The following is a 144,179-nucleotide window of genomic DNA, read 5'->3' as shown; positions in this document are numbered from 1 at the left end:
GGCGTAGCATGGCCTCAGTTGAACTCCCTTAACTTGGTTTCCTAACTAAATGTCTAAGTAATAAGCCACTACCTATTTTGCTACTTGTGACCTCTCGGAAGGGGGCATCAACCCCTAGCATAACAAAAAAAAAAAAAAGAAAGAAAAGAAATTCAAGTATGAAATTGCACAAGTTATGCAAAAAAGTCTATTCATTGATGTCATCTGTATATCTTTACAAAAAGTGGCCTCGGATGGGGGAGGCCGAGCCCCTTACAAAAATTTGAACAAAAAGAAAGAGTAGAAAGATCAACTAAAGGTGACCCTTCAGACTTCGACATTCCCTTCAGCCACTTCAGTTGGCGCGATCTATTCCCCAATGGTCTTCTCCTCAGTTAATTGCACCTTGTCAGCTGGTAGGGACCCCTTGGCTAAAGGATCAGGCAAGAGTTGAAGGGAAGGGAGATCCATCATATGGATGGCTGAACCATGCAGGGTGGCTGGGAAAAATTTCAAAAATTTCATTTCTCACTTTTGGGAATCGTATTCCCAGCTATAGATAAAATGCATTTTTCAATGATCATTCTTGCACCAAATCGGACCAGATCTAAAACCAAAAGAAAGGGAGAGGAATACCTGATACGGAATCCACACGTGTAGCTCTCAATGTAGGTGTTCACACCCAAAGAGGGTACTAAAACCTGTTTCCACTAAAGATGGTGCAGCTTGAGATGAAGCAGGTTCAACAATGCAGTCCTTTAGCAAGAACTGCAATCATTTAGCAAGAAATTCTACCAACCCCCAAGCCACCGCCCAAGCTCAAACCTTTGCCATCACCACCATTAATAGGATTCCTACCCCTTTTGTATTCACCGTAGGTACCACGTCGCCAACCACAAGGCTATAACCTACTATCTTCACCAAGCAACCCATAGCTCTAGTAATCAACCAAGTCGATGACTTTGAAGAAGAAGACCCTCGTGTCGCCCAGTCTATCTTGCCAAATAAACCAGCCTCAATTGCGAGCGATCCTATGAAGGAGGAAATGGAGAAAATGAAGGAAGAAATCCATAAGCTAAAAGGGGTTCATAACCTGGGAACTACGAACTTTAAAGAATTGGGCTTATACGCTGATGTAGTACTCCCAAAGAAGTTTAAATTGCTCGAACTAGAAAAGTATGATGGAAAAGGATTCCCACAAACCCACCTTAAGATCTTCTGTGGAGATGTGTTCCAATACAGATCAGATGAGAGGCTCCTTATCTAGGTGTTCCAAAAGAGTTTGACAAGAGATGCACGAACCTGGTTCGCCATGTTGGACCCTGCGAAGAAGAAGTCCTGGAAGCAAGTTTCTGAAGCTTCTTTGGATCATTACTTCTTTAACATGGAACTAGTTCCCGATCGAGCCAACTTAGAAGCCTTGTCACAAAAAGAAGGAGAAAATTTTATTGAGCATACCGATGGAGGGAAATAGAATCAAAACTAAGGTATTCAATGCCTAAGGAAGAAATGGTAAGGATGTTCATAAAAACGTTAGGCGAGCCATATTATTCAATGTTGATTACCCAGCCTCTTAAAGATTTTAATGAGGTTGTCAGGGGGGCCACCAAGATCGAGGAGACCATAAGGCAAGAAAGAATTAATCCCTCAATTGGGGGAGTTGGCTCATCCTAAACCTTTGCCAGAAAACCCCCCATCAAGAAGAAGCTAGAAAATGAAGTGCATGCTATTTCTCCATCCCCTCACCAACAAGTTCGACCTAATTTTGTTGCAGCCACTTATTCTAGTAGTCCCCGACCACCGTTTTACTTACCTGCACCATCAACGCTAGCACTTGTCACACCCTAACCATTTCATCCAGTGCCAGCTCCACGACCATACCAGCCACCCACTCCCCAACAGCCATCGATGGTAGCTGATCAAAACCCTCGTATCCAGAAAGAGAAAAGGATAGAGTTTACCCCCCTGCCATACCCTCACTCTCATTTCTTGCTTGCATTGGTAAAAGAAGGGTACTTGAGTTTGTTGACATGGAAGCCGCCACCGGAACCTAAGCCAAGAGGGTATGATGAGAATGCCCACTGCGCCTACTACCAAGGCCCAGGGCACGTGACCGATAGGTGTTGGCAACTCAAGTATGTGGTTCAAAGGTTGATTGACAATGGACACATCACCTTTCAAGCAGAGTAACCGAAGCAGCAACCAATGGAGATCACTAGAATACCCATGCCACCACACGGAGCAGGACCAAGCAATAGCATTCATTGCATCGAAGAAGATAGGCAGTTCATGGACCCCACAGTGTTGATTGTTCCTATAGGGACCCTACTACAGTACCAGTGCCATGCATTCAGCCACCTTTTGACACCATTTGCACTATTAGACCTCCCTTCTGCATCCTAGTCCCTTCTACACAGTCTACCAATAACCCTTTCACCCCTTCCACTGTATCCAATGACAACCTCCCGCAAAAACCCTTTGTCATTCCCTACCCGGAACCCTGCGGAGAAAATTCATCCAAGGTCCCATGGAATTATTACACTAAGCTTGTGGTGGCACAAGTAGATCGAATTGACCCAGAACGTGGAACCCTATTAAGATCTAAAAGATTCCTGCCCCCAAGGCAAGTGATTGGGGCAGTGGATAAAGGAAGGGCCAAGATAGGGGAGGAGCTAGATGAAGAAAGCAAAGTCAAGGAGAAGGATGATTTCCTAAAGGCCATCGAATGAGAGTCCCTACTATCACAATCTTTCGTTGTATATCACAGTGACTTGTAGAGGAATGAGGGTCCCTACTGTCTTGGTGGGTAATGGGTAATGGGTCCAGTTTAAATGGTTGCACTCTTGGAAAACTACAAGCACTCGGAATGGGTATACATGATGTGAAGAAGAGACCCATTGCGGTAAGGGCCTTTGACAATTCAGTTAGGCCAAATTTGGGAGATGTAACGCTTAATGTGACTGTTGGAAATGTTACTTATCAGATTCAGTTCCAAGTTCTAGACATTCAAGCATCTTTTACCCTATTACTAGGGAGACCTTGGCTTCATTTCTCTAGAGCCATGCCATCTTTTCTCCACCAAAGACTAAAGTTGGTCCATGATAATGAACTTGTTACAATCCTTGGGGACAGTCAAATTGCACCAACTATAGAATCATCAGTTCAACACCTAGAGGAAGGTCTAGGTTTCTTCTCTTACCAATTTGAAGAAGTGAATGCCATCGAGAAGGTCCAAGAGGCAAAGAAAGTTCAAGGAAAGATAGCACCACCTCTCCGAATGATGGCTCATATGAAGTTCAATCCTAGCAAAGGGTTAGGTATCAAGCAACAAGGGAGATTGAACCCTGTTGAGGCTAAGGGATCTCTCCCTCGATTTGGAGTGGGCTATAAACATGATGAACATGACCTGTTTGGCCCACGAGGCGGGAAAAAGAAAGGTGTACCTCTTTCAACACCACTCCTTTTTGTCAAGTCCAATAACCCAACAACCATGCCTAACCCAGCACCAACCCCTCAAGTCAGCCCTAAAAGCCCCCTTAACACCCCAGACATTTCACTACTTTTTCTTGAAGACCAAGAAGATCAGAAGGACATCGACTCATCACCAAAGGCACAAGAGGAAAAGGATACTGAGGTAATCTACATGCCTTGTTGTCCCATCGATTGGGGCAAGGTGGAAATCCCTTTCAGACTAGAGGTAATTGACAAGCTCGAGGATTGTGCCATTTGGGAATCCTTGGATGGGGATGTATGTACAATAGGAGGCAAATTCATGGAAGACCCTACCCAGTCAATTGTCCCTTTGCAAGAGCCTATTCGTAACTGGATATCTTCTCCAACTATCTTGGGCCCGGAGGCCCTTTCTCTTGAGGTTTGTTAAGCTATAATTCTCAGACTAGGAGGTCAATGCTTTCTACCCTGTGTCCCAATCTTGAAAGCAGTTTTTATACTCCATTGGTCCAAATGAAATGAAAATCCTATTATTGAACTACGAATGGCCTGATCCCCCTTAAAAGGGTACATAGGCAGCCCTGGTTCACAGCTTGGGCTGCATCTTTTAAAAAATCTCCTTTTGGTCCAATTCCAATTCCCATGTTTATTCCTCCTTTTCATCTTATAGGAACCTGAACCCATCTCACCAGCCTATGACTTCAACCTTGAGTTAGACTTTGCTCTCATGGGAATAGTGGAGGAACCTCCTAAGGAGGAGATCCCTCAAAGTATCCTTGATCAGATTGAACAGAAAGAGGAAAGAAGACCAGAAGCTAACTCAGAGGAAGTTAATCTGAGAACTGATGATGACCCAAAGTTGGTAAAAATTGGGAGCCATTTAATCCCAAAGTAGAAACTTGACATAATAGAATTGTTGAAAGAATTTAGGGATCTCTTTTTATGGTCCTACAAAGACATGCCAGGATTAGACACCAACTTGGTAGTACATAAGATTCCCATATATATGAAGGAATGGGAGATCCATCATATTGATGGATGAACCATGCAGGGAGGTTAAGCGAAATTTCAAAAAATTTTCTCTCTCCCATCCGGGAATCGCATTCCCTAATTTAGAAAACTGCATTGTCAAGGTTCGTTCTTGAAACAAAACCAAACCAGATCTGAAACAAAAAGAGAGAGAGGGATATACCTGATACAAAATCAAAAGAAACTCCTAGCGCAAGTGTTCACACCCAAAGAGAGTACCAAATCCTCTCTCCATTGAAGATGAAACATCTTAGGATGAGGCAGGATCAGCAAGTGGTTCTTCACCAAGAACCTGGGTTTAGCCCAGCCTTTGTTACAAGGCCTGACCGAAGTCACTGTAGATCACAGTAAACCCCTGAGTCCATCACCATGTGCTCTTAATGGGCCCAACTTTTACACTAAATGGTCCTTGGGTCGAGTCATCTTGTGAAGGCCCAAGGACTATGAGCAGATGCAAGATTATCCCATTAGGTTTTACCCTCAATGGTCTTACACTTAACCTCTCAGCCCATAATGATCATACACTGCCCAACAAGAGATGACCTCTCCCTCAGCTGCAAGGTACAGTGTTGCACTCTCTACTCACATGGATCTCGGGAATTAAAACCTTTTACAAACAATTTGTGAAACCATAATATATAAGTATATATTTATATAAATATATTTTTCAAAACAAATTTCAAACATATTTAAAATCAACTACCAGCAGTTTAGGTTTCCATCAGAGAGAGTGCATTCCCCGATTATACACTTTGTTTGACAAAGGGGCTGATCCTGTCACTATGATCACCCACTCAGGTGAATTCTCGAACTGTCCCAACATACTTAGGTTTTGACCTGGTCAAGGATCTCACTGATTGGCATATCAAAGATAGCCCAACATAACACCTAGTGCAATACCATAATCGAGTCTAGGGGTCAGGTGTAACATTCTAGTTTTGCCCATCTATCTCTAAGGTCCAGGGCAATGCTGGAATTCGGTCTGGTTCAGGGTTTCAAGAAAACCCACACTGAATGTACCTCAGGTCTCTCATTGGCAGCTGAGACAAGCCACCCTAACCAACTTGGTGGCACATCAGTGTCAGCCTAAGCAGGATAAATTTTCTCAGATCTATCCAACGGCTATGAAGATTCTAAACTAACACGAATCTCATAAGTGTCCAGTTTAAGGGTATTATGCAGAAACACACCATAATAACATGAATCAATTATGTACTTTATTCGTTAACAATAAATGACAATAAGTACATCAATCTGATTGGAGCTAAGGGCATACACTATCTAACAGCTCCCACTTGCACTTAGGTCCAATTGGGTACAAGCTGGAGTCTCATACTTTCCACGTGTTTCTCAAACACTTTTTGTGTTAGTGGCTTAGTCAATGGGTCTGCTACATTTTTTTTCTGATGCTACCTTCTGAATCAAGATGTCCCCTCTACCAACAATCTCCCATAGTACATGGTACTTCCTCTCGATGTGTTTCGACTTCGAGTGGGCTCGTGGCTCCTTAGCCTAAGCAATAGCTCTTGTGTTGTCACACAACAGTGGTATGGGTGATGTGCTGGATGGAACTACTCCTAATTCCTGAATGAACTTCTTCATCCAAACAGCTTCCTTGGCAGTTTCAATTGTGGTAATGTACTCGGCTTCGGTTGTGGAATCTACTGTGGACCACTGTTTGTTGTTCTTCCAGCTGACTACACAGGACCCCATCGTAAAGATGTAACTAGATGTAGACTTTCTATCATCTGGATCTAATTGGAAATCAGCATCAATATACCCCTGGATCTGTAATGAACTACCATCGAATACTAGACAAAACTCTTTTGTCTTTCGAAGGTCTTTTAGTATGTATGTCACAGCTATCCAATGCTCTTGACCTGGGTAGATTAAAACCTACTTACCACATTCACTGCCTGAGCAATGTCGGGCCGAGTGCACAGCATGACATACATGATGTTCTTTATGGCTAAAGCGTAGGTTGTCTCTCTCATACCATCAATCTCCTCGGGTGTCTTGGGAGACATGCCCTTGGAAAGAGTGACTCTATGCCTGAAAGGAACATTTTCTTTCTTGAAGAGCATAGTTTCAGTTATGTTTGTTTCCAGAGAAGGATGGAGAGCATAGAGACCGTTCTCAAGTTCTCCGTATGCAAGGAACTTGTTATTCCGTTTAATAGTAATCACATTACTAAACAAAATAGAATAACCATCCCTACACAATTTTGAAATAGAAATCAAATTTCTTCTAAGCGTTGGTACATAAAGACAATCTTTCAGTACAATTGTTCCTTCTTTGAAAACTAATTCTATAGTTCCTATGGCTGTAGCTGCAACTGTTGCAAAAGTCCCTATGTAGAGCGTTACTTCTCCGTCACTCAGTCTTCTACTTGTCTTAAACCCTTGCAATGTGTTACATGTATGAGTTGAAGCCCTGGAGTCAATACACCAGGAAGAAAAAGTGACCAACAAATTGGTATTTATAAGGTTATGAAACCAGTCAACATAATTAGGTCCCTTAAACTTATTGTCATCCAATAACTTGGCGAATTGTCCATTTTCCATTTCTAATAAAAGACAACACAAATTAGTCCATGACCTAAAATTGATTCATGTTAACTACATAGAAAGGTCTTTTATCTATGTTCTGTTTCCATTTATTCATCTCTGAGATTTCCCTTCTATTTCAGTGGCAGAGATGTGGTTTTGTCTCTAGAAATGTGGGAAATCACATAGGTGCATGGAGCCAACTATTTCAGCTGCAAAACCCCACCACTTTTTGTAAAGGATCTTATCCACTAATCTAATGAGCTTTCCCTTTTGCCTCTGTCAGACAAGGTTGATTGCCATTTTAGGCTAAACCTTTCTGTCTAGTAAGTGATGACCCGTCATATCGTGGACCCCAAGGTACCGTGAAAGTCTTCCATTTTAGGATTGGCCCCTTCCACATCGGTCTATGATGCCCCTATCATCTTATGAAGCAATCCAACAAACTGGACCAGCAAATGAATAGCCCAATTTTATGGTGCATCTCCTCATTGCCAATACAACCCATCTTCATGCTAATGACGGAAGGCCCTTAGAGAATTCATCATATGAAATTCCCTATCACTTGCACTTATATTAACTGGAGAGAACAAATTAAAATGTCCCTAGATTTGATTTAGGTCAAACCAAAGTGGCTCCCACTAACTTTCATAATGTCAGATTCAAATGGGCCCAAAACGGGCTAGGGTTCTGCACAGTTCCTCTTGGGGAGGAAGCTGATCTAGGGCCCATTGAGAACGGAGATCATCCAATGATCTTTAGTGCACCATGGCAATGATGTGCATTCAGCCATGGTGTTCGTAGATAGCCACTAATGATTAAACATGGGCCAAGTACTTATGGCCCATGTGCGAATCACATTCAGCACATCACAAAGAATCACATTCACAAATTGATCCAATCAATTTAATAACTTGTAAAACCCTAATTATTTAAAGCTAACACATTATCAAACCATTATGGCCCATGTATTATGAAATAATATCATTTAGGTATATGGGCTAAACTACAAAAAGCAGTTCGCCCCATATAGCTGTTATGCTGAAAATGGGTTGATGCTGCTTTAACTTAGCAAAACAGGGTTTTGAAAGGGTGGGCCGAATTGCATCATGTAATGGGCCATCAAACCCTTGGCCCATAACCGAATTTGGGTCACCTAAAACATGACTCATGGGGCTGAGAATAGACCCCATTGAACCATGGGTTCGGTTCAACCAGTTTAGACCGAACAAGGTCAATTCGGCCTAAGGTTTGGTGTCCAAAACATGTTGCGATTTTCAAGATTATGATCTGAAATTAATTACACCTGATTATTGACATTCAATCACAGCATTAAAACACAAAAACCAGGCTGCAATTGTGATGGTCCGAATCTGATCGGACAAACTGCAAACCTACAAAAAAAGGGTTAATTGCAGATTACAAATTTCATAACTACAAAATTTCTTCTTCTCCTCCGCGCGCTCCAGCATGTCTTCCAATGTAAAAAAATAGGAAAACCTAATTTTCTATTAATTACATCAGATCAAATCCTATACATTTTGTGTAAAAATAAAAAAAATATATTTACAAACCAAAAGAATAGAAAAAGAATGCAGGGTGCCCAAATCTTGGTGCCATTAAAGAATTTGATCTCTATCACACAAACATCTCAAGAACCCCATAAATAATCATAGAATCATTCTAAAATTATCATCAAATAATAAAGATTTAATTTCATATCAAAACACCCAATTTGAGAACCAAATTCTTAGAAAACTGCTATTTGTGCAAATCGGGTAGAACAGTTCTACAAATTTACTTCTTGCTTCAGATCTGGTTTATTTTGGTTCAAAATTGAACTGGCTCTGATACCGCTGAAGGGAAGGGAGATCCACCATATGGATGGCCGAACCATGCAAGGTGGTTGGGCGAAATTTCAAAAATTTCTTTTCTCCCTTCCGGGAATCGTATTCCTAGTTTTAGAAAAATTGCATTTTTCAAGGATCGTTCTTACACCAAACGGGACCAGATCTGAAACCAAAAGAAATGAAGAGGAATACCTGATATGGAATCCACATGTGTAGCTCCCAACGTAGGTGTTCATGCCCAAAGGGGGTACCAAAACTCGCTTCCACTAAATATGGCGCAGCTTGAGATGAACCAGGTTCAGCAATGCAGTCCTTCAGCAAGAATTGCAATCCTTCAGCAAAGATCAAACAAGGGAGGGTGAGCACGAATTAAAACTGATTTTTCTTGCAAAAATCAGAATAAAAAACTGATCTTTATCGATTCAAGAAGGGAGATCAAATTAGGGTTGGGGCAGCAAGAGCAGAAAGGAGAGAGAACTGAGAGCAGTGTTGTGTAGACTAGAGCAACTCGCCCTCTCCTATTTATAGATCTTAAAGAGCTGACCTCGTAATCTAATTAGGAGTTGCTTAATCCAAATCTTTGTTTGGATTTGGACCCTTTAAGTGGATAAGACTTATCTTCTTATCCTTATCTACTAATCCAAACCCATATCTTTACCCAAATTCGCCCATGTAACATGACTACTTAAGCTGTCATGTGACACCCTGATTAATCCAATTAATCTTTGGGCTTTAGGCCTATTAAGGAGATGGCTCACATCCCTTATTAATTGCTGACTAACTTGGCTCTCTTTGTATGGCATAGGACCCTAACATTGACCTCACAAAAGTCTACATGGGTTCAGCCTAGCTTCTGTAACAAAGCCTGGCTGAATTCACTGTTGACATAGTGAACCCCCAAGTCCATCACTATGGGCTCTTAATGGGCCCAACATTTACACTAAATGGTCCTTGGGTCCAGCCATCTTATAAAGTTCCAAGGACAATAGACTTAAGTGAGATATAGCCCATCAGGTATAAAAGCCCTAAATGGTTTTACACTTAACTTCTCAGCCCTTAATGATCAAACATTGCCTGACAAGCGAGGACCTCTCCCTCGGATGCAAGGTATAGTGTTACACTCCCTAAATGGTATAAAAGCCCTAAATGGTCTTACACTTAACCTGTCACTATGATCACCCACTTGAGTGATTTCTCAGACTACCCCAGCATACCCATGTTTTGACCCTCGAAGGATCTCACTAATTGGCATATCAAAGACAACCTAATCCGACACCCACTGCAGTACCATAATCGAGTCTAGGGGTTAAGTGTAACTTTCTAGTTTCGTCCACCAGTCTCCAAGGTCCAGGGCATAACTGGAAAATGGTCTAGGTTTAGTGCTTCAAACAAACACACACTACATGTGCTTCGGGTCTCACCTTGGCAACTGAGACAAGCCACCCCAACCAACTTGGCAACACATTAGTGTCATTATTGGCAGGATAAACTTTCCAAAGTCTATCCAACAACAGAGAACATCCTAAACTAACACAAGTCTCATAAGTGTCCAGTTTACGGGTAATTATACAGAAAAACATTAGATATAACATGAATCAATTTTGTACTTTTATTCATTTACAATAAATGTCTAATGTACATTAATCTGATTGGAGCTAAGGGCATACACTGTCTAATAGGAGCCCCAACTGGCAGACATCCTCAATGCCCTCCAGATATGAAGAAGCACCTAGGCAGTTAGCTCCTTGACCCTCTTCTGTGCAGCCTCGCACTACTTCTCGGCCGAGAGTCACCTATCTTTGGAAGCCTTCAACTTCCCCTCGGCTGACTTTAGTGCCTCCTTCAAGGACTTCATCAGCTCCTTCTCAGTCGAGATCTTGGCCTCCAGGACCTTCCTCAAGTCACGCTCCTCCCGCATGGCCATGATGATCGCCTCTCAGCTACTCTCTACTTTTTCCATGCAAACCTCAAGTTGCTCCCTCTTCTCCACAGAGCTCTTCTGTTGAGATATGAGGACCTCCACCTTATCGCACAAGCTAACGACAAAGCAAGACAGTTGCAACAAAAATGCAACTATCAGCGAAAGGAAAGCAAGAACAAGGAAATACTCTATGTGTAAAGAGGAGTATTACTCACCTCGGTCAGACGATCCATAATGGTGTCCTAAACACCTTGCATGCCCTTCTGGGTCATGGCATGCCTATTGGCTGGAGGTACCATTCCAGTGAGTAGGGCCTGGCCAACCCCTGGGGTGCTCAAGGAACCCCCATCCTTGAAATTCCACTAGGGGTGGAAGGTGCACTGCATCATCAACGAGATATCGTCCCTCAGCTCGAAGGAATCACAGGGCCCTGATTGGCATGACCCTCCGACAGCCACCTCGGCTGGGCACCCCCATGGCGTGCTCACACCTCTGTCACCACCCTCGGTCGGGTGGTCCTTTGTCGCCAGCATCTTGCCCCTCGGAGGCTGAAGGGTCTTAGCTGGCCTCTTCAAGGCTGGTTCCCTGCGCCGGTCCACCTCGATTGGTCCCTTCCCCTTCTCAGCCCCAACACCAGTAGGCACCTGCAACCGAGGGACTTCTCAACTGGCGCCCCTCCCCTCGGCTCCTGTTTCTTGGATGAGCCCTCACCCGAGGTCTTCTTCAACAACTTTGCTACCTCTAGCAACATCTCCTTGGTGTTCGGACACATCTCTACAAAAGCACAACCAAAGAATCAATATCGGGTATGAAGTAAGAAAAGCCAACATGTTAAGACAACAATAAGAGCTTCCCTACTGAGGTGGGCGGGGCTGAGGCCAGCTCACACCAAAGCTTCCTCCGATACCAAGGGCTCGACTTTGATGGTCCTAGTCAATCATATGCGGGTCATCACCTCAACCTCCTCGTCCTTGTAAAAAGGTGTTATCCTCTCGGCCATGAGGTCCTACTTCTCCCAATCTAACCTGAATGACCAACCCTCAGGCAGGATGCAAAGAAGTACTTCTAGTTTTGCACCGATGACAGGTTGTCGACCACCCTTCCATGATAGGCTTGGAAGTAGTAGATACCCGCCTCATAGGATGCTACCTCGTGATGAATATGCACCGGAAGATCTTCTCGGTTAAGTGGACACCTCAGAGCCAAGCATTTGGGGTCAGCTGACTCAATGAGATGTTGTAACACCTCAGAAACTCGGGGACGAGGGGAAGAAGGGGAAACATAAGGCCAAACTGGAGGTAGTGATCGTGCATGCACACCTCGCCCTTGTTTGGCATCCATGGCTGATCACCAGTGTTGGGGACTTTAAGCCTATACTCCTTCGGGATGTGGTACTCCTTAGCAAGAGCCTTCACTTGCTCTATGCTAAATTTGCTATCAACTCGAAGTGTGGATAGTGCTTTATTTCTATGCCCCCGGCTATGCACTTGGCCACCAACCTAGGGCTCGACTCTTGAACCTCTTCGCCCTCTACCACCTTGGGTGACCCCTAGGCACCCTCGCCATCCCTCGGCCTCATCAACCTGACATTTTCATCAAGAGAATCATCACCCTGTCGGCTGCACTCGGTGCCTATAGGAACAATCCTCTCCTTCAATACTTGGATCTCAGGCCCTTAGATTCATTGATGTAGCTCTCGCTACTGCTTACCAATAGGTTAGGGAGCTCGTGGCATTCATGGGTAGAGTCAGAGTAAGACATGGTTAAGGTTTAGGTCTTTACCTAACGGACGAGGTCTCTAAAGGCTAAAGGGTGAGCAAAGTTAAAGGCTGAAGTCTCTGAAGGTTCAAGCTATGGAAGGCAAATGGAGAAGACTATCTCGAATCAGTGCCCTATTTAAAGGAAAAAAGATGGCTTAGATCATCTCTGATCCAACGGCCACGGAACAACCAACCTTACAATCTGAACAGATGCCCGACATGTGTCGTTCACCTCAGGAAGATGCAGAGCGCCGAGTGAGTTAGCCAGTTCACTCACTAATCCAACGGTTCGCTCACTAACTCTAAAAAACTCAACTCGGTCGACCTGATGCTCGTCTCGTGTATGGTCATGAACTGACGCCCGTCTTGCATACGGTCACGATTGGTCGACACCGAGACCCGTCACATGTACGATCATTACCCGACGTCGAGACTCATCCGTGTATGGCCACAACTCAACGACATCAGCACCCGTCTCGTACACGACAACGACTTGTCAATGTCAGTAACCATCTTGCACACGACCACCACTCGTCGATATCAGCACCTGTCTTGTGCATAGCCACGGCAAGATGATACATCACTCGTACCACACACAGTAGCAACCCATCGATGTTGATGCCTGACTTGTACACCAACCAATGCCGACACCTGAACTGCACATGGGTCCACCAAAACTTCTACGAAGCACACGACTGGGGGGAACATGCACCTCATACCCGTAGAAGGTATTGTACTGAGCCCTTGACCCTCCATAACTCTCTCAAGAGGCAGAGTCATCAGCGGAGAAGCTGCCACCAAAACAAGTAAAGGGAAGCCCTCTAAAGTTGAAGCCAAGGTCCTCGCCAGAACACACCACTTAGTGCCTCCCAATAACGATGTTGCACTCTCTTCAAACGAAGTCGAGGTCCCCACTTAGTCCTCCACCACGACCTCAAGAGTGGGGGGCAAATGACATAGGCACACATGGCAGGCCCAGGATAGCGACACGTGGCACTGGCCGGATCGCATCTTGGTCATCCGCTAATAACAAACTCCAAGCAGGTTCAAATATAAATAAGTGGAATCTCTCCCTAGGTAAACTATCTTGTCTTTTACTGTTTTAAGCTCTCTAGCTCTCTAGTGACCTCGTCCAACCAATCTCTACTCAGGCCTCATCCGGCCACTTGCTATGTACTTGCTAACTTGACCATTAGAGTCTCTACCCTTGGAATAACACCCGAGGTCTTTGACATCTTCCTTTGCTCACAGGTCAGACCTTGGAGCCCTCAGCTCTATCATACCTCGGACTCAGCCAACCCTCATCTCGGAAGAAGAATTGCATTGTTGCCCTTGGCCTATCCTAGGCAGCATCAATATTCATTTCTTCTTCTTCTAGCTCACTTCTTCTTTTCTTTCCCAAAAGGAATAGGATTTTAAAAATTTTATATCAGATCACATTTAACATTTTATTAGTGGAGGGTATGTTTAAGTTCAGTGGAATCATCCCACAAGTATATTTAAGTCCTTTTGAAAAACTCAAAATATGTTTTAAGTCAATTTATGAAAACTCAGAATATCTTTTAACTGAGAAATTAACAGAATATATCGAACAAGTTTGGTGGAATCATTTATAGTAGTAGTGTTCTTTGTTCTACCGGCAATTTCTAAAGCTACCGCTAGAACCTTTTAGTGACACCTAGTTTAGCGGAAATTTGGTGACTGCCAGTAAACTTTTTAGTAGCAGTTTTTACTGCCGCTAAAAATCATTATTCTTGTAGTGTGTCTTTGGGTATTCTCTAGCATGGTTGGCCAATAGAAGCTTAACTGCAAAATATGGTTGTGCAAGGCCATATGTCCTTGGTGTGGGGCTGGTTTGGAGCTATGAGCTATATCCAATGCTTATTCCACTTTGTCACCAGCTAGGCAACACAGAGGTTTCTTCATGTAGGAGTTCCTATAAAGCATCCTGTCTTGCAAGTAAAATCTATTAGCCTTGGTTTGGAGTTTCCTTCATAATGCCAAGTTGGTTGTCATAACACCATTTTGGTTGTAATCAATATACACATCTCTCTAGTCCATGTTGCCTACCACGAGACATTCTTTTCTTATTAGCCTTTGGTATGCACTTTCCACAGTCATTCTGCACCTTAGCCGAATCTGCCTTCATTTCTGGCCAGTAGTACCCCAACCTCTGCAACCTCTGATACAATGTCATCGTTATGTCTCCGAAATAGGCCTCATGGGTTTCTTTCAACACTACTACCGCTTCTGCGAGTCCTAGCCATCTTGCCCGCATCCCATCTGCCATCTTGTGATATAGTACCCCATTCACTAATTGGAATCACAAAAGCACCTTGCCATCCTATATTGTCATTGTTAGATTACTTAGTTTTTCTATTATGTCATTCTTTCAATCATCCTCCTTAACATCATCCCTTGTCCCTACCCAGTGCCCCAATCTTTTTGTTGATGGATCACACTGCATTTGGATTGTTATGGTGATTGGTCCGCTACTCAGTTGTATCTTAGATCCCAGGGTGACTAGAGCATTAACATATCTATTCTTGGCCCTATTCAAATGTTCATAGGTTACTTCCAAGTCTTTGGCCAACTTTTGGATCTGTGTTCTATATGGCAAGATTGTTAATTCTTTTACCATCATGCTATCCCCCATTTGTCCAAACAATAGCTTAGAATCTCCTATGACTTTTACTTTCTTTTCCTTGGAATCCCTTTCTATTGTTAGACTTATCACCAGTGCTTTGTATTTTGTGATATTGTATCAGTAGGGGAATTGCAACTTGAAGGAGTAGGCTGAAGTTTGTCCAATAGGTGAACTCAATATAACTCCGGCTCCTGCGGAGGAATTAGTGCTACTACTATCAAATGTTAGAACCCATTTTGCCTCCTCTACTACTGCGATGAGGGGGAGGTCTTCGGGTATCTCTTTGGAGATGGGGAAGTCATCACTTGTGGGGAAAGCAAGTAAGCGGTCTATAACTGTTTGATACTTTATTGCCTTAGGTTGGGTGTATTCAATACTTTACTCACTCAGCTACATCATCCATTTGACTAATCTTTGAGAGAATGGGGGCCTATATATGAAGTACCTGATCAGATCACTTCTTGCTATTAGTATCACCTTTTGGCCTAGAATGTAATGCCTAAACTTCTATGCAGCAAAGACTAATGCTAGACAATATTGTTCCATGTGTGATTAATTCTTCTCTATTGGTTTCAAAGTTCTACTAGCATAATAGATAGGGCACTCGACTTTTTCGTCATTCTCCTGGGCTAGCAGATAATCTATGGCTTCTAAGTTAGATGCAATGTATATCATTCTCGACCACCCTTTGGAGGGGACATGGTTGGAGCTTTAGCTAGTGTCTTCTTTAATTGGTCAAAAGCATGTTGGTTCTATGTTGACCATTTGTATTCTACGGACTTCTTAGTGAGCTTAAGGAGAGGCATTGCTGCATGTGCTAGACCAAGGATGAACCTCTTGAGGTAGGAGACCAAAGACCTTCCCTAAGAATGTCTTCAACTTCAATTTAGTGCTTGGGGGTGGCAAGTCCAAGTCACTTTATTCCCATTTAGTGCTTGCACTCCGGATGAACACTTAAGTGGATTAAGCTTCAAGTTGAAGGCTCGACATCACGTAAATACTTTTCTTAATACTTCATAATGGTCTTCCCTCTTCTTGGCCTTGACTACGATGTCATCCACATAAAATTCTATTCTTTTATGCATCATATCATGGAATACACTTGTCATCGCTCTTTGGTATATGGCTCCAGCATTTTCTAAACCGAAGGGCATCATCTTATAGTAGAAGTTCCCCATTGGCATTCAAAATGCTGTATAAGGTGCATCTATAGGGTCCATGTAGATCTGATTATAGCCAATATATGCATCTAGGAAGGACAATAGTTGGTTCCCAATCGTAGCATCAATGAGGATTTCCATATTTGGCAACGGAAATTCATCTTTAGGGAAGGCTTTGTTTAGGTCCCTAAAGTCTACTCATCACCTAGGATAAGAGTGAAAGGAGGTTAGTGTAATAGTCCCTTACTAATGGTTATGAGTTAGTGTGTTAGGATCTGGATACTAACCTTAACTGGCCATTTTTCTTTTTGACTGGGACGACATTCACTAACCATTGTGGGTGAGCAATTGGCTTTATGAAGCCTACTTTCAAGAGTCATTCGACTTCCTCTTTGATCTTCAGGGCTATTTCTGGTTTGAATACACACTACGGTTGTTTCACAGACCTGAATTTGGGATTGATGTAGAGTGAGTGCTTGACCAATGCTAACTTTAGTCCACGCATTTGGTTATATGACCAGGCAAAGACATCCTAGAATTTAGTTAACAGGAGAAGAAACAGTTTAGTTGTTGTGAATAGGGAGGTAAGGCTACGTACGGAGGTCTCCTTGAAGGACAAAGGAAAGCTAGGAGCAGGAGGTAGGATAAAGGCTAGGGTGAATGAAATGATAGAGTGATTATCTCGTTATGAGTTGGATCCCTATTTATAGGGAGAGATCCCGAGGTCCTGAAAGGAAGGAGTTGAAAGCATTTGATTCTCATTAGGAAAGGGAATCTTGGATTCAGTGTCAATTGTTAGGGAACACTGCTAGGGTTTTGCCACATGTCTTATGAGATATCTTAAGGATGAGCTTCCCTTTAGTCTAAGGATTCTCATAATACACGTGTGCTACTTCCTTTCATGACCCTCATAAACCAACATGTCGTGGATGATGTCACTACTTATCTTGCGTGTCCTCTTTAAGCCTATGAAGCATCCCATCATGTACATTGGTGGCGATGTACATATTCCTTTTGCTTGTTTCTGACCTGCGATGAACTTGCATCCATCGTGGACGTGCAATGAACTTGCACCCATCGCGGATGCGCGATGAACTTAAGATTATCATTGGTTTGCGCAGGTCTTGAGCTCATCACAGTTCATTTTGGGTCATAAGCTCATCATATGTCTATGTGGGTTCTGAGTTCATCATAGATGTGTGATGAGTTATGGACTCATCACAAGAATTTGTGTAGTATTGGGTTAACACCTTCTATGCTCTTATGGTCTAGGTAACCATCATGTACCTATAGTTGCATTTGACAAGTCTCCTAGTTTTGTGACTAGAATGGTTTTTAGTACCTTTTGAGAGGTCCAATAGCTTTGCCTTCTCTCTTGTGTCTAACTTGGCCGACACATACAAAGACCTCTTTTCCATTCCTTCGGTGGCCATGTTAACTTCTTCCAAGGGCTCTTCCATGATGCCATTTGAATCTTGCATGAGCTTTGGAGGCGTGTGCATTTCATCATAGTACTCCATTGTTTCCTTAGAATGGTCTTGTTATTAGTATTATCTCAATGTTTCTACTATTATCACTAATGTATATTTTAAGGATATTAATTCGTGTACCTTAAGTTCTATTGTGTTTTGTTGTGTATGTTCAAGTTCTGCTTGCAATGAAAGCATCATGGCATCTTTGCATGGTGATTTCATAGTTGATTCTTAAACACAGTAGTTTTGATTGAAACAATATTCATAATGCATATGTATGCTCATTTTCTTTTTATTGTAAAAGCAAACCAATTACAATGATTAACTAATTCTTGAAAATAAGTCGAGACACAGTAAGACAAATCATACCTTTGGAACAATTTTCTTTGCGGCTGGGGCTTCAGCTTCTTCATACTCTTCCACGATGGTATAATAACTCCTTCCACTTTCGTTTGTCACCTGCATACACCTGGATCGCTTCTTTCTCTCTGAGGATGTCAGAGGCTCATTCAATGGATCCGACAGTCGAACGGTTTCTACTTTTGCACTTTAGGCAGTTATCTAGGTTTCTAGCAATATTATTTCTTATAAGGACCGGCATGGTATTGTTCAACATATCATCTTTCAGCTCTAATTCATCCATAAAGTCTAATACCTTAGGCTGTATTTTCCAAATTTTAAAAACATATCACTATTTTTTTAATTTCTTACATTTTCTTATGTGGCTTGTATGTGAATTGGATTATTAGTAGTGAAAGAAATGATATTATGTAGTGTAGCAATAAAACAATACATATTCATTAATATTAGAAATGACATCATACTCATTTAATCAACTCCATGCATATGGCATAAATTTGGCATCTTAACATAAGCTAGTTAGTAGAGTATGATATTACTTAAATGAACTTGGTAAATTGAGTATATTGTCATTAGGGATGGATTTGAGCCGAGCCGAGCCGAATAGTACGAGGCTCGAGATTGGCTCACCAATGTTGTACAAGGCTCGAGATAGAACATTGAGCCCGAGCTTGGCTCGAGTCAAAAACTCATAAGCTCGAGCTTGGCTCGTCTCGAGCTCAATTTTAGAAAAATGTTTTATAAAAATAAAAAGATTATATATAAAAAATATTTTTTATTTGATATTTAAAAAATTAAGAATTATAATATTTTTATTATATATATTATTTTCTATAATTTTATTATATATATATATATATATATTCGAGCTCGGCTTGCGAGCCTCACGAGCCGAGCTCGGCATGAAGCTTGGTTGAAACCGAGCCAAGCCGATCTCGAGCAGCTCATGAATAGCTCAACTCGTGGCCACCCCTAGTTGTCATATCTCTGAAATTGATTATTTGAGAATCCATCTGCTTGCTTTGCTGCTTGTGAGTATTTTGTCACATGCCTTGCTACGTGGAAATTGAACTGTTATTATGTCACCCACCCCAAATATACATAATTTTCATGCAGAAAATTCTCAAGTATTAGGATATTGAAATTTTTAATGCTTGAGTGCATAATGCAAATCACCCAGCCAAAGGGCAGGCCTAGGCTCACCTTGTTGCTTTGATAATCATGGCAACCAGGCGACTTTCTTTGTTACATTCATTTGGTGACATTTAGAATGAGATTGATGATCATATGAGGTGGTTTTAGAGTGATCCATGAGAAACTTGTTATTGTCTGTCATGCACTGGCTGAAAACATAGAGAAAGCTCAGAACTATCTTGGTTGAATTGTCAAGCCAATGAAATAATAAACAAAGTAGGGCATTTTTGTTATTGCTCAATAAGAGGGCACTAATTAAATTATCACTATTTATTTTGATAAAAATATGCGCTTCATGAGATTTTCTATCATCTGTAATTCTTCATGGAGGTGGCAGAGCATGGGGAACCACTAATTGAAAGGCCACTCTATCATTCTTTAACCGTGGGTTTAAGAGTGCCAGATTAAGAGTTAAGATGTTATATCTTGCAACATTTAACTTCACAATATTATATTGGAGTCCATCCTTGAAGCTGGAGTCTCCATTTTCTCTTGAAACCTCGTTTTTTAACCTTAGTTTTACTTTTTTTCAGCTAAAGATTACAACATGAATGGATAAAATTTAATGACCTCACTCTTGTCATTTGGTATTCAGGTTGTATCAACTTGTCTTACTGTCGAATGGGACTAAAGCTTTGCACCCTCCAAAGGCCTAAAGCTTCACATCTCCTGCAAAAATAAGAGCAAGTTGGAAAGGTAAATGACCTCTTGACTCACCACCATGGATGTCTTTCTATAAAAACTGAGAATGATCCAAACAAGAAGTTACAAAAAGATTGTGGGTGTTTTTTTTGTTGCATCTTGTTGTGGGGATTGATCAAATTATTGTAATCTAATTGCAGAGTTTGTTTGGTAAAGTAACAATCCAAATTGACCGGGTTGTGATGTTGGGAGCAGTGGCTACTGAGTTTTTCTAGTGTATAACCAGTCTTTACTCTCCCGTGTAATTAAATTTGTGACAGTTTCAACCCTTAGTGTGTTTAGCTCCCTTGTTATGAACTCCTTGAGATAGTGGAGAAAACTCATATCCTAGGTTGAACCAAACATGGTCTTAATTTCCTCTCCATACTCCATATTTGATCAATAGCCTAGTGATGGTGAGGAAGAGGAAGTTATTAGTTAATACTCCTGCAATTTCATAGTCCATATTTGATCAATAGCCTAGTGATAGTGAGGAAGAGGAAGTTATTAGTTAATACTCCTGCAATTTCTTCTAATCTCCCCCTGGCTGCTGGTGGGTGGGTTAATGTTACCCAATTTTACCATGGCCACATTAAAATCCCTCATGAAGAGACCATTGTTGAGACTATAGGACTGGACCCGCTCATCTTGCAACCCATTATTGAAGAGCTCTTGATCCTAATGAAGGAGCCTAGGCCAAGAAACAAGGTTCTGGTAGTAATTGTTGTCAAATTGATTCATGGTCTGAAGGTCAAGTGGCACTAATTAAAGGGGCATTCTACAATGTGAACTGTTTTTCTTGTTGCTGGTTCTAGAAACAAATCAAAACCATTTCGTTTGAAAACAGATTGTTTCTTAAGACAAAAACACAAAAAATATGTTCTTGGCCGTATATTTTTTGTTTTTTTTGTTATTTTTTAATATTTTTTCTTATCCTCAAGTCCTTGAAACCTGAACTAGTTTTTTAATATGTTTACTCCCTTCTCCATTACTTTTGTTGAAAGCTTTTTATTGATGATAAAAGGGAAGCACCTACTGCAATGTGGCTCTATTATCATCTGTGAGCTGTAGCAGCTAGAGGTCTTTTCCCCCAATGGAGCTCTATTATCATCTGTATATTCAGATGACTTATCTTTTCCCCCAATGGAGCTATTCTCAGTTCTAAATCTGAGCTCTATTATCATTTGTATATTGGGAATTCTTGTACTGTTAATAACAGTATTGCTGAACCTAGAATTCAACAAGAAGTTAAAAGAAAGCCAAAGACAAAAAGTTGCTATGTGATATAGAAAATCAAACTATAGAGAAAGATTAGAAGAAAAAATAGATAACTGTCATAGAAGGGAGATACCTGGAGCAAGCTCCCAAAGTGAGAATTCATGAAAACACTACTTTTCTATCAATAACAACCATAAACTTCATTAATTGTGAAGAAAGAATGATAGAGGTACAAATTTTACATTGCACAAAGCACTCTGTCTTGATAGACTAGTCCCAACTCCCTACCCTTATGGCATCTTTTACATTTTCTTTTATGGTCAAGCAACTAGAAAAGCAATCCCCTAGTACAAATGGCTTCTATTGATACTTGTCTTGCTAATGCATCAGCTAACCCATATGCTGATCTTTGAACCTAGTTGGTTCTCACTCTTATCTTCCTTACCAAGCCCTTCACTAATATCATGATATATTTGTATCTCTGGGATTTTTCCATATTATCGACCAAAACCAACCATATGAATTCCATTTTCCATGGGCTGATAGGCAACTACATGGATGACTTGTTCAACTGCTCCTTTTTTTATCAGCAACAGAAAATAGAATTAATTAATAAGTATTGAAGAAGGTACAATTGGTTGTGAGTTTACAATTCAGTCATTGTTCAGCTGCTCCTTGGAAGTAATGTTGGCATCATAAGGAACTAAAATGTTTATTCCTATGTGACTTTCTTAAAAACACAACTTTCTATAGCTCCATGTTTCTTATCTCATGATTTGCCTGTGCAATAGCGCAAGCAATGGTGGTTGAAGACCAACCAGAACAACCTCTTATATCCACAATACTAAAAAAGATACATGGGAAATTAGAAGATTCTTTCATTGAATTTAAGTTGTTTTAGTGAAACCAAGCTATCAGCTTCTTTTGTAGCAATTTTAGTGTGTTTCTTTTGAATCTTGTAAACAGTGATGCTTTCTTAGTACATGCTATTCCATATGTAAATTTTGCTTTTGTGCTTAAATTCAACCCATCAATTTGTGCTTGACAATTCCTTTCTGGGATAGTTGAAACATATGTTAATGATATTAACAAAATTGATTTCTAGTAAGTTGTCTTATAAATTAATGGGTTCTTAACTTCTTGTGTTGAATGCTGATTGGTTTATGTACCAAATTGCTTGAAGGTTGCACAGTTACTTGGCTTAAAAGAAGCAACAAGTCTTCCCAAGAGAGCAATTCAGGTTATACTCTCTCTTAATCTATCGAGCATCATGTTGGAGCTTGTAGTCTACACTCTAATCTCTAAATTCATTTTACCTTTTGTGGAAGGACAGGAAATTGAGCGGAATGGACACCTTAATAAAGAAATAATCATCACACCATTTCTTGAACCTGGGGTAGAAAGTGGGATCAAACTTATCACAAGCACTTTTCGAACCTAAAAGAAGAAAAAAAAAGCTCAGGTCAGTGTAATAAGCTTATTCCAATAACAAAGCAGTATTTGTGCTATACCAAAAGGACCCATGTGCATTGCTAAAATCAACAACTTCTCAAGGATAAATTTGTGTTCTCTTATAACAACTGAAGTGGCTAAACTGAAAGACTTACTACTTTGTCTTTTAGCAAATAAGTTATTAAGCAGGTTGTAAGCTCTTTTTTGGTAAGTTGTATGCCCCTTAATGGGTGAAGATGAAGTTGGATTAATTACTAAAACCTTCAAATATTCTATCATACAATTATTTTATCCACTAAAATACAAAAAAAAAAGTTAACAAATGGCCCCCTAGAATCCATTTACCAGAAAAAGAGTCAATATTATTGAAAGCTCCATCTGTATTTTCCCCATTTTACACAAATTTGTGTAATGCAAGGTCCTTTAGAATATGATTTCCAAGTTAAGCTTTTACTTAAAATGCTTTAAAGATTTTGGAGACTTAAGCTCCATAAGAAAATTTCACCATTTTAATATCTAAATTCCATTTACTATGAAAATATAAAAATTTTCATATCAAACATGTTTCATGAAAAGAAGCTAATTAGAAAAGGCCAGAAAAACAGTTGTTTGTCCCCAAGGCATATACCGTGTGGAAGTTCTTGACTTCATCCTCAAAAATGTTGGAAGGAGTCAAATCAGTGCCACCACCAAACGAGGTATTTTAAGGCTATGCCCTTCCTATATAAATTGTGTATATTGAGTCTAATTGAGGTACTATGTTATATCCTACAAAATTAAGTGATTAGTGGGAGAAATAACAAGGTATTGTAAGGCTGGTTTAAGAAGAGGGACTGCAAGGTTCATACCTGTGGATGGGAGGAATTTGGTGGCAATAGAGTTATGGTTGCTAATAAACTTGGGCTGTTACAAGGCACTAATTTGAAGAAATAGGAATAGGCAGCTGGGTTGTTTTAGATTTACTCCACTTTTAGGACCCAAGTTAAGGTGCTAGAATGGGAACAAGGCACATTAAAGAGTTGAACATGCTTTCCCTCATAAACCTTGGTAGGTTGCAGGTGAAGCTGGGTTTATTCATATTCACCTGACAGGTTGACAATTATTCATATTGTTAACCTGGGTTTATGCTGTTAGATTGGTTTCAGATTTGAATCTCAAGTTTTGTCCTTAGACATTGTCCTTCAGCTGGTTATTTTCACAACATGTACTCAAATTGGGTTTACAGCCACTGAGGTGGATAGTTTTTAATTTCAATTTTGTTTATTTACCAAAAAAGAACTCAAATGAGGTTTGCAAGAATAGGCCACATTTCATCATCTGCACACATGTGCAAATGATATGCATATTGGTTTTGGTCTATTTAAAGTTGGAACTTTAAGTTGTACTTTCAATTGGTCAAAATTTAGAGCATTTTTAATTTCCATTTTGTACTTTCATTATGGTACCTTGGATTATGCCATTGGTTTCCTTATACCTTTCTTTGAAACTAAGTATTACTGTATCAGTTAACATCTAAATTAATATGATAGCAGAGATGGTTGACTTAAATTTGACAATTCTGATATTATTTTAAGAAATTATTGGCATCTGGAAACCTTGGCTTTAAACACAAATTTTCTAGTGTCAGGTAAAATCCTTCTCTTTAGTTCATTCGTACCATCTTATGATGAAGTTTGTCATGAATATAGTGCTCTCGGACATTAGGGGTGGAATGGATGAATGAATGAATGCATGCATTGGAGTGTTTTGTTCTTTATAGGTTACCTTCCCTCTGAACCCACTCCCCGTAACCACTGCAATCCACCACTGAAAACTGGCACGAAATCAGCCCCGAAACTATCAACCTTGACCCATACCATTGCTACAATTTTCAGCAAAAAACCTACTCAAACTCAGTCCAAAACCTCACCGTTTGAACCCTTCCATCTTTTGTATTTTTGCATCAAAACACCAGTCCTGAAACCATCATCCTTGACCCATCTAAGAGCTGAAAATCAGCCCCGAAGCCGAAACCATCGACCGTGACTCATACTATTGCTGTAATTTGCAACAGAAAAACTAGTATGAAATTAGCCCCGAGCCCACCTTCTTCAACCTGTCCACCTGCTGTATTTTTGCAGCAAGTTTTCGGATCTGAATCTGCTCTCAGAAACCTGTGCCATCGCTGCAATTTGCAGCAGAAAATTGGTGTAAAACAGCCCCGAACCCGCCTTCCTTAACCTGTCTATCTGCTGAATTTATCTCAACAAAAAACAACCTCAAACTGGCTCCCGGTAACCCGTGCCACTGCTGCACTGTACAAAACCAACCCCGAACCCACCTTCATTTATCCTCCTATCTGCTGAATTTTTCTTAGCAGAAGCCAGCCTCAACCCTGCTCCCGGTAACCCGTGCCGCTGCTGCAATTTGCAGCAGAAAATTGGCATAAAACCAGCCCAAACCCACCTCCTTAAACCCTTCTATCTACTGTTTTTTTTTTCCAGTCGAAACCAGCCTCGAACACCACTCTCGATAACCTGCGTCGCTGTTGCAATTTGCAGCAGAAAACTGGTGTGAAACCAGCCCAAACCCAACTCCTTTAAACCCTCTTATCTACTCAGCAGAAACCAGCCTTAGAACCCGCTCCCGGTAACCCGTGAACCGCTGTAATTTGTAGCAAAAATCTAACGCGAAACTAGTCCCAAACACACCTCCTTTAAACCTTATACCCACTGCTTTTTTTTAAAGCAAAAAAATAGACCTAAGCCACACTTCCTCCACCTCAACTTGTAGTAAGAAACCATATCCAATCTGCCCAAACTTAACCCCAACCTAGCTGAACCTAACTTCACCTAACCCAACCTATTCAAACCAACTTAAACCTAGACCCAACTCAACTTAACCTGACCCAACCTAGCGGAACTTGACTTGGAGTCCACAATTTTAGAATTAAAAGATGCTTTAAATAAGTTCATATCTGCTTTTTCATTGCTTGTTTGTTTACAAATTCACATACAATTATTTTTATTTCATATTTCTTGCTATATGTCATTAGATAGACAAAAACTATTAATTTACAAAAATTATACCTATTTACTTTGTTTTTTTTTTGTTGTTTTTCTTTATAGATTGTAGAGGAAGAGAGGATTGGATGAAGAGTATAAAGAGCATTTTCTTTTTTTATATGTTAAAAGGAATTTCTTTTGAACTATATTTGATCTGTAGGTTGTTAAAAAAGAAGTCATTTAGTGAAAAGGAAGAAGGGATATAATGAGGGCTGAATGTTGTGTTTTTGTTTCTTTTTGTTCTTAAAATGATGATGGGAGTCAATTGGGTCTATTCACAATTTATAGGTGTATCTTTTATATGAAACATACAGGTTTTATGATTTGATTGAAGAATATATTTTCATATAAGTGTATTAATTGGAATTTTTATGAAACAATATTCACAATATATTGCACTTTTTACAAAAAAAAGTTGGAACATTTTTAGAGGTGGCTAAAAGTGCCTCTAAATGTCTAGGCATTCGCCTCAAAATCATTTAAAGGCATTCGAATGTGCCTCTAAATTGAACTTTCAAAGGCATTTATAATTATCTCTATATAAGACTTTTAGCGTCAGCACAATAGAGGCAATTGTATGTGCATTTAAAAGTTCAATTTAGAAGTGGATTTGTCTAAAACATTTAGCGATAGGTATTGGCGTGAGCTATAAACGAGGAGAGTATCCCTTAATTCTGGGATAACTCTTATCATAATAATTTGTATGTAACTAGAAAAGGAAGAACAAGACAGTTTGGGTGTAACTAGGAGAGGTGTGTATATAACTCATTCGTTGCAAAGGAAAAAAAATAAGAAAGAAGAAGAGTTTTTCTCCTTCTACTCGAGTTATCATGGTATCAGAGCGTCACAGTCCGTGACAAACTCGTTTTCCTAATCGCTGCGAAGTCTTGGTCGCTGGTGGGTGACCGCTGCAAGTCCGGCGGTTGCTCCAATGTGTGGTTTGTTTTTCCTCTACCCAGAACTATCAACTCCACCACGGTCGCCGGTGGTTGAACGCTAATATTGCCACTGGGAACTCTTGCTGAGTGCAACCCGCCTCCTCTTCACATCAGAACTGTTGATTCCACCGTGATCACCGGTGGTTGGCCGCTACTACTGCCGCTGCAAGTCCGGTAGTTGATCTGCCAGATCTCGCCGTCTCACCATGGTCACCGGTGGTTGGCCTCTGATATCGCCACTGCAAATTCTTGCTGAGTGCAACCCGCCTCGTCCTCCTGATCGCTGCAAAATCTTGGACTCGCCTGCATCTTCGCAATCTGCAACGACTGAACCGAACATCGCTCTCTAACACTCAGCGTTAGGTGCGATTGTCGACTCCCTTCTCGACGTCTCACCGTGGTCGCCGGTGGTTGGCTACTGCTACTGCCGCTGCAAGTCCGGTGGTTGTCTACCAGATCTCGCCGTCTCACCGGTCGCCGGTGGTTGGCCGCTGATATTGCCACTGCAAATTCTTGCTGAGTGGCAACCTGCCTCGTCCTCCTGATCGCTGCGAAGTCTCAAACTCGCCTGCTTCTTCGCAATCTGCAACGACCGAACCGAACATCGCTCTCTAACACTCAGCGTTAGGTGCGATTGTTGACTCCCTTCTACTCCGAGACACCATCGGCAAGAACACCCTTCGGTAGACACAACCATGTCTGATTCGGAAACCTCAGATCCATTTGGAGAACAACGGTCCAATCCTTCCCTCACTAGACCTACCCTCACTTAATTGACCACCAGAATGATTGAGCTCCTACACAGACCGACCCCAACTACAGAGACCTCCGCCGCTCAGATCGGCATTAAGTTGGATGGCACCAACTATGCTCTTTGGTCCCAAGTTGTTGAGATGTATATCTCTGGCAGAGACAAATTGGGATATATTAATGGCAAACTTACTCAGCCTCCACAGACTGACCCAAGCTTTCGAAGGTGGCACACCGACAACGCTATTGTCAAGGGATGGTTAATTAACTCGATGGACGTATCCTTGATTGGTAACTTTATTCGATTCCCTACAACAAAGATGGTGTGGGATTCTGTTGCTACTACGTACTTTGATGGTAGTGATACCTAGCAAGTGTACGATCTCCGACGCCGTGTGACTTGCTTGCGCCAGTTTGGAGGGTCTCTTGAAAAGTATTATAATGATCTCCAAGGTTTGTGGCAAGAAATTGATTTTCGCCATCGAAATCCGGTGGAGTGTGCGGTGGGTATTCAACGGTACAATACTCTTCTTCAAGAAGAGAGAGTGTACATCTTCTTGGATGGCCTTGATGACAGAGTAGACAAGATTCGGGCAGATGTACTCCAAATGCATCTGTTTCCCACTATTGATCAAGCATACGCACATGTTCGGAGAGAAGCTATCCGACAAAGGGTTATGATCACTGGTAACAATATGGAAACTCCGGGAGCTGTTTTGGCCTCTAGAGGTGTTAAAACTGGGCAACTTACACCCTCCTCAACGGGTTCTCTGCCTTCAAGCAACGAAAAATCTGGTACGTCCTCTAAATCTCGAACATCTTCTGATGGAACAAAGTGTTCTCATTGTGGTAACTCAAAGCATACCTGGGAGAATTGCTTCAAGCTACATGGCTATCCCGACTGGTGGCATGAACTGAAAGAATGGTAGGATCCATCTAATGGATGCCATAAAGGTTACGGAATGGGTGGAAGAATTTCAAAAATTTTCCTACCTTCTCCCATCTGGGAATCATATTCCCTAAATTTAGAATACAATATTCAAGGATCCTACTTGAACCATAATCAAACCAGATCTGAACCAAAAGATAAAAGGGAGAAATATACCTGATCTAGAGAAGCAGTATCTCCCAAAGTTGGTGTTCACGCCCAAAGAATGCACCAAGATCCGTTCCTGCTGAAGATGACACAGCTGTGGATGGAACAGAACCAGCAGGGTGTGTCCTACACACTGGATCCTTCACAAGAATCCTCTGGAAACTCTGAACACCGAATCTTCTTCAATCTTTCTTGCAAGACTGATGTGAAGAACTGATTTCTTGACTTCCTATTGTTGCAAAGATCGAATCTCGCAAGGGTGAATGGCGGCGGCAGGAGGAGAACTCCAGGGACGAAGATGGCTGAACTGTTTTTTTTTCTCTCTGGAGTATGAATGAGATCTAATCTCAATTCGCAGGGAGTTTTCTTTCACCAAAACCCTAGTTCAAATTCTGATGTCTTTTCTCTCATGTTTTTCTCCTCCTTTCTTCTTGATTAAGAAACCTCCTAATTAGGAGTTATCCCAATCCAAATCTGTATTTGGATAGGGGATTATCTTAATCCTATCTGCAGATTAAGTTAGTTTACTCCTGATCTTATCAAGAGGTTACCAGATTCAAATCTAATTTGAATTTGGTCTCCTGGAGTGGATAAGGTCAAAGGCCCAATCCTTTTACTAACATTAATCTCAGATTCGCCCCATAGATGGGTGATCATATCAGCCCAGCTCGAAATGAGCTTTTGGCACATTAGATGTTCAGTGTTTAACTAGCTTCCAATCTACTGCCCAGTTGGGCTTCTTTGTATGGCATGGGACCCAAGCATTGATCTACACACCAGCCACATGGGTTCGGCCTAGCCTTTAATACAAGGCCCAGCCGAATTCACTGAAAGACTCAGTAAACCCCTGAGCCCATCATATGGACCCTATGGGCCCAACACTTACTTTAAGTGGTCCCTGGGCCAAGCCATCTTATAAAAACCCAGGGACTATGGGCAAGTGCAAGATTAGCCCATCAGGTACTACCCTAAATGGTCTTACACTTAACCTCTCAGCCCTTAATGATCAAGCACTGCCCGACAAGAGAGGACCTCTCCTTCGGCTGCAAGGAACAGTGCCGCACTCTCCACTCACATGGATCCCGGGAATTAAAACCATTTGCAAACAATTCGAAACCGTACATATATATATAAATATAAATATATTAATTTTGCAAAACAAAATTCCAACGATTGAAATCAACTGTCGGCAGTTTGGTTTCCATCAGAGAGAGTGCATTCCCAATCATTACCCTTTGTCTGACAAAGGGGCTGATCCTGTCACTATGATCACCCACTCAGATGAATTCTCAGACTGTCCCAACATACCCAGGTTTTGATCCCCATCTAAAGATCTCACTGATTGGCATATCAAAGACAGTTCAATCCGACACCTAGTGAAATGTCATAATCGAGTCTAGGGGTTAGGTGTAACTTTCCAATTTTGCCCATCTGCCTCCAAGGTCTAGGGCAACACTGGAAATCTGGTCCGGTTCAAGGATTCAAGTAATCTCATACTGCATGTGCCTTGGGTCTTACCCTGGTGGCTGAGACAGGCCATCCCAACATTTGGTGGCACACCAGTATCAGCCTTGGCAGGATAAATCTCCCCAAACTTATCCAACGGCTGTGAATATTTAAAACTAACACGAGTCTCTATAAGTGTCTAGTTTTAGGGTCTTACACAGAATTAAACCAAACAACATGAATCAAACATTTACTTTATTTATTTCCACTAAATAACAAAAGTACATCAAGTCGGATTGAAGCTAAGGGCATACAAAACTGTCTAACAGCTCCCACTTGCACTTACGTCCAATCTGGTACAAGCCGGAGTCCCATACTTTCCACGTGTTTCTCAAACACCTTCTGTGTCAGTGGCTTAGTCAACGGGTCTGCCACATTATCCGCTGATGCTACCTTCTGAATTAGGACGTCCCCTCTACCAACGATCTCCCGCAGTACATGGTACTTTCTCTCGATGTGCTTTGACTTCGAGTGAGCCCGAGGCTCTTTAGCCTGGGCAATTGTTCCATTGTTGTCACACAACAACGGGATGGGTGATGTGCTGGATGGAATCGCTCCCAATTCGTGTATGAATTTCTTCATCCACACGGCTTCCTTGGCAGCTTCACTTGCGGCAATGTACTCGGCCTCGGTTGTGGAGTTTGCAGTGGACCCCTGTTTGCTGCTTTTCCAGCAAACAGCATACGATCCTATCGTGAAAACATACCCAGATGTAGACTTTCTATCATCTGGATCCGACTGGAAATCAGCATCGGTATATCCTAGAAGTTGTAGTGAACTACCATCGAATACCAGACAAAACTCTTTTGTCCTTCGAAGGTATTTGAGTATGTTCTTCACAGCAGTCGAATGCACCTGCCCTGGGTTTGCCTGGAATCTACTTACCACACTCACCGCCTGAGCAATGTCCGGGTGAGTGCACAGCATGGCATGCATGATGCTCCCTACGGCTGAGGCATAGGGAACGTCTCTCATGCTCTCAATCTCCTCAGAAGTCTTGGGAGACATCTTCTTGGAGAGAGTGACTCCGTGCCTGAAAGGAACGTTTCCTATCTTGGAGTTTTCCATGTTGTATCTTTTGACAATTTTGTCAATATAACCAGCTTGGGATAATCTAATTATCCGCTTTGATCTATCTCTATAGAGTCGAAGACCCAGTATGTATGAAGCTTCTTCAAGCTACATGGCTATCCCGATTGGTGGCATGAACTCCAAGCCCGGAAACGTAGTGGTAAGGCTGCAACGGTCACAACAGAATCTCAACTCTCACCACAGGGAAACGTACACCTCTTGGATTCAGGTAACAATCTTCCCATCAAAACTATTGATGCATGGATACTTGACTTAGGGGCTACTGACCACATGACCTATGATGCTACTGATTTTTCAAAGACTTCACCACCAAGACGGACTACGATTGCTAATGCTAACGGGGCTATCTCTGAAGTCACAGGAGAAGGCACTGTGACCTTGTCACCTGCAATATCCTTGAAAAACACCTTGCTTGTTCTCTCTCTCTCCTATAAATTACTGTCTGTTAGCCAAATCTCCTCTGATCTAAATTGTGTTGTGCTCATTTATCCTACTTTTTGTCTTCTTCAGGATATTCTCACCAAGGAGATAATTAGGCGTGGTACTAGGAGGGGGGGGGGGGGGGCTCTACTACATGGATGATCTCGGCACGGGTCAAGCACATCATGCACAGCATCAAAGTAACACCAGAGAACAACAAAATTGGATGTGGCATCGCTGGTTAGGACGTCCATCATTCGGTTACATAAAACACTTATTTCCGGAGTTATTTACAGATATACAGCATCATGATTTTCAGTGTAACACTTGCATCTTAGCTAAGAGTCATAGAACTATTTATCCCTTAAGTATGAATAAGAGTAGAGTTCCATTTGCTTTGATTCACTCGGATGTGTGGGGGCCATCCCCGGTAACTACAGTGTCTAGATTTCGTTGGTTTGTAATCTTTGTTGATGACTGCACTCGCATGACATGGTTATATCTACTGAAACATAAAGATGAAGTGTTGACTGTATTTCAATCTTTCCATATGATGGTAAAGACTCAGTTCACATCACAGATCCAGGTACTCAGGTATGATAATGGCGGGGAATACATGAATCAACGGTTCCAAGATTATTTCCGAATTCATGGGTTACTTCATGAGACTTCATGCCCACAAACTCCACAGCAAAATGGCATTGCTGAGAGGAAGAACCAGCACATACTCAAAACTGCCCGCGCTATGTTACTTGGAGCACATGTATCGAACCGACATTGGGCTAATGCTGTTGCTACCATCGTGCACCTCCTTAACCGAATGCCATCACGAGTCTTATAGTTTAAAACACCATTACAAGTTCTTTCATCACGTCTCCTTGCCATCCGTTTTGATGATTCCACCTCGAGTTTTTGGCTATGTAGCATCCGTGCATCTACACAAAAATCAACGCACAAAACTGGATCCACGAGCAGCTAGATGCTTATTTTTGGGGTATACGCTACACCAGAAGGGGTACCGATGCTATGACTCAGTCACCCACCGCACCTATGTTACCATGGATGTTACCTTTCGAGAATTAGAAACATTCTACTCTCCTTCCAAAACCAATTCTTCTCTTTAGGGGGAGAATCAGAGTGAAGAACAAAACTGGTTTTTTCCCGACTAGCTGAATACGAGTGCTTCAACAGAGATGGTGGTCAATGAAGCAACCGGGGCACCAGAGACATCTATAGAGACCCCAATGTCTACATCACCTCTCCCAGCAGAAGACATAGAGACCCCAACCTCCCCAGTACCGGAAGGCCCATCTCTTGAGGATATCCCAGAAGCCATCCCTGAGGTAATCTCTCCTACCACACCTTCAAGCCCTAATGATATGAATACTTCGACTGGTTACACTTTACCTTTCAGGCATAATCGTGGCAAACCGCCTAATAGATATTCTCCAGATGTCGAGGATCGGAGGTCAAAGTATCCAATTGCCAATTATGTATCAACAAGGAGACTCTCCAAACCTCTAAAAACATTTGTGCAAGAATTGTCCTCAAATCATATCCCCGCCAGTATTCAAGAAGCGTTGACAAGCCCGAAATGGACTCAGGCCATACAAGAAGAGATGGAGGCACTATTTAAGAACAAAACATGGACTCTGGTTACCTTGCCTAAAGGGAAAAGACCTGTAGGGTGTAAGTGGGTATTTTCCGTTAAATACAAGGCGGACGGGACAATCGAGAGATACAAAGCAAGGCTGGTCACAAAAGGTTATACCCAGACACATGGCATAGATTATCAAGAGACCTTCTCACCAGTGGCCAAGTTGAATATGGTCAGAGTTTTATTATCTCTTGCAGCAAACCTTGATTGGCCACTGCACCAGTTCGATGTAAAAAATGCCTTCCTCCATGGTGATCTTGAAGAGGAGGTATACATGGACATCCCACCTAGTTATACAGCAAATTCCAAGAACCAAGTTGTGTATAAGCTACAGCGAGCACTATATGGACTGAAACAATCACCGCGGGTATGGTTTGGGCGGTTTAGTCTTGCGATGAGGAAATATGGCTTCCAACAAAGCAATTCAGACCATACACTATTTTTGAAGCACCAACGAGGGAGGGTGATAGCTCTAATCATATACGTGGATGATATGATTATCACAGGGAATGATTCAGGAGAAATAGCAACACTACAAAAGCAATTGGCAACTGAGTTTGAAATGAAGAACTTAGGCGGGCTCAAGTATTTTCTAGGAATTGAAGTTGCTAGATCAAGGGAAGGTATATTTTTGTCTCAACAGAAATACACATTGAAGCGAGACTGTTAGAGTGCAAGCCGGCAGACACACCAATTGTTCAAAACCATAAACTTGGAGAATACCCAAACCAAGTACCTACCAATAAGGAGAGATATCAAAGGCTGGTTGGTAAACTTATTTACCTCTCACACACTCGTCCAGACATTGCCTACGCTGTCAGCGTAGTAATTCAGTTCATGCATTGCCCAAGCGAAAATCACATGGATGTTGTAATGCGAATTCTGCGATACTTGAAGTCCTCTCCTGGAAAAGGACTTATGTTCTAAAAAAATAATCATCTAAAGATAGAAGACTATACAGATGCAGATTGGGCCGGAAATATCTCAAATAGAAAATCCACCTTGGGGTACTTTACATTTGTCGGTGGAAACCTGGTCACGTGGAGGAGTAAAAAGCAAAAGGTGGTGGTCCTATCAAGTGCTAAAGCTGAGTTTCGAGGAATGGCTAAAGGGCTTTGTGAGCTACTCTGGCTTAAAAGCTTGATGACTGAAATTGGTTTCCCCCCAACCTTTGAGGTAGACCTATTCTGTGATAACAAGGCTGCCATAGACATTTCTCATAATCCCGTCCAACATGATCAAACAAAGCATGTGGAAGTGGACTGGCATTTTGTCAAACAAAATATCAAAGACAAAATCATTCAATTTCCCTTTGTCAAGTCTGAAGACCAGCTGATAGATATACTTACAAAAGCTGTATCCAATAAAAACTTCTACAACTCACTTGGCAAATTGGGCATCCAAGATTTGTACGCGCCAACGTGAGGGGGAGTATTGGTGAGCTGTAAACGAGGAGAGTATCCCTTAATTCTGGGATAACTCTTATCATAATAATTTGTATGTAACTAGGAAAGGAAGAACAAGACAGTTGGTGTAACTAGGAGAGGTGTGTATATAACTCATTCGTTGCAAAGGAAAAAAAATAAGAAAGAAGAAGAGATTTTCTCCTTCTACTCGAGTTATCAATAGGGCTTTTAGAGGCACTCACTTGACCACCTCCTATTTCTTTTAAGGCATTTTGGAAGTTTCTATAGATAAATTTTTCATTAGTGTCATCAACGAGCTCTATGTAGTATATGGCGTCCTATAGGAGTGTCTCTGATTTGTCAAATGAGATGCAAGTGGTTGGAATTCTAATGGTGCAGCCCTTGTGCTTGGCCTTTATGCACTAGTGGTAGGTGGACTGGACTAACGCCAAGCTGTGTATATCCCTTGGTTTAATCTGGGATTAAATTAATTAGAAAAAAATCCATCGTCTTCAACCTTGAAGCAGTGAAATTAAACTTTATTTTCGTATACATGATCACTTCATCCACATGCTGTAAACAAAGCTCTTGTAGCATCATACAGGTGTATTTTCTTCTCCATGAAAACAAATAGTCAAATACTATTTGTATGATAAATTCCTGTTATCTTTTGTAGTTGCAGTAGGGGGTTATATTTGGTGAAAAGCAGGTTGAAACTTTGCGCCAAAAGTGAAACAAGGATATGAAAGAGTTCACAATATCTATAGGCGTCTGAGGATGGCTAAGGATGTCTATTAAAAGGAGAGGGCCGGAGGTAAACATGGCACGGTTCTGGCTTTCCAGGTTTGCTCAGGTGCTCATTTCAATGTAATTTGTGTACCCCAACAAGGTTGAGGGATTGGTTTGATTCATTCAAATCAATAAACAAATGAAAAATCACACACACACAGCTCATGTACAACCACAATTTGTTCTCTTAGAAAATTTGAAGAACAATGATGGATGTAAAAGTCTCTTATCCATCTCATCAATGTGATATTAAGGGAAAACTGAGATTTAAAAAATACTTAAAGCCACATGCTGACAAATGTGGATGGAGAGTTGATGAATGGGAGGTTTTTGTCCACTTATATTACCCCAAGAGGGGAGGGTTTAAGTCCAGTTTGAAAAGTTAGGAGATGTTTTAATATTTAATGAAAGTTTTAAATCTGTCACATTATCAATAGAAAGGAGATTAGGAGTGAAAACCTGATACCCAATATGAAAGTGCCAATCAGCTGATTGGTAAGATCTACTACTAGTCCTAGTGGTGACTTGGGATCAATCCTGCCTATATGACACTACATAATTAGTCTAAGCTTTTGCATTTTGAATGAACTGCTGTAGAGAAATAGCAATGGTTTAGCATCAGTGTTCCGAATAAGTTACTTAGAGTAATTTTAGGGTTCGACTATGTTATGAAAAAATATGATATCCGAAAAACATCTGTCAATCAATTGAAATCATAAACTTAGTTGCGAATCAAGTGTTATTTATCAAAATTTATGGGTGAGTTTTGATTGATCAAAACTCTTTCTATACCTTATCTTTTGCATATCATAGGATTTTCCTAAATTCAACACTCATGAAAATAGCGTTTGGAAAGCGCATGTCCCACATTTTAGATTTTCACCAAACTACACTTCTCAAAATGTGAGGCTCACCTCAAAATGAGAGAAGTAGGATTGATCATCAAAAACTAAATCAAACCAATGAAATCAAATAAATTAAAAAAAAAAACCTAGTTAGTCAAATCAATTGTTTTGATTTTGGTTAACCAATATGAAAATGTGGTAGTTAATCGAATTGACTGGTATATGTATTTTATATATTTTCATGCATATTATATTATATATGTTTTTATAAATATTATGTATTAAATATAAATATATATGAATTATAATATATTTGTAATATATAATACATTACATGCATTTATAGTATTTATATTTATATTATATAATTATATATTTATTTATAATATATATTATAAATTAAAAAACTGAAAAATTGAAGAACCGAACATGTTAAAAACCAAAAGATCAATTGGTTTCAATTCGGTAGTGATTTTCGATTTTTCAAAAATGGTTCGGTTCCAAAAATAAGTGCCAAGATTTTGGTTAATCGAACAGTGAGCACCCCTACGGCTCGGCCATCATCATCTAATGTATAAAGTTTATAAAAGATTCCAATCCAGCCATCTACGCCCCGTCACGTGGCCTGTAGTTTCCTTTATAGTCGTGCAACCACTCTCTGCCTGAACTAACAACCTCATGCAAAAGATTTGCGTGAAAAGATGGCTGGGAATTTGTATCACCACCCACCCTTCAAGACTTTTCTCTCCGGTTGCTGTGCCATTTTCCGGCGTCCCATCAACCCATGTGTCACTTTCCGACGACTGCACCCACTCAAACTTTGGCGGGAAAGTGAGTTCCGACCACCCGATTCTACCCCTTCTGGAAACTGCACACAAGGAAGGATTGGACGTTAGGACACTCCATGCCTACGTCATAACATCGGGTCTCATTAGAGACACCTTTGCAGCGAGTCGGGTCGTTGAGTGGTGCTTTAAATCGTGCCGAGATGACCCTCATTACGTCCGAGTCATCTTCGACTCGTTGCATAGACCCGATGTCTACACATGGAATGCCATGATCAGGGGCCACGCCGAGTGCGGCTCGCCGGAGACGGCCATTTCCTACTATTTTCGAATGCTCTCTAGACGGGTCCCGCCCAATAATTACACTTTTGCACTTGTAGTAAAGGCTTGCATTCTCTGTAGGGAGGAGGATCCATGGCCTGTTGGGAGGAAGATCCATGGCCAGGTGTTGAAACACGGGATAGAAAACTTGCTTGTGGTGAGGAATTCGCTTATAAACATGTACTGCAACATGGGTTGCTTAGTGGGTGCTCGATTGTTGTTCGATGAGAGCTTGGTTTTGGATTTAATATCTTGGAACACTATGATCTCTTCTTATGGGAAACATGGGGACGTTGAAGCTGCAAGGGAGCTGTTCGAGAAAATGCCAGAGAGAAGCTTGGTTTCGTGGAGTGCATTAATAGATGGGTATGTCAGAAGTGGTGGCTCTACGGAGGCATTGAGACTTTTCAATGAGATGCAAGCAGTGGGGATCAAACCTGATGTAGTTACAGTAGTTAGTGTTCTGAAGGCTTGTGCTGACTTGGGTGCACTTGATCAAGGGAGATGGATTCATCTTTATATCGATAAAAATAATCTATTGAGAGAGAGGAATGTAGTCCTAGTGACAGCTCTTGTAGATATGTATGCAAAGTGTGGGTGCATAGATGTTGCTTCAGAATTGTTTGATGGGAGCCATGATAAGGATGTCATACTGTGGAATGCCATGATGGGAGGGCTTGCCATGCATGGTCATGGAGGGGAGGCATTGCAGATATTCTCAAGAATGCAGAGACATGGGATAATGCCGAATGAGACCACATTCCTGACTGTTCTTTCTGCTTGTGCTCATACTGGCATGGTGGCTAAAGGAATTGAGATGTTCCAGTCCATGAAGGAATACGGCATTGAGCCTAAAATTGAGCACTATGGGTGTCTGGCAGACCTCTTGGGTCGAGCCGGGCTAGTGCGGGAGGCTGAGGAGGTGCTTCGCAACATGCCAATGGAGCCACAGGCTTCACACTGGGGCGCTCTGATGGCTGCATGTAAAACGCACAACAATGTTGAGGTGGGAGAGCATGTGGGAAAGAGACTAATATCACTAGAGCCACTTGATGGGGGCAGATATGTTATGTTATCGAACATATATGCATCTACTGGCCGATGGGAGGATGCTCGGGAGACAAGAAGAGATATGGAAGAAAGAGGGGCCAAGAAAGAAACAGGCTGCAGCTTTCTAGAATGGAATGGGGTGATTCATGAGTTTGTTGTGGGGGACACTAGTCATCCTCTAAGCAAAGAGATCTATATAATGTTGGGAAATCTACAAAAGGAGATGAAGATGGTTGGAGTTGTACAATATGCACTAGATGGCTTCAATGAGGCATGATGAATCCACTCAAAATTCTTTCAACTTCCAACACTAAGCATTACCAAACCCATATATGGGCAGGTTGGCATTGCTTGAAGAGATCATCCTTTTATTCTTCACCGACCCAGCAATGACTGTTAAGACTTAAGAGCCCATTTGGGAGGGCTAAAACTTTGATCGAGCTGCTTTCACTGAGATCTTTGGAGAAGCCACTAAAAGAAGTTCCGATGGAACTCTGCCCATTTCGGGCTTTCTGGGGTTTTGACCACAAATAGCTTATGGGCTGTCTGGGTGAGGTCCACTACATGAGGCCAGAAGCTTCCATCTAAAAGCCCTACCAGATGGGCACTATGACAAGCATCTCCAAACATGCAGATCGCATCAAGGAATTAGGAAATCTCCTTGAATAGATTTCCAGCAGATTGAGTAGGTGGTTCCACAGGGATCAACCAATATATGAGAGCTTCCTCGTTTTCAAGGAAAGAAGGAAACTCCTTTGTAGTGAGGAAGAACTTGCAGCAGCCTGCATGACTTCCACAAACCAATATATAGGAGGTCCCAATCACTTTTATTCATACAACCATCCCTTCTTCAATTAGTTACTTCCTTCTCCAACAAACATTTGCAGGTTACATGTCTTCTGGCTACAGTTAGCAGTTAGAACATCAAATTTAACATGCATAGATCATGATAAAATCTAAGCTTTGCTTGTATTCAATTGTTCCATACTTGTACTGCTCGAGCTTCTCAATTATGAGGCTTGCTTAGAAAGGGAATTCTTCACATTCGTAGGATCAATTTGACCTTGGAACATTAGTAGGGTAAGTGCAATTTGTCTTAGTTGGTCAAGTAGCCATTTACAGGGGTCAAAATATCACAACACAGCGTGTGCATATCAACCAATACGTATCAGTTTATGAACTCACTGATATACCAAATATTAAGAAGTTAGGAGGAAAGCCTATTTTCAGTCATTAGCACCCTTCCTAAGCCATCTCTGGTTAAAATCTTAAAACCTGAAACCAAATTAATTGGACCATGGTCCATGAAGTTTATGCCGGCAAGCAAACTTACACCTACAGAGGTCCTTAACTCCTAGGTTGATCGTTGCTTGGCAAATGAGCTGGTAGTCTGGTACAAAGTCCTACTTACACCTACAGAGGTCCTTAACTCCTAGGTTGATCGTTGCTTGGCAAATGAGCTGGTAGTCTGGTACAAAGTCCTACTTACACCTACAGAGGTCCTTAACTCCTAGGTTGATCGTTGCTTGGCAAATGAGCTGGTAGTCTGGTACAAAGTCCTGAAGTCAATATTGCAAGGCAATTTTGCAAAACTAAAAAAGGACTGGATCGAGACTATTTGTGCTAAGATTGGCATAACCTGGAATTAGTTCCCCTCAAGACGATTCCTAATTCAAATTGCTGTAAAATACAAACTTTTATTTGGTAACCAATAATATACAAAATTCTATTTGGTGAGTAATAAACATACAAGCTTCAAGTATACATTATACATGATTACATGTTGACAACCTCAGTCTTCATTCAGTCTAGAGCTCATCTCATGCAGTTACAATGTTCTTAATTTGGTATAAAGAATTTAATCTCCTTTTCTCTTTTCCTTTGTTTATATATTTTCTTTTTTTACCCTTCTGTTAACTTTTATATGTTTTGTCAGTTCCATAGAGGAAAGGTAGATGTGACTGCAGAACCTTTCCCCATCATCCCGACCCCACACAGTCTGCCCCACCCTTCAACCCTATTTTCATGCTGTAGTGAAGCCTTTTTTCCAAGGTATCCTTACAACTGATTGGATACTGGATACACTCTTTCACCCACTTGAAGCAAAGACGTTGAATCCTCAATGCTTCCTACCATCTCACTTTTCTCGTACCTCAGCAGGATCCCAAAAGTAATCTTTCCCTAATTCCAGACAAGAATTCTGATAAATTGACCGACTTTACACAAACATGGATGATAAAGAAGAGCGCAATGCCAGAGAGAAAATCTCTAATTTAAAATCATAAAATAGTTCAGTGCTACGACCATGCAAAAATATTGACTGACCTTCAATCTCCTGAATGATGCTAAAGTTGCCAACGGTTCTTTTGACCTTTGGGCTTTTCCAGTATGATGATCAATATTGATCATTTGGCATCGATTGCACCCACCTAGGGACTGATAGGAAAGTAGTCACAGTTTAATTAGATATGCAATGCCATAAAACACTGTTTTAAAAGTGCAAGGTGCAAAAAAAATACAAGGGACTTTTTGCACCCGAGGCACAAACATTTTTGTAGGAAGGTGCAAAATTTAAAAAAAGAAAATAAAAAAATTTAAAACAAAATTAAAAATAATAATTCAAAAAAGAAATTTAAATTTTACTTTAAAAGAAACAAAATGTATGAAAAGTCCTATTGTCTCAAGTTGAAATACATAGACATAACATGTAAAACGAAGTCAAAGTGAAAATGTAGAAAATAGAATCAAACATAACATATAACACATATCTAAGCACTCAACAATTCAAGCATGCAAAACTTTTAATTTGTTTATTTTTCTCCATATTGCATTACTATAGGTAAATAATGTGATGCTAAACATCTTGCATTTATATTTCTCTGAGATCGGCCATTGACCTCCATACAAAATCCCTTGAGACAAGCCTAGATAAATTCATTTGAGGGTCCTAAATTTTTGGCCTGTGTATACAGGTGGCTGGTTTTGTGAATTCAGTTGCATTTTCATTATGTTTTAGGATTAGTAATTAAAATGTAGTTTGATAAAATGTCTTTTAGATGAGAACAATACTAGCAATAAAGGGGTTTTGTTCTCTGCTCTAACCAGCAAGTGAAGCGAGTGAGCTGGTGCTTTCACAAAACCCCCTTTTTGCTAGTTTTGCTCTCTCATCCTTCTTAATAGAAGACATTATCATCTATTAGCAGTAAAAAATAATAGAAATATGGAAGAAGAAAGGAGAGAGAGAAGAGAGAAGGGAGAAGAGAAAAGGTTGAGAGGTGAAATCAGTTCTGGTGGTGCCAAATTCTAGTAGTATATATAGGGCACTTACAGTACAAAAACTAGTTATTCTAAGTATAGAAACTAGCTATTCTAACACTCCCCCTCAGGTTGGGACATAGATGTCAATCATGCCCAACTTGTCACACAAATTATTGTGCTGCAAGTGATGGATGCCCTTGGTGAAGATATCTACAAGTTGTTCTTTGAGCTGACATAGGGAGTGCATACTTCTTCACTCGCATGTTTTTTCCTAATAAAATGCTTGTCCACTTAAATATGTTTTGTTCTGTCATGGAGGATTGGGTTGGCTACAATGTTAATAGCAGTTTTGTTCTCACAATAGAGTGACATAGGACCGTTAACTACAAAGCTTGGTTCACCTAATAGGTTCTTTACCCATAGGTTCTTTATCCATATGATTTCAGCAACTCCATGACACATAGCTCTGTATTCTACTTCTCCCGGTGACCAAGTTTCTTCCCACAAAAGTACAATATGCAATGGTAGATTTTTGGTCATCAACTACCCCTGCCCAATCAACATTTGTGTACACTTCAACTTTCAAATGCCCATGCCTTTGGAATAACAAACCAGCCCTTGGGAACTTATTGAGGTATCTAAGAATCATTTCTATAGCTTCAAAGTGGGTAGTCTTGGGGTTATGCATGAACTGATTGAGGACACCCACAACATAAGCAGTGCTAGGTCTGGTCATGGATAGATAAAAGAGTTTCCCTACAAGTCTATAGAACTTCTTCAATGGGCGAATCAATTGGCTTCACTCCTAACTTGCTTATGTGCTCTAATAGATCTAGGACGTATTTCCTTTGAGAAATAAAGATGCCCTTTTAAGAGCAAGAAACTTCAATTCCAAGGAAAGAATGTAAGGGACCTAGATCTTTCACCTTGAACTGAGTGGTTAAGAATTTCAACTTTTGTAATTTTAGCTTTCCAATCTCCTATGACCACCATCAACATACACTATTAGAGCTACAACTTTTCCTTCACCTTTCTTTACAAAAAATGTATGAGCTGACTGACATTGTTTACACCCCATCTATTGTACAACCAAGTGAAAGTTACTAAACCAGTCCCAAGGGGACTACTTCAATCCATATAACGATTCTTTTAACATGCACACCTTCTGCTCATTACCTTTAGCACAAAAACCTAGATGCTGAGTTATGTAGACCTCCTCCTCTAGATCACCATTCAAGAATGCATTTTTTATGTCTAGTTGATGAATTTCCCAATCAAAATTAGCTGCCAATGAAAGGAGAATTTGAATAGAATTCATCTTCACTACTAGGGCAAAGGTCTTTGCATAATCCACTCCATACACCTATGTAAACTCTTTTGCAACTAGTCTGGCTTTGTACCTTTCTACTGTACCATTAGCCCTATTTTATTATAGGTAAAAGAAATTATTAAAATAAAAGAAAATACAAGCAGAGGGTGACGAGTCATCACCCTTTACAATCAAGAATACAGAGCTCAAACTCAATACACATTTCCAAAATTACAGATCTGAAATTCCAGCACTTCCCCTAAATTTTCCCCCGAGTCCCTTCTATCAATATGTCTGAATTCTGGATGAACCATAACCCATTCAACAACCGACTTGCTGACAGCAGCCACAGTCCTATCCATATTATAGAGTTCGGCTTCAAAGATTCTTCTATTCCTCTCCTTCCACATGTTCCAACATATTGCAAAGAGTATGCAGCTCGAAAAGATTTCTGAGGCAGAATTTGGCATAAAGTCAGGTGCCCCAAACATCTTGGCGAATAGTCTCCATAGGTAATCAGAATACTTGCATCTGATAAACAAATGTGTGACATTCTCTTCTTGTTCCTCACACAGATAACACCCATTCTCCATGCTGAAGTGATGTATGACAAGCTCAGTTCTAGTCCTTAGAGAAGGTTGAATGATCTTCTTGATCAGAGTTTTATGGCTGTTGATGGCTGTAGTGGCTTCATGAAGGAATGAAAAAGAAAATAGGGAGAGAAAGAAGAGAGAAAATACCTAGAATCACTCACAGGGTGTCTAGAATCACTCTAGGGCATGGGAATCACCCACCATACATAAGCTGAAGAAAACTCAATATAATTCATTGCCTTTGTGTAAAACGTCCATACATATTTATAGACTCTAAACTCATAATAATCCTAGAAGTCAAATTGTTAGACTCATAATAGTCTTAGGAGTCAAACTGTTAGACTCAATAATCCTAGTATGACTCAAACTAAGCTGTCATATCCTATTTCAATTCAAAGAAGACTCAATAACTCTAATCCTACTTATGCAATGACTGAAATTTTAAACATAAACAAACTTTAACTATCATTGGATCCCATAGAAAATTGCAAATTGGCAAAAGTACCCCTACTGTCCAAAAATACAAAAATACATAAAAATTCATAAAATTCCAATTTTGACTCTTCGACTCCTGCATCATTCTCCCCTGGTTCAAAAAAACTCGATCTTGAGTTTTAAAGAACTTGAGGATGAAAAGTTGGTATGCCCCAATGACAAATGTAGAACTTCCCACAGCTACATGCTTGGACTGTAGAGTAGAGGCCACACACAAAACTGGAAAAGGATCTTGAAAGAAATGCATTTCTGAAACACTGCGTTCCATAACCATCTTTGTTAAATTATCAATTACATTGGCTTCATGACCACTTAAATCATCAACTTGCCATTGTGATGAATCTTCCCCTCACTTATCCGAAATCTCAACTACAACATTTGGAACTTTTCCTTCAATCTCTAGCTTAGGAATCACCATCTCTATGTGTTCTGCTAACCTTGGTTTTTCAACAAACTCTAGGACTTCTTCCATTATGGGCTGTCGATGGAACTTGTGCCATGTCAGGTCGTAAAGTAACTTACTTCCTTAATAGGATCTACTACAATCAGCATATTTGTATCTTGCACCTGAATTTCTTTAACTTTCTCCACTTCTATTTCTTCTTGATCATTAACTTCAAGTTTATCATGGGTGTTGGAAATTCTAGCAATTTCTATTTTTTCTTGGCCTGCACCATCTTGAGTTTTAATATCTACAACTTCTATAGCTTGAAATTCTTCTTCTTTAGTTTCATCTTCAACTTCAGCTCTAGGATAAACATCAACATTCAAGGAATCATCTACTTACTTTTCAACATTGTACCTTCTTCCCCTTGATTCAAGTTCTTTGTTGTAACCTGTTGCTTCTTCTTTTGCTCAAAATTAGTCGGCTCCATTTATAGATCATCATGGAAGTCTACTGAGATGTACTTTTCTTGCAAACACCTCTTCATCTCTGCCCATGTACTAATTGAATCATCGCCTCTATTTTCTAGTCGTTGCTCAAGAACCATACTTTAGCATGACCTGTCAGCTTCATGCACGCAAATCTAATCATTTGTTTGTCAAGAATATCATGCCAATCAAAATATTCTTCTAGTTCAGCAACCCAATCAAAGAATGCTTGTGGATCATCATCTCCTTTGAAATCTGGTGTTTCCTTTCTCTTCTAACATGTTTGAAAACCTTGATCCCGTAGCCAGCATTATTAGATCTGTTTTCTTCCACCATCTTCTCAAATAAGTCAACCAAAGATCCTTCATATGGCTTAAAAACCCAATCATCATTGATTCTCGATCTGTAAGATTGTCTAGAAGATACCCTGGGCCTATAGAATCGATCACTTTGTGCGAACATAGTGAATAAAACATTAGCTTTGCTACCAAACTAATATAGGACTAGCTCAGTTCTAGTCCTTAGAGAATGTTGAATGATCTTATTGATCAGAGTTTTATGGTTGTTGATGGATGTAATAGCTTCTTGAAGGAATAAAAGAGAAAATAGGTAGAGAAAGAAGAGAGAAAATACCTGGAATCACTCATAGGGTGCCTAGAATCACTCTAGGGCATGGGAATCACTCACCATAGCTAGCATAAGCTGAAGAAAACTCAATATGATTCATTGCCTTTGTGTAAAACGTCCATACATATTTATAGACTCTAAACTCATAATAATCCATTAATCCTAGGAGTCAAACTGTTAGACACATAATAGTCTTAGGAGTCAAACTATAAGACTCGACAATCCTAGTAGGACTCAAACTAAGCTGTCATATCCTATTTCAATTCAAAGAAGACTCAATAACTCTAATCCTACATATGCAATGACTCTAAAATTTTAAACATAAACAAACTATAACTAGACAAATTAAACCCTATCATTGGACCCCACAGGAAATTGCTAATTGAAAAAAGTACCCCTACTGTCCAAAAATACAAAAATACATAAAATTTCATAAAATTCCAATTTTGACTCTTCAGCTCCTGCATCATGAAGCCTCTTGATTTTAGATGATTCATTGTTAGAATAATGTCCATAGGCAGCAGCCAGGCAAATGCATCTACCCTTGGGTGAACTGGATTTCCCCATACTCCCTCTGACTGGATTGGATTCAAACTATTTCTGCAAAGTTCTAGATAACATGACTTCACTGAAAATTTGCCATTTGAGCACTCCTTCCACCAGAGTTCATCCCTCTGAGGAGAAATCTTCACGTCATTTAATTTTCCCAACAAATTTATGCACTCCACCTCTCTATCCAGCAGAGTCCGTCTGAATTTTGGACTCCATATCAACTGATCTCCCCTTCTATCATAGCAGCTACTAATAGTAGTTTCAGCCTCAGCCAGCTTATACAACCTTGGGCATAACTCCATCAACTTGCCTACCCCACTCCAATCATCCTCCCAAAACCTGATTCTTGAACCATCTCCTGTTGTGAAGCTTACTAGGCTTCTGAATTCCTCATTAAAACTCATTATCCCCATCCATACATTCACCCCATACAATGATACTTCTCTAGGTTCCCAACACAACCTTACCACCCCATATTTCCCCACCACCACCCTCTTCCACAAGGATTTCTCCTCTCTTCCTAACTCAAACCTCCATAACCATTTCTGCAATAAAGCCCTGTTGAAAACTCTTGACCTTCTAATCCCTAGCCCTCCCTCTTTCTTTGGTCTGCATACCTTATCCCATCTCACCAAATGGAATTCCCCCCCCCCCTGCCCCCTTCCTAACCCCTCCCAAAGGAAATCCCCTTGTATCTTTTCTATTCTTTCAACTACCTAAGATGGAATTTTCAGCAAGGACAAGTAATAAGTTGGAAGACTAGAGAGGACACTTTTAACTAAAGTTATCCTCCTTGCCAATGAGAGATACTTTGACTTCCACCCATCCAATCTTCTTTTTACTCTCTCCACTATTGGTCTCCATAAGGCACCAGAATTTGAAGCCACGCCTATTGGCATGCCCAAATATGTGAACGGAAGCTTTCCAATTCTGCACTCAAAAGCATTAGCATAGACTGCATAGTCCAACAACACTTCCTCCTCAACTGCTCCCACTCCAATCACCACACTTTTTGCGAGATTAACCTTCAGACCTTATAACAGCTCAAAATTTGCCAGAATCGCCCTTAAATTTAAAACTTGTTCCACCAACGCATCCAGGAAAATCAAAGTGTCATCTGCATACTACGGATGAGATATGCAAGCTCAAAATTTTCCAGAATCGCCCTTAAATTTAAAACTTGTTCCACTGACACATCCAGGAAAATCAAAGTGTCATCTGCATACTACAGATGAGATATGCAAGGGCCATCCCTTCCTGTCTTAAATCCCTCAATTAAACCCCTCTGCCCACTACTCCATAACAGTTAATTCAGAATCTCCATAGCCAAAACAAAAAGCATAGGTGATATTGGATCTCCCTGCCCCAAACCTCTAGAAGCTTGAAAGACCTCCAATGAGATGCCATTCAGAAGGATTGAGAATGATATTGTGGACATGCAAGCATACATCCAAGATCTCCATCTTTCTCCAAACCCCATTAACCTCTGAGCTTCCTCCATAAAACCCCATTCAACATGATCATACACTTTCTCAATGTCTATCCTACAAACCAAGCCTGGTCTCCCGCTTCTTAATCTCGCATCAATGCATTCGCTTGCCACTAAAACTTCATCTAGAACCTGTCTACCTTCCATGAAAGCCATTTGTGATTCCCCTACCACCTCATGCAAGAATTTTCTCAACCTTTTTGGTAAGACTTTAGCCAACAGCTTACATGAGCTACTAATTAGACTTATTGGTCTAAAATCCTTCAAATTCACTACTCCTTCCTTTTTTGGGATTAAAGATTTGAAGGTAACATTTACTGATTTCTCCAAAACTCCTTTATGAAATTCCTGCAACATCATTTTAAAGTCTCCTTCCAAAATGTTCCAGCAATACTTTATAAAGGTAAAGTTGAAGCCATCAGACCCCGGGGCTTTGTCTCCATTTATGTCTTTTAATGCTTCACTGATTTCCTCCAGACTGAAATCACTTTCAAACCAGGTGGCTGAAGTTTCACTTAGTTTCTCAGGAACCAGCTCCCCTAACCACATCCAATTCCATATTCTTGAAGTGTACAGCTTCTTATAGAAATCCACTACCTTCTCCTGAATCTGGACCACTCCTCCACTACCTCCCCCTCTACCTAGATTTTTGAGATTAAATTTCTTCTCCTCCTTGCACTAGCATATGCATGAAAAAATGCTGTATTTTTGTCCCCTGCTTTTAACCAAGTCAATCTGGACTTTTCTCTCCAACTTACCTCTTCTCTATGAATCAGATGGTTAAACTCCAACTCCAAACTCTCTTTCTCTGCTCTTTCTTCTATAGATAGATGCCCCCCCCTTCCATCCTGTCAAAATTGGCCATTTTCTCCAAAATCTCTCTTTTTTCTCTCCCTCACATTTCCAAAAACTGACTCATTCCATCTCTTTTAACTCCCCCTTCAAAAGCTGTAACTTTCTGATCAATGTCAAACCTGTTGATCCTTCAACTAGGAAACCTATCCATTTTTCTTTCACCCAGTACATGAGATCTGGATGATCCATCCACATTCTCAAATTTAAATAGACTTGGCCCTGAAAACACTGCCAATCTCTTCAGCAATACTGGTTTATGGTCCGAAATAGTATATAGAGAGGCTTCTTGGATCACTTCACCTATGTGAGCCAACCAATCTCCAAAAAACAGAAATCTATCCAGCCTTCTTAATAAAATCCCCAAACCTTCTCATTCCTGCACTTTTGCTTTCATCCCTCCCCCCTTTCATTTCCCCTACTCTTCTGACTATATTGAAGTCTCCCCCCAGGCACCATGGACCTTCCCACTCCCCTCTAGCTACTTCCAACTCCTCCCACATTTCCACCCTTCTACATTTGGACCATAAACGTTTGTTAGTCCCCATTGCCAACACCCATTCACCATCTAAAAACAGATTGAAATGGAATATCTCTATCTTTTAATCCCCAAACTTCTGATACTTCTAGTATCCCATAACACCACTAATCCTCCCGAGAGACCCTCCACATTCACTTCTGCCCATTCTCCATTCCCTGAACTCCAAATCTCATTCTTTAAGGACATGTCAAAAGATTCCAGTTTAGTTTCTTGTACTGGTATCATTATCCCTATGCTTCACTGTGAACACCCACTTACATCCCACTAGTTCTCTTCCTTTAAGAAGACTCCGAAGTGCCTTTCTTGTGCACGGCATTAATTTCTTCCTTCATTGCACCTACCCATTCAGGTATGGATAAAGCTTCTACCACATCCTTAGGAATAGAAATTTTATCCATGGAAGACAGAAAAGCATGATATAAAGGTCAAATATGATCATAAGATACAAAGTGTGAGATAAGATGATTAGTAGTATAAGATCTAACACCCTTTCTCTTAGCAATAGGAACACCAAGATCATCAATAGCAAAAGGAGAGTCTGATGAGGTTGGCAACATAGTTCCAAGTTCTACCACTTTTGAACTCTGTTGGTCCTTGTGGTGACGGAGAAAAGATGGAATGGATAGGGATTAGGAAGAGAAGGAAGAGGAGGTAGTTGAACTTGAGTATGTTTCTCCTCAACCCTACTCTCCCATTAGGAGAAATAGGGAAAAAATGTTCACTCTCAAAAAAAGATACATCCATGGAGACATAATAGTACTTGCAGAAAGCAGGATCATAGCACTAGTATGAAATTTTACTTAATGGAAAAGAACATCTACAATGTTTACTCAATTGACACATCTGACACTACAATTCATTTAATGACAAAGGCTTAAATAAGCCTAGAAAAACAACCTTTAATGACTCAAAAGAAAGATGACCAAGATGACTATGCCATAAGTAGGCTTGACTCTCACTAGATGGACTCAAAGAATCTATAGCTACAAAACTAGCTTTATTCTCCAACACATAGACCATCCACTATACTTCCTCTAGCAATCGTCCTCCCAGACGTCAAATCCTAGATCACACAATTAGAAGGAAAAAATGGTTACTAAACAAGTTAAAAAGTGAGTAATGCTATCGATGGAAAGTGAATTGATAGGCAATATTGGGGCATGCAACACATTAGAGAGGGTAAGGCAAAAGGGAAGGGAGATAATTCCTTGACTGGTGATAGAGAATAAACCATCAACCAATCTTAACTTATCTCTCCCAGAGAGGAGGCTATATGCTTGAAACAAATTTGACATACCAGTCTTATGATTTGAAGCTCCGAAGTCAACTATCCAAGGGGATTTAGATGTATGAGATGACACATGGAAGGCAGTCGTAGAGTTACCTGATGTAGACGCAAAGGAGGTAAGACAAGGGTCAGAATCCACTTGACGATGTGTTTTACCTTATAACTCCAAGTGGTTATAAAAAAAATTGATAATTGCTTCCTTAGGATCAAAACCAGAGGGTCATTCCAGAGATATTGTGGGACAAGTCTGTTGGTTCGGCTGTCTTAATTTGTATGTTTATCTTTGTTGGGTCTTAAGTCATTAGTTATTGGGCCTTAGTTACTGGGCCTAATCTTATTTAGTGTTTATTTTGACTAGGTGTCCCATCACTAATCAAGGGCATTCTGGTCTATTTATGTAACATTATGTAATGTTCTTATATATAATAGATTAGGGCTGGCTGAGAACACTTCTGCCGCCCATCTCATATCTTCTTCTTCTTCTTCTCCTCTCATTCGACAGCTCTATTTCAGCAAACATGGTATCAGAGCGCTAATCTTTCGACTGGTTACAGCAGCCGCCTCTTCTTCTACTCGCAGTTAACTCTTTCACTTCTTTTTTTTTGGTTGCTGCAAAGAAACCCTAGGGTTGGTCGTAGAACACAGCTGGACCTACATCTAGGGTTTCCCTTGGTTGTAGGGCCCAAGGGAAGTTAGACCCAGAGGCTGATGCCCTAATAGACGCAGTACAGCAGACTGTAGCCATTCGGCTAAGATAGATCTGTGTAGAACAGATCTAGGCGGAAGGACTAATCTCAGCAGTCCTAGAACTGTTCGTGGGTGAGGTTATAACCTGCGATAGCAGTGCTTAGCACACAGGAGAAGCCAACACAGCAAGTTGCAGGCTGCGGCAGCAGTGATTAGAACACAGCAGAAGGTAGCACAACAGATTATAATCTGTGACAGCAGTAATTAGGGCATAGTGTGCAGTGCAGTACTCGGTGTTTCAGCTCTGTGTCGGGTTCTCAGGACTGAGTTTACAGTGCAGCAAGTTCCGTAAGTGTGAAACAGTTCACTATATATTGTGTTTACAGTCTTGACATTTACGAGTAAGAGAAGATGTCTTCCATATCCAGGGAAGTGTCTTCTAGAGATGTTAGGGCTTGTGGGAGATCTCCTAATTTGGAGAATCCAAATCTGCACAGCCTAAAGATCACAAGTGTGTTGTTGGATGAGTACAACTTTAGAGAATTGTCTGTCTCAGCCATGCTTTTCATCACATCCCGGGAACTCACTGGTTACTTGGACGGGCAGAAGAAGGAACCCGAAGTGGGGAGTGCTGAATATGCAACTTGGCGCAAGGAGAATGCCACAGTTATGTCCTGGCTACTTGCCTCAATGACTCCAAGAGTAGCTAGGACTGTTCAACATTTCTCCACGGCTGTCAAGATATGGGAAAAAGTTTCTAAAACCTATGGGTAGAAAAAGAATAATGCCAGAATTTACAGACTGAATCAAGACATTGCTGCCTTGAGGCAAGGAGATATGAGTGTTGCAACATATTTTGCTACACTAGAAAGACTATGGGAAGAGTTAGATCACCACCTTATTATTGATTGGGAGAATGCCAGAGACAAGGAAAAGCATGACAAACAAGTTGAAGAGGGTAGAGCATTTAAGTTTCTAGCTGGCCTAGATCCTATATGTGAGAGCATAAGGTCCCAAATTCTGGGAAGGGATGAAATGCCAGACTTACATCATGTTTACTACCTTGTGAGGAATGAAGAGGTGAGAAGAAAAGAGATGCAGGTTGATACTCAAACTAAACTAGTTGAACAGTCTGTGGAACATTCGGCCCTAATCTCTACAAATCAAAGGGGAAACAAGCACTCTGACAAGAGACATCTGAAGTGCACCCACTGTGGAGGGGAAAGGCATGTGAAAGAGACCTGTTGGGTTCTCCATCCGCATCTGAAGCCAGCTGCATTGAGGAAAGATAAGAAGCATCAGAAGGGTCAATCTGCAAGTGTGAATCTGGCTACGGGTCAAAGTGATGATGGTTCAAAACACTCATCCACAGTTACTTCCTCTTCCATGGGACAGACCACTAATTCCCCTGGAACCGGGTCCTTGGGTTTTACTACCGATGAGGTAGAGGTACTTAGCCGGGCCCTAGCCCGTCTAAGGACCAATTCTCTTCCATCCTCCTCCCTTGCCAAATCAGGTATTGTCTCTGCCTTTAGTGCATCTAGTACTACTGATCCTGCCTCTTGGATTATTGATTCTGGTGCAACTGACCACATGACACACATGTCTTCTCTATTTTCTTCCTATCATTTAATGTCTGGCCAAGATAAAATGAGGGTTGCTGATGGTTCTCTCTCTACCATCTCTGAGAAAGGAGTGGTTGACCTAAGCAAGGACCTCTCAATCAAATCTGTCTTGCATGTTCCCAATCTTTCTTCAAATCTCTTATCTGTTTCAAAGCTTACCAAAAATTTGAATTGTAGCATAACCTTTATCCCTACTCATTGTGTCTTTCAGGACAGATTGACGAAGAGAACGATTGGGAGCGGTCATGAGTGTGGAGGTCTCTACTACCTTGATGCAGACATCAGTTCGGCCTTACAAACATCGGCTACTAGTAGTCAGTCCAATGTGGAGTCAATAGCTAGGTTACATTTGTGGCATGCTAGGCTAGGTCATTTACCGTTTTCATCACTGGAAGTGTTGTTTCCAGAATTATTCAAAGGTGTTTCAAGTCAAGAGTTAGTTTGTGAAGTCTGTCAACTATCAAAGCAATGTAGAACTGTTTATCCAACTTTGAGTAATGACATTCAAGCTCCTTTTGACTTAGTCCACTCTGATGTTTGGGGCCCCTCTCCCATTATTTCTGTTGATGGCATTCGATACTTTATCAGTTTTATTGATCACTTTTCTCGATGCACATGGATCTACTTATTAAAAGCACGAGAAGAAATACCATGGGTAACCATGACATTTTGCAAAATGATTGAAACACAATTTGGCACGAAGATCAAACAATTCAGGTCAGATAATGCTGCAGAATACTTTGAAAGGTCCTTGAATCTGTTTATGGAGGATGCTGGAATGATTCATTAGTCATCTTGTGCTAGTACCCCCCAACAGAATGGGGTTGCTGAACGCAACAATAGGCACCTATTGGAGACTGCTCGAGCCTTACTATTACAACACAAAGTTCCAAAAAACTATTGGTCTCAAGCAATCCTTATTGCATCATATCTGATAAATCGAATGCCATCCAAGGTATTGGGGATGAAAACTCCTTTCTCTGTTCTTTGCCCTCATCTTCCTGACTTCTCTTTCACCGAGAGTCTTTGGTTGTGTATGCTTTATACATGTCAAGGATCCGAAGAAGAGCAAATTGGATCCTAGGGCTACAAAGGGAATCTTTTTGGGGTACTCCCCTACTCAGAAGGAATACAAGTGTTATGATCCAGTCACCAAGAAAAAATATGTCACAAAGGATGTGGTATTCTTTGAATTTCAATCCTAATTTCATTCTTCCCAGAATCCTCTTCAAGGGGAGACTAGTGGGATGGAAGAGAATTCTTCTGTTCCCCCATTCTTTGTGCCTCTCTCTACCTTAGGCCTTCCATCTTCTCCTCCTAATCCACCAAGTTGTGGTATCCCGGGTGAATCTAGTGAGGCTCCCATTGTACCAACTACTACTAGTGATGTTGCAAATATTACTGAAGACTCCAATAGGCTGCAAAGAGATATCAGAATCACCTACAACAGAAGGAAGAAGGGCCCTCTAACTCATGACAACAACCAATTGGACTCGGATCAACCTGTCTCAGAAACTCAAGGTAATCCTATCAGTTCCTCTGACTTGGATCTTCTTATTGCCCTTCGTAAGTCTACTCGTTCTTGTACTATCAGAGACCCCATTGCTGATTTTGTGTCTTACTCACATTTGTCTCCTCGTTATCGTTCTTTTGTGTCTGCTCTCTCTTCTGTGCATGTTCCTACCAGGTATTCTGAGGTAGTATCTGACCCAAAATGGAAAGAGGCTATGGACGAAGAAATGAAGGCCTTGATGAAAGCAGGGACTTGGGAATTAGTGGATCTACCAAAAGGGAAAGGCACTGTTGGATGCAAGTGGGTGTTCACTGTGAAGCATAGGGAGGACGGGTCCATTGAAAGGTACAAGGCTAGATTGGTAGCAAAAGGGTTAACTCAAAAAGAAGGGATTGACTACAAAGAAACCTTTGCTCCGGTGGCAAAACTCAACACAATCCGAGTTCTATTATCATTAGCTGCAAATTTCTCATGGGAGCTACATTAGTTGGACATGAAGAATGCTTTCTTGAATGGCGACCTGCATGAAGAGGTGTTCATGAATCCTCCACCAGGTTATGGGTTTGGGAAGAAGGTATGTAGACTGAAAAAAGCCCTATACGGCCTTAAGCAGTCCCCTCGAGCTTGGTTTGAGAAGCTATGTGGGGCCATGAAGAAAGGGGGTTACACTCAAAGTAGGGCAGATCATACCCTATTCATAAGGAAGAGAAATGGCAAACTTACAGCACTTATTGTCTATGTGGATGATATGGTAATTACAGGGGATGATCAGGAAGAGATTAAAAGACTAAAGGAGGTCTTGGCTGCTGAATTTGAGATCAAAGACCTGGGCCAACTGAGATACTTTCTTGGGATTGAAGTTGCAAGATCCAAAGAGGGCATCTATATATGTCAGTGGAAATACATTCTTGATCTTCTTCAAGAGACAGGCATGATGGGGTGTAGGCCAGCAGATACTCCAATAGAACAGAATCATGGTCTACAGGAGTCAGTAGGAGAGGACTACCTTGATAAGGAAAGATACCAAAAGCTAGTGGGGAAGTTGATTTACCTGTCCCTCACTCGCCCTGACATTGCTTATGCTGTACATGTTGTCAGTCAGTTCATGCACACTCCTAAAATCCCTCACCTGAAAGCTGTGGAAAGGATCCTCAGATATTTGAAGTCTTGCCCGGGGAAAGGGATTCTGTTCAGGAAAAACAGTAAAATTGAAGTTGAAGGATATACTGATGCAGATTGGGCTGGCTCTGTTGGGGACAGGAAGTCTACTTTTGGGTACTGCACCTTTGTTGGAGGAAATTTAGTTACATGGAGGAGTAAAAAACAGAATGTGGTTGCTAGATCTAGTGCAGAGGCCAAATATCGAGCTATGGCTCATGGTGTTGCTGAACTTTTATGGCTTAAGATCCTGCTTGGTGAACTTGGAATTAAGATTGAGTGTCCTCTCAGGTTGTACTGTGACAACAAGGCTGCCATCAACATTGCAAATAACCCAGTCCAACATGATAGAACGAAACATATTGAGATAGACCGTCACTTTGTCAGAGAAAGAATTGTCTCAGGAGAACTCTGCATCCCTTATACTCCCTCCGAGATGCAGATTGCAGATGTTCTGACTAAAGGGCTAGCTACAATGAAATTCGTGGACTTACTTGGCAAGCTAAACATGATTGACATCCATGCTTAGCTTGAGGGGGAGTGTTGGTTCGGCTGTCTTAATTTGTATGTTTATCTTTGTTGGGTCTTAAGTCATTAGTTATTGGGCCTAATCTTATTTAGTGTTTATTTTGACTAGGTGTCCCATCACTAATCAGGGGCATTCTGGTCTATTTATGTAACATTATGTAATGTTCTTATATATAATAGATTAGGGCTGGCTGAGAACACTTCTGCCACCCATCTCATATCTTCTTCTTCTTCTTCTCCTCTCATTCGACAGCTCTATTTCAGCAAACAAAGTCCATTGAGAGGCCACATTCGCTGAGTTATATTTCTTCTGATTCTGTTGAACTAGCTTCTTACTCTGATCAGATGCTGATTTTTTACTTAATTCTAAGCCCATTTAGGCTTCCCATGGATATTCCAACATGTGACCATAGTTTTCAAGGCGCCAAGGCAAGGCTAGGCGACAGGGGGGCGCCTTGTCGCCTAGCTGCCTAGGTGGGCGCCTAGGCAATGAATTTTTTTCAAGTAAAACCATATATCCTAGGGTAGTTCCCTAGGTTCCATAACCATCTTTCCTTAATAATTATTCATAATTTTCATAAGAGAACTATAAATTTCATGTTCAAGTCTAGAAAATCAACATCTTATGAGAAGAAAAAGAACAAAGGAAAGAAAATTCAAAAAATATAGGGGCTGAACCCCTACGTTTTTATAGGAAAGAAGAAAAGAAGAGATCGAAGAAGAAGAAGATGTGGAAGAAGAAAATGTATTTTGGTTAGACAAAATTTTAAGTTCTTCCATTGCTTATTGGTTCAAGTTTTGAAATTTTTGAGGGTTCAATCAAGGATCAAAATTTTGATACGATACGCCCTGTATCAGGTGTATTGTATTGTATCTTTGGGGTCTCGATACACCTGTTTACGGGTGTTTTCAGGGACCCATTTTTTTAAATAATATATATATATATATGAAATTGAAAACCATAGAAATAAAAAAATAGGGGGAGTATCACTATAAGTTCCGATTCACCTATGCCGATACACAGAGGTGTATCGATACTTTGAACCATGGGTTCAATACAATAGTTAGCAATGTTTGTGTTGATTAAACCCTAACAAATAAGAAAATAATAAAAAGAAATTAATATATAAACACATTTAATGAATATTCTAGTTTAATAATGTCTATTTTATAATTATAATGCCAAAAAATTAAAAACATAAAAGTATTTTATAACCCTATGCACAAAACTGCTTCGCGACTGGGCAAGGCGAGCCTCCAAGGGCCCCTTGTCACCTAGGCGTCGCCTTGACAACTATGCATGTGACTACTAGAGCAACTGGTTCCCCCTCTGAACAATTCATCACACTTATTCTACTCTCCTCAGACTAGACTAAGGCATAAACCTCCTGAACTGAAGGTAATTCCTTACTTCCCAAGATTTATTCTATGATATATTCATATATAGGATTCAGTACCAAGAGAAAAGCAAATACCCGTTGTTGGGAGACAAGGGACCTGTAAGCTTTTACGTCTTCATCGCATTTCCAATTCACACTTTGATAGTGGTCCAACTCTTTCTAGATTGATGTCAGATATAAGTAATATACTGAGTGACTCTTTTCCTCCTGCTTACAAGTGGATGATTTGGCTTGCAATTGGTATATCTTTGCATAGTGGCTCTACTTTGAATAGATAGATTTTGCTTGTTCCCATATTTCACAATCTGTTTCAGCCCACATAAATGCCTTTCTCACTTGTGGCAGCATGGAAACCAAGAGCTCCAACATAACCATACCATTCTCTTGATCCCACTTCGAGTCTTTGGTTTCTTCACTTTATTATTGAAATACCCTATTTTCCCCATCGTAGTAATATAGAGATTAATTCTCCCAGACCATTCAAGGTAATTTAGTCCATCAAAGGGAATTATAGCCATAGGGAAACTCATATACAGCCCCCATTCATTCCATTTTGACCTATAGAAACCCCAGAAGTTGCATAATCTTCAAAGGACATGATTCAGCTCACTATTCAGCTTTAAACACACACCCAAGGATCCCTCCTGACACAGATCAGTCCTAGAGACACAACAGAATGGCAGCCCACATGCACACAATACAGTCTGGACACAATCTGGACACAAACCAGCCCTAATTTTGCCAAAAAAACACCAATAAAGGTCAAAAGCAGGTCATCTGTGACCTACAGAAATTCCATTCTTAGGAACAAGGATCACCTGATTCACAAAGAAGTGATATGAAAAACATAGTACTTTCTCACAGCATTCAGCTGCCTTAATTCATAGTTTTTTCTTGGTATACGACCAAGAGGAAGGGAGAAAAAACATAAAAACCTGCTGTGTCAGTCATAGGTTTGTCCTTTTGATCTCAATCTGGAGAAGATAGAAAGATGAAGGAGAAAAAAGTTGTTCGATCTGCTCTCAAGCCCTGTAGTTTCACTCTGATACCATATTAGCAGTAAAAAATAGTAGAAATATGGAAGAAGAGAGGAGAGAGAGAAGAGAGAAGAGACAAGGGAGAAGACAAGAGAAAAAGGTTGAGAGGCGAAATCAGTTCTGGCGGTGCCAGATTCTATTCGTATATATAGGGTGCCAATTAAGGAAAAAAAGGCAAAAGGACTTTATGCCCTTGTAGCACTTACAGTACAGAAACTGGTTAATTATAAGTATAGAAACTAACGATTCTAACATTATCAAACACCATTTGATTCATGTGAGAAACTAACTATTCTCAAATGAACTTGTCTGGGCTTGCCTCGAGAAGCTTGATCAGGGGTCTGGGGCAGAGGCCCTGCCCAGCCTTTATGATTGAAAAGGCACACAACTGGGATTAGGCGCAAGGCACACCAGGTGCAGGTCTTTTTATATGTGCCTTACTTGTGCATCTAGGCACAACTGAGGTGCACCTTTTAAATTACTGATAAGACAGAAATCTTGTTTATCATGAACAAAAAATATGGTGTGTTTTGTATGGTTCAGTCACATTAATCAGCTATATGGTGTTGCATAATATTCTCTTGTTATACTTTGATTTATTTGTTTATTGATATTTGGGCAATGAATCAAGATTATTCAGGTCAATGTTTTTCGGTATTGATACTTGGTTCCTGTAGTTACAGTCACATTAATATACTATATACAGCAATGTCATTTCTCATGGAAAATTTGGCTTTCTGGTTTTGAGTTATAAGAAAGATACTGGAAAAATGTGGTACAAAAGAAATTTTAAAGAAAAGGTTCAAAATTTTAAAATATAATTTTTTTTTATACCATTTCAACCTGGAGTTCAACTAAGACAACTTATAAAGAGCACATGCCGCATATAAAATCTTTAATTAGACAATCAAACTATGCCCTTGTTGAATTAGAAATGGTTAACTGGGTAATGACTTTTTGCTTCCTTTTGATATGGTAACCATGCCAGCAATCTTCGTTGTCCAATTTCCTTGGTCAGCTTTAAAATTTTGTAGAGGATCCAAGGCAAACATAGTATAAAGTTTAATGATTTCATTTAAACTATGGCAGGTCAGTGTCTTTCCAAACAACCCCAGAAAAAGGAAAAGATACTCAGAATTTACTGTAAAGCATTTGTTCCCAATCCTAAGCTCTCTCCAACAATCTTCAGCAAATGGTTCTGCTCCAGAGATGACAAGGTTGGGACGGAACCTCATTGGATCAACATGAATTGGTTGTCCATTACTAGATTTTTGCATATCTGCCATCACAAAAGACACTTGATGAAGTCACAGGATCAACTTGACTACAAATGGAGGTAGAATCTCATTGGACCAACATAAATTGGTTACCCAAAGCTAGCACTTTTCAGTAAATTATTGCATCAATGAGAGGGAGTGAAGCTTCATAAAGATGTTTACATTTGAAAATTTATAAATATAGTCTCCAATCCATGTCTAATTTATACAATTTACTGAATTCTTTTTACTAGTAAGAAAGATAAAAAAATGTCATGTAACAGAGTCAATACATCTGTGAACATATAACATTGTGTACCCATACTGGTAGCTGGAAATTATATGACATACAGTTGTTCACTACATAAAGATCTAAACTATGTGACCAAAACATAGGTTGTTACATCTGGGGATCAATAAATAATGGATGGTTCTAGAATGTATAATACACTCCACCATCATGATGGCTGTTGGATTATGTGTATATGGCATTCATTAGTTTATCTGTGTGACACCTCGGTTACCACCTACCTAGGAGGTTATCCACTCCTGAAAATAATCAATACTTTTCTAATGAAGCCCTGTGAACAGCTTGAACAAAAGTTTGTCCATATTCTTTTCCCTTTTATAGATTGATTTCTTTTGTTAGGAAGTGGGAGAGAGAGAAAAGAAAAAAAAAACATTTATGGTTTGGTTTTAGGAATTAAGATATTCTAATGTAAATTTGTTTTGGAGGGGCAGAGCTAGAAAAAGAATTATTGATAATTTTAGGAATATATCAATATCATGAACAAAACAGTACTGGAAATATCTATGCATCCTTCTACTAGGATTTGAAGAAAGAGCTGTTGAAATATGGGAAAAGAGTATACTTGAGAGACATACTTATCATTAATCTGCTGTTGAGCTCAGAGACACTCTCCTGGGAAACTAACAAGAATTGAGCTTCATTGACAAAATTCAACCTGCTCTCAACATCTCTGCATGTACCAGTATTGCATTTATTCATGTAACAGGGATCCTCTGAACTGGAGAATCTTAATAAGGTGCATGGTCGACAAATAGCATTGGTAAACCACATGTCAACTTCATTATCATAACCCTGCACTTCATATCTGTTAAAATAACCATAAGATTTAAGACAGTGACATGACAATTCAATTATGAATTAAGAAGAATTAATTTGAGTGACAATCAATAATACATAATGACACAGATGCAATCAAACCCTTCCGGTAGGTCCCATTCTTCTTTTAAAATTTGACTTAAATTGTACTAATGGTATAACAAACTAATAATAAAGTCTAATAGTTTTCTTATCCATTACAGGAACTCTGACAATGGCATACTATAACAAAATTTCTGTAGGTCAAGGAACTGAAATGGGCCCATGAAAAACCTTTTACAAAGCTAAATTCACTATAGAATAGGACCCTCTTGCTAATGCAATATCCTTCATCTCCATGAAAACTGAGAAAGGTCTTCAAATCCAAGAAAAGTCCCAGCGTTTAGGCCATGATCAACTTGGCAAATGGCACGACTTGAGATTCTCATTGGTTAAAGTTACAGAAATGGTAGCAAACAGAACCATGAAAGTATCAATGGAAGAAGGAGCATACCGAATGAATTCAATGAAACCAATGATTAGGGTAATCTTACCCACCCAAATAATCATTGGGATGACCCCCAACAACCTACCAACTCCTCCAGCAGAATTAGTCATGAAGGTGAGAATCTCAAAGGAGAAGTCCACATCACAACCTACTCAAAAGGCATGAAAGGAGTAGGATGTAAAGGTAGGGGCTTCTACAGTTACCACAACATTGCAGATGCAACATGATACTCCTACATCCATGAAGATTAGACCTTGGGTCTTGAACTATGGTCTCTAGGTGCAGACTCTTACCTTTGGGGGATGTAAGTTATTTTTAACAAAAATTCTTCTGAAAAATCAAGGAGAATCTTCATCAACTACTTGGAAGAGTCCAACAGACCACTGGAATCCCATGCCCCATGAAAGTCTAGCCACCTTGGTAACACAAAATGCCCGATGAAAAGCCCATGCTCAATACACATCTTTTGGAACAAAGGCTCAACTTTTGTCAAGTTCAGATAATTCATCAAGTTCAATTTTGAATTATCAAGTTGGACAAATATACAAAGACCCTGGCTCATTAATTCAAAATGAATGTTTGGATGAATTGTCATCCCATGTTCCCAACTAAAATGAAATTTTGTCATCTCTTCAATACAAGATCAAGAACTAAATTCCATGTCAGTTAACTGGCACAACAAGTTTAGAAGAATAAAACAGAGAAATATAGAAAGGACTAGCCAAGAAAGATGCTGGAAGATCACTGGCTGCACAGATTGTGCTCAAGCTAACACCTAGAAAAATACTAGGCAAGCTGCACCGACTTCCATCCCTAGGACTAAATCAGGATGAATACAGATCCAGCAACAATAAAATCTAATCCACTTATTAAAAATGAAGTACAAATCTAATCAGTTCTCTAGAGTTCTCATTGTACTAAAATCCTTTCAGATTTTTGGATTTAATCCAAGATTAATCTTTAAAACAATTAAGGAAACTAAAATAAATTTCAATTAACTAATCACTCTAACATATTAGTAGACGTTCAAGACTGCTATCAGCCTTGAACCCTAATAGATTTCAGGTTCGAAAATAGAAGAAAAAATATAGAGAAGAGAAGAGAAAGAGAAGAGAGAACTGTAGAACACAAAGGGTTGAAAGGAGGGACAAAATCTGATAGTTCTGCCGCCATCACTTCTATTTAGTATTTATAGGTTATGCTTATTACATGGAAAGGACAGATCTGCCCTTAGTATTTACATGACAAATAGAACAAAATAAAACTGAAATAAATAGCAACTGAAATGACAGACTGACCACCAGCTAACCCTAGGATGATTAAAACACATTCTACCCTACGAACACAGTGGGACCATAGTTGTGGGGCCCACATTAGTGTTCTCTACACTCCCCCTCAAGTTGGGAATAAATGTTTATCATTCCCAACTTGGATTGGTCCGCCTCTAACTTCTTCCTTGGTACAGCTTTGGTGAGGATATCTATGAGCTGCATGTTGGATGTGATGTACGGGAGGCACACTTCTTGTGATGAGACCCTCTCTCGTACAAAATGTCAATCAACTTCAATATGTTTAATTTTGTCATGCTGCACCAGGTTGTGTGCTATATTAATAGCCGCTTGATTATCACAATACAGCATCAGGGGCTTCTCATACTCAATACCCAACTCCTCAAGTAGTGATCTCAGCCATAGGATTTCAGCCACTCCGTTAGCCATTGACCTGTATTCAGCTTCAGCACTAGATCGGGAGACAACACTCTGTTTTTTACTCCTCCAAGAGACAAGGTTACCTCCCACAAGGACACAATAACCAGAGGTAGACCTTCTGTCATCAACACTCCCAATCCAATCGGCATTCGTATAGACCTCCACCTTCATGTGATTATTGTTCTTGAACAGTATACCTCTACCCGGGCATCTCTTCAAGTATGCTAATATTCTTTCTGCTGCAAGAAGATGTGTGGTCCTAGGAGAATGCATATACTGGCTGACAACACTAACTGCACAACTGATATCTGGCCAAGTGAGGCAGAGATATAGCAGCTTTCCCACTAATCGTTGGAACATAACTTTGTCTTCAAGAGGCTCCCCACTCTCTGCAATAATCCTGTGATTCTGTTCAATGGGTGTATCCGCAAGTTTGACACCTAACTTTCCAGTTTCCGCCAACAGATCTAGAACATATTTCCTCTGAGAGACAAAGATCCCCTGTTTAGATCTAGCAACCTCAATACCCAAAAAATACCGTAGTGCACCAAGATCTTTCACCTCAAACTCTTGATGAAGGAACTGTTTGAGAGACTCAATCTCATGACTATCATTTCCTGTCACCACAATATCATCGACATATACTGCAAGTAATGTCAGGGAGGACTCCACCCTCTTGATGAACAATGTATGATCTGACTGGGCCTGTACATAACCGAACTTCCCAAGGGCTAGTCTGAATCTATCAAACCAAGCTCTAAGTGACTGCTTCAAACCATACAATGCCTTATTCAGTCGGCAGACCTTCTTACCTGTCTCTGTATCATAGAATCCAAGAGGCAACCGCATGTAAACCTCTTCCTGCAGGTCTCCATTTAGAAAAGCATTTTTAGCATCCATTTGGTACAAAGACCAAGTGTGGCTTGCTACAAGAGATAATTGAACTCGAATGGTGGTCATCTTGGCTACCGGGGCAAAGGTCTCCAAGTAATCTATACCATAAGTCTGGGTGAACCCTTTTGCAACTAGCAGAGCTTTGTACCTCTCAATGGAGCCATCCGCATTGTGCTTCATAGTAAATACCCACCTCCATCCAACTGGTTTCTTTCCTTTGGGCAGATCAACTAGCTCCCAGGTGTTATTTTTCAACAGGGCATCCATTTCAACTTGCATTGCATCTTTCCACTCCAGGACTGATAGGGCTTCTTCCACTGTTCTTGAAATAGGGACATTGGCAATGGAAGTAAGATAGGACCTGTAGGAGGGAGATAGGCGATCATAGGATAAAAACTGGGAAATGCAGTGGGCTGTAGATATGGTACAATGTCGTTTCCCTTTACGAACGGCAATAGGAAGGTCAAGATCATCTGCAGGAGGTGAAGTGGACGGAGTCTTTGTGGGTCCTGGGACTGTAATACCTGGACTTGGAGCCGCAGACGAGATTGGAGCTGGCCTAGACTGCTGATGACCGGGATCAACCTGCCTGCACCACCTGTGATAGACTCTCAACTCCTGATCCCTCTAACCACCCTCACTATTGCAGCCCTCATCACCCAATGGAATAGGTAAGGGAACAGCCCCGAATGTATTAACCCTACCCTCACTGCTCTCCCCCTGAAGAAAAGGACCCAAATCCCCACTCTCATTGCTCTCCCCCTGAGGAGAAACCCTCGGATAATAGGGTGTCTCCTCAAAGAAAGTGACATCCATGGAGACAAACTTCTTCCCTGAGACAGGATCATAGCAGCAATAACCCTTTTGAGTTTGTGCATAATCAAGAAAGATGCATTTGGAGGCCTTTGGTTCAAACTTGGAGTGATGGGGTCCGAGAAATTGAACAAAACAGGTGCAACCAAATGTTTTAAGGGGAACAGTAAACAACTCCTCATTTGGGTATAGAAGGGAAAAAGGGGATTTCATATCAAGAACCCGGGAAGGAACCCGATTAATAAGATATACCGCCGTGAGGATAGCATCACCCCAGAAGCGAATAGGGACATTGGAGGTAAATATAATACTTCTAGCTACCTCCAAGATGTGCCTATTCTTCCTTTCTGCAACCCCATTCTACTGAGGTGTATGAGGGCAAGTGCTCTGGTGGATAACCCCATGATTAAGAAGGTAACATGCCAATGGCTTAGCAAAGTATTCCTTTGCATTATCAGATCTAAGAACTTTGATCTTGGCATCAAACTGGGTTAGGATCATTTGGTGGAAGTGTTGGGTCAGAGCTGGAACCTCATCTCGTGAACGCATAAGATAAACCTAAGAAAACCGGGTATGGTCATCAACAAATAACAAAAAGTATTTGTACCCACCCATAGAAGGAATGTGATATGGCCCCAAAACATTAGTGTGCACAATATCAAAAGAACTATTACTCCTTTTATTACTCAAAGAATAATATTTTCTACAATGTTTGGCAAACTCACAAATTTCACATTTCAACTGGGACAACTCAACAGACTCGAACAAAGTAGGAAACAGACTCTTTAAGGACCGAAAAGACAAATGACCTAATCGGTTATGCCAAAGCATAACCGGACTCACAATCTGAGAAACAAATGACTTCTTATCCACTAACTCTTCCCGACGAGAACTCTCCCTGAGCAGATAGATCCCATTCGTCTCACGGCCAATCCCAACCACCTTCTTCGTCTTCAAGTCCTGAAAAACACACCGGTCAGGGAAGAAACTTACTGAGCAGTTCATATGTTTGGTAATACTACTGACTGAAAGAAGGTTAGTATCAAGCTTAGGAACATGCAAGACAGAAGACAAGGAGATAGTATCCGATAGCTTGATGTCACCCTTGCCAGAAATGGGGACAAGAGATCCATCAGCAATAGATACTTTATCCCTACCAGAAGACAAATGATAAGTGGTAAACAATGAAGGCAAGCTAGTCATATGGTCGGATGCACCTGAATCTATTACCCAATAGGGTTCAGTAGTACCTGGAGTTGAGGCATGGTAGGCTGAGGCTCGAGTACCTGAATGTGCGAAAGCAGATGTGGCAGGGTTCAGTTTCCAACATGTTTCTTTTGTGTGTTTGGGTTTCTTACAATGCTCACATACCACATCCCTTTTATCTTCCTTCTTCCTATCCCTTTCTAAATCACCCCCTGATTTGGGTTTAATAGCTACAAGGGCTGGTGTAAGAGGCTGAGGTTGCATCATGACTTTCCTGCTGGTCTCTTCACTATGCACTAAGGAGTATGCCTAGGAGAGAGTCACACTATCTCTGGTCAATATCTGTTGCCGCACAGCCCATAGCACATAGTTCTCACCATTTAATTTGATGGAGGTCATTTGGACATTCAGATAATTAGGGGAAATCATAACACCAATTTTATTATCACTACCTTCTCCAGTTGTTGCCATTATAACAAAATCACCACACCACAAAAAAGGGTTCAACTACAAGAAACAAAAGTCACCCTTCACTATTTATCACTACACACACCACACCACACTTAAACACTGTTGTTATGACACTGCTGCTGTCATAGGTTTCAGCACCAAAAAACCCTATTGTTACCACACATATTAGACATAAACAGGGGGAAAAGCAGTCCATAAGCACACCTATCAATCAGCACTGCCACATAGATGAAATCCAGTCCAAAGTAGAGAGAACACACTATACTATCAGCCAACCATAGAGTTCTGTTCACGCCTGTCCACAACCATCCCTCTTCGAGTCGTCGATTAGAGGGTTTCCAGTAAACCACCACTACGAACACCACCACAGAAACTGGAGGCATAGTTACCTCCAAGAAGGAAAAACGACCACTCCTTTTTGGTCTCTTATCGAACCTCCAACTAGTTTGTGAGTTATTTCAAAAAAAAAGTTTTGATATGGCGACCCAAGGAGAAGAAAAAAAAAGAGTTCAAGACTGATTTTCTAGTGGTCTGATACCATGTGAATGATTCAATTAACACTACTTCAGTCCTAGGTCTGAGATAAGAGAGAAAGAAAGAAGAAGAAGAGAAAGAAGGATTTGGCCAGAGAAGAGGAAAAGTCAAGCCCTCTCAGCCGACCCACCTTGCATTTATAATCTTTGTATTAGAATACAAAAGACAGATCTGTCCCTCATTAAGTATGGGACACACAACTTAAACCCAGACAAAATAGATAACTCATCTTTAATTAAATAGACAAATGACCAAACTACCCTTGTACTGTCGATTCTAACATTCTTGTCCCAACTATAGGGTTCAACTACACAATCCTATTCCACTATTTCGTTCTATTAAGTGCATGCATTGAGCTGTCACTTATGGGGAACTCCCCAGAATAAACACAAAATGACAATTCAGGATTCATGTTTATAAGAGTTCAGCAAAGCTTTTCATGTTAGCTGTCAACCTGGCACAAGCATCTATCTAGGCTTGGAACTGGTGGTGTAAGACAAATTAAAACTAGTTCAAGATCCAGGATCACATATACACTTATTTATCTGATATACATCACCATCATCATCCATGTCTTATCCCAAGTATATGGGGTCAGCTACATGAATCCTCCTTCACCAATCCGTTCTATTTAAAACCATATCAACTATTAAATTATTAGTGCGTAAATCATTTCTTACTAATTCTAGCCATGTCCCTTTTGTTTTAATGCTATCAGTTTTAGCCCCATTCACTTGTAACAAATCACTTCTTATAACTGGAGCTGTTGGTGGTCTTCTATGCATGTGACCAAACATCTTAGTCTACTCTCTCATTTTATCACCTGTTGGATCTACTCCTAGGTTCCATTGATGACTTCATTCCTGATCCCATCCTTTGTATTTTTTTTCCACACATCCATCTTAGCATTCATATTTCTGCCACACTCATTTTCTGGGCATGTTGATTCTAGACTGCCTAACGCACTCCTCCATACAATATAGTTGGCCTTGCAACCATTTTATAGAATTTTTCTTTTAATCTAAGTGGTATTTGCCTATTACACAAAAGTTCAGATGCACTCCTCCATTTTCCCCAACCTGCTCTAATTCTTTGGGTGGCATCCTCTTCAATCTCTCTCCTGTTATGAATTATTGAACCACGGTACCAGAAATAGTCACATTGAGTTATCACTTGGTCTCCAATCCTAAGTGTATCCTGATTTACGCTCCTATTATTACTAAATTTACGTGTCATATACTCTTTTAGTCCTACTTGTTTTAAAACCTCTTGCTTCTAAGGCATTTTTCCATAATCTTAATTTTGCATAATCCTTTATTAGTTGCATTTAATATACATACATGTTATATAAAATTTAATTGGACTTGGATATTAACCAGATCAAATAAATTTAGATCTGAATCCAATCAATTTATGTAAACTGACCATCAAAATCCAGAATAATAGAGCCAGGTCTTGAACCACTGGACTTTATTAACAGCCCTACCTATCCCCACATATCAGGTGGATTTAAAATCACTTATTACAGAGGAAACAAAAAGTTCCAGGTATCACTAGCACCTCTAATTCTTGGGTATGGGAAACACTGTTCTACTCACTGTCATACTTCCATAATTCCATTTAGTTTTGGATAAAAAATGCTCAATTTTGAAAGTTTGATGGAACCAGTGGGTCCCCTCATAGGCACTTGGCCCATTTTTTTGCTGCCTACAAGGAATCAACAATATCCAATGCCTTCACAATAAGTAGTACATTCAATCTCTATATGTTATATCCTTCAATTGGTACACTCGGTTGGCATCAGGATCAATTATCAAATGGGACACAACATGCTTCCTCAACACAACTGGTTAGTTATAAAAGAAATTTATTAATTACTAATCAATGTTTTTAAAACATGGATTTCTGACACGAGGCATTTCACGACTTGGAGGCATGAAACATAGTTTACAGTGCAAAAGGCGTAAGCCTACCAAGCACAAAGAGGCATAAGTGTTGTGTAGATGTTTTATATGTTTTCTTATGGTCTCATGTGATTGGGTTCATATGTAGCGTGCTATCATCAGTTTTTTGGGGTCCAGGGAGCATATGCCCCCCAGCATGGGTGTGGAAGACAGCAAATCCTGTAAAATGGTATTTTGATAATACTATAATAAATAAATTTGGAGGGTTTTAATCCTCTGGATTATGTTAGTATATAATGGAGAACATAATAAAATGGTTACCCACTTTTTTCTATAGCACTTTATTATTGTAAGTAGTTTAAATACAAAAGAATAAGAGGCGTAAGACACTTGTATAAAGTGCAATTTAGGCATATACTTCATATGCCAATAGGCTGAAAGTGTATGCCTCTATGCTGGAGGCGTATGCCTCAAGGATCAGATCAGACGATCAGTATGCTTCTAGGCTGGCACCTCTAGGCATTTACTTAGCACCTCGCCTGGAGGCGTGCCTCCAAGCATATGCCTACAGCATTTTCTAAAATAATTTTATTAATATGGCCAAAACAAAACAAAAGCCAAATAAATGTCTTAATGAGTACATTAGCATTATGGAAACCTACATCAATGAATAGAGCAATTAAAGGAGACTGCAATTGTTCAAATATGTGCAACACATTTCTTTCCAAAGATTTCCACATTTATGGAGGCAATCAAACTACAATCTTTTGATGCCTTAGATTCCAAGGCAAGCAATGTTTAAAGGAAAATTGCCTTATCCCACCTAGTTTTCCAATCCTTGCAAACCTAAAAAGTCTATCTATGGTCTCAAGCAATCTTCCCATGTGTGGTTCAATAAATTTAGTTATACCATTAAAAGTCATGACAAAAAAACTTTTATTAATGGAACAAAAGTAGCCCAAAGGGTGGAAAAAATCCAGAGAGACTTTCTATGGAAAGGTTGGTATGAGGAAAAAAGGAATACACTTGGTCAGTTGGGACCAAATTTGTTCTCCCAAAGGAAAAGGGGGTCTGGGGATTAGGAAACTGAAAACATTTAGTAAGCCCTCCTTGGAAAATAGATCTGGAGGTTTGGGACAGAGGATAGCTGGTGAAGGAGACTGGTTGCAGCTAAATATGACACTGACAGAGATGACTAGATAACTAACTCTAGTGTTAATTCCTTAGGGTGCTCCATTTGGAAGAAGATCATGGATTTTTATCCTTTGCTGAGTAGGGGTCTGGTTCTGAAGGTGGGAAATGGTCAGCTTTTAAAATTCTGGAAAGACAAATGGTGTTCAGAAAGGTCTTTGGCAGAGTTATTTCCTCAGTTGTATCTCCTGGCTGGCAATCAGGAAGCATTGGTGGCTGAGTGCTATGAAGTCTCAAACAACTCCATCATTTAGAACCCCTCATTTAGAAGAAACTTCAAGGATTGGGAAATTAACCAAGTGAGGAAGCTGTTTGAGCTGATTTCCAATCAGACCATAAACCTGCTGGAAGAAGATAGTTGAAGCTCGATCTGGAGTGCAGACGAATCATTTTCAGTAAGGTTCTTTCCCAGATTTTTGGAAGGAGATAACAGACCTGTTTTTCCAGCTGCTACTATTTGGAATGCAACAGCCCCTACCAAAGTGCTCTTGTCTGAACTGCTGCCCTGGATGGATGCCTCACTAAGGAAAATCTGATGAGGAGATGAATGCAGATTCAAGACTTAAGTTGTGTGTTATGTGGTCGGGAGGAAGAAGATAAATGCCATTTATTCCTCCACTGTTCTTTCGATGTCTCTATGGAATCACTGTGGCTGTATCCTGGGCCATGCTAAATTCTGTGTTGGATCTGCTATGGTGTTGGGATTGTTTAAGGCTTTCCAAGTTGGCCTAAAGTGTTTGGAGATCAATACCTGCAGAAGTGATCAGCACTATCTGGGTGGAGAGAAACAATAAAGTGTTCCAGAACAAGGCTAAAGAAGTAGACAGCCTCATTTCTAGTTCATTTGGCAAAGTGGTGTCTTGGACTGCATCCATAAAAGGTTTCCAAACCAGGGAGTTTGGAGCCCATCTGAACTCTAGAAGTCTTCTTGAGTTGTAATGTAATCTGGGTTTCGGGCCTAGTTTCTCTTAAAAGGGGCCTATTTGTATCCTATTTCCATTTCTTAATAAAATTACCTTACTATTTTCAAAAAAAGAAAAAGTTTCCTACTACTTTGAATGGGCACATTGATGATATTGTGCTAATTGAAAGTGTTGTTATTGAGAAGTTGAGAAACAACAATTGAAGCAATTCCTGCATTTAATTTGAGATTAAAGACTTAGGAAATTTTGAGTGCTTCCTTTGTGTTGAGGTAGTCTTGTTATGCCCACTCTATTATTGTTCTTTATGTGGGAGTTATAATATAATATAAAAGGACAGCATTATCCCTTGTTACACATATCATGCTTTGCTACAGTACTGTCATAATTGAAGACTACAACCATGACAAATTAGACCTTGACAGATAAGCTAAAACCATAACCGATTCAGTAAAAAATCAAAATGTAACCAGATTCATTTGGAATTCTCAATTGGAAAATCTAATGTTCATTCACCTATATGTCTATGGCACGCAAAGAGTGAGAAAAAAACCATCGAAGTTAACAGCACAGGTATGTGATTGAGTAAACCTTTGGGCATGTAAAACCATTTCTTCTTTTACACCATAAGAATCAGATTCAAGATTAATCTGCAGTTTTTCTTTGCAATGTGGTGACTCTACAAGCAATACACCTTGATTGAGATCAATGAATGTACTGATAACACACATTTCTGGAACCTGTACAATCAAAGTTACAAGCATGAGATTGATCATTATCTTCAATTTCAATGGTTAGAGATGAAGAAAACGTACTGGCCTATAAGACATGTAATGTGCATGTTATAACCAAGAAAGCATATGCTGAATCGCGAAAATTTAGTCCAAGTTACATTAGAAAAGTTTCATGATGGGAACTTTTCATTTCACCAATAATGTAAAATAGGAGTAGACAAAGCTACACCAATCCGTCATTGAACAAAAATTGACACCTGACCAGATTATTAAGAGTAGGCAAGTAAGACCACACAGATTATTAGCAGACAAAGCTACATTAGAAAAGTTTTCATGAAACTAACTCTTCAATTTGACCATTATCGTAAAACCTGGTAGACAATTTTTATGAAGTCCATCCCAATTGTATCCAAATAAAGACTTCAAAATCTAAATGTAGTCACTACACACTACCAGCTAGTCTAATATCTGAGACCCTTGCAAACTAGCATTCCAATCAGTTGATACAGATCTAAAGATGAAAGATGAACAAGTAGTAAAAAGAAAAGGATGATCAGGACATAAAAAAGGAAGGGTTCGCTATATGGATCTAAAGACATTATCATCAACAAATTTATCATGATCCACAAAGTTTCCTTGCTTTGAAACCATCTTTTTGTGAATAATAAGAAAGAAGGGGGAAGAGAGAATTGGGCCAAACAATACATGTCAATCTGCCTCTGTCTGGTGAGACACTCTTTATAAAATATTTATATTATCCAAAATATAAAAATTCCAATGGAGATGATATTACATTTAAGTCCTTTGTGTATGATCCAGGTGCTGTATTATCCCTGGGCTATGGAATACATTTGAAAATGCACACATAATTTTATAATGCAATAAATTTTTTACTACTTCTAGGAAAATGACTCGTCCTCTTTACCTGTACATTCTTCTTTTATATATTATTGAGGACATCAATCAAAAAGGTGGAAAAAAATAGTGTCAGGGTAAAGAGAACAGAGGATAATCCAACAAATATACCATTCATGTTTACCAATAAAATCTAAAATCTATTTTCTATGGCAGTAACTAACAAAAGGAATAACAGTATATTTGACAGCAATTCTAGTGAGGTCTTGTTTATAACTGATAAATCTGAACATACATCAGGCTTGAATTGGAGTAATTTTGAAAGAATGATCTCTAGTTTCATTAATGCTTGGGAAGTTCTCAACTCAGGTTCCCTGTTGATGAACATGAACTCAAAACCTATACATGTGTTTTGATGCATGAGGAGAATATTCCGAGTACACCAGACTTGTCAAAACCAAATTATAGATGAGCCAGCCATCTAGATGTGCACATCTCTGGTTCAACAACTTAGTTTCTGACCAACAACTCTAACATTATAAAAATGCAAGTCCCAAGAAGAATTGGTCATTTAACAAGTGAATCTACACATGGATACAATACTTAAACAAGATATTCATCCTCCTAAGCAAACACAAGGGAATGTCATGCCTAAAAAAATTGAAAAAATACAAGCAGATGATAACAGAGAAAACGTCTATGTATAGGCAATGAAGTTGGATAAATCATGCAAAAAAGTAGACAGTTAACCTTCTTCTGAGTAAGAATTTCCCCATTTGGGCTTTTGAGAATCCATTCCCGATCATGTAACAGGCCTGCTCAATCATTCACAGTAAAAAGAATGAAATGTTGTACTTGAATACTGCAATCTTCAATAATAACAATCAATACTCTCAAGATGCTATCTTATATAATAAGATGGTGAATAGTTCAGACTTCTGACAATATATTTACAAAAAAAAGCAACAGAATTAACTCTCTTATTGCACCCTAAGAATTCTGACAAGTTTTGAGGGGTTTAAACCCTATATGACAAAAAACCCTTCATAGTTGTCAAGGTGTAGACAATTCTGGTCAACACTGGGGCACCTAGTTGCCTAGGTGACATCTAGGTGATGAGAATTTTATAATATAAAGGAGTAACTTTTGGCTAGTCCACTAGTTTTATATACCATTAATCATGCATATTAATTGAAAATTAGCAATTCTCTTTATTAAGAACATTAAATTTCCTCTGAAAATGTGGCAAATCATCATACCTAAAAGATAAAAAAAATCTTTTAAATATAATTAATTTCATTCTTTTCAATACTAATAGAACAAAAACAGCCTTCTGAATGGACTGTTTAAAAAGATGCGGAAAAGTTATTGAGAACAGCAGAAATCAAGAATCAAGAAGAGAGAAGAGGAAGAAGAAGGTGGCGGCAATAAGGGTTCAGAGAGAGATTTTCAAATCTAATATCCTCTTACACCCCTAATCCCTTTTCATTAACTTAATTTTAGTAACTTACAGAGATAATTAAAAGTACATAATATAAGAAAGGCCCAAGTTGAAGTCCATTACAGCAAAGAACATAAAGAAAACAAATAAGACAACAGTCTATGGGCCATTCGGCCCATCTTCTCTACACTCCCCCTCAAGCTGTGCATAGATGTCAATCATGCCAAGATTGCTAGTATCATGCTGAAGTTTAGCCTTGGGGATGCCCTTGGCAAGGAAATCAGCTAACTGTCCTTCAGAAGAGATAAAAGGTAGACAAACTTCTCCAGAAGCCACTCTTTCTCAAATAAAATGCCTATCAACTTCAATATGTTTGGTTCTGTCATGTTGCACCAAATAGTGAGCAATGTTGATGACAGCCTGATTATCACAATATAACATTAATGGCTTATCATGCTCAATACCCAATTCCTTGATCAAGGATCGAAGCTACAGCAGCTCAAAAACTCCATGAGCCATGGCTCTGTATTCAACTTCGGTTGAAGATCTGGCAACAACTGATTGTTTCTTGCTTCTCTAAGAAACAATATTACCTACCACCAAGCTACAGTACCCAGAAGTTGATCTTTTGTCATCAATATTTCCAGCCCAATTAGCATCTGTGTAAGCTTCAAGTTTCATATGACCATGCTTAGCAAATAGAATTCCCTTTCCAAGTGAACCCTTCAAATAACAAAGAATTCGTTCTACTGCCGCCATGTGTCCCTGGGAGCATGCATGAACTGACTAATGCTGCTGACAGCATATGCAATGTCTAGCCGAGTCATGCACAAATACAGCAGCTTCCCAAGTGTTAGCGTAGGGGTATTTCTGTCTTTATACCTTGATTGATGTTGCTGATCTGTAATGTTGTGTTGAAACATGTGCTCTTAACTTAAGTAAGGGCACATAGGTCTTTTCAGTTATGTTTTAATAATAGTATAAATAGTTACTGGCCGACTGGGAGAAGTCAAGTTGACTCTTTCAGTTCGAACCAGAATTCTCTCTTTCTCTCTTTCTCTCTTTCTTTATCACTCTTTCTTCTTCTACATAACTGAACTCAGTCAGGCCGAACTCTAAGGCAGACCTGAATTATATCATGGTATCAGAGCCAGGTTAAATCTGCCTAGATTTCTGCTTGCCTAGGGTTCATTCTCTGCGCACCCTATCTAGGGTTTTCTTTTTTTTTCTGTGTTCGATTGAAGATAAGGGAAAGGGCTGAAAAGGAGTGATCGCCCTCTTCCATTGGGGGTCTCTATGCCTCCAGTCAGGTCGTATGTGGTCGGTTGCTGTGATTTCTGAGATCGCCATCTCCTAGTAGAGGAAGAATAGAGGGCCGAACTGTGTGTGGCTGTTGTGTGTGAAGCGGCTGTTGTGTGTGGACTGCTCTCCTGCTCGCATGGGTGTTACTTCAGCGATAAGGTAAGAGACTTCAGTGCATGAGATCTGTTATGGATTAAATAGAAGGTGTGTTTCAGACCATTTGCTAGGGTTTCGGCCAGTAAGTATTAGGGTTTATGCTGGTTTCTTTGTGCATTTTGAAGGAAGAGATATGATCATATAGTGGTGAGATTTCAGGTAGTTGTAGGAGTAGGGTTTGTGGTGTGAGCACACTTTTCAGCAACAACAAGTGCTGAAATCAGTGTGACAGGTGTGATTTAGGATTTGTGGTGTAAAGAGCACACATTCCAGCAACAATTAGTGCTGCAATCAGTGTGACAGGTGTGACCTAGTGGTGTGGAGTGTGCAGATCTCAGTGATAATAGAAGTCAGCAAGTGTGCAGAATTGGTGATAACATAATGGGAGACAATAATGATTATAAACCTAGTGTGATGGTGCCTACAGACTACCTGAAAGTTCAGATGACCTCCATTAAGTTAAATGGAGAGAATTATGTGCCTTGGGCTAAATCCGTTGAAGTCTTTCTGAAGGCAAAGAAGAAGGTAAAACACATCAGAGAGGAGAAACCCTCCTCTGGCTCTCACGAGTATGAAGACTGGGAGCAAGAGGATGCTCAGATCATCACATGGTTGTGGAACAGTTGGAACCCAGGATTAGTGTGAACTTCATGTTCCTTGATACTGCCAAAGATGTGTGGGACCATGCGAAGAAATTGTATTCGGGGCAGGACAATACAACCAGAGTTTATCAGCTTTATCAAGAGTACTTTAATCTGCAACAGGGCAATCAGAGTCTTGAAGAGTACTATGCCAACATGAGGAACATACGTAATGAGTTGAATGTCTATCATCCTCTCACTTTTGATGTCAAGATTCAGCAACAACAGAAAGAGCAGCTTGATGTGACTAGATTTTTGGTGGGACTAAAGTCTGAATATGAACCAATACGGACTCAGATATTAGGGGGATCAGCTCTTCCGTCCCTAGAAGAGGTATTTGCTCGACTTCGGAGGATTTCTATCGGATCTACTGAGAACTCTAATATCTCAGATAGATCTGCCTTTGTTGCATCAAGAGGCCGTGGTGGTAGAGGTGGAGCTCGGGGAGCTCAATCTGGCCGTGGTGTTGGTAGTGGTTCTGCATATGGCCGAAGTGGCAATGGTGGGTCTACTTATAATCGTGGTGGTGGTCGTACTGGGAGCAGAGATTCAAGGGGAGCCCGTGGTAGAGGACGTAGCTCAGGCCCGAGGAAGTGCACTCATTGTGGTATGGATGGACATACCATCAACTATTGTTATGATTTACATGGTCCTCCCTCAACCTGGGCCAATCATGCCGCAACCGGTAACTCAAGTTCCAGCTTTAGACAGGAGAATCATTCATCTGACCAGTTGCCTCCTACATCCACAGATGGTCCCATGAAGGAGATGGTGAGTGTTCCCCGTGATGAATATGAGAGGTTTATCCAATTACAGCAGAACACGACGACTTTTGCTCACTCAGGTATGGCTTGTCTGGCATCTACACCCAATCCCTGGATCATTGTCTCTGGAGCCTCCGATCACATGACTGGAACTCCAGGTGTGTTTTCCTCCTTATCTCATTGCTCAACATCACAATCTATCACCCTTGCTAATGGTTCCACATCCTCAATTTGTGGTGTTGGTAATGTTGACCTAGATCCTGTATCCCTCTCATCAGTTCTGTATGTTCCTAAATTGCCTTTTAACCTTATGTCTGTTAGTAAGCTGACCAAATCACTTAACTGCTCCATTACCTTTTATCCTTCTATGTGTGTCTTTCAGGATCTCAAGACGGGGATGAAGATTGGTGGAGGGCATGAAGCAGGTGGACTGTATTATCTTGACGGTGGTGGTGGTAGAACTTCAACAGCTCTCCAGTCATCTCTTTCTCCTCTCCAGTGGCACTGCCGATTTGGTCATCCGTCGCTCAAAGTCTTGAAGTCCTTAGTTCAGTCCTTGAGTCAGCTTTCTGTTTTGGATTGTGAGTCGTGTCAGTTTGGGAAACACCATCGTGCTCCCTTTAGTTCTAGGGTTGATAACTGTGTGTCGAGTCCTTTTTCTTTAGTTCATTCAAATGTTTGGGGTCCTTATAAAGTAATGTCATATAATGGATACAGATATTTTGTCATTTTTGTGGATGATTTTTCAAGGATGACGTGGCTCTATTTAATGAAAGAAAGAAGTGAATTGTTTACCATTTTTCAAAAATTTTATGCTGAAATTCGTAACCAATTTGGTACCCACATGAAAGTTTTTCGTTCTGATAATGGCCACGAATATTTATCCTCATCATTTCAGGAATACCTGGACCAACACGGCATTATACATCAGACCTCGTGTACCTACACCCCACAACAAAACAGGGTGGCTGAGAGAAAGAATCGCCATCTCCTTGAAACAGTAAGATCCCTAATGCATCACATGCATGTTCCCAAACCTTTTTAGAGTGATGCAGTGCTTACCTCTTGTTTTCTGATTAATCGGATGCCCACGTTCATCCTTGATGGTCAGTCTCCGTTTCAGGTCTTGTTTCCCACTTTGTCTCCATTTCCTCTTACGCCGAGAGTTTTTGGGTGTGTCTGTTTTGTCCATAATCTGGGTCCTGGGAATGACAAGTTTGATGCCCGTTCTCTCAAGTGCATCTTTCTTGGCTATTCTCGGACCCAGAAAGGGTATAGGTGTTACCATCCTAGTTCTCGACGGTCCTTTGTGTGTGCTGATGTCAGTTTCTTTGAGTCTACTCCGTTCTTTTTGGGGTCTGGTGATGCTTCATCCTCCTCATCACCTCCTCCTCCTCCACTTCCCGTTGTCGATCCTCCTCCCTTTGTTCCAGTCGTGACCAAATCCTTGCCTCCGGTGCCACCACCTGTTGAACGCCCACCTATCCGTCACGTGTATACACATCGCCCACGTGCACCAGCTACCACTCCTCCGGCTACATCTCCGTCGACGGATCTGGCACCAGACCCCCACTTAGCATCTGAGATTGATCTACCCATTGCTTTGCGGAAAGGTAAATGTACTTGCACCCTTCATCCCATTTCTAATTATGTTTCTCTTACTCACCTTTCCGCTTCCCATCGCCACTTTGTTACTTTGTTATCATCAGTTATTGTTCCTAAAGATGTCCAGGAAGCCCTTGCCTCTCCAGGGTGGTGCCGCGCCATGGAAGAAGAACTCTCAGCCCTTCATCATAATCATACTTGGGACCTCACTGCTCTTCCTCCTAGGAAGCAAGCTGTTGGTTGTAAGTGGGTTTATACGGTTAAGTATCTGCCTGATGGTAGTGTTGAACGCCTGAAAGCGCGATTAGTTGCAAAAGGGTACTCCCAAACATATGGCATTGACTACACAGAGACCTTCTCACCGGTTGCTAAGATAGGGTCTGTTCGTGTTGTGATCTCTCTTGCAGCCATGTATGAGTGGCCACTATATCAGCTTGATATCAAGAATGACTTTTTGCATGGTGACTTACTCGAGGAGGTCTACATGGAGCAACCTCTAGGGTTTGTTGCTCAGGGGGAGGATGGTAAGGTGTGCAGACTAAGGAAGGCTATATATGGGCTTAAACAGTCTCCTCGAGCATGGTTTGGTAGGTTCAGTGAGGTGGTAAAGAAGGTTGGCATGAAACAGTGCAAAGTTGACCATTCTGTATTTAGTCATGACTCTCCGGGAGGAAAAATACTATTGATGGTGTATGTAGATGATATTGTTATTACTGGGAATGATAGCATTGGTGTTGACAGGCTGAAGACTTATCTGCAGGATCACTTTCAGACAAAGGATCTGGGTAAACTGAAATACTTCTTGGGGATAGAGGTAGCGAGATCCAAGTATGGGATTAACCTGTGCCAGAGGAAGTAGGTGCTTGATTTGCTGGAAGAAACAGGCTTGTTGGGTGCCAAACCAGCTGAAACACCCATTGACACAAATACCAAGCTAAGCAGTGATATGGGTGAAGTGTCTGAAGACCCTGGCAGATACCAACGACTTGTGGGCAAACTGAACTACCTAACCATTACCAGACTAGACATCTCATTTGCAGTTAGTGTGGTAAGCCAGTTCATGCAAAAACCTCTGATTCCTCATTGGAATGCGGTTCTGAGAATTGTGAAGTATCTAAAAGGGGCCCCGGGTCGCGGTCTGATATACAAGAGTGGAGGAAAACTTGAAATAGAAGGGTATTCTGATGCTGATTGGACCGGTTCTATGTCTGATAGGCAGTCTACTACAGGCTATTGCACGTTTCTGGGAGGTAACCAGGTGACATGGAAAAGTAAGAAGCAGACGGTTGTGGCAAGAAGCAGTGCAGAAGCAGAATATAGGACTATGGCGCATACCACTTGTGAATTAGTGTGGCTAAGGAACCTTTTACAGGAAGTAGGGTACAACATTAACACTCCAATGAAGCTCTATTGTGATAATCAGGCTGTAGTTCATATCTCCTCTAATCCAGTGTTTCATGAAAGAACCAAGCACATTGAAGTTGACTGTCACTTTGTGAGGGAGAAGGTGCTGAATGGAGAGCTAGACACTAGACATGTTAATACAGGAAATCAGTGGGCTAACTTATTTACAAAAGGCTTGAGTCGGGGAAGAGTGGACTACATATGTAACAAGCTGGGAGTATATGATATATACTCACCAGCTTGAGGGGGAGTGTTAGCGTAGGGGTATTTCTGTCTTTATACCTTGATTGATGTTGCTAATCTGTAATGTTGTGTTGAAACATGTGCTCTTAACTTAAGTAAGGGCACATAGGTCTTTTCAATTATGTTTTAATAATAGTATAAATACTTACTGGCCGACTGGGAGAAGTCAAGTTGACTCTTTCAGTTCGAACCAGAATTCTCTCTTTCTCTCTTTCTCTCTTTCTTTATCACTCTTTCTTCTTCTACATAACTGAACTCAATCAGGCCGAACTCTAAGGCAGACCTGAATTATATCACCAAGTAACCTCTGAAAGACTCCCTTATCTTTCAACAATACTCCATCTAAGGTAGAGAGTTTATGACTCATATCAATAGGAATAGCAACTGGTCTAGCACCCATCTTCCCTGTTTTAGTGAGCAAGTCAAGCACATACTTTTGTTGAGAGAAAAGGATCCCATCCTTAGATCGAAAAACTTCTATGCCAATAAAATATCTCAATTCCCCCAAATCTTTGACCTCAAACTCTATATGAAGGAAAGATTTAAGATCATTAATCCCTGATACATCATTGCTAGTCACAACTATATCATCAACTCATCAACATACACAATTAGATATACTGCCAGAGAGCCTCTCCTCTTCACAAAGAGGGTATGATCAGATTGAGTCTATATATAGCCAAAGTTAACAAGGGCAGCCCTAAACCTTTCAAATCATGCTCTAGGTGACTGTTTAAGTCTATAAAGAAATTTCTTCAGCTTGCAAACTTTCCCTTCCATATCTGTTCATACATCCCTGGAAGAAGAGACATATAGACCTCCTCATGTAACTCTCCATTCAGAAATGCATTTTTTACATCCAGCTAGTAAAGTGGCCAATCTGAATGTGTAGCCAGAGATAGAAAAACCCTCACAGAGGTCATCTTTGAAACAGGAGCAAAGGTCTCCAGATAGTCAATCCCATATGTCTATGTATAACCTTTTGCAACCAACCTAAATCCGTACCTTTCAATGGTGTCATCAGCATGATATTTGATGGTGAAAACCCACTTACAGCCTACTAGTTCCTTCCCTTCAGGCAAATCAACCACTTTCCAAGTGTCATTCTTAGGTAGGGCATCAATTTCTGTTCTCATAGCATCCCTCCATTCTAGAATAGTAAGAGCTTCTGACATTGACCTAGGTATTGGGTTAGAAGCAATAGAAGAAAGATAGCCAAATTATAAAGGAGAGAGCAAACTATAAGAAAGGTGTTTGGAAATGCAATGTGTAGTACATTTCCTTTTACCTTTCCTGATAGCAATAGAGACATCAAGGTTGGGGAAAGATGGCTCCAAAGGGATGGTATCAATACCTGTTGTCTCTTCTGTGAATGGAAGTATAGGAGGCTCATGTGGTGTAGAGGAAACAATCTGCTCACTTCTAGTTCTCTGCCGTTGGTACAGCCTGGGATTAAGAAAAGGACGAGGAGGTAACGGAGGAGGAATAGGAACATTGGAATGAGAATGAGATGACTGTTCCTCCCTTGACTCATTTGAAAGAGGAAGAGGCTCAAAAGAAGACTCAACTGGGACAAGGAGAGGAGAGCAAACAACTGTGACAAATCCTCCCCCTTTGGACAATGCCTCTCCTGAGAAGGATCATAAAAAGAAGAAAACTCATCAAAGGTGACATCCATTGAGACATACTGAGTTCCAATCTTTGGATCAAAACAACAATAACCCGTTTCTGTGGGGGCATAACTAAGGAAAATGCACTTGTGGCTTTTGGTTCAAATTTATGTCTCTGGGTACTTGGAATGTGTACATAACAAGTGCAGCCAAAGACACAGAGTGGAATAGGGAAAAGGTCCTTGCCCAGATGAAGAAGACTGAAAGGAGGCTTAAACCCCAACATTCTAGATGGCATACGGTTGATTAGGTAGGTTGTAGTGAGGACAACATTCTAGACGGCATACTGTGGTCACAGCCAGTAGAGAGTCAACAAAGGCTCCCGGAACCTGTCCGGATTCAGCAACATGCTTGTTTTCAACTTCCGAAGGGTCCATCTTCTTAAAACACTCCAAAAATAACTTCTAATAACTTCAAATAATAATCAATGAAGACAGGAAAAAAATTGTGTTGTGAATCAACCTCTATGCAGTCGTACCTGTTAAGTGCATCACCCTTGAAACCCGGGAGAAACAAAAGAAACCCAGCCGCACCTTGTAGACCTCACAGAACACCGAGCAACTTGAATCGATCTTCAAGATGAAGAACACAAAGTCTTTCAATCACTGAGCGCCAAGGCCAAACTCTCTGTGGGGCCCGCAAGCAGATTTCTCCAGTTAATTAGGGTTTCGGGCAACACACTTGATACTGTCAAGGGGACAACAAAGATAGCCTCCTCTCCAAAAACCACTAACAACTGGGCTGGAAAAAAAAATTTCTTTACCTATTCATTCGATTCAGTTCTCTATACACATTGTGTATGGGAAGAAAGAGGAGAAAAGAGAGAAAAGAAGAGCCCACTCTGATACCAAGAAGAAAAACAGCCTTCCGAAATGAATGGACTGTTTAAAAAGATGCAGAAAAGTGATTGAGAACAGCAGAAATCAAGAAGAGAGGAGAGAGGAGAGAGAAGAGGAAGAAGAAGGTAGCGGCAATAAGGGTTCAGAGAGAGATTTTTGAATCTAATCTCCTCTTACACCCCTAATCCCTTTTCATTAACTTAATTTTAGTAATTTACAGAAAAGGCCCTTAACTGGGCAAATAACTAAAAGTACATAATATAAGAAAGGCCCAAGTTGAGGCCCATTACAGCAAAGAACATAAAGAAAACAAATAAGATAACAGTCTATGGGCCATTCGGCCCATCTTCTTTACAGTAGTACTACTATAGTAATTATTTAATAGAGCAATTTTGTATCAATTAACAAATAGAAAAGGTTATTAACTTTATATGATAAAGATTCAAGATGGAAAGTAAAAAAGAAAAAAAACGGATGCAGTTGTTGTTTTATTTAATTGAAGGGAGAAAGAGGGAGAATAGAAAAAAAAAAAAAAGAAATCTCTATACTTCTATTATTTCTTTCTTTTCTTTCTTTCTTTCTCTCTCTCCTCAAAATCTTTTGATCTTTTAAATTTCAATAGAAAACATTGAAACAAATTATAAATGATATATAGTTTATAATAGAATGGATTTACACACTTATTAATAAGATGCATCAATCTAAATGATATTATAAAAAGGCACCAGCCTTGTCATTTTTATTGCTTGGACGAGACCCTAGTGGCAAGGACAGGCACCTAATTGCCACAAGTCAAGGTGTTCAAGCAAGGTGACTAGCCACCTTGACAACTATGAACCCCAGTAGTCCTAGCCATAAACAATGGACACTAGGCATTGTGTGTATCGACCTGTGCAGTGTTGTAGTTAACACATGAAATATCTGGCCTGGGGAGTACGTTCGCAAGAGTGAAACATAAAGGAATTGATGGGGGCCCACGCAAGTGGTGGAGCATGTGGTTTAATTCAATGCAAAGCAAAGAGCCTTACTAGGGTTTGACAAAGAACAAAAGCATACCAGAATTGCTTAGAGGCCAACTATCCACACTGAATCCTGCACATGATTTGATTGGATAAACAGTAATGGATCTCACATAAATACCTACAGTTGAGAGACTGTTTAAAACACCTGCATTTCATAGCACATAATCAGAAAAGAGATCATAACTGTTTAAAACACCTGCTTAGAGTTTGTTTTTGGGTAATCCAGTAAAATAGAGTTAAGATCATAACTGAAAAGACACTGGACTACTAGACACAAGAGTATAGAAAAATAGAATCGTAGAATGAGAGAATGAGAAAGTATGCATGAAAAATTTAGGTGAGTACATGCAATAACCTAAGAGAGAAACAGGAATGTGTAGATTTTACTAGAAAATTCCACAAATAACCTAAGAGATAAACATGCAAAATTCAAAACAAAAAGGGATAAATATTGTATAACAAATAGAAGTAGTGGCAAATAGATATGATTAAAAAGTGTACTAAATAAGGGTGATTTTCTTTTGATAAATAAAACACAAGTAAATAGATAAAATTATCAATAATAAAGAGTAAAGATCAGAATCAATGTACGAAGAATATAGTTGCACAAAGAACATATTACAGACAATATATAAAAAATTAAGAGACTATAAACAACATTAGAAATTGTTAAGAATGGTTTTTAAGGGTAATTTAGTCAAGCTCATGTTTAAATGTATTGGAGAGTATATTTATTATTTTTGCAATCTTGTGTATATTGCAAAGAATAGGGCTACACCCAATGGTTCTTCTATCCTCCAAAAGTCTTTTTTGCATTTTTTGCAAATGGCTCTCATACCCTCTCCTTCAACTTCTTTCATTGTGAAGCAAGTCCATACGTCACTAGTTTTTCTTTTAGCTCTTGTTTCCCTAGGTTCACTAGCACCAACACTAATGCTATAATCCATGGACATAAGGAAAGTGCGTTCATGAAGAACCGGTCATTTTAATAAATTAAAATATTAAAACATTAGAAATTAGAAGAAAAAAGAAAATTAATTACCCCTTACCTAGTACTCAAATCCAATATCCCCACTTGATTACAATAGATGAAGCCACCTAGCCTACCAAATTTCTAACTTGAGAAACTTGAGCAAGCTTCCTTGTTGAAAGGAAGTTGAAAACTTGAGAACTAAGATTCTAGATATCAAAGAGTAAGAGAGAGTAATTGTAGTAAGAGAGTATGAGAGAGAATGATTGTTGTTGTGATGAAAATGAGTAAAATACCCTCCTAAACTAGACGTTTATAGTTGTTGGGAAGGGTATTTTGATCTCTTTGGAGATTTTATAAAAGTTTATTTATCACATGACTAAAATGCCCCCAAAATTAGTTGTTTATAGTTGTTAGAAAGGGAGAGGGTGGACCTTTCCAACAACTATAAACTCACATGTCAGGCCATTCCGGTCCATGCCACAGGTCGTGCCATGGCAAGCACATGGGTCATGTCAGCCTACGGACCTAAATCCCCAAGCCCAGCCCAACCCGAGAGTGTGAGTACGACACGACACTATATCACGTGGGCCATGCCATGGCCCACATCATGTCAGGCCTACCCATTTTACACCTATACTCATCACCTAGCTTCACCTTGGAACCTAGAAAACTATGTCATGTAGGAAAGCATTCATTACATCTAATTAGCACAAAGGACAAGATTGTTTTTAGCAATAACAACTAACAAAATTCTTATGGGTCATCTTAGTTACAAGGGAAAATGTCTCAATGTAGTCAATGCCATAGCTTTGGGTGTAACCCTTGATATAAGTATAATGTTATACCTTTCCACAAAGCCATCAAATTCATGCTTCAATGTAAAAGCCCATCTACACCTCATTGGTTCCTTACCTTTTGGTAGATTTACAAATTACCAAATCTTATTCTTAATAAGATCCTCCATTTCACTTTTCATGACCACCTTCTACTTTGATTATATAAGGTCTCCAAGACATTTTTGTGTATAGGAATGGAAGAAATGGCAGAAAGAAAGGTCCTAAAGGATAAAATCAAATGAGAGTAGGAAATATATTTAGAGATAGGATGTAAAGTATACCTCCCAATTCCTTTCTTTAAGCAATAGGTGTGTCCATGTTTACAGGTATGTAAGGGTCAACAAAAGTAGAAAATAAAAAATGGAAGGGACCTACCTAAATATAAATCAAAGGAGATTTTGGTGAGCCTTCATCAATGGCTTTCACAACCTTCTTATCCAGCCACATTGAGTAGACTAGCAAGGAAGCCAAGGGAGGAGTTGGCTGAGTGGGAGTCAAGGAATGAGTAGGAAGGGGCATGATTATAGGGAGAGAAAGAAGTCTCTCTTCAAGTTTATCATGCACATTCTCCCCCTATAGTCATAGGAGGAAAGAAAGGAATGTCTTTCATAAAAGTAATATCCCAAGTGATACTATTTATCAGTAACAAAACCATAACATTTGTAACCCATTTGAGTGGAAAAAAAAAACCCAAAGAAGACACTTTTAATGGCTTAAGGATCAAGTTTAGAACAGTTTAGAGTATTTGCATTCATGTCCAAAAAAACAAGAAAGTAGTTAATTACTTCAAGAGTGCAATAACCAAAATATCCTCATCGTGAGCCCCAAATTGGAGTTGTGGCATTTATGCCATTGGTGATATTAAAATAATCACAATAGTTATTTAGAGCATTTTGTCTTTCACTCAAACCATAAACTAGAAATCAAACAAAATTAAAGCCATTTAAGAAAAAGCATATGGATATAGTCATAATCAAGGATATTTATAAAATAAGAAATAAGATGCACAAGCTCCTAACTTTGATACCTTCAGTTAAAAGTATTTATATCCAAACAAGTTTTCTTAGATGGGTGACACTACTGATAATGGAGAGAGCAAACATAGTAAACAAAATTTTAGTAGTGGAGTTGCTGAAGATTAACCTGTTTTTGACAAAGATAATGACTCTTCTAATGAAAGATGTTGGGTTGCAGTTGCATTTGGCTTCGAAACAAAATATTTTACTACAAAGCTAATAAATTTCTGCATATCAAGCATTAATGGAAAAGTTAGTTACAATAATAAGTTATCTTTCTTATAACAATAGAATGCATAAACTATAAGACATATGTGACCTTTAACGAATTAACAACAACAACAACAATAATAATAATAATTGTTTAAGAAGAAGAAGAAAAGACGAGAAGAGAAGAGGAGAGGAAGAGAAGAAAAAAAATGTGAGAGAGACCAAAAAAGTCAACTGACAGCTCTAGCTATTCTCATTATATATTAGGGTGACCATACATAACTTAAAAAGAACAAAAAGACTAAAATACCCCAGTGGCACATATTACATCACTCCCCTCAAGTTGGGGCATAGATGTCAGTCATCTCCAACTTGTCACAAAGATCATAATGTCAATAAAATGAGTAGTAGAGAGTCTAGAACCAGGTTTCAAGGGTGTCGAAGAATGAACCCGACCCCCACCCCCAAAGAGCCTTTATTATATTATGAATATTTACAAGTAAGCCCACATGAGCTTAAAGAATTTACGAGAAAGCCTTTATAGGCCAAAAGGATTACAAGAAAAATCCCTTATAGGGATGAAAGAGAAAAATAAAGTAATAAAAGATACAATACAGCGAGGGATACAATATTAGAATACATCAAAATGCTCCACACTCCCCCTCAAACTGATGTGAAGTCATCAGCATCAGTTTGCCCACAAGAAATAGATGCCTTTCCCTCATCATGGCCTTGTTAAAAATACCAGCGATTTGCATATCTGAGACCACACGAGGAAGAGAAATAGATCCATCAAGAAATGTGTCTCATATAAAGTGACAATCTACCACAATGTGTTAAGTGCTCTCATGAAAAATAGGTATTAAAGCAATCTTGATAGCACTAGTTTTGTCAGCATAAAGAGGAATCAAAGTAGGAACATGGACACCAAGATCATCAAAGAGGGATTGTAGCCAAACAACTTCATTACAGAGATGACATAGCTCTATACTCTACTTTTGTAGAGGACTTGGAGACTGTTTGTTGTTTCTTGCATTTCTAGGAAATAAGGGAATCACCCATGAAGATGCAACACCTTGTAGTAGAGAGTCTGGTGTCGAGGCAGCCTGCCCAATTAGCATCAGCATAGGCGCGTAACTGAATAGGAGAGGAGGCTGAAAAGAACAAGCCCTGAGATAACATGCTACAAACATATCGAATAATCCGATGAACAACAGTTAAATGGGGCTGACGAGGGGTAAAAACAAATTGACTTACAATCTGAACCGCATGAGAGATGTCAGGACGAGTCATAGTAAGATAAATAAGACAACCCACAAGTTGTTGACAGAGTGTGGCATCAAGAAGTAATGGACCCTCTGTTTTGGATAACTTGACATTCAAATCCAAAGGAGTATCAACTTGCTTGTCATCAGTGAGATCAACCACTTAATAAAATCAGATGCATACTTTTGTTGACAAATGAAGTATCCACGATCACTTTGTTGAACCTCATGCCCTACGAAGTAGGTGAGAGCACCCAAATCCTTCATATGGAATGAACTATGAAGTAGGAATTTAAGTTTTCTTATTCTCTCATCACCACCCCTGTCAACAATATATCATCAACATACAGAAGGAAGATTGTGATGCCTTGAGATCTTTTACAAACGAACAAAGAATAGTTAGAGGAACTTTGGTTATAGCCAGCATAAACAACATCACAAAACTTCTCAAACCAAGCTCGAGGAGCCTATTTCAGACCACAAAGGGACTTATTCAATCTGCAAATAAGCGAGGGATCACTACAGTACCTTGGAGGAGGTTTCATATACACTGTCTCCTTGAGCTGGCCATGAAGAAAGGCATTCTTCACATCCAACTAATGAATAGACCAAGATTGTACAACTAATAGAGCTAGAAGAACACAAACTATAGTAATCTTAGCAACCGGGGCAAATGTCTCTTCATAATCAATACAATATTCTTTCGTGTACCCTTGGGCAACAAGGCGATCCTTATATTGGTCTAAAGAGCCATTAGATTTCAATTTGATAGTGTAGACCTATCAATTCCTAATAACAGAAGCATCTGAAGGTGCAGGGACAAGATCCCAAGTGTCATTCTCATGTAAGGCATTGATCTCTACATCCATAACTGCTTTCCGAGGGCTGCTACTAGCTTGTTGGTAGGTATGAGGAATATCTGTAGAGGATAAGACTGTAGAAAAGGAACTATGGAAGAGGAAAAAAAGGAAGAGGAGCATCTAAAACAAGAAGAGTATCACTTATAGGCACAAAAGGAACTATGGATGATCTGAACCAATAGGAAGGGAGGGGGCAAGAATAGGGTCTGGTAAGCTTAACCATTGAAGAGGAATTGTCCTATGAATCAAATCATACAAGATAGAAACTAAAGGAGCAAGTAATTTAGCAACACCAGCAAAAAAAGAAATATGTTCAAGAAAAACAACATTACGGGAGATACGGGTATGTCAGACAGATGGATCATAGCATAAAAATCCATTATGGTCAGGGCTACATAGTGAATTGAGTAGATAATTTGGAGCTCTCACGAGAGGGGAGATGTACAAAACATAGACAATGAAACACATGAAGAAAAGAAAAGTTCAATGGACGACCAAACAATTTTTGTAAAGGAAAGACATTAGAAAGAACAGAAGAAGGAATGTAGTTAATCAAGAACACAGCCGTACTAGCTGCCTCCACTCAAAAGGAAGATGGAGCATGCGACTCCTATAATAACGTCTTCACCACACTAAGGACATGTCCATTCTTGCGCTTGGCCACTCCATTTTGTTGGGGAGTATCTGGACAAATTCATTGAACTTGTATCCCATTAGTCTTCAAGTAAGATAGGAAGACTCCATCAGTGTACTCTCCATCAGTGTCTTCAAGTAAGATCAGAGAGGAGGATATGTACACAAGACTAAAATCGAACACGTACCATGGTGTGAAATAACTGAAATGTTTGGAAGGCTTTTGATTTGTGCCAAAAATAATCCATCTGTACCTAGTATAATCATCAATAAACAGTACAAAATACTTGTATCCTAACCGAGAAGTAATGGAAGAGGTCCAAACATCAGTATGTATAATTTCAAATGGAGAAGTAGAATGCTCAAACTTATGAGAAAAAGGCAAAGTACAGCTCTTACTCAAACAACAAGAAACACATGAAGTATCAAAAGTTTGCAAAGAGGGAATTTTGTTTTTTAAAAAACCAGAGTTAAAAAAAAAAGAAAAAAAAACTTTAATTTTTCAAAATGTGGATGACCCAAGTGCTTATGCCATAAGCCCCAAACACTGCTTCTTTGACCAAAAAAGGAATAAGATGAGGAGCTTTAATAAGCAGATGACTTGGTTGTGAGTGGCTTCTTGAACTCCAAAGAAAATAGTTGGCCCAGCCTACTCCCCTTCCCTTTCACCTTCCCAATGCACCAGTCCTGAATCAAGCAACCATCGAGAAAAAAAAAGTAAGAATATGACATTCATCAACAAGTTGTCCAACTGAAATCAGGTTTATAGTGAGATTTGAGACAACAAAGGTCTTGGTAAGGGAGAGGGAAGAAGAGGGAGAAAGCCTAAGGGGCAAATCATTATTATCAATGATGTCCAATTTTTCACCATTGGCAATAACAATATTTTTGGGATAGGTTTCAATGTTATTATTTGAGGATTCTGAATAGGCTCCATTCATATGATTGGTAGCTCCAAAATCAATAAACCAAATAGGAGATGAGGAAGAACAATAACAAGAAAACTCACCAGATAAGCCAATAACAGAGAAAGCAGAAGATAACAATTGTCAAATTTCCTATTTATCCATAGAAGTAGATGATTCCCCTTTAGTGGAAGGATCAGACTTAGCAGGGGTGATATAAGAAGTCTGGCTCTCAATCACTTGGTAAGCACGATATTGGTTCTTTTTCTGGACACCTCTAGATGGTCGAATAGGACATTTCAGAATAATATGACCACGTTGCTTACAATAAGTGCACATATTTTTCATTTTACAATGTGAAGCAATGCGGCCGAACCCTTTACACTCGTAGCATTGAATCTTAGAGACATCCTTATTGGCTGATTTCTTATTTCCATGGACAATGAAAGCAGTATCAGCCCCAAAATCAGCTCACTTTCCATCAATTCCCGCAACAGTCAAGAGTCTAGTCTCCTACCTAAAGAGTTCACCCATCACTGAGTCTAGGTCTGGAAGAGTCCCTCTGTTCAATATGTTAGACCTGATTATTTCATACTCAAGTTTGAGTCTCATCAAAAACTAATTTACCTTTCGCTTCTCAAACTGTTTTTGAAGGTATTTAACACATTCAACAGAATCCGAGGGGTCAATATGGACTAACTCATATTAAGCCCATAAATCCTGAAATCCAGAATAGTATTCTTGTATTTTTCTATCCCCTTGACAATAAGCAAAAATCTCATATTCAATTTGATATTGCCTTGACATGTTTGATAGATAGTAAATCTTCTCCAAATATGCATACATATCATATATGCAGTCCTCAATAAGGAGCATTTTGGAAGAACTGAACAGATAAAAGATTCAATCACCTCTAGGATTCAAGAATTGGATAGAAAAAAGGCCCTTAGAACCATGTCACAAGAGGAGAGAGAGGAAAGATGGAACAAGAAAGTCGAACTAGAGGAAATCATAAGGAAGGAAGAGACTTAATCGAGATAGAAATCTAGATCTAAGTGAATTGAAGAAGGGGATGGCAATACTAAATTCATTCATTCATTAGCCAATAGAAGAAGAAAGAAAAATACCATTCTTAGTGTGGAAGTGGAAAGCCAAGAACTAAAAAAACAAAAGAATGTGAGAGAAAGGTTACTAAACAACTCAAAGCATGTGTAATACTACTAACAAACAACAAATTAATAGGTAACTTGGAAACATGTAAAACATCTAATAGGGGAAGGCCAAAGGGCAAAGATATAGATCCCCGGCCAGCAATGGAGAAGGATCCATCTGCTAGCCTCACTTTATCTCTACCTGAGAGGAGGGTATATGAATGGAAGTGGGTTGACATACCAGTCATATGGTTTGAGGCACTGGAATCAATGATCCATGGGGATTTCAGAGTCACAAAGGCTACATGTATGGCAGAGGCTGAGTTACCTAAGGATGTAAAAGAAGTTGAAGGAGTAGATCCAGTATCTGCATGTCTGAGAGCCCTACCATATTTCTCTAGATGGTCAGCTGCTAAGTTGGCTGAGGTAAACTTCTCCTGATTTGGTTTCCTATTCTGATCCCATGTTGTCTTCTTGCTCAATTCTTGTGCCCACTTTGGCTTCCCATTCAACTCTCAGTAAGTTTCACGAGTGTGCTTAGATTTCTGACAAAGAGTGCACCATAGTCTATCTTTATCATCTACTCGTTTTTGGCCTTCTCCTTTCTTTCCTGAATTCGTGTTTCCCTTTACTACTAAGGCAATAGTCTCCCCCTTAGGAGCATTCATAGCTGATTCCCTACTTTCCTCAGACTGAACCAAGGCATAAACTTCTTGGATTTGCACTCTAATGGAAGATCCTTGCTGCCCAAAATTTGCACTCTAATGGGCTCATACATAGGATTTAGACTCAAAAGGAAAACAAACTCACATTGTTGAGACACAAGTTGTTTATAAGCCTTGGCATCCTTTTCACTTTCCCACACTATGTTCCAGTAGTAATACAATTCATTCCAGACTGAAGTAAGGGTTGAATAGTAGGCAGATAAGTTTCTCTCCCCTTGCTTACATGTCAAAGTTTCAGCTTGTAATTGGTAAATCCTGGCATAATGCCTTCTCTGAATATGTTGCTTTTGTCTGCCCCCATACCTCTAGCTGTCTCAGCCCACATGACCATGCTTAACTGAAGGTGTCATGGATTTTAGAAGCCATGACATAATCAGACAGTTCTCTTGGTACCACTTGTCGTACTCTGCAGTACCTGATCTAGGTTCTTTCACTTTCCTGTTGATATGCCCTACCTTTCCTCTATCTGTAATATACAACCTCATCTTTTTGGACGGAGCCAAGTAGATCCTACCATCCAAGGGAGTGATAGTCATAGCGAAATTTAAACTGTCACGACCATAATTCAGTCCACCCTGATTGGATGTGGTTCCAGATGTTTCTGAATCTTCATTAGCCATAAAAAGAAACTTTAAAGTGAACAATGACCTGCTGTCTTTCAGTCCACACACAGATGACAACCACTCCCTCTCCTTAAGGATTTTTATGCATGAAGTAAACACATTCACACACAGCAGCTGCTGTCACACACATACACAGGTCGAACAGGCCTCTCCGAAGCTACTATAAGCCACAAAACAACAATACTCTGCTGCTATACCAGCAAACTGAACCAGGTCACTTGTGACCTACACAAGGTTCCACGTACACACAGATTTCTGGATCATCAGACCCACAGAAAAGGGTTTAATCTTCCCTTATACCATTTCAGTCAAGGCAAACCTTAACCTGTTCTTGGCACCAACACAGAAAAGAGGTGTTTAGCTTCTGTCCCTGTCCAGTCCGAAAGGGTTCTGGGCTTTCCAGTCTAAGAAACAATAGAAAAAGAAGGAAAATAATAGCTGACCTCTTAGGAAGAATCAGTCAGTCATTAACCAGCCTCTGGATTCACTACGGTTGAGTTTCAGCCCAGAAACAAGAGAGGAAATCACAGTTCTCAGGTCCAGAACAGACCTATCTTCCCCATTCTCAGTTCAGTGAATAGAAAGGAGTGCTTCGATCAGAACAAAAAAATTTACAAAGTACTGTCCCACTCTGATACTATGTTTTCTAGGAAGAAGAAAAGAGAAGAGAAGAGGAAGAGGAGAAAAAAAAAATGTGAGAGACCAAAAAAGTCAGCTGGCGGCTCCAGCTATTCTCATTATATATAAGGGCGACCATACATAACTTAAAAGGAACCAAAAAGACTAAAATACCCCTGCAGCACATATTACAACAACAATAATAATAATAATTTCGAAACAAATATGAAAATCCAATAGAAGAATCAATGAGAAGCTTTGATACAAAATGTTTTACTAAGCTAATAAATTGCTGTGCATCAAGCATCAATGAAAAAGTTAATTACAATAATTAGTTACCTTTATTCTAGCAAAAAAGATGATTAGTTATCTTTCAGGATGGAGTGTTGAGAAAAATAATAATATATTTTCAGATCGAATATGAAATTCTATCCAACAGAGGAATCAATCAGAAGATTATGTTGAATCTCCTAATATCAATCATTCATACTAACCAGTAAAATAAGCGGCTCACAGTTTGTCTACAACTAAATATACATGTATATGGATATTCATACCTTCCATGATTTCAAGTCGATATTTGTTTCTAAATACAAAATTAGCAACGAAAGAGTTTATTCATAGGAGAAAAAAAATGTATAGATGGGAAAAAGAAATCCACATAATTATATTACATGCATACATACAAAATGTTGCATACATGTCCATCCTGCTAAGATTGTCTTCAAATTGCATCCATGTCACACTTTTACTAAATATGACAAACAGTTGTTGACTTGTCTTTACAAATGGAAAATACACTTCCACATTCCATATTTTCTCCCAAATAAAGTGTTTGTCAATGTCAATATGCTTTGACTTAGTAATGGTTGTCTGATTATCAGAGTACATCTTCACTGTCTCATAAAAGTAACTACACAATTCTCATAAAAGAATCTTCAACCAGAATAACTCAAAGATCCCATGCACCACAGCTCAATACTCTCCTGTACCATATCTTGCAATAACAAATTGCTTCTTGCTTTGTAAAGACACGAGTTTTAGAAACAAAGGTACAATAACCTCAAGTATATCTCTTATCCACACATCTTAATGTATATCAATTGGTTCATAATACAAGGACCTTAAACTTAGAATTGATATGCATACATGTATGTCCATGTATGTATTTATGCATGCACATGTATAATTATGTTTGCACGTAATATATATATATATATAAACAAAACACAGTGGTGGGGGGGGATAACAGAAAAGGAAAGAAGAAGAATATTCTGTAATTTGAATACAATTGCGACTCATATAACAATTAGATAGATATACCCTGGCATCTTCAAATGTTGACATATATCCAAAGGATATTCTAACAGCTCCAATTGGTTTTCCACGAAGTATATCATAATCATCCCAGCAGATATGCCCAGCCTAATCCAAAAGGAGTAATTGATGAGAATGTAGCAAAGTTTAGGGATTCTAAATTTGGGTAACAAAGCTGAAGAATTCAACAGCAATAGGCCAAGGCTTTGGTCTAGGGCCCTTAGAAAATTCCCAATAGACTTCACCTTGTTGCATGCCTAGTAAAACCAAATGCTTTCTCTTGCATAAAATTAAATAAAAGACCATATCAGTGTAACTGTTAGAAGAAGGGGACTCTTTGGTTCACAGTTGGAATAGGAATTGGAATCGAAATCCATTGGAATTGGAATCAGAATGGTCCATTCCCCCTGCCTGTTTGGTTCAGATGGGAATCAGAATCAGAATCAGAGTGGGCTGGAATGGGATTCTCATTCCCAAGGGAGGGGGAAGGAATGGCCATTCCCTCAAATGGGGGAATGCCATTCCACCAGGAATGGGAATTGGGTTTCAATTCCATCCAACCAAACTGTTGGGATTCCTGACCCCTACTCCTGTGAACCAAATGGACCCTAAGATGGACAAGCACATCGAAAGGTATTACAGAGTCTCATAAATAACAACTACTGATCTGTGTATTTTCTGTAAGTATACAATCTTCCTATGCCAAAACTTTCAAGTTCATTAATGTATTTCTCTTTCTAACAAAGGTTAGCTCCACATCCAGTGCACCACTCCAATCCCAGATGGTCGAGACCAGAATTGGATAATAGCCTTCTGTTAAAATGAATCCATAACCAATATGGATTAAGTAGAAGAATAAGAACTACCTCAACATTTAAAAGAATATCCATGTGAGATAAACCCAGATACTTCATGCAAGCACCAGGGTTGCAAAAGCACCCTGTCTACAGAAAACATAAAAAATAACCATTATCAGTATTTCATCAAGAAAATACATTGTTTTATTTCAATTTGGTTCTCTGACATCACCTACTTTCCTTCTAGCACCACATACCACAATTAAACTAAGACCTTAAACACAAAAACCACATTTAAAATACTGGCATGAACCTATTGGCATTGTATCATTCTCTTTTTTCTCCTTTGATCAGTGGGAGGAAACAGATTAGTTCTCAATAGCAGTCACAATAAAGAATGATAGAAGAAATTTGATTCATTTATTGCTGAACGAATAAACAACTAACATGAACTGATGAACAGTGCGTGTGAACAGTCTTTAGGAGCTATCAACACAGCAAAACATTGGTATTATGACTTAAACTATCGTTGATTGTTGGACACTACTAAAAGACGTTAGACTTATCAAATGAATCCCAAAAAATACCCTAATATTGAAGAAACAAACTAAAGGGCCAATTCTGACTTAAATTTTCTCTAGCAAAAAGAACTACTATAAGTTGGGATGACCCTAGATGTGGGGCCTTTGTTCAAACATCTGACTTTGACTTTGAACAATTGTTAATAGTCCCAGAAATCCAGCTACAGGAACCTCCCTTGATGAAGGTCTTCCTACAATCGAATTAGCTTGAGATTTGGAGGGTCTCTTTTTCAATTCTTAAACTTCAATGTATCCACATTTCAGATCTATAAATGGTTGGATGGAGAGAAATTGGGCTTGCAACTACTGCCTAGAAGTTTGACTATTAACATTAACGGTTGCCACCATGAGTTCATCCTTCTCTAAGCTTTTCTTTTGAGATTTGGTTAAGGATTGATGAAAACTATTTGTGTTACTTCTTTTCCCTCATGTTGCCAATATATTGGGAATATTTCTAATGTCATTGATAAATTTAACATCTAAAACTGAAAACTTTAGAATATCATTGAAACTTCCTGATATTTCATTAAAATTTTTGAAATCTTTGAAAGTTATTTCCTAAAACAAAAAAAAAATGAAGATTCTGTGGTGGATTATTGGTTTACAATTTTGAATGTCATTTACTTAATCACTACTGTTGAGAAAAAAAAAGGAAGAAAAAAAGATAAATAACTAGAAAAGAAAATTCTCAATGGAATTAAAAGCTGTGGTAACGAAAAAAGTTAAAAATCAAAATGGCAAGTATACATGAATATAGAAGAAAATTTACCTATAAGACTAAAGGGAGATAGAGAGACAACCAATGTTGCATGAACTCTCTTATTGTATCAATCAGGGACACACACCAGAGTCCAGCTGATGCAGGCGCTGAAGAGTCAAAATTGGAATTTTATGAAATTTTATGAAATTTTATGTATTTTTGTATTTTTGTATTTTTGGATAGTAGGGGTATTTTTGTCATTTTTCAATTCTCTTTGGGGCCTAATAATAGGGTTTAATCTGTCTATTTATAGTTTGTTCGTGTTTAAAATTTCAGAGTCATTGCATAAGTAGGCTTAGAGTTATTGAGTCTTCTTTGAACTGATATAGGATATGACAGCTTAGCTTGAGTCCTACTAGGGTTATTGAATCTAACAGTTTGACTCCTAAGACTATTATGAGTCTAACAGTTTGGCTCCTAGGGTTATTATGAGTTTAGAGTCTATAAATATGTATAGACGTTTCACACAAAAGGCAATGAAGTTTATTGAGTTTTCTTCAGCTTATGCTAACTATGGTGAGTGTTCCTAGGCACCCCTGTGATTGATTCCAGGTATTTTCTCTCTTCTTTCTCTCCCTATTTTCTCTCTTATTCCTTCAAGAAGCCATTACAGCCATCAACAGCCATAAAATTCTGATCAAGAAGACCATTCAACATTCTCTAAGGACTAGAACTGAGCTGGCCCTACATCACTAGCATTCCATGGATTCTAGAGGAAACTTTTATTTAACATTTCCTTTCTATCTCCTAGATTACTCGGGATAAATGAGTAGCTAATATACAAGATGAATGATATTTTCCATAACCAAAATTACTTGGTAACAAGGGCAACATTTTCACAAGTATATTGTTGAAATAATTTAGTTATTTGTGTTAGGGTCTGTTTGGCTAGTTAAAGCGTTTTTTTATTTTCTGTTATTTCTGTTATTGTACTCACTTACAGCAGGGGCACATGAGTCTTTTCCCTTCTTATTTTTGCCGCCCTATATAATATAATAGAAGCTGGCGCCGCCAGTACAGTTCCATTGCTCCAAACCTTTTTCTTCTTCCTTTCTCTCTTCTTCCCTTCTCTTCTCTACCTCATATTTCAATCGGATTTATTGCCAAGATGGTATCAGAGCCAGGTTGTTGAATCTGGGCGACCAAGTTTCTCTTCAAGTTGCTGAATCTGGGCTGATCAAATCAGATCTACAACTGGTACAACCACTGAATCTGGGCTGATCAAATCAGAATCTGGGCGACCATGTTTTCTTTCTTCTTTTATTTCTTTCCTTGGTCGTGTACCAAGTGGAGAACAAATGAATCCAAACCACTGAATGTCGGTAGACTTTTGTGAGGGTTATACCTTTTTTTTTTTTATTTGTTGGATCGTGTGATCTTGTAACTGTGAAAAGGTGACTATAGGTCATAGATGACCTGTTTTCTCTACTTGTTATTCTGATTTCATGTGTGTTAGGATCTCTCTTATTGATTATTGCTGTGGTGGAACTTACTGGAAAACCAGTAGGCTGGGACTGTTCTTCATGCAGATCTGAAAATCAGTCTCGTCATAGTTCTTCTTTGGAAATTCGTGCTGTTTTTTGTGCTCAGATTAAGTCCAGAACTGAATTGTTGTGTGGAGCTTTTGTCAATATAAGGAGGGATCCTAAGTTGAGAGTTTAGATCAAAAAACTTCGTGTTTACCATGTCGTCTGAGAATTCTGCTACTTCAGAGATTTCAGGGAGCCACAATGGGGTGAGTGGGGGAATGGATATGAATTTTCCCATGGCTGTTATTCCCTTTGATGGTCTGAACTACCTTGAGTGGTCTAGGGGAATAAAACTCTACATCACTGCTAGGGGGAAAATAGGATACATCAATGGGAGAGTGAAGGAACCAAAGAACAAAAGTGCTGAATATGATAGGTGGAACCAAGAGAATAGTATGGTGATGTCATGGCTCTTGGTTTCCATGCTGCCACAGGTAAGGAAGACTTTTATGTGGGCTGAAACTGCTTGTGAGATATGGGAACAAGCAAAGTCCACCTATTCAGAGCAGAGACACTATGCCAAGATATACCAACTGCAAGCTGAATCCTCTACTTGCAAGCAAGGAGAAGAGTCTCTCGATGTACTATTCTGATTTGACATCGATATGGAAAGAACTTGATCACTACCAGAATGTGAATTGGAAGTGTGATGAAGATGCAAAGGCGTATAAGTCACTTGTATCTCAGCAATGGGTCTTTGTCTTCCTCCTAAGGCTGAATCCTTCATACGAGTCCATCAGGGTGCAGATCTTGGGTAGTAAAGACTTGCCATCAGTTCAGGAGGTGTATGCCTTAGTGCAGTCAGAAGAGAGTAGAAGAAGTGTGATGAATTGTGTAGAGGGGGAGTCAGTTGCCCTAGCTGTCCGAGGAAATTCAGATACAAATGTCGGAGGTGCTTTTAAGAAAGGTGACTCTCAGAAGAGAACAGATGATAAGAGTAAACTTTGGTAAACTCACTGCCAAAAGACAAGACACACTAGAGATACATGTTGGGATCTCCATGGAAAACCTAAATGGGCTCAGGATTTGGGTAAGAAGTCAACACCTAATCAGGGCAAGAAACCAAGTCAGCAAAATCAAAAAAAAGTATAACTCAGCTAATATGGCGTCTCTAGAGACTAGTCCATTGGTAACTCAGGAGAGGCATCCCAGTTCTGACCCTAAGGAAGAAATTATCAACTCCTTTCGTGACCATTTAAAATTGTATGGTAGGACTCTCCGCCAGATGAATTTTGGTCCTACTCCCTCTACCTCTTTCGTGTCTACATCAGGTAACGCTACCACTGCCTTCCATGTGTCATCTCATACCACTGATTCTCCTTGGGTTATTGACTCCAGAGCCACAAACCACATGACCGGTAAGTCAAATTTATTTCAGACATAACCTTCTCTCTAGGAGAGATAAAGTGAGACTAGTTTATGGTTCTTTCTCTACCATAGCTGGCCAAGGTACCATACCTCTCCCACTCGTCCTTACCCTTTCTAATGTACAGCATGTTCCGAAATTACCTATAAATTTGCTGTCCATCAGTAGTATAACTCACTCCTTGAACTGTTCAGTCACTTTTTTTCCGTCTTCATGTGTGTTTCAAGATTTGGCCTCGGGGAAGACGATTGGTAGAGGAAGCATGGTGGATGGTCTCTATGTGTTGGAGAATAAAGCTGGTTTTGTGGCTACAAAGTCCATGAGTTTGTCCAGTGAGAGTCAAGCCTATTTATGGCATAGTCGTCTTGGTCATCTTTCTTTTGTCATTAAAAGTTATGTTCCCAAAGTTGTTTGAGTCCTTGTCAGTGAGTCAGTTACAGTGTCAGACATGTCAATTGAGTAAACATTGTAGAAGTTCTTTACCTTTGAGAAATAAAATATCTGAATTTCCATTTCATATTGTTTATTCTAATGTTTGGGGCCCTGTTACTTTACCCACTGAGGCTGGATATAAGTACTTCATTACCTTTGTAAGCTGAACCACTATAGTCTAAGTAGCAGAGAAGAGGAGAAGAAGAAGAGATGCTGAAAATGTCGAACTGTACTAGCCAGTCGACCAGTTCTTTATTTATAGATGAATATAGTACAAGGTACAAGAAATTACTGGGATGCCCCTGATTAGTGATGGGACACCCAGATGACTTAAATCATTAAACAGGATTAGGCCCATTAACACAAGCCCAGTTACAAGATAAGTTAAACATAAGAATGGGCTAATAAGAACTCTTATAAGCCGAACATCACTCTAACATTCTAACACTCCCCCTCAAGCTAAGCATAGATATCAATCATGTTTAGCTTGCCAAGTATGTCCCTGAACTTCGTTGATGCCAGCCCTTTAGTTAATACGTCTGCAATCTGCATCTCTGATGGAGTATAAGGCACACAGAGTTCTCCTGAAATAATTCTCTCTCTGACAAAGTGTCGATCAATTTCAATATGTTTTGTCCTGTCATGCTGCACAGGATTGTTGGCAATGTTGATAGCAGCTTTATTATCACAATACAGCTTGAGAGGACCCTCTGTCTTGATACCAAGCTCATTAAGGAGAGTCCTGAGCCATAAGAGTTCAGCAACCCCGTGTGCCATAGCCCGGTATTCTGCTTCTGCACTTGATCTAGCCACAACATTCTGCTTCTTACTACGCCATGTGACTAGGTTTCCTCCCAAGAATGTACAATAACCTGAGGTTGATTTTCTGTCTCCAACAGACCCAGCCCAATCAGCATCAGTGTAGGCTTCAATTTCAAGTCTGCTGTTTTTTCTGAATAAAATTCCTTTCCCTGGGCAAGTCTTCAAGTATCTGAGGATTCTTTCCACTGCTCTCATATGAGGGGTCTTTGGTGAGTGCATGAATTGACTGACAACATGCACTGCATAGGCAATGTCTGGCCGAGTAAGGGATAAGTATATCAGTTTTCCTACCAACTTTTGGTACCTTTCCTTATCACAGTATTCCTCACCCATTGATTCTTGTAATCCATGGCTTGGTTCTATTGGAGTGTCTGCTGGCCTACACCCCATCATGCCTGTTTCCTCTAGGAGATCTAGCACATACTTTCTTTGACATATGTAGATTCCTTCTCTTGATCTAGCAACTTCAATTCCAAGAAAGTATCTCAGATTTCCCAGGTCTTTGATCTCAAACTCTGAAGCTAAGAACTCCTTCAGCCTCTTCATCTCTCTCACATCATTTCCAGTAATCACCATATCATCCACATACACAATGAGTGCTGTAAGTTTGTCATCCTGTCTCCTTGTAAACAATGTATGATCTGCACTGCTCTGAGTGTACCCTACTTTCTTCATGGCCAAACAAAGTCTCTCAAACCATGCCCGGGGAGATTGCTTCAAACCATATAATGCTTTCCTTAGTTTACATACCTTCTTTCCAGCATCATATCCAGGTGGGGGTTCCATGAATACCTCTTCATGAAGATCACCATTTAGGAAGGCATTCTTCACATCCAGCTGATGAAGTTCCCAAGAGAATTTTGCTGCTAGTGACAGTAGAACCCTGATTGTGTTGAGCTTTGCTACTGGGGCAAAGGTTTCCTTGTAGTCAATTCCTTCCTTTTGTGTAAACCCCTTTGCCACGAGTCTGGCCTTGTACCTCTCAACTGACCCATCTTCCCTGTGCTTTACTGTGAATACCCACTTGCACCCAACAGTGCCTTTCCCTTCTGGCAGGTCCACCAATTCCCATGTCCTTGCTTTCATTAGGGCTTTCATCTCCTCATTCATGGCTTCTTTCCACCTTGGATCAGATGCCGCCTCTGAATACCTGGAAGGGACACATACAGAGGAAAGAGCAGACACAAAGGAATGATAGGCAGGGGATAAGTGTGAGTAAAAAACATAATCGGCTATGGGATGCCGAGTGGTACAAGAACGAACAGGCTTACGGAGAGCAATAGGAAGATCCAAATCTGAATTGAGTGAATCAGAATTACCTTGGATTGCAGAGACAGATTGATCTGAGTTCAACTGGTTGCAATCATGAGGTTGAGGGGCCTTCTTCCTTCTACCGTATGTAAGTATCTCTTTCTCTTGTTTACTGGAACCTTCAGAAGTATCAGCCGAATCTGGAGAAGCAACTGGCACAATGGAAGTCTCACTAGGTTGACCCGGAATGTTATAGCTAGTAGTAGTGGAGGGTGCTGAAATGGGAACAAAAAGGAAGGGAGAATGAGAATCCTCTTCCAACCCACTACTCTCCCCCTGAAGAGGATTCTAAGAAGACTTGAAATAGGGTTGAAACTCAAAAAAGACTACATCCCTGGTGACATATTTTTTCTTGGAGACAGGATCATAACACTTATACCCCTTCTGCGTAGGAGAGTACCCCAAAAATATTCCCTTTGTAGCCTTAGGATCCAGCTTGGTCTTCTTTGGATCTTTCACATGTATGAAGCATGTACAACCAAAACGGTGTACATGTGCCAAAACGGTGTACAACCATCACAGAGTTTTTTGCTTCGAATGGGTCACTTCAACGAAGCTCTTGTGCCAGGACACCCCAACAAAACGGTGTTGTTGAACGAAAGAACTGTCACCTTCTCGAAGTAGCTCGTGGCTTATTAATTCATATGAATGTGCCAAAACGCTTTTGGATGGATGTAGTTTAGTGTGCTACATACATCATCAACCGTATGCCATCTCGGTTACTAGAGTATAAGGCCCCACATCAGCTTTTGTTTCCTACAGCTCCGTTGTCCACCATTCCGATGCGTGTTTTTGGGTGTCGTTGCTTTGTCCATAACTTGTCCCCTACTCGAGGTAAGCTTGATCCTCGGGCTATTCCTTGTGTTTTCCTTGGTTACCCTTTATCTCAAAAGGGGTATCGTTGCTATGATCCTACTTCTCACAAGTACTATGTCTCCATTGATGTATCCTTCTTTGAGAATCAACCTTTCTTCTCGGTTTCTCATCAGGGGGAGAGTAGGATCGAGGAGAAACATGCGGCTCAAACTCAACAAACTCCTTTACCCGATCCTCCTCCATTCCGTGTCTTTCATCGTCGCCATAAAGCCAACAAAGTTCAAGGGTCGTGGTACCTGACACTATGCAACCAACATCATTGGATTCGCCAGAGGCAGATCCGTCTCATCAGCCAGGTACACTTGCTCCTATTGATATGCCTGTTCTTCTCAATGTTGATTCCCTTGTCATCAATGATCTTGATGTTCCTATTGCTAAGAGAAAGGGTGTTAGATCTTGTACCACTAATCATCCTATTTCTAATTTTGTGTCCTATGATCACATTTCACCTTCATTCCGTGCATTCCTCTCTTTTGTGGATAGTGTCCCCGTTCCTAAGAATGTGGCAGAAGCTTTATGTAAACCTAAATGGACAGATGCAATACAGGAAGAAATTGATGCATTATACAAAAATGGCACTTGGGAGTTGGTGGATCTTCCTGAAGGGAAGGAACTAGTGGGCTGCAAGTGGGTGTTCACAGTGAAATACAAGGCTAATGGAACTGTTGAAAGGTACAAGGCTAGACTGGTAGCAAGAGGTTTTACACAGGTATATGGAGTGGACTATGCAGAGACTTTTGCTCCAGTAGCCAAGATGAACTCTAACAGGATTCTTCTTTCATTGGCAGCAAATCTTGACTGGGAACTTCACCAATTGGACATCAAAATTGCTTTCTTGAATGGTGACTTGGAAGAGGAAGTGTACATGACCCAACATCCAAGTTTTTGTGCCCAAGGCAGTGAACAAAAGGTGTGTAGGTTAAAAAAATCTTTATATGGGTTGAAACAATCACCTTGGGCTTTGTTTAGTAAGTTCCACTTAGCAGTTCAACAGATGGGGTTCAAACAATGCCAGTCAGATCACACTCTATTTGTGAAAAAAGGTGAAGGGAAAATTGCAGCTCTAATTGTGTATGTGGATGACATAGTGATCACAGGAGATTGGGAGGCTGAAATACGGAGACTAAAAAAATTCTTGGCCACTCAATTTGAGGTGAAAGATCTAGGCCCCTTATGTTATTTCCTTGGAATTGAAGTTGCCCACTCTCACAAGGGCATCTTTATTTCCCAACGGAAATATGTACTAGATCTACTAGAAGATACAGGCAAGTTGGGGGTAAAACCAATTGACTCACCAATTGAATCCAATCATCAGCTGGGAGACAGTCAAGGAGAGTTTTTGAAAGATGTGAAGAAGTTCCAAAGACTCGTAGGGAGACTCTTGTATTTGTCTATGACCAGGCCTGATATTGCTTATGCAGTGGGTGTCCTTAACTAGTTCATGCACAATCCTAGGACAACTCACTTTGAAACTGTAGAGAGGATCCTTAGATACCTCAAGAAGTTTCCCGGAACTGGTTTGTTGTTCCAAAAACATGGACACTTAAAGGTGGAAGTATATACTGATGTTGATTGGACAGAAGCAGTTGATGATCGAAAGTCTACCAGTGGGTATTGTGCCTTTGTAGGAGGAAACCTAGTCACATGGAGAAGTAAAAAACAAAGTGTGGTGGCTAGATCTAGTGCTGAAGCAGAATATAGAGCGATGTCTCATGGGGTTGCTGAAATCATGTGGATAAGAAATCTGTTAGGTGAATTGGGTTTTGCAGTGAGCAATCCTATGTCACTCTACTGTGACAATAAAGCTGCCATCAATATTGCTGCTAATCCAGTCCTGCATGATAGGACGAAACACATTGAAGTGGACAAGCATTTTATTAAAGAGAAACTTGTAAATGGAGAAGTGTGTACTCCATATGTTAGCTCAGAAGAACAACTTGCAGATATCTTCACCAAAGGTCTTCATCATGTGTGGCACAATGATTTGTGTGACAAGTTGGGCATGATTGACATCTATGCTCCAACTTGAGGGGGAGTGTTGAAATAATTTAGTTATTTGTGTTAGGGTCAGTTTGGCTAGTTAAAGCATTTTTTATTTTCTGTTATTTCTGTTATTGTACTCACTTACAGCAGGGACACAAGAGTCTTTTCCCTTCTTATTTTTGCCGCCCTATATAATATAATAGAAGCTGGCGCCGCCAGTACCGTTCCATTGCTCCAAACCTTTTTCTTCTTCCTTTCTTTCTTCTTCCTTTCTCTCTTCTTCCCTTCTCTTCTCTACTTCCTCATATTTCAATCGGATTTATTGCCAAGATATATAATGTTAGAATTACAAAAATATGAATTGCTATAATAGTATATACTTTTCAATAAACATGTTTAGTATTTTCTCATCTTACCAAGTCAGAGCTGTGTCTATGTCCATGCAACAGCAGAGATGCTTAGAAATTATACTTCTAACAATCCAGAAAGTTTCATTAACAAATCTCATGTTATAAGTAATTTTTCTTTCTATCCTTAGACTTCCATCTACCCTAGAGAAATTTGCATAATGGCTCCTATTTCTGCAAAGTGAGATGTCCAGAGATATTAAAACTATGAAGCATGGAAATATCTTCAGTTCATTTTCACAATCTAAATCAACAATTGATACAGGAAGTTTAGAAGCTTCTTTTTTAAGTTTTACCCGCAGCTGAATTCCAGATAAAGATGCCAACTTTTCCACTTCCCGGTATCCAACCCATGAACCATCTGGATGTTTCAAATTGAATGTCACTGTAGGTCCAAATTTATGTTTTGGTACCTTAACAAAAAAATCAAGATATTCAGATCAAAGAACTATATAAGAAAAATTAGTAACAACAAACAGCATATAGAAAACTGGAGCAAAGCAATCACTGGAAAGATACATTTCTTCAATATATTCAAAATCATTAAAAAAGCAGAAATAATACTCAGAGTTCTAAAGTGAACAGACTACAGGTTGAGGTAACAACTAACAAGGAAACATACATATATTGGAATTCCATTAATCATGCATTTACATGGAGCATCATGGAAGAAATGAAACAAGATGATTTTCAATGATAGAGAAATCAAAGAAAAGTTCTACAGGGCAGTGCCCTGAAGTTTATTCTCAGTTCATGAATTATACCATAATGGAATCCAAAGGAATATCCCATGTCACATTTTTCAGGAACCTCTCTATGAATTTATAGGCATCACCAAGTTACCCACACCTGTTAGAAAAAGCGATCTGTTACAAGTAGAAGGGGCTATAAGAGCTAGGGGAAGACTGAAATGATCTTGAGTGGCAGTAATAAGAAATGATTTAAGTGCCCACAGCTTTACAATGGATACGGCTATACTTGGAAAGTAATAAGATAATTATTCTTGGGAATTGGAATGATTCTGATCATAAGACTATAGTGGTCACTTTGTCACTGCTATTGGCTCTAGCCTATTAGTTTGATGTAATTGGTCTATGACCACAAGAAAAGGCCTTTGGGATCATCAAGAAGAGAATAACAAGAGAGTGACTTCAGGTTCATGAGAGATCTAAGGGGTTTTCAAAACATTGTAGTTCTTGAATTTATTAAAGCTTCTTGATGAGGTTTTCCTTAATTACTCAAAACCAGGTAACAGAATTTGTATTTTAAGAACCTCAAAAATTTCTTATGTGCATCCTTCTTTGAAGTTTTATCATCTTCCTTAATTCCTGTGTAGGCTTTCTCAGTCAAGGATTGTGGATTGGGCCAGTACCACCAAATATTAGGGCCTTCTTTTGAAACACATTCCACTTGAAATAAACATGCCAAACCCTCTAGAAAAGACTTTTTCGGTGCTTGTCACCACGTTCTCTTTGTTTCGTAAGTGAGATAATTATCTTTCACCTATTAATCTCCTACTAACTAGTTTCAAGTATTTGAGAATCGGTCCTTTTATTTGGTTGTAGGTGGGACACACCAGAAGATGTGGGAAGGCTCTTCAAGCCATCCTTCTTTACCTTGCCAATGAAGATGGAAAAAATTACATGGAGAAGACCAGATGTACAAGGGAAGTGGTACTATAGGTGATTTGGGAAGAGAGAAATTCAAGAATATTTAATAGGAAGACATGATCAAAGCAAGACATTTTGTAAACCATTACAATCAAAATGGTGCATGGGATCAAAACTAATTAACTCTTGATTCCTTTATCCACTGAAAATATCCTAAGAGGCTAGCAGTGCATGGCATCCGTATCCACAACAGGACCTTTTCCTTTAGGGTGGTAGAGTTTGCATCACATAACCAAATCCAATTAAACTTGGTCGGATGTCGTATGTACAACCCTGGAATATCAGGTGTGTCAGCAATTCCACTAGAGAACAAGTTTTGCAGTCCTATGCAGTTTAAGATTTAGGTAGAACACATAATATTAGGAATCTAATGGTGGAGGGGGACTCTAAAGTGATAGTGGAGTAGCTGAGGAAAGTTAATCAAAGCTCGTGGAGATACAGAAATACTATGAGAAATAAGAGAGTTGAAATGGGAACTTGGTCACTAATTCATGTGTAAATAGACTAGCAATTTCAATGGCAAATGCATTGGCCAAACATGGGGTAAATAAATAGGGCTTAAAGTATGAATGAGAAGAAAAGAAAAGAGAAACAGTAGAGAAAAGACAAGGTTTTAAGGCAATCAAAATCATATGGCAGTGGCCACTGGTCTTATATATTAGGGTGTCATAATATAAAGTAAAATGACAAGTATACCTTTCGTTACACTAAGAGTACAATGTATTACAGATAACACTCTCCAATGCTTTGGGGTTTACTACAACCTACAGCAGAGTTTGCTTACAACAGACTAATTAACAAATATATATGAAGGAAACCATTTAAAGTAATTGGAAATGGAGAGTGAAGGAGGAAGAGTAGAAAGGAGGAGTAGGGGGAGGAGGAAGAAGAAGAAGAAGAAGAAGAAGATACCCAGAAAGAGTTTTGGGAGAATAGGGTACCCCGAAAGATTACATTTAACATAATACTGAATAAAATTACATATATGCCCCTGAATGGGCACCCAAATATAAATAAAAAGGAAAAGACAATTATGCCCCTGCTCAGAATACATAATCTCAACACTCCTCCTCAAGCTGAGCATAGATATCTATCATGCCCAGCTTTCCTAGGTTTCTAGCTTTAACTTGTGGAGACCCTTCGTAAGAAAATTAGCAAGTTGATCTTTTGACTTGACAAAAGGCACACATATTTCTCCACTGGTTATCCTTTCTCTAATGAAATGTTTGTCAACCTCAATGTGTGTAGTCCGGTCATGCTGGACTGGATTATGGGCAATATTTATAGCAACTTGGTTATCACAATATAGTCTTATTGGAACTTCAGCTTAAATTCCAATCTCATATAACAAGGTCTTCAGCCACATTAATTTTGATAATGCCATGAGCCATATCTCTGCATTCTGCTTCAATACTAGATTAAGCTACAACTGATTGCTTTTTATTGCTCCAAGATACAGCATTACCTCCCACCAATGCACAATAACTAGAGGTGGATCTCCTATCATCCACAAAACCTACACAATCAGCATCATTATAAGCCTCAACCTTGAGATGCTCATGGTTGGAGTACAACATTACTTTGCCTAGGCACCAGTGTTTTAAAAGGCGTGGGAAGCATACGCCTGGAGGCATGCCTCTAGGCAAGGCATCACCAAAACCCCCTATTGTGTATGCTAGAGGCAGTGACAACTTTGAGGTGTAAGCCTCAGGTGCAAGAGGCGTATGCCTCATACGCTTTTTTCATTAGGCATGTTAGAGGCGTACGCCTCATGTGCCTCGCGCACACCTCATATAAAAAGGCAGAAAAAAGAAAGAAAAAAAGTAAAAAAAGAAGGAAAGGAATAGAAAACAAAAGGAAGGGAAAGAATCATAAGTTGAAAGACCCCCCCCCCTTTCAACTAGTGCTATACATCTACATTCTTCTTAATATAAGTGATTTTTATTAAAATTAAAGAAAAATGAGATCCTCCTCCCTCCTAATCCCCCTCCCTCTTATGGAGGCTTAGCCTTTTACGTTCTGGACTATGCCCCATGCCTCTAGGTAGTGGAACGCCCCGTGTTATGCCTCTGCATTTTAAAACATTACTAGGCACCCCTTTAAATAGGCAAGGATCCTATTGACTGCCTACATATGTGAAGTTCTAGGGTTATGCATATACTGACTCACCACAGTTAACGGCATAGGATATATCAGGCTTGGTCAAGCACAAGTAGAAAAGCCTACCAACTAATCTCTAGTAAACACCCTTGTTTATAAGAATGTCTCCATCATCAACACCTAGTTTATGATTGGAATCAATGGGAGTTTCAACTAGCTTGTACCCTGTAGAGAAGATGGGCCGAATGGCCCATAGGCTATTTATTCTTTCTTGTTATTTATGTTTTTCTGTAATGGGCCTTATTCTGGGCCCATCCTGTCTATATTATGTTCTTTGTAAATTCTTGCCCAACTAAGGGCCTCCTTGTAATTATTCAAATCTATCTTAATAAATTAGTGTTAGGGTGCTGAGAGAGAGTTAGGTTCGAAACTCTCATTCTCAGACCCTCATTGCCGAACTCTCAATCTCTCCTCTCTTTTGTTTTCTTCATACCCCAACTTACCAACCTCATGAAGGAGGTCAAGCACATAGTTTCTTTGAGATGAAGATCTTTTCCTTTGATCTTGCCACTTTAATTCTAAGAAAGTATATCAGACTCCCAAGATCTCTGATCTCAAATTCAAAAGAAAGAAATGACTTTAGTTGGGCAATTCTAAAGTTATCACTAGTGACAACAAAATCATCAACATATATTATCAGCAAAGTCACTAGGCCATTGACCCTTTTCATAAAAAGAGTATGATCTACCTATGGTTGAGTAAACCCAATTTTAAGAACAACCTTTTTGAATCTGTGAAACCAAGCTCTAGGGGACTGCTTAAGCACATAAAGGGATTTCTTCATATGGCAGACCTTCCCCTCACTAATCACTATCAGGGAGACTTACTCCTAGGAGAAGGTTTCCTGATTGTCAATCCCCTGTTAGATTTGCATATTTCAATTAAGTCGATCATTAACTGTACTCACCCACTTGCAACCCACTAGGACCATACCCTTAAGAAGGGGAACAATCTCCTTGGTTTGGTTCTTCATGAGATCCTCCATCTCTTGGTCCATAGCATCCTTCCACTGAGGAGACTACACAGCATTTGTAACATTATAAGAAAAAAAAACAAAGGAAATGGCATAAATATAGGCATAGTAACAAGGTGAAGGGCATCATAACTCATAAGAAACATAGTTATTGATAGGAATAGGTACTGCATTTCCTTTTTCCTTGTTTTCCCATCACTAAATCCAAGTCTAGAAGGGTCCCCCTACTCAGAATGTTAGACTTGATTATTCTCATATTCAATTCTCATGAGAAACCAAATCACTTTCCATTTCTCAAAGTATTTTGAAGATACTTAACACACTTACACACTCAAAAGAACCCGAAGGGTCTGTGTACTAACCCATATTCAGCCTACAAGTCTAGAAATCCAACACAATATTCCTATATTTTCCTGTCCCCCTGACAATATGCAAATATTTCAAATTCGATTTGGTATTGTCTACACATGTTAAAATAATAATAAACCTTCCTTAGATAAGCATACATATCATAAGCAGTTCTCATTCTCATAGGTTCAACAATATGAGTTTCTATAGAACTTAGAATCCAAGAAACCAGCTTCCCATTATCAAGCTTCTACTACTGAAAAGCCTTTGCTTCAGCCTCATCAAATTTAGTGACTTTACATATCTTCCAGACCTTTTCCCTTGTCAAAGAAATCAAAATGGAACTTCCATGTGTTGTAGTTATTTACATCAAACAGTTGTCAAGTGTAGGAAGAGGAAGGAGAAGAAGAGTTACGGGAGAGAATATGGTGTTACTGTTCACACCCAGAATATTCCATTATATGTTAAATCTGAAATTATAGCCATGTACCTATAAGGGTGCCCAAATACAAAAAATAAGATAAGACAACAATACCCCTAAAGCCAAATATACATTCTCAACACTCCCCCTCAAGCTGAGCATAGATATCTATCATGCCCAGCTTGCTCAAGTTTCTATCAAGTTTTGGCTTGTTGAGACCCTTAGTGAGGCAATCAGCAGGTTGGTTCTCCGAGTGAACAAAAGGCACACATATCTCTCCATTAGCTATCTTTTCTCTAATAAGGTGTCTGTCAACTTCAATATTCTTCGTGTGGTCATGTTGAACAGGGTTATGAGCAATGTTTATGGCAGCATGATTATCACAGTGTAGCATCATTGGGGTTTCAGCTTGGATCCCAATTTCTAATAACAAAGACTTCAACCATAGCAACTCCAATACACCATGAGCCATAGCTCTATATTCAGCTTCAGCACTAGATCGGGCAATAACAAATTGGTTTTTGCTTTTCCAAGACACAACATTACCTCCTACCAAGGTGCAGTAACCGGAAGTGAATTGACACAACATTACCTCACGAGTCGAGCTCTAGTAGGCTCGAGCTCGGCTCGTTTAATAATCGAGCCAGTGAATTGAGCTCAAGCTCGGTTGAAAAAGAACCGAGCCGAGCTCGAGCAGCAAGTGAAAAGCTCGGCTCGTTGCCACCCCTAACAATGGCACACTCTCTACTCGGATTGATCCTAGGAATTAAAACCTTTTGCAAACATTTTCATAAAACGTTAATATATATCATAAATACATTTTGCAAAATCAAATTTCAAAATACTGTTGAACTTCACTGCTGGCAGTTTAGGTTTCCATCAAAGAGAGTGTAATCCCTATCATTCACTTTGTTTAACAAAAGGGCCGATCCTATCACTATGATCACCCACTCAGATGAATTCTCAGACTGCCCCAACATACCCAAGTTTTGACCCTTGATGGATTTCACTAATTGGCATATCAAAGACAACCCAATCCAACACTTAGTGCAGAACCATAAGCAAGTCTAAGGGTTATGTGTAATTTTCCAAGTTTTTCCATCAATCTCCAAGGCCCAAGGCATTACTAGAAAATGGTCTGTGTTCAATGTTTCATCCAAACACACACTACATGTGCTTTGGGTCTAACCCTAGCAGCTGAGACAAGCTACCCCAACTTCTTTGGTAGCACATCAGTGTCAACCTTGGTAAGATAAACTCCCCAAGTCTATCCAACGACTAAGAACATTCTAAACTAATACGAGTCTCATAAGTGTCCAGTTTGAGGGGTAATTACACAGAAATATACCAATATCAATATGAAACAATAAGGTACTTTTATTCATTTACAATAAATGTATATGTACATCAATATGATTGGATTTAAGGGCATACACTATCTAACCAATAATAGAACTTGCTTTAGGGAAAATAGACACCCTTATATGTCCAGCTTTCAGTTGAAATGCAGACCTTTGCACCATGCATTCCATAAAGTATACAAACAGAAGCGCCATTTTCATGCCTCAAAGCTAAAAGCATATTCCGCACAAAAGTTGCAAGAGATGATGTGTGCCTTGAAAAAACATTGAATATTGTATGTCAGGCCTTCATGGTTCTGATCAATGTTCAAAACAACTTAGCTCCATAGATGGGAATATAAGTTCTTATTCAGATAAGAGAAATGGTTAAACCAAATGAGAAAGATATTCACTGCTTCTTACCATGTCAACTCAAAAACATATACATTATGCAGTGGACAATTAAATAAGCACAACAAAGGAAATCTGGTGAAGAGATGAACTAGAGATAATACCAATGAAATAAAGTAACAGTCTAAGCAATCTCAAGGCCATTGCCTAGATATTTTTATAACACCAACATCCAATCACATACACTGCCATAAGCAAGAAGGCACCGATATGGTTTGAAAGATGATGTTAATGCCCAAAACTGAAGTTATGGGATATCAAAGCGATCAAGATGCCTCTTTTTAAGTAACTAAAAAATTTTATTAATGAATAGAAGCTTGTATGTTTTTTCAAGAAATTAAAATAATTATTAATAAGGTTATATTTGAAATACAAAGAAAGGCTAAGACCAAACCATATACTGCCCTCTACACCTAAAACAGTCAAACACTCACCAAGTTACAGACCAAACCTCTTCTTCTAAAGTTCTTGGGATCATTTAGAAAAGAGTGCATTCCATAATAAAACTGCTTATGCTGATGTGCATATGAATCACTGCCCTTTTTCTTGATGAATAACAGGAAATTCAATTAAAGAAAATTAATAATATGCATCAGAAAGTGACTCTATACAGCTTATTACATAAGTCATTACAAGTCCCAAATATCTCTTCCCCATATATAAAATGGCCCAGAAAATATCTTCAGCTTCATATCTTTTGTGAACCACTTGAACCTTCTATCTCATTTGTATATGTTGAAGATTAATCAGTTTTATGATGTTTTTCTGAGTAGATGTTTTATGTTAGTTGTTAGATAGGAGGTGGGGACCACAGTAGTTATGTGAGTCCAAATTTTATTATTTTTTTGAGTGTTGTATATGTTGTTTTATTTTTGCTGCCCTATAAGGGCATGGTTGTCTTTTACTTTTCTATTATTTTTAGTATAAATAATAAGTGAAGGGGGCGGCCAGATCATTGCTCTCTTTTCTTTCCAATTTCACTTCTTCTCCTCTCTTCAAGAAACTACTTTTCTTTCATATTTTTTTTTTTAATTCAGCAAATTTCTACTTGGTATCAGAGCATTGGCTAGGGTTTCTTGAAGCATTCTCATGCAGCCCTAGATCAGCCGATTGCATGAAGTAGTAAAGGGCTGATCGATCTGCTATAGATTGCCCAGGTCTTGGATTTTTTGGTGGGATCTAGTCATCAAGAAGGTGATCTACTGTTCAGCATCAAAATCAGGAAGAACTGGAGTACGGGGAAGAGTCCCAGAAAAGTTGGACTCTTTGTTTTTTATCTAATCTTGGGCGCCCAGGTATTGTTAGTTTTCTTTTGATTTTCTGAAGAGGCCAGTTTGGTTTCTGCAATTTTCTGGGCCTCCCGGAGTGGTCGATTCACTTTTCTCTCTGTTGGGAGGCGTGGGGAGGAGAGAGATTTCCCCCCAAGTAGGGTTTTCTTCTTCCGGAAGGGTTGGTTTTTGTGTGTGTGATATTAAATTGTTTTTTGGTCTCCAATCTATTTTTTCTTACTATTGAACTGTTTGAAGTAAGTTGGAGAGTTGGAATACCGAGATGAAATCTACCAGTACTGTGGGACTGGGTGTTGGAGGTAGTAGTGATATTTTTGGGTCTGGGATTATTACTACAATAAAACTTGATGGTACAAAATATTTGGAGTGGGCACAATCAACTAAGATGGCTATTGGTGCCTATGGAAAATTAGGGTATCTCACTGGGTAGGAGAAGAAACTTGATACACACTCTTCCCGATGGGTGCAGGAGAATTACATGGTAATGTCCTGGCTGTGTAATTCTATGTTACCTCATATTGCAAAAAATTTCCTATGGGCTAATACTGCTAAGGAAATTTGGGATGGGGGACTGAAACCTACTCTCAGAAGCAAAATGAAGCCAGAGCCTATCAGTTAGAAATCAGGTGATAAGTATGAAACTGGGAGAAAAACCTCTTGCTGCGTATTTCTCCATGCTGAAAATCCTATGGAAGGAAATAGATCACTTAGAAACTGTGGTATGGGAAGGTGTAAATGATGCAGCAACTTATCACAGACTGGTAGAGTGTGACACTCTCTCAGGCTGTCTTAGCATTACATTCCTCCTACTCTCCTCTCCAGAGACAAAGGCAAAGGCCTGAGAGAGTGTCACACCCTCCCTAAGACAGCCTGGGATTGACCAGTCGGCTATGGTTGGTACAACATAACCTAAGCCGAATGGAGACAGGGGGAGTAGTGAGACTAGAAGGGAAGATAAGGACTTGGTGTGTGATTAGTTAGGTGTTGACCCTATGGTCAAATAGCTTTCCAATCTATCAAAAACCCTTCAATTCTACTCTTTCCATATAAAACACAGGTTGCATATATTGGACAAATAATGGGACCATAGCGAATCAGTTAAATATGGAGTTTTTTTTTTTAATTTTTATGTATTTTCTATAAATAGAGAAGGCAATGTTATTTGTTACAAAGGTAAAAATATGATAGTAAGAGTATTTTTTTATTTTAGAAATTTTGAGGGTTCGACCATAGGGTCTAACTTTTCATTATATAGTTGGTATATGTTTGAAGTTATCAAAGTCAATGAATAAGCAGTATAAGAGTTATTGAGTCAATGAAAATAGGGATGTGGAAATTCTGTAATTTGTTGTTTCTACCTCTTAGGCTGTGTTTAGTTTGAAGGAAAAGGTAGGGAAAGGTAGGAAAGCCCATACAAACCTTCTATGGGTTTCCCTAACTTTCCCTACTGTTTCCCTCAAACCAGACTCAGCCTAAGGAATTTCTTTTTACAGAAAATGTAAAAATATTTTAAAATAAGAGAAAAAGAGTAAATTGGGAGGGCTCTCTCTTACTTTAAAATATTTTTACATTTTCTATAAAAAAAATCTAAGAGTAAAGAGGAAATTGCAGCCCAAGCAAAACAGAGAGCCCTCCCAATTTACAAATATGTACCAAATTCTCCCACCTCTTCAAAAAAACAAAATCACAAAAACCATCATAGCTACAACCAAGAAGCGCCTACATGGCAATCCCTACATGAAATTCAATCCTGCATTCAAGCATCATATTGCCAACCAAGGACAATCGCCACCCAAAGGCAATCTCAGCCTCACCACAAAACAAAAAGTAATAACTGTGGCAATTGTATCCTGTCCTTTTACCCCTCCCTCTTCCCCTATCATTTCTCAACTTTCGTTTTTATCCATGGAGGACACCTCATGTCACTTAGTGCTTTCCTTGCCCTTTTTCTTTTGACCTTGACACCTTCTTAGTAGGAAATTTTTGATGAATTTCTCACAAAACATAATTCATCCAATTAGACTAGTAATTAGGTTTTTTTAGCATTTGGGTAAATTCCATTCAGGTTATCACATAGTTCTACCCTAATTGCAAATTTTCTATTTTAATATTTTGGTATACATTTTTTTTCTTTTTGGTTTTCCTTGGTGAAAATAAAATTCATTAAAAAAAGAAGAGGAATACAAGAAAGGTAACCAAAGATCACCTAAGAGAAAAAAGAAAAAGCTTCAAACCCCACTCATAACTCCAAACTATAATAACCCAACAAGCCAAGGATGAAACACCAAACCCACCAACCTTGATCTGGATTAACAAAACTTCCCTAACTACAAACACTACAAGATCAAACTCTAAAAGATAGAAACAAAACAAAAAACCAACCAAATACAAGCCAAGTCACACCCATGTTGAATCAACCATGATTCGAGGCTCTTTTTCTTCTTTAGAACTTTGCTGGTTTTCATCACCCTCTTGCTTGGCCTGATTCCAAACGGACCACCTCTTAATCTATCAAAAACTTTGACACCAAAATATTTTGGTGCCTTCAATGATTTTTAAATCTTCTAACTGCATGATTAATCTTTCTAAGTTCCAACAAATCCTTGGAACTCCTCATTGATCCTTTCCAATTCAACTCTGAATCTTCAAACAACTGATCTGCTCCCATCTCTTCATTCTTAGCACTGTAACTCCCTAGGCATCCACATGAACTCTGAGAAACATGTCTATCATCATCTCTTGAACCATTTTCTTCAGATCCTGAATTATTTTCCCCAACAAGCATTGGATATCTCTCTTTCATTTTTTTGAACATCTTTGTAGCAAAATCCTCTCCCCTAAAACTGATAAACCTAAAGCATTGCTCACCTCTACATCTATCTTCACAACCTTTTCCAAACCAACTGACTTTTCAATTACATGAGTTTCATCCTTTGTGATCTCATCTTCACTTAAGCTACCTTCCTCTTTTTCCTCCCCATCACCATTTGTATTTTCAACATCCTTCTACAAAGGTATTGTTCGATATTTTCTTTTACTTTTATATGATGCTTGGACCACAATCAAGCTTGTAGAGAAGATGGGCCGAATGGCCCATAAGTTGTTTATTCTTTCATGTTATTTATGTTTTTTTTCTGTAATGGGCCTTATTCTGGGCCCATCCTGTCTATATTAAGTTCTTTGTAAATTCTTGCCCAACTAAGGGCCTCCTTGTAATTATTCAAATATATCTTAATAAAAGAGTGTTAGGGTGCTGAGAGAGTGATGGTTCGAAACTCTCATTCTCAAACCCTCATTGCTGAACTCTCAAGCTCTCCTCTCTTCAGTTTTCTTCATGGTATCAGAGCGTATCTGAACTTGAATATCATAGGGCTGGAAGCTTAGTCACGTACTGCCTGATTCTTGGAGGTCAGTGGACGAGCCCAAGACTAGAATCTCTTGGAGAAGTGGTTCGGTGGCCAGGAAGAATCAGAGAAAAAAAGGGGGGAACGGGAACAGCTCGGTTCTGTTTTTGAAGCTCGACTGTGTTTGGACTGTTGGAGCTCGAACTGTAAGTTGTGCTCAGTTCTCTGCTTTGAAGCTCGACTATGTTTGGACTGTTGAAACTCGAACTATAAGTTATGCTCAGTTTTTCTGGTTGTTTCGTATTATCTTCGACTGTGTTTGGACTATTGAAGTGTCCCAAAATCCTAGAATCTGGTTTAACCCAGAAATTTCTGGGCTGTTTTTTCTCTTCTTCTTGGACTGTTAAAAGCTGCCGAAACATCCTTGTAACAAGGCTGTGTATTGTTACTCATATTTTGGTTCTTTTAGGGGGCTGTACGAACTGTTTTTGGGGTCTTTTCTCTTCCTTGACAGTGGGGTTATCTCTATTGCCCACACTGTGTTTGTGAAAAGGCTTGTTCAGCAATACCGATTGGTATTTACTCTTCTTGGCTGAGTGCACAGTTTTGAAAAGGTACTTCGGCTCAGTGCACAGTGCCTAGGAGTTTCTGATTACTTCTTGAAGGCTGAACTCAGTATAATGACTTCATGTTTGTAGAAGAGGAAAGTGGGGATTCATTTCCGGGAGTAAGAAGGCTCCCCTAGAAGATCATCCATCCTACGAGAAGTGGATGCAAGAAAATTACATTGTCATTGGGTGCCTTGTGAGCTCAATGCAGCCACAAATCAGCCAACACTACCTATGGATGAATTCAGCAAAAGAAATTTGGGACAGTGTTGCGGAAACCTATTCACAAAAACTCAATGTGGCCCGGGCATATAAATTGAGAAGTGATGTAAAGAATTTAAGGCAAGGGGAGAAAACTCTTGCTGTATATTTCTCAACCCTGAAGTCCCGATGGCAAAAGATTGACCTAATAGAAGTTGTAACTTGGGACACCACCAATGATGCAGAGACCTACAGAAAATTGGTTGAAAGGAACAAGCTATTTGAGTTCTTAACTGGACTAAACCCAGAATATGATATCACAAAACAGAATATTCTTTCCAAGGAGTGTGTCTCATTGTCACAAGCTTATGCATTGGTGAGTAGTGAAGAGAGCAGAAGGGCTGTTCAGGTTCAAGGGGAAGATATTAATGATCACTTTGCCAATATGGGGATTAAACCCAAAGGGAATGCTGGAACTTCTGGTGGCATAGGAAAGAAAGAAGTTATATGTGAGTACTGCAAGAAGCCAAAGCACACCAAAGACAAGTGCTGAAATTACATCCTAATCTTGTTCCTAGTCGGTTTCAGAAAAAGCATGATAGTAAAAGATCAGGAAGTGCAAATGTAGCTGCCGGGCCAGATAGTGAAGAAATGTCTGCTTCTGCACAGTTGGCAGCCATGAGAGCAAAATATGAAAAGTTTGGGAAGATGATCAGTCAGCTGAGTGATGTGACCTCTTCTTCCAACCCTTCAGGCAATTCTTCTGCTGCTTCAGCATTTGCTCATTCAGGTATAAGAGCTTCTGCCAATCATGCTACCACTTCAGGTAATCTCAAGATCCCTTGGATTATTGACTCAAGTGCTTCTGACCATATGACCAATCTTTCTACCTTATTTGTTTCATATGACTTGCACCCTGGACGTGATAAAATCACTTTAGCTTATGGTTCACTTGCCCCTAACTCTGCTAAGGGAACCATCAAGTCTACGGATTCCTTGTTCCTACCTTTTGCCCTTCATGTACCTAAACTAAATACAAATTTGTTGTCTATAAGCAGTTTAACCAAATCACTAAACTGTTGTGTAACCTTCTTTCCTTCCTACTATGTTTTTCAAGATCTGGAGTCTTAGAAGGTGATTGGGAGTGGCCATGAGACGAACGGAATATACTTGCTTGATACCCCGGAACAATGCACTGATCATCTTGGGAATGCTGCTCTTGGATCTGTTTCTTCAAAGTCTGTTAGTCGGATTATGTTGTGTCATCGTCGTTTTGGTCATCTATCTTTTTCTGCCTTGAGTCATCTTTTCCCTAAACTGTTTAAGGGAATTAGTTTGTCTAGTCTTCATTGTGAGTCTTGTGAATTGTCAAAGCATTATAGAAACAATTATACTTTGAGTAATAAAAGATCTTCTTTTCCTTTTAATATTGTGCACTCTGATGTGTGGGGGCCTTACCACTTACCTTCCATGGGTGGCTATAAATATTTTATCTTGTTTATTGATGATTTTTCTCGGTTCACTTGGATATTCCTGATGAAATCCCGTGATGAAGTTCCAAGACTTGTAAGACAATTCTAAGAATTTGATTTAACCCAATTTGATACCAGGATTAAAATCTTCAGATCTGACAATGCAAAAGAATACTTTGAGAATAACCTATCCTGCTATCTCTCTGACATGGGGGTTATTCATCAAAGCTCATGTGCTAGGACCCCAGAACAGAATGGGGTTGCTGAGAGGAAAACTAGGCATATTGTTGAAGTTGCAAGAAGTATCTTATTTGCCTCACATGTTCCTACCAGGTTTTGGGGTGATGTTGTTCTTACTGCAACCTACCTTATAAACCGTATGCCATCCAGGGTTTTGGGGTTTAAGTCTCCCTTCAATCTTCTTCATCCAGACAATGACCTTTTTCTTGTTCCTATTCATATCTTTGGTTGCACCTGTTATGTACATGTTCCAAGTGTCCAAAGGCATAAATTTGAACCCAAAGCTCAAAAGTGTATCTTCCTTGGTTATTCCCCCACACAGAAGGGTTATTGTTGTTTTGATCCAAAGTCTGGCAATAGGTATGTCACCTTTGATGAGCTTTCCCCCTTTTATGGTTCCTCTCCAAAAGGACATTATCCACAGGGGGAGGATTTGTCACAAGTGGTTGCTCTTCCTCTTCCTGTCCCTATTGAGTCTCTTGATGTGTCTGCTTCTCCTTCAAATGTATCAAGGGTGGATCAGTCGTTCCATTCTCCTTGTCCCAGTACTCTACCTCCTCGTCCTATCCTCAATCCCAAGGTGTATCAAAGGCAAAGATCCAGAAATGTGCAACTTGTTTCTCCTACCACACATGAGCTTCATACACTTCCAATCACAGAAGAGACAACAGGTACTGTTTCAGCACCTTTGGATTCACCCTTCCCTGACCTTGATATTCCCATTGCTGTTAGGAAAGGAAAACGGAACTGCACTGCACACTGCATTTCCAAGCACCTTTCTTACAGTTTGCTTTCACCTCCATACTTTGCCTATCTCTCTTCTGTTGCTTCTCATCCTATTCCCAGGTCTGTGTCAGAAGCTCTTAAGATTCCAGAGTGGAGTGATGCTATGAGATCTGAAATCGATGCCCTATACAAGAATAACACATGGGAAGTGGTGGATTTGCTTGAAGGGAAGGATCCAGTCGGTTGCAAGTGGATCCTTACTATCAAATACCGAGCTGATGGCACCATTGAAAGGTACAAGGCCAAGCTGGTTGCAAAAGGCTATACACAAACCTATGGGATTGATTATTTAGAGACCTTTAAACCTGTTGCCAAGATGGCATCTGTGAGGGTTCTTCTATCTTTAGCTGCTCACTTTGACTGGCCCCTTTATCAATTGGATGTGAATAATGCATTTCTAAATGGTGAATTACATGAGGAGGTTTATATGTCTCTTCCTCCAGGGATGTATGGAACTGATATGAAAGGGAAGGTATGCAGGCTGAAGAAATCTCTTTATCGACTAAAACAGTCCCCTAAAGCATGGTTTGAGAGATTTAGAACAGCACTTGTTAACTTTGGTTATGTGCAGACACAATTCGATCAACTCTTTTTGTGAAGAGGAGTGGACCTCTGGCAGTATACCTCATTGTGTATGTAGATGATATCGTAGTGACTGGTAATGATGTTTCAGGAATTCATGATCTAAAATCTTTTCTCCATACAGAGTTTGAGATTAAAAATTTGGGGGACTTGAGATACTTTCTTGGCATAGAAGTGGCTCGATCCAAGGATGGGATTCTTATCTCCCAAAGGAAGTATGTTCTTGACTTGCTTTCCGAGACTGGAAAGATGGGTGCTAGACTAGTTGCTACTCCTATTGATACGAGTCATAAACTCTCAGCCTCAGAAGGGACATTGTTAGAAGACAAAGGAATCTTTCAGAGACTTCTTGGGAAACTTTTGTACCTATGCATGACTCGGCCAGATATTGCATATGCAGTCAGTTGCATTAGCCAATTCATGCATGCTCCCCGAGACACTCATATGGCAGCAGTAGAGAGAATCCTATGTTATTTGAAGGGCTCCCCAGGAAAAGGTATTCTGTTTGCCAAACATGGTAATATGAAACTTGAAGCCTACACCGATGCTGACTGGGCCGGAAACATTGATGACAGAAGATCTACTTCTGGGTATTCCAGCTTGGTGGCTGGTAATGTTGTTTCTTGGAGAAGCAAGTATTAGAATGCTCGAGTCAGGTGTATTTTGGTCATTCTGGATTATCTGCTTGAGAGTGAAAGGTCTATTGTATCTGAGTTTAAGTTATATGTCCCATCTTCTATGAGGGACAAAATGGTCTTTCCTGTAACTCTATGTTTTTGAATAAATACAAGTGGGTCAGCCAGGGGAGAGTGATTTTGACTCTCTTCTAGTCTGGCCGAACCTTTCTTTCTTCTTCTTCTTCTTCTTTCTCTTTTCTTTCTTCTTCTCTACTTCAACCTAGAATCTTCTAGAGTTTACTAACATGGTATCAGAGCTGTAAGGTCGTATCCTCATTTCTTTCTTGCTGCTGTTCTCTTTCTGGGTTCGCCGCCAACTTTCACAGTCATCTTCTTCCTTTTCGACTGACCTGAGTGGAGGTTCGATAAGGGGCTGAAAAGGAGCTGTCGTTTTGTGGGCCTGGAGGTGAGGATGCCTCCGGTCGTTGCTGTGGTGGTTGTTGGAGTGGTATACTAAACCCTCTATTCAGTATCGAAGAGGGCTGAATGTAGACAGGTACGAACACTACTATTGTTTGTCCAAGGGACTGTGAATGTTTCTTTTTTTGTTTCAAAAGTTGGTTGTGGTGGTGGTGCTCAGTGTGACTGATACGCATCTCAATCGTGTTCCTCTGCATTTCTCTTTGTATGTATGTTGAAAGAAGTGTTGTCGACTGCTGAAGTTCACAACAGCAGTAGATTGGTGGTGGTTGTGTCATGGTGATTGGTGTATCTATGTTTCAAAATATTTAAAAGTGATCTCCTGTACCTTGTGTGTAATCAGTTCTGCAGTGTGCAGCCCAAGTTTTTGATGTGAGGACTGAGTGATTTCAGTCTTAGTGTGTTGATTGTGAGTGGTTCTGCAGTGTGCAGCCCAGGTGTTTGATGTGAAGACTGAGTGATTTCAGTCTTAGTGTGTTGATGGTGAATGATTTTGCAGTGTGCAGCCCAGGTGTTTGATGTGAAGACTGAGTGATTTCAGCCTTAGTGTGTGGTGTGCAATGTGTATTTAAAGAAGCTGGAATTGGTCGTGTTATAAGTGAAATAAGTCTTGTGAAAGAGTGTGAGGTTGTGTTGTATATTTGAAGGTAAAATAATTAAGATGGCTTCATTTGAAAATGGGAATGATAACAAAACAGGTGTCATGCTTTTTCCAGACTATCTAAGTGTTCAAATGACATCCATCAAGTTGAATGGTGAGAATTACGTACCATGGGCAAAATCTGTGGAGGTGTTCTTGAAGGCCAAGAGAAAGGTAAAACATGTAAGAGAGGAGAAACCTCCCTCTAATTTCCCTGGATTCAATGACTGGGAACAAGTAGATGCACAGATAATGACATGGCTCTAGAACAGCATGGAACCAAAGATTAGTGTGAACTTCATGTTCCTAGATACAGCTAAGGAAATCTGGGATCATGCTAAGAAGTTGTACTCTGGACAAGACAATACAACTAGGGTGTATCAGTTATACCAAGAGTATTTCAATTTGAAGCAAGGGAGTCAAAACTTAGAAGAGTACTATGCAAGTTTGAGGAACATTCATAATGAGCTTAATGTGTATCATCCTCTAACATCAGATGTTCAGATCCAACAACAGCAACGTGAGCAACTTGATGTGACAAGGTTTCTTGTGGGGTTGAAGGTTGAGTATGAGCCTGTCAGAGCACAAATATTGGGAGGATCTGCTCTTCCCTCACTTTAAGAAGGTTTTGCTCGTCTTAAGAGGACATCCATTGAGTCGGTAGAACATTCTTCTCTCTCTGACAGATCTGGTTTGGTAGTGACTAAAGGTGGTGGTCGTGGAAATAGAAGTGGTGGTGTCAGGAGTGGACTCCCAAGCAACCGTGGTGGTCACATGTTTAGCAGGGCTAGTGGTCAGACTGGAGATCGAGACTCAGGGGGAGGTCGGGGAAGAGGAAGGAGTTATACTCAGAGAAAGTGTACACAATGAGGTTTAGAGGGGCACACAGTTAATTTCTGCTATGATTTGCATGGTACACCCAACACTTGGGCTAACCATGCTAGGACTAAGGGTAGTGACGCAATTACTAAAAGTCAGCAAACTGACCCAATCCCCTCCACATCTACTTGTGCTTCTGAGAAGGAAATGGTGAGTGTACCACGTGCAGTATATGAGCAGTTCATTCAAACATCTCAGCAGAACACCGCTACACTTGCCCATTCAGGTATGGCTTGCTTAGCTTCCAAAGACTCACACTGGATCATTGACTCTGGGGCCTCGGACCATATGTCTGGGACTCATGATGTATTTTCTTCCCTTTCCCACTCCTCCACACCTCAAACAGTTACACTTGCTAATGGTTCTACATCTCCAATCTGTGGTGTTGGTGATGTTAATCTCTCCTCCTTGCCTTTATCATCTGTTTTATATGTTCCTAAGTTTCCTTTTAACCTTATGTCTGTCAGCAGATTAACCAAGTCTCTTAATTGTTCTGTAACCTTCTACCCTTCTTCTTGTGTGTTTCAGGATCTCAAGACGGGGAGGAAGATTGGTGGAGGGCATGAAGCAGGTGGATTATATTACCTTGATGGTGGTGGTCCTCCAGTAGCTTTTCAGTCATCTCTTACTTCTCTTCAATGGCACTGCAGACTTGGTCATCCTTCTCTCAAGGCCTTGAAGTTACCGGTTCCTTCCTTGAGTCATCTTTCATCATTAGATTGTGAGTCATGTCAATTGAGTAAACATCATAGAGTCTCATTTAGTCCAAGAGTTGATAGTCGTGTCTCAAGTCCTTTCTCTTTAGTTCATTCCGATGTATGGGGTCCAATTAAAGTGGTGTCATACAATGGGTATAAGTATTTTGTAATCTTTGTTGATGACTTTTCAAGGATGACATGGATTTATCTTATGAAAGATCGTAGTGAGTTGTTCCCTATTTTTCAAAAACTTTATGCTGAAATACGCACTCAATTTGGTGTTCATATTAAAATTCTTCGCTCCGATAATGCCAAAGAATACAACTCCTCACCATTTCAGCAATACCTAAAACATCATGGGATCATTCATCAAACTTCTTGTGCCTACACCCCACAATAGAACGGTGTAGCTGAACGAAAAAATCGACATCTTCTTGAAACTGCTCAATCCTTGATGGTTAATATGAATGTCCCAAAACATTTTTGGAGTGAAGCTATTCTTACATCCTGTTTTCTGATCAATCGGATAACCATGTCAATCCTTGGAAGTCAATCCCCTTTCTCCATGTTGTTTCCCACTTTATCTCCATTTCCTCTTACCCCAAGAATCTTTGGCTGTGTTTGTTTTGTTCAACACTTGGGGCCTGGGTTAGACAAGTTAGATGCTCGAGCTACTAAGTGTATCTTTCTTGGCTACTCAAGGACTCAGAAAGGGTATAAGTGTTATAACCCAAAATCCCATAAATCGTTTGTGTGCTCTGATGTCACCTTCTTTGAGTCAGTTTCGTTCTTCTCAGATGCTAGGGTCTCTTCCTCTCCCTCTGTGGTTCCCCTTCCTGTACCTGTTGAGGACATCCTTCCAGTAGCTCCTGTTTCTACTGCAGATGCACATCCTATGCCTGTTACTACTGAGAAGCCGCCAATCACTCAAGTGTATACCCGCAGAAGTGCATCGGGCCCTCCTCCACTTCAGCCCCTGTCGACAGATCCTACTACTGCTCCTTCTCCTTCAGATCGATCTTCCTACTGCTCTGCGAAAAGATAAACGTACTTGTACTTCTCACCCCATTTCACACTATGTTTCTACTGCTCACCTTTCTGCTTCTCATTGCAAATTTATATCATTACTCTCATCTGTTCCCATTCCCAAGACTGTCCAGGAAGCTCTTGCCTCCCCAGGGTGGCGGCAAGCCATGGAAGAAGAACTCTCTGCTCTACAACATAATCACACATGGGAACTCACCGCTCTTCCTACCGGTAAGCACACAGTTGGGTGTAAATGGGTCTACACAGTGAAGTATCTTCCTGATGGCAGTGTGGAGCGATTGAAAGCGAGGTTGGTGGCCAAGGGTTATTCTCAGATGTATGGTGTGGACTATATGGAGACATTTTCTCCTGTGGCTAAGATTGGTTCAGTTCGGGTGCTGATTTCCTTAGCTGCTATGTATGATTGGCCTCTTGTACAACTTGACATCAAAAATGCCTTCCTGCATGGTGATCTAGTTGAGGAGGTGTATATGGAGCAACCACCAGGGTTTGTTGCTCAGGGGGAGTCTGGCAAAGTGTGTAGGCTCAAAAAGGCAATTTATGGATTGAAACAATCTCCACGTGCTTGGTTTGGCAGGTTCAGTGAAGTGATGAAAGCCTTTGGGATGAAACAATGTCAGGTTGATCATTTTGTGTTCAGCTATAACTCAAAGGATGGGAAAATCTTGCTAGTCGTGTACGTGGATGATATTGTCATAACTGGGAGTGATAGCAATGGAATCAACAAGTTGAAGAAATTCTTACAGGATCACTTCAATACGAAAGATCTGGGGAAGCTGAAATATTTCCTGGGAATAGAGGTTGCGAGGTCAAAACATGGGATCAACCTATGTCAGGGAAAATATGTTCTTGATCTACTTGAAGAAACAGGGTTGTTAGGTGCTAAACCAGCAGAGACTCCTATGGAACTCAATGCCAAGCTGAGTGTTGATGCGGGTGAAGAGTTTGATGATCCTGGAAGATACAGAAGGTTGGTGGGCAAATTGAACTACCTGACCATTACCCGACCAGATATATCATTTGCTGTGAGTGTGGTGAGCCAGTTTATGCAACATCCTCGAGTTCCTCACTGGAAATCTGTTCTAAGAATTGTCAGGTACCTAAAAGGTGCTCCAGGTCGTGGTTTGTTATAACAAAGTGGAGGAACTCTTGAGATAGTAGGGTACACAGATGCTGACTGGGCTGGTTCTATATTAGACAGGAGATCAACTACAGGGTATTGTACCTTCCTTGGTGGCAATCTTGTAACTTGGAAGAGCAAGAAACAAACAGTGGTGGCAAGAAGTAGTGCAGAAGCAGAGTACAGGGCTATGGCCCATACCACATGTGAGCTAGTATGGCTGAAGAACTTGCTTCAAGAGATGGGGTTCTCAATTGACAAACCCATGAAATTATACTGTGATAACCAAGCTGTTGTTCACATCTCTTCCAATCCCGTCTTTCATGAGAGAACTAAGCATATTGAGGTTGATTATCACTTTGTAAGAGATAAAGTAATAAGTGGGGTGATAACCACATCTCATGTGAGCTCAGGAAATCAGTGGGCAGATCTCCTCACAAAGGGATTGTCTCGGGGAAGAATAGATTACATTTGTAACAAGCTGGGACTATATGATATATACTCTCCAGCTTGAGGGGGAGTGTTAGAATGCTCGAGTCAGGGGTATTTTGGTCATTCTGGATTATCTGCTTGAGAGTGAAAGGTCTATTGTATCTGAGTTTAAGTTATGTGTCCCATCTTCTATGAGGGACAAAATGGTCTTTCCTGTAACTCTATGTTTTTGAATAAATACAAGTGGGTCAGCCAGGGGACAGTGATTTTGACTCTCTTCTAGTCTGGCCGAACCTTTCTTTCTTCTTCTTCTTCTTCTTTTTCTTTTCTTTCTTCTTCTCTACTTCAACCTAGAATCTGCTAGAGTTTACTAACAGCAAGAAACAATCGGTTGTTGCTCGATCTTCTGCTGAAGCAGAATACAGGGCCATGGCACATAGAGTTTCTGAATTATTATAGCTAAAATCATTGATGGAAGAACTTGGAGTTGAATATGACAAGCCAATGATGTTGTACTGTGATAATCAGGCTACCATCAGCATTGCTCACAACCTAGTGCAACATGATAGAACCAAGCATATTGAAGTTGATCGACACTTCATTAGGGAAAGGGTCTCTTCGGGTGAAGTGTGTCTTCCTTTCATCACATATGAAGGACAGTTGGCAGGTTTTCTCACCAAAGGCATTCCCAAGGCAAAACTTCAGCATGATACCAGCAAGCTTGGCATGATTGACATCTATGCTCAACTTGAGGGGGAGTGTAGAGAAGATGGGCCGAATGGCCCATAGGTTGTTTATTCTTTCTTGTTATTTATGTTTCTTTTCTATAATAGGCCTTATTCTGGGCCCATCCTGTCTATATTAAGTTCTTTGTAAATTCTTGCCCAACTAAGGGCCTCCTTGTAATTATTCAAATATATCTTAATAAAAGAGTGTTAGGGTGCTGAGAGAGTGATGGTTCGAAACTCTCATTCTCAGACCCTCATTGCTGAACTCTCAAGCTCTCCTCTCTTCAGTTTTCTTCAAAGCTCGAGCCAAGCCATTCTCAAAAATACGTGGTTTTAACTCAAGCGTTGAGGTCAAATAGCCAAATATTCAGATAAGCTCGGCTCGAATCCACCCCTAGCTGGAGTTCACCTCCAAAACCTACTTTATAGATGAAAAGGCATTACCCAACATAGGGATGACATGAACTTAGCACACCATTGCAGCCTTCGTTCAAAAATGAGGATGGTTATATAAAGGGAGCTAGATTCAAAACCATGACAGAAGAGTCATAGACCTCAATTGTGGGAAAACATTTAATTGCTTTATTCATATGGCAGACAAGCCAGACATGGGATCTAATAAGTCCATGTAAGTCAACTCATGGGCATCTATCAATTCACAAGTTCGTTCCTAATATAAGGTGTCTAACTGTCCAAGCAGCACTACCAACCAAAGAAACTGCACACTTCCAGTTCAAGCAAGAACTTAGCTTAAAATGTAGCAGATATAGATCCATACCAGAAAATAGCCCCAAAAGAAAATATATGATATAGATGGTGGAAGCTAATTGAAAAGCAAAAAAAAATCATGAGAGGTATGTTATGGAAATCAATGAGAAAAAGACATCATGGGATAAGTTCCATGCCAAGAATTCCTATGGAGAATAGAAAAATTAAAAGGGAAATTTTGTCATTTTTTTCATTTACTTGGCATGTTAATGATTAACATACCGGGCTATAGCAGATGCTGTTAGAGAATGGATTATTCTGAACCCATGATGGATGGAAGCTATGCTCAAAAATGACTGGGTGCCATCCTCAAATGATTCTTCGAAACCTTCTCTTCTCTTAATAAAGTCAATGTCTGGAATAGATGCAGCTACAGTGCCTGGAGAAAGTTGCATTGATGAACACAAAAAGTAAAGATAACAGATAAATATGAATACTAAACATATGGCTACCAACCTCCACTAAAGTATGTCTTCTTTAGTAACTTTGCAGCTTCTGCATTTTTCATTAGTAAACAAAATGTCAGAATGTTAGGGTAAAATGGGATAGTCCCATATAATGGAGAGGATTATAAGCAGTACAAAAGTGGAATCAATTAAAATACACAAAAGTTCAAAGAGAAGTAAATTGGAGATTTAGAGTTAACAGAACCATTCCATAAAATAAAACATCCTCAAACCATACTCAAGCCTACCCTAGCAAATGTTTGGATCGTATGGAAAGAGAGGATACTGATTTAGTTGGAAGAGTGTGGGAGGAAGAGAATAAGAGAGTTACGAGAGAAGAAGGCATGTTACTGTTCACACCTTGAAAGACTTCATTTAAACATAATGAATAAAATTACAAAGAATCCCTTTACTAGGCACCCTAATAAAAAAATACATAAAAGGACAAAAATGCCCTTACAAAAATTGTTGTCAAGCTTTGATTTGGGAACACCTTTAGTAAGACAATCAGCCAACTGATCTTTAAACCTCACAAAAGGTAAACAAATCTCTCCACTGGCAACTCTTTCTCTAATGAAGTGCCTATCAACCTCTATATGCTTTGTACGATCATGTTGAACAGGATTGTGGGCTATGTTTATAGTAGCTTGATTGTCACAATATAATATCATTGGAGTATCAATTTGTATTCCCATTTCTTTCAACAAGTTTTTCAACCATAACAATTCAAAAACCCCATGAGCCATATCTCTATACTCTGCCTCTACACTAGATTGGGTCACAACTGATTGCTTCTTACTTCTCCAAGATACAAAAATACCACCTACCAAGGTACAATAGCTAGAAGTAAAACGCCTATCATCAATAGAACCTACCTCGTCAGCATCAAAGTAAGCCTCAACCTTGAGATGCCCATAATCAGAATCAACATTCATTTTCCTAGACACCCCTTCACATAGGCAAGCATTCTATTCACTACTTGCATATGAGAAGATCTAGGCTTATGCATATATTGACTAACCACACTCATAGCATATGATACATCATTCAGGTCTAGTCAAACATAAGTAGAGAAGGCGACCAACAAGTCTCTGATAAACACCTTTGTTAAGAAGAGCATCTCCATCATCAATTCCTAACTTATGATTGGGATCAATTGGAGTTACAATTGAGAAATATAAATGCCCCTTTTTGACCTTGTGACCTAAATCCCCAGGAAGTATCGGAAATTCCAAGGTCCTTGATTTTAAATTCAGTAGCAAGAAAAGACTACAATTCATCAATTCCTACCCTGTGATAACAATATCATCGACATATACTATCAACATAGTCACCATTCCACTTACTCTCCTAATAAACAAGGTATGGCCAACTTAAGATTAAGTGAAGCCAATTTTTAAAATTGTTTTTCTAAATCTATCAAACCAAGCTCTAGGTGACTGTTTAAGGTCATAAATATATTTCTCCAAATAGAAAATAGCACTTTCAAACCAAGGATTTGGGATCCTTGAAGTACTTCTTGGGTATTGAAGTAGTCTGCACGAAGTGAGGAATCTCCTTGTCACAACGCAAGGATTTGTTTGATGAGATGTGTCACTAGGAAATAAACCAATTGAGACCCCTATGGATCCTAACATGAAAATGACTAATAGTTGAGAGATCCATTCAATGATCCTAGAAGGTACAGGAGATTAGTTGGCAAATTGAATTATTTCACAATCACCCATCCTGATATCTCCTTTAGTGTAGCCATTCTAAGTCAGTTCATGTAGAATCCCACAATCATTCACTAGAAAGGTGTTGTAAAAGTGTTAAGATATCTGAAAGGTGCTCCAAGCCAAGGATTACTATACAATAAAGGGGGAGAATTAACCTTATAGGGATAAGTCAATGCAAATTGGGCAGGTTCCTTAATGGACAGGAACTCTACTACAAGATACTATAATTTTTTGTGTGGAAATCTCATTACTTGGAAAAATAAGAAGCAAAGTGTAGTTGCTAGGAGTAGTATTGAGACCGAGTATAGAGAAATTGCCCATGCCACTTGTGAGTTGATATGGCTGAAATATCTACTTGAAGAGATAGGCATTCCTATAGGGAAACTTGTCAAGTTGTTTTCTGAAAATCAGGTTACTACTCATATTGCGTCCAATCTGGTCTTTCATGAGAGGACCAAGCATATAGAAGTTGATTGTCATTTTCTAAAAGGAAAGGTGACGAATGATATTATCACTCCTTTTGTCAGGTCAGAAAATTAGCTTGCAGATTTGTTTACCAAGGACTTGTGTCGTACCAAGATGGATTATATATATAACAAGCTGAAGCTCTATGATATATATGCTCCAACTTGAGGGGAGTGTTTAAATGAATGCCTAAAAAGGGAATTTAGTCTTTTGAGTATCGCATTGTATTTCCCCTGTTAAGAATCACTTAAAAGGGGTATTTCTATAATTTTGCACACTCTAAAGAAAAGAATAACAGTTCAGGTCGACATGGAGAAGAGACTGGTTCGTATTTTCTTCCTTTAGATCCTTTTTCTATCTCACTTTCGTTTGTTCTTGTTCTATACTGTAAAAGGCATCTTTCTCTACCTTTTCCCTTTCTTTTTCTTCTCTTTTCTCTCCTTTTTCTCAGGTTATAGGGAAAATCTATGATACCAGAAAGACATGGTATCAAAAGAGATTTGACCAATCAAAGCATCCCCCTGATTTTGATGAATACCACTTGATTGGTCACTTCTTTTTTGATACCGGTTGATTGGCTACAAGTTTTTCCAGTATGATGTCTTTTTGGTATCATAGTCAAACCCTAGGTTATAATTTCCAAAATCAACTGAAAAGACTTATTGTTAAAAAAATACATGCTAAAAATCTCCATCGCTCATGCTATCAATGATCATAAATTAGAATATGGATGCAACTTCTACAAATCCATCGTGCAATCATTTCCCACTTTCCAAGAATAAAAAGTTGGTTTTGCCTATAACTAAAACATGAATCAGAGAAGACTAGTATGGAACAAAAAAGGAGCTTACCTGTATGAACAATGAGAGCCCCAAGCCCAGTTGGATAGCCAAATATCTGAACAAGACAATATGAAGAGGATGATGAGCATCTGAAGATAGCATATCTTATGTATCTTTATTTGAGTGTAAGAAAATACCTAGATACCTTATAAAATGAGATGACAACAAAATCTGCAGGAAAACTAGCCAGATCTGGTGGTTGTGTGGTACAACCTTTCGCAGCATCAATCAAGACCATCCAGCACCCCCTGCTTCTCAAACATTGGAAATGGAAATCAATAAGATAAATTAGTGTGGAAGAAGCGAGAGTGAAAGAGGAAAAGGAGAACACCAGAAGAAGAGAAGAAAGTGATGAAACCAGGAATAGGGTAGTTACTGATTCATTCAACTTCATATAATAAAGCATACAAATTATCTATCAAATAAAAATAATAAAGCATACAAAATGATAATAATGCCCCTATATAATAAAGAAGAGAAAAATAGTAAAAATAACATAGATGCTCAACAAAATCATTACATGACACAAAAAGGAACTCAGGACTTGATACATGAATAGAAGATGTCACAGAACTAAAATTGCTTATGAAAAAGGATGACTAAAATTATTTATGCATTAGACCAAACCAAATTAATCCAAGGATACAGTACAAATACAGGCATAGAACATTCACACTTTAAATTGTTTACATCGTCTTATACTAACACAATTTGGAGAACCATGTAATATTTCTGCAAATATGTTCCGATGTTGTATATACTGCTTTCCATTGAAGCATATTGGGACAAGCCATTGAACAATTGCTCTACGCGTGAAAAATGATAGGCCAACACTCTTCTGCAATTGCAAGATGAAAATGAAACTACTAACCTGGAAGGGGCATTAGAGTTAAGGAACCAAAAGAGAGAAAAATAATAAAATGAATAAAGACAAAAGACAGACCCCTCTACGAAAAATGAAGACACCCTCTAAATGAGATGATGAGAAAATGATAGCCCTCTAAGACGCAATGAGTAGCCTCATTTGGCTCTATAGTTGTGTAATTGGAAAAGTTCTTCCACTGCTTGTATTGAGAAAGGGCCGTGCTGGGAAATATGCTAGAAGCAGATCTTCAATGAGGCCCAAAAGAGGTGCTTTGACAGTTATTTCCAAGTTGGGTTTATGTCTAGACTTTCATCATTCAAGTTCTTGTCCTTCCATCCCTGACCAGAACAGTTGGTAGGAGGAAGGATCAAGTAATAATTTTTCTCCATTTTCCTGCCTTCCAGTGCTTAAGAATTTCCACTTCTATTCTTTGGATTCAGATTTCCAAGTGATTATAACAATAAACAAACTCCTTTTTAAGTTATTTTATTTATATTTTTAAAGTACCAGGTTCCAGTAGAATTTAAGGTACTCAAGCTTATACAACAACAGTTGGCATCTGCAAACATAGTGAGAAAAATGCTGATGCACTAGATACATTTATGTGTGGATGGAGGTGGTTCCTCACATTTCCATCTTTTGTTGTATTGTGGAACTTTTCAAGTTCGACTAAGATAGCTATACCAAAAATTTGTTCAGTTGAGAGAGACAATTGATTTTCAGAAAGCAGAAAGTAAATTGTTATATTCCAAAAGTACAACACATTAGCAAAAAAGAAAAAACGAAAAAAAAAAAATGTATGAATTTATGTACTTGTTATGTGGCGGGCCTTCCAGAACTCTCTCAGAATCTTCCTTGATAATCTTCACCAGGTCGAGGCTAAATTTCCTACCAGAGAAATTGCATTCTGATGGAAATGCAAATAAATTGTAAATATTACCTGCAACCAGCAAAGCGCATATTGAAAGGGACCGAAGATAGGAGACAGACTACCTCCTCATTTAATTTTTAAAGATTTTATGGTGAGAAGACTCCAATTTATTACATGAAAAATTCTGACACTCCTCTGATAAATTTTATGAATTATGATTTGTTTCCAAAGTCAGCTCAAAAATTTCCATGTACATCAGCTCTTATGAGCAGTACTTTTTCACTATTACATGCTCTTTTATTTTCTTCTTTAACCCTCTATTAAATAGACAAATGTAGCATACTTATCACAAATAAACCTTATAAAGCTGGATTTGGGAAGTTAGCTACATATCATTAATATATATATAAGATTCTTTGGGGGTGGGGGTCAATTCGTTCTATTGACACCCCTGAATTCTTGTGCCCTCTCTTCTAGTTTGAAGTTTGAACTAGTAGAATAACATCGCTGTCAAGCTTGTTGGGACAAACTGAAAGAGGATATTCAATAAGTATTCGATGAATTTTTCGGGAGAGGAGTGATAAATTCAGGTTTAAAATCCACCTTTATTGCTTTGGTTCCCAAGAAGTTCAATGCATCCCATCCTAGAGACTTTAGACCTATTAGCTTCACAAATAATGTGTATAAAATTAAAGCTAAGGTGCTATCTCTAAGGATTAGGTAAGCTCTCCCTACCATTATCTTGCCTAATCAGGGGCGTTTTTGAAGAACATACAAACAACTGATCAAATTCTAATTGTGAATGAAAGAATAATTGTGATCAAATTCTAATTGGGGCTTTCTGCTGGGACGTTTTCCATGGGAAAATAAACACTTTGGATGTTTTGCAAAAAAGAAGACCCTTTATGTGCCTGTCCCCTAACTGGTGTACTTTGTGTAAAGCAAGTGGAGAAAACTGCTACCATCTTCTGACAAAGAAATGGTAGAGTGTTCAATGATAAAGAAAGAAAGAAGGAAGCAGTTCTGTATTGCATCTTATATAGAGCTTTAATGTGGGCCAAGTCTCTAAAGTTATTTTCTGATTTCTCTTTTGATGATATGTGGAGAAATTTGGAAGCTGTAGCTAGAAGTTTTGCTACAAGGAGTAAACCTGTTGTGGGCTGGAAACCACCGGATGAAGGATTTATCAAACTGAACTTTGATAGCAGCAGCCTATGGAACCCAGGCCCGACTGGTATAGGGGGAGTTTTTAGAAACAACAAAGGTCATGTTATTGCTGTGTTCTCAAGTCCAGTTGGAGTAGGGGACTTGGTTCTTGCAGAGTTCCAAGCAGTCCTGCAAGGAGTAAAGCTTGCTAGAAATTTAAATTATGATAGATTGTTAATTGAAGGTGACTCTAAACTGGTAATAGGGTGGTTGAAGGAACCTGAAACTGTAATTTGGAAATACAAAGAATACGTGAAAAGATTTAAGTGGCTGGTCAGATATATGACAATTTAAGTCCAATGGGAAAGGAGGTCAGCTAACGGGATGGCTGACTTCTTTGCAAAACAGGGGGTGCATAAGTCTGAATTATTCTGGGCTCAGTTGTAATCTGGTTATATGGCTGGGGCTGCATCTTGCACCTCCGCTGGCTGTACTCTGTAATCTTGTGATACTTAACTATGTTCTAATAAATCTTATATCATTTATCAAAAATAAATAAATAAATAAGCAAGGGAAGAACTTAAAATTTTGTCTAATCAACACATTTTCTTCTTCCACCTTTTCTTTTCTTCTTTTCCTATATAACAAAAGTAGGGGTTCAGCCCCTATATTTTATGAATTTTCTTTCCTTTGTTCTTTTTCTTCTCATAAAATGTTGATTTTCTAGACTTACACATGAAATTTATACTTCTCTTATGAAAATTATGGATAATTATTAAGGAAAGATGGTTATGGAACCTAGGAAACTACCCTAGGATATATGGTCAAAAGAAGTGCAAATTCTTTTGCTGATGTATTAACAAAACAAGGGACGGATAGAGAACATCTTTTCTGGGCCCAGTTGTAACTTGAACTGAGATTCAATGGGAGTGTTAAGAGAGCTTATGTCTCCCAACTTCCATGCTTCACTGTACTCTGTTTTGATATTTTAATAAAACATAACAGTTATTGATCAAAAAGAAGGAGAAAAAAAAAACAATTTATTGTTGCAAGATCTAGTGCTGAATCTGACTTCAAAGCTATGGCTCGTAGTGTGTCAAAAACACTATTCCTAAAGATCATGTTGGCAGAAATGGATCTCTGAGTCTGAATTGTAACAGCAAGGCAATGCTCAAAATACACTGAGGTGAATAAACACTTCATCATAGAAAAAGTTGATTCCAAAGAATTGTGTCTACTTACATTAGGGCTGAAGACCAACCTGCTAATTTCCCAAGGAGGTGGTAAAAAACAAATGGAATGATGTTTTTAACAAGTTGAGCATAAATGATATCTATGCTCCATTCGCAGGGGAAATTAAAACAGTTTTTTTTATCAATAACAGAAACTTTTATTAATTAAAAGGATATGGAAAAGATGCAACAAGAAGGGGGGTAAAATCTCTTACCCCACCCAAAAAACATCACATTACAATACAGCCCAAAAGAAACTAGTTCTTCCCACCCCTTGTTTAGCTAGATAATCTGCAAAAGAATTGGCGCTCCTCTTAGACCACTGAAACTGGATTTGCATTTCTTGAGTGAGCTGGAAAATTTTCTTTTTCTCATTCGAGAACTTCCATAAACTAGCCTCTTCCTTCTGCAGCCAGTTAATAGCCAGTTGTTTTCTTATTATTTGTGTTCTTCACTTATTAGGGGAACCATTGTCTTTTTGTACTCTTAAAAGATAAGTGTATGATTAGAATACGGTGTACACCTTATAACTTCTTTCTCCCCAATCCCCTCTTACATTGTATTCTCTGTTTCTCCTTACTCTTTGAACCACGTAATCATGGTTACACCAAACTATAACTTTTTAGGGTAAAAGACTTGAACCTCCCCTGAGTTTTCACCTAAATACTGAAACATCCCCTAACTTTTCAAGTTGGACTTAGAACTCCCGTGTTGGGTGATGTCAGCAGACAAAAACCTCCTGTTTTTTTTTTTTTGATAGATAATAAGATAGTATAGTATTAATGAAAAGAGGAGGGGCAAGAAACCCTCAATCATATACAAAAACCTCCAGTTAACTCTCCATACATATCTGTTAGCACATGATAATATGTGTGGTTTAAGGTTTTTTTTTCAAAATCTCAATATTGCCTTTATTATCTCTTTGACCAAATGGATTCTTCAAATTTTCTAGGAGAACAAGACTGGTGCATGAGCTCGGTCATGCCCCCCCCCCACCTCTCTCTCTCTCCCTGCATGTTTACAAAATGCCAATGGAGTCATCCCCCCCCCCCAGTCTCTGAAACTAAAATGGCCTTCCTCTCTTCTCTTGAAGGTGTCAGTGACAAAAATGGTTGCTGGCTTAGAGCACATCTGACCCAACTAAAGAAAAATGGTGATACATCATCAAAGCCAAAAAACGTGATACTCATATCAATATGTGTCCGAGTCAAGTATGAATCTATGCTATGAATAATCAATATGTATATCAATATGCAACACAATACAAGGTGATTAACACAATCATTCCAAAAACCTGACATATAAGCACATCCATACAATATTCTTCTATCAGTAATAAAGAGTTTACCAAAAAAGATAAAAGAAAATATAATCATCAATTACCCCAGTTCATACAATCTGGTGGAGGATGATTTGTTCAAAAATCTTTTTTGTACGATCTATCCTCTCTCAAGAACTTGGTTGTTTATCAACTTGTATCTTCATCCCGGGCAGGATTGAATTGGAACTTTAGTTTCAGAAGGGATTTGAGGAACTCTGAGATTCTTTGTGTGCAAGATCTCCTTAAAGTTTTGGAAGGAGTGCCCCTTGATCCTTGTAAGACTGATGGGAGAATTTGGTTTATCTCCTCTTCAGAATCCTTTTCTTGTTATTCTTTCTTGGATGCCTTGCTTACTTCTTTCTCTCCTCATATTTTTCTGTGTTCAGATTTTGGAGTGGACCTGCACCACCTAAAGTGAGTACCTTTTGTTGGGAAGTCTATCACTTGAAAATTAACACTTGTGAGAGTCTTCCAAGGAAGACCAATTGGAGTTTATCCTCATAATTGCCCTTCTGCTTTTTGCTGATGGGGAAAAGGCTTACCATTTGTTAATCTATTGTCCTTTTGTGGTGAGCATTTTAGAGTTGTTTTTGAGTTGTCTGGCGTTAGGTAGGCACCTCCTTCAACCATGAGTGGACTCTTCGAACCTAATTTTCTAAACCTCCACAATGGCAAGATACAAGCTAGGAATTATCTTAGAGGGGGAGGATATGACCAAGGTTCAAAGTATCAACACAATACACCCGATACAAGGTGTATCGTATCATATCTTTGAGTGTCGATACACTGGTTTACAGGTGTTTTCATGAACTCATTTTTTATTAAAGAATATATATAATTATACTTAAAACTGAAATTTGGAAAAAAACTAAAAAAATAAAAGGCGCATCAGTTAAAGTACTGATACACCTTTGCCAACACACAGAGGTGTATCAATACATTGAACCAGGGATATGACCATCTTGAGAGCAAAGAAAGAAGAAGATAAGAACAATAAAACTGGAAGGGAGAAGGTGGGAGTAGAAAATGATCAGGAGAATCAGATTAGCAGAAAGGGAGATGAAGAGTCAAACAGAGGTTGAAGACGATGTGGTGTCAGGATCGAGATATAACATGTCCCTCAAGCAAGAAGCATGCCTCTGGAACTTCGGTCAAGGATGACCTTGAGACATGACACGTGTCCCTCAAGAAAGGAGCATAACGGCACTCTCCAACGAGTATTAAGAGCACTCTGACCAAGGTAATATCCTCTTCACTCTCTCTCACTTCCTAGCTCTCCTGCCCACTAGCCTCCAGAACTCCTAGCTCGGTCTAGCTGACCACCCGAACTCATTTACTGACTTGAGCGTTGGAGTTCTCCTCCCTGGAGAACCACCTCAGGGTCTCTGACCTTCTATGTGCACAGGTCATCAGGTCCAGCTCATATAAATTCATCTGCTGCTCGTCCACCTCAATTCGGACAGCATCAAATTGGTCTCGTCTGTGGGAATCATGACAAAAAACCTGCTTGCAAAAATGGTGAAGGAAGAATTATTGGCCTTTTTTCAAGCCCTATTGGTGTGGGAGACTCTTTGAGAGTTGAAATTCTAGTTGTTTTAGAAGGAGTTCAAAAGGCCAAGGAAATGAATATTCAAAATTTGATAATTGAAGGGGATTCTGAGCTGATTTCAAAAGGAAGAGGAGCTAGGTTGGTGAGACTACATTAATGAAATAAGATGGTTTAAGTGGTTGACACAAGGAATGGAAGTGAATATGCTTTGGGTGAAAAGAGATGCTTGTTGCTTTGCCAATGCATTGTCTAAACAAGGGGTGGGAAGGAATCAACTATTTTAGGCTATGTTGTAATCTTGTGATATTGCTTGGGGAGAGTTAAGAGAGTTCATCTCTCCCTTATCTTTGTCCTTCTTTTTTATTTAATTAATCTTTTTCAGTTATTTATCAAAAAAAAAAGGAAACCCAATGGACCAAGTAAATTCTAACTTGTACATCCCACCAATGTCTTCTTGCAATTAAAAGAGGGGCTTGTTGGGACTGACTGCCTGGCCCTAGTAATAAACATAAAGGACTGTTCATGCTTACAACTAAAGATTTCAAGTTTGAGGAATCTTGAACTAATTTTAAGGACAACATATGACCCAATCCAGAAAGAAATCCAAGATATCCAAATAATTATATATAAATATTAGATATTAAATCACTGAAGTTTGAATTTATCTATACCTAAATAAGTACCTAAACTGCTTAAAGCCCTAATTAGGTTACCTTCAGGTGCTTCTTGGACTGGGGCTTCATTTCTTCTTTGCACAGAGTAGCGTGAAACCTTAATTGAAGAGGCATCCCTTCTTGGTAGTCCACTATAATTCTCAAGCTCTTCAATATCTATTGCAAAAGCCATAGCTCCTTGATTGAGAGCATATCTAAATATTCTTAAGTAGGAACAAACTAAAAAAGCATTGATCTCTCTCTCTGTATACACACACACACACATATGAAAATCTGATTGTGACATGGATTTGACTCAAAACTAAACAAGAAGACAGTATGAAGAAACCAGGTCATTCAGTACAATGTCCTCAATGTCATACACTTCATGCTATCATCACATACTGCAGCATAGTAGCTCCTAATAGAAGATCATCCCTTACAAGAGTTAGTTGAATCTTTTTCAGTTAATTCACATAAACTTAATCAGTATTATAAAAGGCAAACCTATATTGGGTACACCTAGGCTCACAGGAAAGGCTCATTTTGTAGAGTGTATCTTGTATGAACTTAGGTATGGCAATCCTATATTATTGTTATGTTTTAATAAACTAACATGGAATTTAATGTTCAATGTGTACTATATCAGAGGATGTTCTATGATGTTTAAGTGATTCAGTCCATGTACAACCTTCATGTTAAAACTTAAAACACAATAACCAATTGAGCTAATAGGATTTTAGAAATATTTTATTTCTTTCAGAATTTAGATTTACTATACTTGTATATTAAGCTTTCCTCTTGTTTTCCTTTTCAAAAGTAATGCCTCACAGCATTTAGACATGTATCTTTCCTTGCGTCTTGTGCCTCAAGCTCTAGTTACTTCTTGTGTTTTAGTTGCCCTTCTCACTTTTAAAACACTGAGCATTCATATGGTCCTCATTCAAGTGGTAGCGCACTTAAATTGAAGATTTTCATGTCATGTAGCATATATTACAGTGTAGATGATTTGGATTGGCAACAGAAGAAAAGAAAAGACTACAGAATAAGCAGATAAATACCACAGAACCCTCTGCCCCCATAAAACTCATGAATTAACAAAGATGGAACTGATAGAAGCTATCCTAGGGTGACAGCAGAGGGAATACACAAACATACACAAGATGCATATAAGTCTTCCCCAGTAAATTAGTCTCCCAGTATCATGAATCATGAATCAACAGTTCAAGATGCTCATAAATATCTACATTCTGTATCAGCTGGGAAACCAAGTGACCATTTCTTCTACTAGATATGTAGATATGAGTAGAAAAATGAAACTTAAATAAATTGTAGCATCAGTTGATACTTCTTTTTGTACAAAAAGTGCTTCTTGTCATTTTTAGGAAGCTTAGCTTATTCAATTAGTTTCCATCAGTACCTCCAATATAGAAAGTAGAAAATAATACCGTAATTACCACTGGAGCTGTAACCAGAATTAAGAGAACATCTTAAAGTTTGAGGACTCATAAAAATCAATGCATATTTAAATAAGAGGAAGTCTAAAAGGTTTGAGACCTTATAGAAACTATGTGTTTCCTCGAATTGGTTTTCCAAGTACTGACATCTGATGGTCATAGGTACAAACCACCAAACAACAGGCATACTCGAATAAACAATAGCCCATCAATCACTACTTTCAACCATCTAGAAAGTGGGAAAATATTAGATGGTATGGATAATCCAATCTGTAATATTTTCCTGCAGGACACATTCTCATTTATGGCCCATTAACAGGAAGACCCAGGTTAAATGGACATGAACTGGACTTGAGCTTGAGATGGTATGGCATTCCAATGACACAACAAATAACAATATAATGATTAAACACAAAATGAATACCATAAAAGAATAAAAGAAAATGATAACACCAAGCCAACCACAAAAGCATTGGATGACTGTGTGGGTTGGATACTCTTTGATCCCAAGCACACTGTTATGGTTCTCCATAGTGTACATGAAACTGCTTTCTCTTCTCCAAGGGAAGGCCTCCCCAACCAGCTTCAGTGCTGCTGTTGCTCCAGAAGTAAATACACATTTGTAGTCTTTGGGCGATGCATTACAGTAATCAAGGACCTGGAGCACACCAAATATTTCAACCAAGGCATGGAAATAAATAATACATTAAGTATCAAAGATCACCTCTGTCTCAGCCTACTAACCAGTTGACGTGCTGCCCTTACAACTTCAGAGGTAGCCAAGCTGGACTCACTTTGACTATCTGAATTTTTCCAAATTAAAGCAAACCCCAATTGCAAAACCGTACTATCAAAACTATTGAAATGGGCCAACATATGTTCCAGCAATGGATCTAGAAATAGAATATCAATAAAGAGCAAACTAAATACAATTTATTTCTTAGAACAAAAAAGAAAAATACCACATCAAATGTATATCAACTAAAATCTAAGCAATTCACTAAGGAATTCATTTGGAACTGGTAATGCTGTAATGCTTACTAAAACATTAACTGGAACAAAGGAACTGAACTGAAACCAATTGTAACGAAAATAATCATACGGAGACCATCAATAGAAAATAAGGAAAAAATAGTCTCCAAAGTTGAAAGAAAACAGTTGTAAATCAGAAGTGGCACAGAATTTTAAAATAATAACAAATAATAATTAACCATTTCTAGCAGTTTCATAAAATCAATCAATATCCACCTCTAATGATTTAAAAAGAAAAGAAAAGAGGTTTCCTGGTGAAAAGAGAAGTAAAAACATAAAATTAAGCAACTGAAACTTCTTTGAAGTAGATAATTAAGAGTGAAAACGAAATAGATTCAAAACACTTCCATTAGAATGACATTAAAAACCAGCTAACCAAAGCCTGCTTCTGCCAATCAAAGATAATAAGGGAAAACCCAGAATTCGAAATTGGATACGAGGATTGCCGTAAACATTAGTAGTTAGATCTTTAATTATCGCTTCCATCTGTAGCTCAGAGTACAAAGTAGCTCCCGCGTGGTCCAGGTAAACAACATCTATAATTTACATTAAAAGATACAGTTATCAGTATCAATTGGGTTTTCTAAAAATCACAAATTTTTTATATTAGAATTCAAGAATCTGACCCCCTAATCTCTTGAATTCGGAAGCTCGGATGTCGTCAATGTTCTTTGGAGCATTCGGGTACCCGTAATCTTGACCGAACTCTTTGAGAAATTCTTCTTTCTGAGTATCCATAATTATTCAAAAATAGAAAAATTCGGCAAAAACGAGAGGGAGATTGTTCTTTCTGTGATGGGGAACAAGAGGAGGCGACAAGAAGAGACAAGCGATAAGCAGTCTGGTAGGTGCCGGTTTGGGAGGGCTTTCGGGACGCGGTGGGGTTTCGAGCCTGGCCCCATAAAGGAACCATATGGACAATTCATTCATCAACCAACCAAACAAGTAAATTGGGCGCGGACGAAGTCCACCAGAGTGACAAAGCAATGCAAATTTGATTACTCAATGGGCCGCCTTTTTACACTTTGCATGTACTCACTAATAAAACCGGAGATGACATTCATATGATAATAAAGATCAGTAATTGGTGTGTTAGTCGATGAATTTATTCATTCAAATTGTATTTTATATCAATCTTCCCCATATAATAAATTTAATCAAGTTTCAATTCAACCATTGCAAAAAAAAAAGCTATTAGATGATCTTATTGGTTGAACTCTTGATCTATGTCGTGCATTGGATCAGGCTAATCCTTGTGGCTGAACAAGAAAATCAAGACTGGACCAGGTCAGCAAAGAGTGGCAAAGCAATGTAAATTTGCGGCTGTTTGGCATCATTGTCGTTTCCTAGAGTAACGGCATCACATCAGTGTCACGTAGGAAAAAACGGTGCTCCAGGAAATAGTCATCTGTTTAAAACTGTTTTTCCATATAAAACGGTGCTCTAAACCACCCCTTAGAAATTGAGAAGGCATGGCTTAGAGCAACGCCAAATTTGGCGTTTCCTTAGAGCTGCAACTCGTTGCTACCAATAAGGCAGTGATGTGGCACTAAATAATGGGTAGAAGTGCAGAAAACGTTTTCAGAAGCATTGGTACCAAACAAAAAATGCTGTTGTTGCTCTAGGAAACATCCTACCTGGCAACAACGATTCCAAACAAAAAAAAAAAAAGAAAACGGTGCTTCCAACCCACATATCAGCAGCACCGTTTTCCGTTTTCTTAGAAAATGGTGCTGCAACTGTAGCATCAATGCCAAACATATACTTGGCTACCCAATTGGCCACCATATTAAATGGCAATTGCCTTTCAACTTAAAGACTTTGACTTTAAATCTTCTTGCTTGTATTGCATATCCATGTTTTTAATTTGTTGTTCAACCAAATAGTCAAATCCATTGACCT

At 39.5% G+C, this 144,179-nt stretch overlaps 1 protein-coding gene and 1 pseudogene across 5 annotated transcripts; one reads left to right on the top strand and one right to left on the bottom strand.

Annotated features, from left to right (window-relative positions):
- Nucleotides 1–36,904: 36,904 nt before the first annotated feature.
- LOC104608137 (pentatricopeptide repeat-containing protein At5g66520 pseudogene) lies at nucleotides 36,905–38,713 on the top strand (annotated as a pseudogene).
- A 1,373-nt stretch (nucleotides 38,714–40,086) lies between these two features.
- ABA3 (molybdenum cofactor sulfurase (LOS5) (ABA3)) lies at nucleotides 40,087–143,241 on the bottom strand. Of its 5 annotated transcripts, none has more exons than XM_010273960.3 (22): nucleotides 142,904–143,240; nucleotides 142,715–142,813; nucleotides 141,990–142,048; nucleotides 141,743–141,903; nucleotides 139,849–140,003; nucleotides 133,830–133,956; nucleotides 132,297–132,402; nucleotides 132,161–132,206; nucleotides 129,137–129,175; nucleotides 128,903–129,059; nucleotides 112,511–112,613; nucleotides 105,723–105,839; nucleotides 95,429–95,506; nucleotides 94,569–94,670; nucleotides 86,383–86,482; nucleotides 83,465–83,575; nucleotides 73,094–73,158; nucleotides 71,346–71,494; nucleotides 60,385–60,614; nucleotides 59,386–59,522; nucleotides 40,744–40,854; nucleotides 40,087–40,599 (listed from the first exon to the last, which is right to left on the bottom strand). In XM_010273960.3, exons 1-22 carry the CDS (start codon nucleotides 143,013–143,015, stop codon nucleotides 40,477–40,479), a joined length of 2,487 nt encoding a protein of 828 aa, XP_010272262.1. In that variant the 5' UTR covers nucleotides 143,016–143,240; the 3' UTR covers nucleotides 40,087–40,476. The 5 variants fall into 5 exon arrangements, with proteins under 5 accessions (XP_010272262.1, XP_010272263.1, XP_010272264.1 ...); XM_010273961.3 differs by having other exon boundaries at nucleotides 132,297–132,399; nucleotides 142,904–143,238; XM_010273962.3 differs by lacking the exon at nucleotides 95,429–95,506 and having other exon boundaries at nucleotides 142,904–143,241.
- Nucleotides 143,242–144,179: the final 938 nt, after the last annotated feature.

This window comes from Nelumbo nucifera, chromosome 7, assembly GCF_055504915.1.
Source record: "Nelumbo nucifera cultivar China Antique chromosome 7, China Antique-T2T, whole genome shotgun sequence".
Classification (NCBI taxonomy): Eukaryota; Viridiplantae; Streptophyta; class Magnoliopsida; order Proteales; family Nelumbonaceae; genus Nelumbo; species Nelumbo nucifera.
This window is presented reverse-complemented; position numbering and strand designations above follow the sequence as displayed.

Excerpts from the sequence above, each read along its gene's own strand:
- ABA3 (XM_010273960.3), bottom strand. The coding sequence starts at position 143,015 with ATGGATACTCAGAAAGAAGAATTTCTCAAAGAGTTCGGTCAAGATTAC. Across the intron at positions 83,576-86,382 it reads ATTATCTTTGTCAAAAACAG|GTGTTTTAAACAGTCTCTCA; the intron begins GTTAATCTTCAG and ends TATGAAATGCAG. Across the intron at positions 40,600-40,743 it reads CATCATTCAGGAGATTGAAG|GGAAAGATTACTTTTGGGAT; the intron begins GTCAGTCAATAT and ends GTCTGGAATTAG.